The following is a 144,179-nucleotide window of genomic DNA, read 5'->3' on the forward strand; positions in this document are numbered from 1 at the left end:
GTTCTTGTGTAAACCCACTCTTGCCCAACACGCATTTCTTGAATTTTTCTAGGTGATCTCACTATATGGACCAGAGTGGTTGAGGGTGATCACCTCACGCTCTGCCAGGTTCCTGAGAGGATTGCAAGCCCAGTAGCTCAAGGCAGCAGGAGAGAGAAGTCAAAGTCCTACAATTATTATTCAATTGATTTTACCTCAAAGCATTCGAGTTTGTTCCTCATGGCCTCAAAAAAAATCATTATCTGCCAATACTTCCTTCACTCCCACTTTTGCTTATTTTTTTCTGCTTAATCCACATTACAGCAACAACAACAACAATATCAACAACATCAAAAACCCTAAAGTTAGAGAAACCCCTTCACCTCAAATGTGATTGCCTTTGGACGCCCACAGACTTGTAGTTTAGATAGAACAAGCATGCAGGTGAGAAAACAGGTGCAGAAAGGTGCAACAACTTGCCTAAATGGAATAGTGTCACATCCAGAATTAGAAACTAGAAATCCTAACTCCTGTAGCCTATGAGTACTATATAGTGTATTTCTTTGGTCAATTCAGACTTGCCTGATGGTCACATTTACCTGGAGCCTAGAATGTGTATTTGAAGGGACAGCCTTTCAGAGTCCACCAAAGAAATACTGGTGATAGTGCTTGGGGCCCAGTAGTTGAATCTCCAGGGGAGGTGATGGGATCAGTTTTTAAAACCAGGTGTTAATTCCTGAATTAGCAGGCAAGTTTGGGAATCTTTTTGGCTACATCCTTTTCTGGCTTGTGAATCTCAGCACTCTATGTTTTCTTCCATCCAATCCTCTTGACCCGGCATCCTCACAATAAGGCCAGTAAGGTGATATTATTCCTCTCTTTATAAATAAAAAAGCAAATTTCATACAAGTTAGATAATTTGCCTAAGATTTCTTAGTTGATAAATAGTGGAGATAGTTCATAGTTGTGGATTTAGAGGTCAGTGTCTCAAATTTTGATGGAAATCAAAATCCCTTGGTGGACTTAACAAATAAATACATTGTTGAAAGTCTCCAGAAGGTCTCCAGAATAATATGAAAAACAGTTCAAGAATGTTACAATGTCATTTTTTTCATCTATCGTCTTTGTTTCTGCCATTCTCAGAAATGGCTTCAACCTAAGACTCTCTACCTTCATGCTTAAAAGAAGACATAAGTGGCCCTACAAATTACATCCACACAGAGCAATCTCCAGAGCCATAAAAAAGGTTATCTTGTCATTGGATCCTTCGTTTCTCCTTAAGGTCGAAGAAATCTTTCCCAGAATCCCTCACAACAAACTTGTTTTTCACTGGTTTATACCATTTTCATATCACTTCCTCATGAATAAAAAGGAAAAAGACCCCAAAGGCTGGCAGGGGTAGGAATGGAGGATGACATACAATTCTGCTCTAGCATATAACATTAGATGCAGGATGGGTACTGAACAAAATGGAAATTCTTTTGGAGAACAGGAAGTTAAAGGTAGGAGGCAATAGTGTCTCAATTGCTATGAAGATAATGTTTCTTTGTAAACTGACACATGCAATGTGGATGTCAGGACTATAATAATTATTTGGCTTCAAGCTCCAAGTTCCATATTAGGGAAGACTTAATACTGAGAGGATACTGTTGCATCTAATATTATCCTATCCCCTTATTACTATAATCACCTATATCTGTAGGAAAAATATCAGTTTGCTCACACTTGGTATAGAGCTAGAATTGAATGGGGGCAATCAAGTATTTAGGGGCTGCCAGGTAATATCAAGAATCAGGATGATGGGCTGGGGATGTGGCTCAAGCGGTAGCGTGCTCGCCTGGCATGCGTGTGACCTGGGTTCGATCCTCAGCACCACATACCAACAAAGATGTTGTGTCCACCGAGAACTAAAATAAAATAAATATTAAAAATTCAAAACAAAATAAAAAAAGAATCAGGATGATGGAATAGGTAACATTGGAGTTATTGAGTTACTCTGAATTAATGAGAAAGTCAAACTGTTTGGTTTTTCTGTCAAAGCAGTTAAGGTCTGCAAAGAGGAGTTAGGTAACGCCACAGACAGGAGCAAAGCTGAGAATCCCTGAATAAAACTGTCTACAGGGTGGGCTGAGTCCTGGGCTGTGACAGAATGTGTAGAAAATCAAGAGGTCAGGAAACTGTGTTGGGTTAATCAGGAAAGTTAAGACAGAGCCAGACGAATCAGCAACTAAAATTGAGACAATGAGTAAAAGGTAAAAATTTCATGAAGGCAAATTATAGTGCTATGTAAAGCATGAAAAAATACAATAGTTGACAAAATTAATGATATGTGGTTCATAACCAATCTTAAGTAGTCTATCTGGGAAGTGATTATTGTTTTCTTACACCTTTCCAACATTTCCATGGAAAATATCTACTATTCATGCATATTTTTAAGTTTATTTAGAAGTCCAGACTTTTCATTTTTTGTAGGATTTTTGTGTGTTAATTTATTCAACATATTTAATGAGTATATGCTATGTGCTAGACACTATATTAGCCACAAGGGATATCGTATAAGTAGGGCAGTAATCCAGCCAAGAATCTTGGACGAGGGAGATGACAGTGGAGGTAGAAGAGGGCAAATTTGAGACTCATTTAATGGGTGGAGTCAGTAAGACTTGTTAATGGGTTAGATACTGGAGATGAAGAAAAGGGAGAAATCAAGATGACTTGTGGATATTTTGGCTTTAGAAATGGTTAGATGGTGTAATTTGCTAATAGATGGACTGGAATAAAACTAAACTTCTGTGGGGAAAGGAGGAAAGGAGGAAAATGAAGTGTTCTGTTTTGGATTTTAGTCTGAAGAGCCTGTTAGAAATCCAAGTGATTATATGAAATGGACAATTTTATGTATATATCTGAAGCTTGAGTCAGACATGAAGGTATAAATTTAGAATTTATTAGTATATAGATAGTATTTAAAGCTATGGAGTAGGGTAAGATAACCTGAAGAAAGAGTTTAGGACAGTCATGTACAATTGTTGATGAAGATGTTTTATATCTGTGTTGTATGTGATATACAAGTGACTATCGAGCTCTTGAAATATGGCTGTTGCAATCAAGTAACTGACTTTCAATATCACTTTACTTACATTATTTTAAATTTGAACAGATACATGTGGGTTGTCGCAACTGTATTGGATAGCACAGGATAAAGACGAGACTGGGGTTGCTAACATTTTGAGATTTAGTAAGAAGACATTGAGGCCGCAGAGAAGATGTAGTAGGAAAACCAGGGAGATAAGAGAAAAAAACAGAAAAGAATGGTATCCACAAAAACTAAGAAGGGAAAATGATTTAGGAATGAGACTGCAGTCAATTATGTCACCTGTTCCTGAAAGGTGATATCAGATAACTTGGGAGCAGGTTACTCACTGTGGATTTAAAAAGCATCATTCCATGGAATGGTGGGGATGGAAAGCAGAGCATGGTAGTGATGCACCAGCAGAAGAGAGAATGGGGGGTGAAGACAATCAGAAGTTTCTCTAGAATGTTGTTCCAAGCTTTTCTTTGATGGACAACTGGGTGGAATTGGATAGAATATGGAGGAGAATTTGAAATTGAGAAAACTTATTTTATAAGATGGGATTTTCTTGACATAGCAGAGTTTGTTGATGATGAGACTGATAGAAGGAGTGACTCTTATTCAACGGTAAGGATAGAGGTCATGGGCATGGGTGCAGATACAAAGGATTTGTAGAATTGGTGGTAAATACAGGAGAGTGTGGAGACTGGGGGGTGTAGAGTGTGGGAGGCTTGAAGAGAGCAAAGGTGTAAAGTAATAATCTTGAATAATTGGCATACTCCCCAGGACCAGGATAATATTAAAGTGTTCATTTGAAGCTTGTGATAACAAATGTACTGAGAAGTCAGTCAGCATAATTTTACGTATTTCCCCCCAATGGAAAAGACACATAATTGGCTTTAAACAGTTAGAATTTTGACAAGTGGGACACTAGAGAGAGAGAAGGTTCTTTTCAAGGGAGTGAGGTGTGTGAAAATTTCTGTGGGTGTAATAGGAAGTTAAGATGGGAGAGTAGAGGTGAAGGAGTGTAGTATTTATGGTATGACTGTTAGAATGAATGAAAAACATCAGTAGGGGTGTCTGATGGGTGGAAAGGATGATAATAAGCTAGGAGCTTATAATCATATCAAACAAGAAGAGCATAGGGCCATTTGTCCCACCAGATCCATTCTCCATGCTTGTCTTCCCAACTCATGCCGTGTTAGCTGAAATCAGTGGACTAAAATCAACAGGTTTCTTTGCCCTCTGGTTCTGGCTGGGTTTGGCCAGTAGGGATCTTTAGCAGAAGATTTTCGAGAGGGAAGGTTATATCCCTGAACTCAAAGTCTCTGCTCTTTCCATGGCTTTCTCTCTACATACCTCTCCTTCTGGGTCCCAGCACTTCCTTTGTTCCTTCTGTCTCCAAAGTCATAACTAGTTCCATCGTTACTGGTCCTGGGATACTGAACTCACTGTTGCTTATACTTTCCCTACCCCATTCATACCTTTGTGAATTAGGCTTTTATTAAATCATCCTTAAATCAACCTAATATCATTGTGCTATCTCTATCCTATCGGGGACACTGACTAATCCAAGGGTGTACAACTATGTGACAAAAACTTCAAAGGAACGGGAGTTTTTGAGAGAAGGAGAAAAGCTTTGGAAGCCTTTCCCACCTCCTGTGGGGGTGTGAGAAACAAATGGCCTCTCCAAGAGATACTACATGCTGTGTACTAGAATAGCTACTGGGGATACAGGAAAGGCAATAACAGTTAGCACCCAAGCAGTGACTTAACAATGAGCCTCACTGTATGAAGCACTGGCCTCTTGACAAGACCTCCTAGAGAAAAGCCACCCCACCCCTGGGCTTCCAGGGAGTGTGGGCTGCTAGGGGTCCTGTGAGCTAGGCCCCTATTCCATCAGAATTCGACCATCAGTCCTAATAAAGGCAGAAAAACATGGACAAAGAAGACTGAAGTCCTTTTTTTTTTTTTTTTTTTTTTGCAACAACCAGGGAGACCACTTTGATCAATATAATGCCTACCCATGACAAGGTAGGATAAAGCTGGGTTCTTAGTCTGGGTCAGAGACAGAACTAGAACCATGTGACCACCAGGACTATTGATTATACCCCTCACTGTTGAAGATTTCTGGTACATTGGGTCAGATAAGGTGACAGAAATCATCCCAATATAACTCAAAAAATCTTAATTATAGCCAAGATTTTTGACTTATTAAATATACTAATGTCTGCATCAGAGCCTTTTCCAGGACTCCTTGAATGCTACCCTTGAAGCCTAAGGCAATTATTCAATACTTATAATAGCTGTATTAAATTGTATGGTTATTATGTGCCAAGCACTTAGCACATGAAGTAACTCATTTAATTTTCACAACAATGCTGTGTGAGATAGATACTGTTGTCCTCCTTTTACAAATGAAGACATTGAGGTTCAGAAAGATCATGATCTTTGTTCTGAATCATGACCCTAGGAATTGATAGAAATGGGATTCAATCCTAGTTATTGTTCACATTTTTATCATCCACAGTATCATTAAAACTCTTCATTTTATATTTATACCAGCTACTGTGCTAAATACTAAAAAAAAAAGCATGGTAGAAATATGGTTTTATTTACTATATTTGACTATTCATTTATAAAATTAGGAGGAAAAAGTTTTTCTTAAGTGTTTTTTTAACATTCCAATAAAGAATTACTTTTCCTTTTTTTAGCTTTTTCTCCAAGTGCACTCCAAAAGGATACTACATATTTATAGGTCTATTAATTATGTCTATATTATGTCAAACCTTATTTAAGGTGAATTTATAGTGAGTGATTAAGACGGCATAATTTTATTCTTTCTCACTTTATGTCCATTTATAACAAGACATTGAAATCTTATTCAAAATACATTCCCTATCATTGGAAATCCCATACACATTACATTGTTCATTAATGACAATTACTATAGTGGCTTTAATTTTTCAAGTTATCAGTCTTTTCAGTTTTTGCCCCGTAAAGCAAGAAACAATATTTCTGCAAGAAGCACTGCTTGCCTCTGTAGTCCATGGAATTGATTTTCTCCAATCCTTCCTTCCCCTCAAGGCTTTTTTGTCCTTGTTAGGAATGCAAAAGTTGTGCCTTCATTCTCATTTGACTTTTTGTTATTCCTTAACTTTATAAAGAAAAAGTATGGCAAGTGTGAAATTCAAAGATATAATAATACATTGCCTACCATCTAGCAAGCATGTGCTTCTTCAACCACCTCTCAGAGCCATCTTAAGAACTTGAACACTATTATCATTCCCTTTGATAGGTAAGAAAATGGAGACTTTCCCATGCTCAGTCAACTCTCCTGGTGCTTTGATTTGACTTCCTGTGGATGTATTATGTCATCTAGTGGCTTTAGGATACAGTGATTCTTGGGCAACATCCTTGGTGCAGAAAACATTTTACAGAAAGAAGAGATAAGAAAAATGAAATTTGCAGATGGGTCCATTTAAAGGTTAGTGCTATTTTATCTCAGAGGTTTTGTGTAAATAATCAATGAATATATTTTACAAATGGATAGATAACTCTTGCTGAATCCTGAATTTAACTTGGTTTCTTCTTCCATGAAGTATTCAATATCCTATTTCTCATCAGTAAATGTTAGGTGTCCTAATCATTGTGAATTCCTTCTCAGTTTATTAAAATAGGCTTGTTAATTTACTGACATTTAAAAAAAATCCCAGGTGATTTAGCTATTTTCTAAAGTTAGAATATACCATATTCAGGTGGGCTCTTTGCTGATTTTGTTTTGGATAAGTGAAAAGATAATGTCAATGAACCCAGAAAATCCTAATACTTTGTAATATTTTAAAAATATTTCCTAATAGAATTGTGGAACAACTATGTCTTTCTTCCTTCAATTATGCTCTGCCCTCAATCTTGAACCACTGACTCTCACTCTGTCTTTACACTTAGCCTATAAAACAAGCTTAAGTCTTTCCCATTAAAAAAAATAAAAGCAAAATCAATAAAACCATCCCTGCATCAGTCTGGCTCAGCATAATTCCTTTGAACTACACAGCTCAACCACATGTAGATGGCACTGCAGTCTTTAACCACACCTACTCCCTATTTGCCAGAGTGCTTTTCTACTGTTAACTCTATTTTTATGCAGTTGGACTTTGTCATGGATTTGAAGCCTTCTGCTGAGCATGGAGCAAAATGGTATTTCAGATGTTGAGAGAGAGAGTCATCCTGAACCACGTTTCTCCAGCAGTATTTCTAAAAGGGGTGACAAACCACTCGGGAGAGGCACCTGCCAGACCCAGACTTCACAAGGAGAACATTTCATTTACTCCCTGAATACTTCCCCCAGCCTTGCATTTCTTTCTTCCAAAGCTCTCAGACTGGTGGCCTTGTCTATCTTCTTCAGAAACATTTACCTCCCACTAAAGGAGGTCTCATTCCCTGGTCTGTTCTTCGTTATCATAATGGCTCAGATTTCACTTGAATGAGTATTCAGACTTCATCTAAGTATTCAGTCTTAGGGATTCCAGAGGATATGGGCCCAGGTATTATGAATAAAGTCAAAGGTGAACCTCTCAGTGGTGGTTCAGCCCTTTTTCCACTGCAAGCTAAGTCACTTAGAATGTCACACTGCTATCAGACGCATTCAGTTCCCTCAGAGACAACTCAATCCAATCCTTTCTCTATGAATTGATATTTCTTAAAGGAATTTGGGGCTTATCATGTAAGAACAAGGGATTCCTGCTTTCCCTGCCACGTTGAAGAAATAGCACTAATTTTATTAGAATTTGTTGGCTTTACATCTCTTCTGACGGGAGCTCTGAATGGAAGGTGATCACATATCCAGTTTAGTCTGGCAGACAAGAGGTACTGGAAGTTTGTAAGTTTTACTATAGCTGATTCATATTCCCTTTCTCCATTCAGACTCATTCATTTGTTGCACTCCCATCTAATTGATGTTCTAAAGGGGAAGGCCTTTTCCCACACTGCAGCTATGACTAAGGTGTTTCTGATCCTTCTGTATTCTCACACCTCACTTGAATCCCCTGTTTCTCCAGGGAACAAGCCATCTATCTCACACAGGGGTGGCAGTAACTGACTATGAAATTGAGGAGGTGTGGTTTTAAGATCTCATACAAATCCCACATCCAATAGCAATTCTTAAATTTGGAAAGGTTACCAGCCTAAGATGCAGAGTATTGTGTACTTCAGCTGCTCAATATGCACACTTTTTACACACACACAGACACACAGACACACAGACACACACACAGACACACACACACACACACACACACACACACACACACAGTGTGGGCCATCCTAGTCTTTAGGACTGGTTGCCCCAACTCAGTCCCATGGGGTGGTACTCAGATATCTGAGTCCACATGTAAGTGAAACTAGCCGTAACTAGTTATCATCCTCTTTTTTTTGTTGAAAACCAATATTCTTAAAAATCACTAGTCTATACTTGCAGTTTCATTTTCCTTGTTTATTTTCTCTTCTCAATTCACTGATATCTAGCTTCTGCCATAATTATTTTCCAATAGCATCTAGAGTTTCAAATTTAAAGAACACTTTCTTTTCTTTCTTGTCTCAGGCAATTAAAATTTTTTTTCTTAAATTTTTTTGTTCCAATAACTTATAATTATTCCATTTGCTTTTGATTTTCTTCATACCATTGTTGTTATATCTTGTTATTCTTTTTTAAAATGTTTTTTAGATGTTGGCCTTTATTTTGTTCACTTATTTACATGTGGTGCTGAGAATCGAACCCAATGCCTCGCACATGCTAGGCAAGCACTCTACCACTGTACCACAACCCCAACTCCTGTATCTTGTTATTCTTCTCAAGCATTTTTTCTATTTTCCTTGAAATAAAAAAATTGTAAATTATATTTCCAAAAGTACTAAAAATAATCACATGGAAATTTGGGTACGCACCAGATGGATTTTGCCATATATTTTTTCAGACCTTTATTCTCTTTGCTTCTCAGAAACAAAATCCTTATTTTCTCCCTTTGCTCTTTGTATTTCTAAGATTTATTTACCTTGAGTATTTTTTTTCTGCTCACTTTTTATGGCAGACTAATGTTTATCACCTCAAAATCTATTCTTCTTTTCTTGCTCATCACATGTTCACTTATCTGAAGACTACATTTCTTATCCTTCTATGGCAGCTACATGAGTTTTTTGGATGAGAACAAAAAAACATTGCCTGAGCAGTCAGACAATTGGCAGTGAAGAAATATCTGTCAGGCTGGAAAACTAGGGGTCCTTGTTTGCCACTGCCATAATATTTGGTAAAAATCTCACCTATCTAACTTGTAAGGCTGATCACATTCCTTCTATGACTGACCTCCACGAGAAGCCTTTGAAAAGAACCAGAGTTTAGGTGTATTAATTTTTTTTCCTCTGTGCTGAATTCAGCAAGGTTTTTCAAGAAATGAGCTCACATAAGAAATGCTGGGTTTACAAGCATGAATGAAAGGAAATAAAGGATTTTGACTGTGTAGGGTTGAAAAATTTAAACAGGAGGTAAGACTCCTATGCCAAAGACTTTATTAAAGTCCTCCCATTGACATTCTTCAGTCAAAAAAAGAGATGAAGATTTGTAGGTGCAGGAAAGTTTCATCTGATGATTTGATAATTTTAGTGCATGAAATAAATTGGCAATAGATTAACAGGAAAAAGCATACAAAATTTATAAATATGCAGAACACAAAGAAAGAGACTCAAAGAGAAGGGAAGATAGTTGAAGCTTAAATACCCTCTTTATAGGAAAGAAGGAATTAGGAATATAGGTAATATTAAAGGAATAGTAAATTTATTTTTAGAAAAGATTAATGTGGTCAGAAGAATAAATAATGGCCTTGGACAACATTCTGGGCTCTAGATGTGATGTTTGACTTTCTAGTCTTCCTCCCTGTGATACCAGTTTTAGTCTTTCTGGTTAATGAAATTTCCATAAGCATTTGGAAGGCAATTTCAATCCCTATCTTGATGGAGCCAGTCAGGATAACAAGGGAAGTTTGGGGAAAGCCTTTCCCTGTGGTAGGAGGAGGGAAGCAAGAGGACCTCAGAGAGACCTTGATTCTGAGGCAACTTCTAAGATTTTTTAGCAAGTCAAAGTTCCAGTCATGGGGGTATTGTTTTCTGATCCATGACCCAGTAAAGATCAGATTAAGAGTGTTGCCTCACTTATTTTTTAAAGATTATATGAAAGTAGCCACCATTGACACAATAGGAAGAGGAACGAATAGTTTATAGAAGCTACAAGATAGGCATGTTTAAGAGGTAGGTTCAGAAAAGAACTTTGGGTATGGGTCCTGGGCAGATGTCCTGAATCATGAAGGGGCTGCATCTAGAGAAAAATCATTGTTAAGTTGAAAAATGTCATAAGTTGGAAAATGCCTTTTATATGCCCAACCTATTTGTGTGCATAGTCATCTGGTCCTATTACTTTGGGGCTTTTAGAGAAGCAGAATACCATGGTGGGAATCTTGTGGTAAAATCTTTTTTTTTTTTTTTTTTTTTAAAGAGAGAGTGAGAGAGGAGAGAGAGAGAGAGAATTTTTAATGTTTTATTTTTTAGTTCTCGGCGGACACAACATCTTTGTTGGTATGTGGTGCTGAGGATCGAACCCGGGCAGCACGCATGCCAGGCGAGCGCGCTACCGCTTGAGCCACATCCCCAGCCCTTGTGGTAAAATCTTGAGCTGTTCGTCTCATGGTGTCCAGGAAAGCAAAGAAGGGACAGAGGACAAAACATACTTATCAAAGGGCACATCCTCAGTGACCTACTTTGTCGGACTAGGCCACACTTCCTAAAGTCTCCACCACTTCCCAGAGTGCCACCCTCTGGGGATCAAGCCTTCAAAAAATGAGCACATTCCAGATTCAAACTGTTAATTATACTGAACATCTACACTGTAGGTCTCTATTAACTGTTTCCCATTGTGAGCAAGTGGCCAAAAGGGAGCCATGACTGGCTGCCTATGCCCAGCAACATCACAAGAGAACATTGTACCACATATTACTAGCTCAGGAAAAGGTCAAAATTAGAAATACAATTTCTTCAAGTATTAATGGCTTTAACACCATTGTACAGTCAAAAAATTATAAGTTAGGGGCTGGGCTCAGTTCATAGAGTGCCTGTGTTGCATTCAAAAGGCCCTGGGTTCAATCCCCAGCACCACACACACACACACACACACACACACACACACACACACACACATATTATAAGTTGAACCATTGTAAGTTGGGGATTACCCTGTAAGGAACTGGAAATAAGTAATAGAAGGCTATGCTTTTGAGGAAATTGTATTGCTAAAAAACGCCACTAGCCTAACATTCGAAAGCCAGCTATTGTTCATATTCTAAAGCTGTTTCCAGGAAAGCTACTCTTCTATATCCATTTCACTTTTGTACTTTGAAAATAATCAGCAAGGAAGAGCCTCCCAGAAGGTAGAATCCAGGGACCTTGAAAGCATAACAAAGGCATCTAGATGAGTTATTCAAGGAACTTCCAAGGCCAGGCAAAGGATTTTTGCCTGGAAAGAACAAAAAATAAAATAAAGTAAAATAATTAATTAATTAAACTAAAGACTACAGATTGCTGCCCATTTCCCATGTTTTTCTTTTCAAATGGAAATTTCTTCTCTTTTATTCTCTAGGCCTATACTATCCAAATATGGAATTCTTTCTCATGGATTTACTTTAACCACAATAGTGCAAAAAGAAATTATTTCATCTCATTTCTCCATAAACATGTATCTTTTCTGTGGTACATTGTATGTTCACAACTTGTTCCATTCTTCTCTATAAGCCTGTTTTGCCAAGGCCAATGTCTCGGCTTGGCACCAGAATCACGAGGCACTCACAGCTTTGTAGGTTCAAACAGCAATTCTTTATTCCCGCTCTCACACCGCCTCCACACAGGTCCAGGGGCAAACACGTTCTCCTCTCTCCCGCACCGACCACCTACTCCACGAGGCTCTCTCCAAATCCCATTTTAATCTCACGAGAACTCAATGGGAACAAGCAGCAGGAACACCCTAATCCCAGCAATAATCTTCAACTTCCAACTTCCCTCAAACCCATTATCTTAAACTGGCAACGCCTTAAACTCAAGGAGCCGGTTACTTCCTCAAACCTGATCAGCTCTAAACCCGGATCTGCCTAGGTCCTTGAGCAAGGTCACCTCATTAAAGCATGCATGCAATGTCCCATCAAATGTCCTCTAAGCAGCATGGGGTACGCTTGGCAAGGAAATTTCGATGCGTCATTCCTACTTGGTAATGGCCCTCAGCACTGTTTTAGTCAGGTTTTTTTTTTTTTTTTTTTTTTTTGCTGTTGCAACCCAAAGACCTGACGAGAATAATTAGAAAAGGAAAAGTTTATTTGGGGGCTCATCATTTCAGAGGTCCCAGTGTTATGCTCGAATTCAGGACCCCCAAAGACCACCAGAGACCCAAGATCGATGTAAGCAGCAAAGAGGTGTTTATTGCGAGCTAGCTCCGTCCTCCGAGTGCACACACAGCAACTGGTGAAGCTGAGAGGCCCGGAGCCCAGGGTTTGCAGCAGTTTTATACATTCTTTGGAGAGGGCAGGGACTTCACATACATCATAGCAAATCATCACACACCGCGGGAAAATCAAATAACAACTCTAAAACATGATTAGCACATTCACTGGTGGGAACAAGTTGGGTAGGGGTGATTGGTCAGTACAAAAGGGGTATTCATTTGAACTGATTGGTTTAAGCCAAGAGGAGTGTACATGCTGAACTACATGGTTTCCCAATAGTTATCAACCACCATAAACTACTGGGAGGGTCATCTGGCATCCCAGGTATTTCCCTGTCTCATGCTGATTGGTGGCTGCTAGGGGGTTGCTATGGGTCCCTACCTAGCCTGACTGAGTCAGGGACACCTGGCGCAGCAGATCTCTCCTGTTATTTGTATATAAACAACTTAGCAGGGTGGGGATGTGCTTAGGAGTGCTCTGTGGGTTTTTCCAAGGACAAAGGTCATGTCCCTTTCTTGGACAGGCTTTGCTCTGAGATAGAGGCTGGTTTTTCACCAGTCCATAGATAGCCAACTCTAATCCTTAGAGCTCGAGGTGAGGCAGGACATCATGGAAGAAGAATGTAGGGAAGGAAAGCATCTGGGAACATGGCGCCAGGAAGGAGAGAGAGAGAGAGAGAGAGAGAGAGAGAGAGAGAGAGAGAGAGAGAGAGAATGCAAGAGAGCAAGTTTTGCTCAACAAGGACAAAATATATACCCAAATGGCACATCCTCAGTTAATTCTATGATGCACTGGCTAGGTCAAGACACTCATAACACAATTAATTCAACTCTAAACTTTCTTGCATTGTCTCACACATGAGCTGGGGGATACCTCATATCTAAACCATAACAAGGCCTCTTTGCCATGTGACTTTCCTATTCTTCCTATCAAGGGGTGGACCCCAGATTCTCCACTTTCTTGTGTCTGGGTTGGCCTGTAATTTCCTTTGGTGAATAAATGCAGTAGAAGTGATGATATGGGAATTTTGAGCCTAGACCTTGAGAGGCTTTGCTCTCACTGTCTTCCAAAGGTCTTGTAATCCTGAAGAAACATGGGCTGGTGTCACTATGATTGAGAGGTTATATAAAGGAAGATGCCAAGCTGATATCCTATAGCAACAGCCAACAGTACTGGAAACATACTTTGCTAGGCCCAGTGGAGCCTCTTGTTCCATAAACATTAAGAAATTAAAGATGGCAACAGCAAAACAATAAACAAAGCATAGGCCCCTTCTGAACGAGAACCCTTTGCAGCTGCATAGGTCAGATACTCACGTGTGCCACAGACCTTTGGACCATCAAGCCTCCACCAAGCTTCCAGCTGACTGTCACATGAGTGAGTCCAGGTGAAAGCAGAAGAGTCTCCCAGTTAAGTCAAGCCCAAAACTGACCTTTAGAAATAGATACTAAGTGTTGGTTGAAGCCACTAACTTCTGTGATACTTTATTATGCAGCAATATATATGTAAGACACCCCCCCCTTACTTCCCATCCAGGATAATTAAAGTCTGAACCTTTCAACTTCACTATACCTTCCAGCTCATCTTAGAAGGACTGAGGAATGCTCTGGGCTTTCTCCTTCCACATGTGTTCTCTTCTTACTAGGAGTGTGAGTTGTGGAAGTCAGTATGACTGCATGAATTTAAATTCTAGCTCCTTCGATTACTAATTGTGTGACTTTGAATACATTATTTTACTTTGTTGTGCTTCTATTTCCTCCTCAGTAAAATGGACATAACCTTATCTTTTTAATTAATATCTGTGAAGTTAAGACGAGGTAATACCTGAATAGCACTAATCACAAAGAGGTACTCACTACATGCTGTGAGTATGTTGAAATCAACCACACTGTTTATGAGATTCAGGATGAAAGTTGCTGGAAGTTCATAGAAGATTTCTGGGGTTGTATAGGAACAGTGTTCAGAGAGGTATAAAACAGATAATGTCCTAGACAAACTATAAAGTAGAGTGAGGTTACAAACTTGAGCTCTGGAGTCAGATTTTCTTCCTTCAGTATTGGTTCTGCCACTTGTTCTGTTTCTTTGGCACACTTCTTGACTTTTTAGGTCTTAATTTTATCAACTGTAAAAGAGGAAGACTCACTCACATAGTGTTATTGCGGGAATTGAAGGAGAACTAAAAAATTAAAGACTGTAGGCCTGGTACATAGAATATGCCTGCTACATTACATTTAAAATGTGAATATTGGTCAGACAGGCAAGTCAAGTTCACTTTGAGAGGGAAATTACCAAATATACTTTATATTGGTCAATGCATTAGAAAGGTGTAGAGATGTATGTTTCCTAACCCTCTGTGTAAGCCACAAAAGCAAACAGAAAGTGCTCTAGCAGTAGACTTTAGGTTAAATGGAACTGTTCAAGTAATCCCAGTTTATTCTCTACCACTTAGCTTTCAAAAGTCCCCTCCACATTCAGGTTGGTCCTTGTTTTTTTTTTTTTTTTTTTTTTTTAACCTACTCGTAGTTCAAGGATTCACTTATTCATCATTTATTGAGCACTTTGCAATATGCCGATGAATGACAGACCAGTTTAAGTTCTCACAGAGTTTCTGAGTTATACAGGAGGCTAATGGGATGAAATTTGTTTACCCAGTTAAAGAATTTGTACTTTATTCTAAGCATAATGGGAAGTCATTCAAGTGTTTAACAAAAGAGTGACATTTAGAAATAGCAATTGACGACAATGTGGAGAACAGAAGGGACAGGGCAGAAGTCCTACTGCCTGCTTTGGTAAATAAGTTTTATTGAAACACAATCATACTTACGTGTTGTCTATAGTTGTCTCCAGGCATTAGGTGTTGACTAACTCTAATCATCTGGTCCACAAAACCTGACCTATTTACTACCAGGTAATTTAAAGAAAATATTTGTTGATCCCAGGAAAACTGTAGAAGTAACCACACTATGATAATGGTGGCTAGCTTTGGGGAATGGATGTTAGAGATTTTGGCAAGGCAGACCTAAAAGTATGCCAATTAGTCAATGACTCTGAGGAAATCGTGACCCAGATATCAGCTGGAATCATCTGCTTTGTTTTTTCAGTAAATAAGAGTTGTTATGCAACTCTTATAAAGTACAACACATCCTGAGATATTCTGTCCATTTTCTGGGCATCTGATTTTAGCATTACCTTGACCTTTACTAATGGGTTTTGTTTATGGACTATCTCATTGTTCTGATTTAGCGGTATAACTTGGCCCTGTGCTATGATATTTCTCCTCTTAACCTCACTGCTTCTTCCACTCATTCATTCATCCTGGGGAGGTATGAGAATTTAGGGGTAGTGGAAAGCTTACTGACGATTTGGGAGCAAAGAGGGACATTAAAGAAATACAAATAACTTAGAATATTATATATGTTAAGGAGTATTTCAGACATACTCTGAAGTTACTCTAGCTTCCATCTCTTTTCTCTCTGATCCCCAGTGCTTTTCCACACTCCAAGATTTCTGGTGTAGAACAGCTCCTCTGTTGTTATACACCTCTTACTAGCTCCAGTTCTCTAGAATTATCTACATATAATGATTTGTTAGGGTGTTTTTCTCTGACAAGAATTTTGGTACCAGCTATTGAGAGAACTGGTTTAATTTCAGTATAGTAGCAAGGTGTCTTGGAACCAGGGCAAGGATACCCAGAGCAGGTTAAGATCACACAAAGTGTAATCTGATGCATCAGCTCAAGTAGCCAGGCAAGGAGGTAGTTCAATAGGGGCAATAGAGTGGGGAAACCAAGGTTACTTCTTAGTAGTAGTGTAAATAGCTCAAGGTGAGTATGAGGTTGTAAATAAGAGAGAAGACCAGGGGTCCAGAGTGAAAGAAATCACCCAAAAGAATGTATTGTAGACTTTTGACTCCTCATGAAAGGAGATTCACTTTTTTTAAATGAAAAGGAGGAAGGGTTTATTTTGGTTTACAATTTTGGAGATTTCAGATGAGGGTGGTTGACTCATTGTTTGGAGGGCTGTGGTGAGGTAAAGGAACACATGGCAGAGGAAACTGTTCACCTCGTGACAGCCAGGAAGCAAAGAGAAGGAGGATGAAGTCAGGGTTCCAATACTCCCATCAAGGGCACACCCCCGGTGAGCTAGCTTCCTTCTGCTAGTCATCACTGAAAGGAGAGAATATTTTAACTAAAAAAATATATATATCTTTATATAGTGTTAAACATACAGTAGGGACACAAGAAATATTTGATATGCCAAACACTTAATCTAATGTTATTTCTAAAACTTAGCTCTCCTGTGGCCCTAAGACTTGCTGTTTTGATGTAGAATAATCTATTAGTCCTGAACAAATCAAGCAGCAGTGGCTTTATTTCTAAACAGCTTAAGTAAAAGAGTATCAGTAAATATATTAGACAAGTTCTTCCTTCAAGAAGACCTAAACTAGGTCTCAATGTATTTTTGTATCACAATAATAACAGCAATAAACAACAAAATAACTTCTAGCATTTATTGAATGCCTCCTAGATCTGAAATACAGTATCAGATACTGACCTGTGTTCTTTTCGTATTTTCCTAAACCCTATTATTATATTCATTTTACAGATGAGGAGGCTCTTGCTCAAAGATGTTCTCTTTCCTAAGGTCATGATAAGTGGCAGTTTGTCTGACTTCAGAACTCTTGATCTCAATAATACTAGCCCTTGCCGTCTCATAAAAAGTTGCTCTGCCTCCTATTTCTTTTTCTTTTTTTTTTTAATATATATTTTAGTTGGACACACACCTTTATTTATTTATTTTTATGTGGTGCTGAGGATTGAACCCAGCTCCTTGCATGTGCTAGATGATCACTCTACCACTGAGCCACAACCCCAGCCCTCTGCCTCTTACTTCTAAGCCTTTGATCTCCTCATTCCATTGCTTAAAATCCTTCCTTGTTTTCTCATCTCCTCCTGAGTAGAGTCTACATAATTTAGTGTGCCATATTTATTTTTCATAATCCCTGACTAATTTAATGCCCTCAGCTTCTGCTGCTGTTTACATATTGGCATTGAATTCCAAGAGCTTGTGTTTCCTGGGAACATGCTGAGATCTCCCATGCTTCCCCAATTTTTCATATTCTCCCTCTTTCTGTAGTACTCTTCCTCCTTATCTGCCTGAGTTTCAAAACTAGATACCCAGATTCTAATCAGTGAGCAATCTCCTAATCTCTCTGGTGTTGGTTCTCCTATCAGGAAATTGAGATTATATTTCCCCAGTTTGGAAACAGGCTGCCTGGAATGACTTGTGGCTTTTTCACTCTTGGTTGATCATCTTGGGAATGTTGGTTGGTTTCTTTAAGCCTCAGGTTTTTATGCTTTTAAAAACATTTTTCTTGGCTGGGGTTGTGGCTCAGCAGTAGAGCACTCACCTTGCTCGTTCGAGATGATGGGTTTGATCCTTAGCACCACATAAAAATAAAGGTATTGTGTCCAACTACCACTAAGAAAATCAGAAAATAAAAATAAAAAAAAATTTTTATTAAGTAGGATACTGATGGAACTTTAGAAGAGTGCCTGACACAGTTAGTACTTAATTAGAACAAACTTTTTTTTTTTTTTTTATCAGAGATTGAACTCAGGGGCACTCAACCATTGAGCTACATCCCCAGCCCTATTTTGTATTTTATTTAGAGACAGGGTCTTACTGAGTTTCTAGTAGCCTCACTTTTGCTGAGGCAGGTTTTTTTTCTTTTTTTTTTTTTTAGATTCAAACAGCAATTCTTTATTCCTGAACTCACACCAGCCCTCTACAAACACGTTCTGGGGAAATCCCAGTTCTGCCGCCCAATTCACGTCCCAAAAATACTTTCTCGCTGAGGCAGGTTTTGAACTCAAGATCTTCCTGCTTCAGCCTCCCAAACTACTGGGATTATAGGCATGCGACACCACACCAGGCTAGAATAAATTTTTACTGACCCTTGTGCAAATTGAATGAGTAATAATCTACCATAATAATTATTACCATGCTGTGTTTCACAAATTCACTTTTGTAATCCTTTCCTGTAAGTATTCTGTACTTTCTATACATGGCTAGCTATTTTGTCAATTTGCTCGCATTCTTCTGATTTCACTAATTATATCCACGCAATTATTTGTTTAAATCCTCATCTCCTCTGTTACCCTGAACTCCTTGAAGACAAGGGACTATTTTATTATCCACCCAAACCTAGCATAAATTGGTATTTAACATGCATGGGTTGATTTATTGAAAGGATGCATTTATTAGTAAGTGAGAATGAGTCAGTTTCAGGGGACTAACAATGAGTATTAGTACTACTTGTAGTTTCACACTGCTGGGTAACGTTTATTAAGTACAGTTTTCTTTATACTTTCCGAAACTCCTGGCACTCATTAACTCATATAATTCTCACAATAACTCTATTAGGTAAGTATTCTCCTCTTGAAAAAATTTTTAAAATTATGAAACTTCACTATCACTATATACAGATAAAGTAATTGAAACTTAGAGATGTTAAGTATCATACTCGAAGTCACACAGCTAGCAAGAGGCATACAAAACTTCATATTTCAATAGAAAATTGCATTTCTTAAGAGATAACTGCCTTTCACTGTATTTGAAACATTTTGCAACTCTTTATAAATAAAATGTGTCTTCAGACTCTTTTTAAAAAAGAACATAACATTTCCCTAGGTCTATTACTACATGAATTAATAAATAACATCTCTAACATTTTTTTCTTTTCTATCTGTATGATTGTCATGACTTCTAGATTTTTCTGAAAAAAGTTAACAGAGATGTAACTAGAAAGCAGCTCCCATTCTGACTAACTTTAAGGCCCATTTCTTCAACTCAGTCTCCAACTATGCCCCCCCATCCCATATTGCACACTTTCCTGGGACTCTTATTCTTAATGCGCAGAGTTCTGAGATCTTCCTTAAGAGACGATTTTATAGGGTTTTTTTTTTGTTATTGTCCATAATGAAACTCCAGTTATTCTGTTGCAGGTGGTCTTAAAACATACCACCTGAACAACTCTGATACTGCTTTCCTAGTAGGAGAAATGAAATACTTGTATAAAGCAATGCATAAACTTGCTCAAACCCTCAAAGGAGAGAGGAAGAAGAGAGAAATTCCATCTGGAATCTAAGTTTCATGAAAAAGTTGGCACAGTATTGGACTTGAACTTTAACTAAGACAGAAGTGAGGAAAAGGCATTCTATGTTTTTTGGGTAGCATAAGCATAACTATAGGGGCAGGAAAAGATTTTTTTTAATGACTAGTTGTTGGATTTAGCTAGACTGAGTAGAGAACAGAATAGAAAATATGAAGAGGAAAAACAGGAAAGGTAGGTTTGAGTTAGACTGGAGGATTTTTATATCTGCATTTGTTTGAAAGGCAATAAAGAGTAATAAAAAGCTTTTGTCTTGAGGTGAAAGGAATAAAACCAACAGCAGGTCAGAAGAATTCTACAGAGGTATGAGTTGGAGAAAGGCAATTTATGAATGACAAGGGAAGGTGTAAGATTATAAGGGTTTGAAGTCTCTTCTGCAATTAATAAATATTTGTTGAGAGTCTATTGTATGTGAAATATGTGGTAGTAGGCAGTGGGAGAAGATACAAAGGAAATTTTCCTGGTACGATGCTGGGAAGACATAAGAGGTAAAATATAGTATATGGACCGAAACATAATAAATGAAAGAGGAAGAGCAGAGGAGGTAAATAAATAAATTTGGTGAGTAGAATTCACAGAATTTGTTGTGTGCTTGGACACAGAGGGCTAAACAAGAGGGAGGAATCTAGGAAAATTGAGGCTCCTGAGTTGGTAACAAGAGGCATGATGACTCTTAAATGGAGAAAGATGGAGAATGAACAGTACAAAGAGGATGGGGGACAATGCATTTGAAGGACCTGGGAAACTTGATAGGATCTTGAAAATATAGATCTGGAGCTCAAGAAAGAGAGTGTTAGGTAGTATATAAGTGGAGTTTACAAAACATATATCTCAGTGGAATGAGGAAAACCCGAGGAGAAAATAGGGATATTAAAACAAAACTGAGATAGGGTTAAAGTTGGGTGAGGCTCTTACCTGGAGTAGGTAATACAAAGTAGTCAGAAGTGACTGAGTGGGGTGGGGGATGGGGATCATGGGAGAAATAGACGAACCTAGAGCAAAGGGGGGTGGGGTAGGAAAGACGGTGGAATGAGATGGACATCGTTACTCTAAGTACATGTATAAAACATAAATGGTGTGACTCTACTTTGTGTTCAACCAGAGACATGAAAAATTATGCTCTATCTGTCTAATATGAATTGAATTGCACTCTGCTGTCTTTGTATAATTAGAATAAATACAATTTAAATTTTTTTTTTAAATGAGCAAAAGGTTAATTGCAAAATACAGAGTTAAAAATCAAAACAGAAAGCTTACATGTTCTCAAGTTCAAGACTTATAGTAAAATCTCACGGGCTGGAGGAATGAGGCAAGAGCTTACAGAGAAATATGAGCAAAGGTAATAGACTGAGCTGAAGAATGATTTTTTTGCAGAACTTCTTTTGGTGAATGTACTATATTTGTTTGGAAGAAATCCTTTGGTAGGCAGTGAAACTCAAAGGGACTTAAGCAATGGAAGATGCTCATTCAACTCCAATGTAGGGAAGAAGAGAAAGTGTAGCATAGAAAACTCTACTCAATTCCTCTGGAATTTCTCCCTAGAGAGAATATTGAAATACTTGGAGATAATTTCCTATAGGCAATTAAAGAGTTGAATTCTGAGTTAAAGTAATGAAGCCATACAGGGATATCAGTGAGTTAATTCTTTGTATGTTTATTTATTTTCTTATAGTCAAAGTATGATTGGTCTTAACTGTTTTAATATTCATTACAAGTCAAAGAAGATTTTTTTAATGCCCTATTAGTAACTGTTGTATTCTGCTACCTTTCCTATCCCCTACTATCCCCCCTCCCCTTCCCTCACATCTTCTCTCTCTACCCCATCTGCTGTAATTCATTTCTCTCCTTGTTTATTTTCCCATTCCCCTCACAACCTCTTATATGTAATTTTGTATAGCAATGAGGGTCTTTCTTCATTTCCATGCAATTTCCCTTTTCTCTCCCTTTCCCTCCCATCTCATGTCTCTGTTTAATGTTAATCTTTTCTTCCTGCTCTTCCTCTCTGCTCTGTTCATAGTTGCTGTCATTATATCAAAGAAGACATTTGGTATTTGTTTTTTAGGGATTGGCTAGCTTCACTAAGCATAATCTGCTCTAGTGCCATCCATTTCCCTGCAAATTCCATGATTTTGTCATTTTTAGTGCTGCGTAATATTCCATGGTGTATAAATGCCACATTTTTTTAATCCATTCATCTATTGAAGGGCATCTGGGTTGGTTCCACAGTCTAGCTATTGTGAATTGTGCTGCTATGAACATCGATGTGGCAGTATCCCTGTAGCATGCTCTTTTAAGGTCTTCAGGGAATAGTCCGAGAAGGGCAATAGCAGAGTCAAATGGTGGTTCCATTCCCAGCTTTCCCAGGAATCTCCATACTGCTTTCCAAATTGGCCGCACCAATTTGCAGTCCCACCAGCAATGTACAAGTGTACCCTTTTCTCCACATCCTCGCCAGTACTTGTTGCTGTTTGACTTCATAGTGGCTGCCAATCTTACTGGAGTGAGATGGTATCTTAGGGTGGTTTTGATTTGCATTTCTCTGACTGCTAGAGATGGTGAGCATTTTTTCATGTACTTATTGATTGATTGTATATCCTCCTCTGAGAAGTGTCTGTTCAGGTCCTTGGCCCATTTGTTGATTGGGTTATTTGTTATCTTATTGTCTAATTTTTTGAGTTCTTTGTATACTCTGGATATTAGGGCTCTATCTCAAAGAAGATTTTTAAAAGCACAAAAACCATATCTGAATTATTTAGGAGACAAGTGGTTTTAATCTTCTGCTTAATTTGTTCATCCTCTTCTGCCCAAATCAGCATAACAAATGTTGAATCTAGATAGTTGGTGTTTTTAGGTATTGGTTATAATTACTTGTTTTCCAAGCACTTATTATATGACCAGTAATCCAAATTTGCATGATTCTTTTCAAAGCATCCCATGATGCTCTTACAATGGACATTCTTTTTTGGAAGAATTAATACTTCAGATTAAAATAAAATGATTTGAAACTGAGTTCCTTTCACCTCTATGTTGGTACATTGGGAGAACTACTTTCCCTTTCATACTAGTGAAAATACCTTGTGCATAAAAACAATATTTAAAGCCAAATCCTGGCAGTTTTTAAAATGTCATTTAGTACAGGCCTTCATTTAGAAGTCCTGTACTAAATGACATTTTAAAAGAGGAGAGTTTCTATGAAAGGGGTCTTTAGAGGATGCTTGTATTTTAATGTAATGCAAAGTATCCCTTTAAGTCACTTGACTCCCTCCTATTACTTAGCTAATTGCTCAGGATTAAAACAAAACAAACAAACAAAAAACAGGAATATCATTCTCTCACTTTTTCCCTCTCTAGAATGTCAATTGTCAGTTAAGATTCTTCCTTAGCCATGTGCTTTGAGCTTCCTAAATTAATTCCTGAGAAAAGTGGTGAGAATCCATGGAGATCACTCGTGGTACAACGTAAGGTACAAAGCTGCAGGGTGCAATGTCTGGGGAAAAGTTGTGTAATATAGAAACTTGGTCTTTGAACATCTTAAAATTTGGCTGTGTTCAGCGATTTAGCTCTCAGAACACAGTTGTGAGACTCAAAATTGTGGTTTTGATTCCTGTGTTCATAATGTTGCCTCTTTTATAGGTTATAGATTTTGATAACTAGTCACTTGTCTAAAACTAATAATATATTCATTCAAAATTTGAATGAATGAATGAATATGATTTTATTTGTTTCTGAATTTAAAAAAAATTTATTTTCTTATTGGTGGCAGCAAATAGAGGCTAATGAGAAGAGATGTGTGTGGGAACAAGACTGAGCAAAGGAGATTAGTTTGGGTGCACTTGTCCTAATGTAGACACTGGGTGCTGTGGGAACAGGAAGGAGTCAAGGGTGACTTCCAGGTCTCTGTGGTGGCTTGGCTGATCTTGTTAGCCATGTGGAGAGATGGAGAACCCTTGGAAATAATACTCCATCTGAAAAATGATTCTATCCAAAGGTCATCTGAATTCTGACGACCTCAATTTCTATCTATTATAAATGTTAGTATATGCTTCCACACTGTAAATGTTGGGAGACAAAATGAGCTTCTTATTTATGTCTAAAGAAATAATTTCTGTGCTTTAAAATTCTGACATTCACTTTTATTTTTTGTTTGTTAACTTCTTCACTTTTTATTTGATTAGAGATAGAATTAATATATCAAGTTAAATTTCCTTATACTGATAGTGTTTTCATTAATGATACTATAGTTATGCTACATAGAGAATATTAGTAGTTTCATTTTTTCCTTACTCCACAACCCATTTCTCTCAACATTTTGATTTTTCAATATTGTTAGCATTTAGGGATAATACACATTTTATTCTAGAATATGTATAACAAAGTTTGAAGCTAAAATTTAATTATAACTGTCTTTCAAAAATGATATTTTATCTTGTATTTACTACAAGGAGAATTTTAAAATCTGAGACCAGAATCGTACTTTTCTTTGTAGAAAATAAATCCCCATAAAATATCTTTCTCACTAAAACTAGTTTTTCTTCTTTTAAAATATTCTTAGTATATTTTTAAAAGGGATGGGATGGGTAATTTTTCAAAACTGTTACTTGTTGGAGAATAAAAATGTTTTGTTTTTACTAAAAAGCACAGAATACAGGCCCAAAGACTAAGTGGGAGATGTGAATTAGCATATCTATTTTCTAGGTAAATAATAACTGCTATTCTTAATGCTTCTGACTTCTCATATAGAATATCTAAAATGGGACAACAATTAGTAATGAACATGATTCAAATTTGATGAGTAAACTGATTATAGTAATACTATTATTGTATGAACAATAGTCATAATGACAGAGGAGATCATTTTGGGTGATAAATATTTAAGGGAGAAAAAGTTTGTATATTAAAAATATGGTTATAAGAAGGAGGAACATGGAGGGGAGAAGAGTGGGCTGGGACTGGGTAGCCTATGAACACCTCAGAGCTGAGGAAATGGATGAACAGAGGAGGAAGAATGTTTCCTATTAGTACCTTTGTTGGCTAGAAGAAGCCAAGTGCTAAATGGAGGCCTACTTGAAGGAGGAGCTTTCCCTCCCTGGTATAGCTGAAGGACAGCCTCTGCAATGGAGCACTGCTGGCTAAATGGGGCCACTGTTTTGCACCCTCTGTGGTTCCCTTGAAGAAGATCTGTGATGTGGAGCAGCTGCAGTACCAGGCAGAAGGCTTGTATTTCCATCACACAGACACCCTCAACTTTTGCTGTCTGCAATAGCCCACATCAGTCTGCCTTGGACCTTCTTCCCAGAGACCACAGACATCTATGACAAGAAGAACATGCCCCAGGTTATCTACTGCATTCATGCTCTCAATCTCTTCCTCTCCTAGTTGGGATTGGCCCCTCCGATACATACATGATTTATATGTGAAAGTGAAATTCAACAGCTGAGGAACTCAGCAACATGGCCTCTGAACTGCCTTCAGCAAGATGGGGGGCATCCTGGCCAGAGAATTTTCTGTAGATAAGACTGCAATCCACATAGCCATCCTTGCCATCGATGAAGCAGTGGAGTGAGGGGTGGTCCAGGACACGCTGGCTACCTTGCAGAATCCTAGTGCTCTTCTGGGGAATCTTTGAGAGCCTCTGACAGCCATCTACCAGGAAATGTTGGCCCTGGCCAAGATGGAGAAGGCTGCCAGTGCCAGGAACCACGATGACAGAGAAAGCCAGGACCTCTATGACTGCTACCTTACCCAGACTAAAATCCAGGGCAACATCAACCATGTCAATGTCTGTGAAGCTCTAGAAGTCATTGATGAAGCCCTGGAAAGAGAACCCAGAAGCCTTGCTTGAGGCCCTTAAGGACCTTGCTCTGACCCTGCAAGAGGTGAGGAGAGACTTTGCTGACTAGTATCTGAAACAAGTAACCTCAAACAGAGAGCAGAAAGCACAGGAGGTGGGCCTGGTAGAGCTTTTGGAAAAGGAGGAAGATCAGACTGCTGTGGCTGCAGCCAACAGCGAGAGTGGTCAGAACAAGCCATGCTCCAGGCTGTGAGGTGGGTCAACAAAGCCATTCAGAGGGGAGTGGCCATGGACACAGTGAAGGAGCTGCCTCCAGGGTACCCCTTTCTGCTACTGTGTACCAGCAGGAGCTAGCAGTGCCCCAGCGACAGCAGCAGGGAGAGCTTTTCCAGGAGGAGTTCTTCGTGGCTATGGAGATGCTGTCAGCCATAGTCCTGATTAACAGGAACCTGGAGGCCAGGGATGCCTGTGGCTTCTGGAACAGTCTGGCGAATCCCATCACTGGCCTAGCAGAGGTAGAAGGAGAAAATGCTCTGTGTTACTTTGATGTCTTGGTGAAGCTGCGACAGGTGCATGGAGTGGATGTTACCTTCCTGAGTTGGAATGACCTGCAGGGCACCGTGAGCCAGGGAACATGCCCAGGTCCAAGAAGATACCAATCAGGTCCTTGTGGTCAGCCTTATCAATGAGGCTTTGGACCAAGGCAGCTCTGAGAAGACTTGTCAGGCTTCCTGTTGCTCCTTGGTATCATCTCTTACTTGTGGCAGCCAAAAGACAGAAGGCCAAGGTGACAGGGAATCCTGGAGCTGTGCTGTGGCCGGAGGAGATCCACCAGGGAGTGGTCAGAGCCAACCAGAACACAAGCACAGCTGAGAATGGTCCTTGGTGTGGCTGCTATCAATCAGGCTATCAAGGAAGGCAAGGCAGCCTAGATAGAGCAGATGTTGAGCAACCCCGCCACGGCCAACACAGAAGTGAAAAATTCTGCTCCATATTAGCATGCAGCCCATCCTCCCTTCAGTGTGGTGCACAGATTTGCCCACCTCCTGAACCAAAGCCAGCAGAACTTGTCAGCAGAGGCCCAGCTGCTGAAGCTCCAGGAAGAGATGGTCAGAAAGATCTGCTCCAATCAGCAGCTGGGGCAGGACCTCATCCTATGGACATCAAGATTGGCCTGCTGGTGAAAAACCAGATCACCCTACAGGAAGTGGCTCCCACTGAAAGAAACTGACCAAGAAGAATCCCATAAAACTAAAGGCCAAATATTTTCTCTGATAAATGAATGCTAATTCATAATGGGGTGGGGGTAAGGGATGAGTGGAAGAAATTTGGATGGGGCAAAGGGGAGGGAGGAGGGATTAGGGGGGTAGGAAAGATGGTGGAATGAGATGGTCAACATTACCAGGTATGCCGCAGTCTGGCTGGGCACAAATCATGAGACAAGGTGCTTAGTGTCCACACAGACCCTGTCCACATCTACTAGAGCTGGATCAACCAGACTAAAGCCCAGACAGGGCAGTGCAGCCATATTCCCTATGATGTCACCCCTAAGCAGCCCATGAGCCACCCCAAGGTCCAGAGATGGCTGGACATCTCCTTGGCAACTTTCTTGCAATGATTGGTAAGTTCCTTGTAGCCATCATTTCATTTTTGAGCCAAATTCCATATGGGCTGTGGTATGTGGCCAAAGTTCTGAAGACAACACTGGCAAATAAGTTCCCTGATGCCACAGGGAATGAGGTCCATAAGAATGTGGGGAACCTGCTGTACTATGGCTTCCTGAACCCCACTGTGGTGGCTTCTGACATTGTGATCCTGGAAGTAAGTGATGTCCTGGCCACCCCACAGCACCATGCCTTAGGGGCTATAGTCCAGCTCCTGCAGCATGCAGGCTGGCAAGGCCTTCTCTGGGGAGACTTGGCACCTGTGGGTCCTGAATGACTATCTGTAGAAGACACACCTCAAGTTCAGGAAGTACATCTGCAGAGTCTGCCAGATGCCAGAGCTGGAAGAGCAGTTTGCTAAGGATGAGTACTCAGACATGGTGGCTGTGGCCAAACCCATGGTGCACATCATGGTGGGAAAGCTGGTTAACATGCACAGGCTGCTGCTGGAGCATCAGGATTGAATAACTCCTAATCACTGGGACCCCCTGTACCAGCTCCTAGAGGACCTTGGGGAGCTGCCCACCATCCCTGACCTCATCAGGGAGAACATAGCTGCAGATGGTCACATGGATAAAGCAATCTCAAAGTGTCCCTGATACTCTCCAACAAATTCTAAGGGCTAGAGGCAGATGCTGATGATACCAATGCCCAGAGCCTGCTTCTAAGCACCAAGCAGATGTTGGTTGATATCATACAGTTCCACACTGGGGACTCCCTCAAGGAGATCCTGACCCTCTCAGCTTCCAGAAAGCAAGACATCTGTAGCCAGCACAGGCACTGGCAGCAGCAGAAGGCAGAGCTGGTGAAGCTTCAGGCCACATTCCAGGCCCTGAGCTCTAAGACTACCTTCTATGAGGAGCAGGGTGACTGCAACAACCAGTACATCCAGGCCTGCCTGGACCACCTGGCCCCCAGCAACAAGAGTTCCAGGAAGGGGAAGAAGCAGTCATCTCTTCATTACACTGCTGCCCAGCTCCTGGAGAAGGGTGTCTTGGTGGAAATTGAAGATCTTCCCATCGCTCACTTTATAAATGTCGTTTTTGACATCACTCCAGAGATGAGTAATTTGAAGTAAATGCCAATTTCCTGAGTGTGGACATAGAACAATGTGTTTGTGGGTGCCCATGTGGCACTGTTGTCCTCTGTGGCAGCATGGGCAAGGTGGCCTTCCATGAACCTCAAATATTGTCCCCTTGTTTATGGTCTCTTTATATGTGGGTTACTAGGGCATTTATTTTCTCTTCCACTCCTATACACCAAATCATTGTACAGACTTAATCCTGGTTTTAATTCTTGCATCTTTTTGAGCTCAAAGAAAGAGTTTTCATTTGCCCTATTCAAACTAATATCCATGCTAGTCTTTTCCACCTTGTGTTAAAGTTCTTGGGTCAGGGCACTAGGGATCCTGCTGGTGTTTAAAAGTTCATTATCTCAGCTTCCTTTGTCTTCTACCCTCAGGATTCTTATGCCTAAGAGCTGACTCTTTAAGCAGATTCAATGGATCTGCAGGCCCACTTCTGCCATAACATAAGGCTGGTGCCATAACTTAGCTATTGGAAATTGTGCTGCTGTGGGTATACATGTATTGCTTTAGTATGCAGATGAATAATTCTTTTGGATAAGTATCAAGGAGTGGTAGAGTTGGTCATATGATGGTTCCATTCCTAATCCCAAAGGAACTTTTCTAATTTCCTAAAATTGTATTTTAGCTCTAAGGTCTATGAAAATTACTCATGAATGATTCAACTATCAGTTTTATTTTTTAAAGAACAATTTGTTCAAAGGAACAAGATATACATGTGCAAACTAATTTTTTGCTATACTGATATATGAGTTCTTTATGTTACAAAACAGTAGGCATGAATTTTATATGTTGATAAACAATGATACTTCTAGCATTACCCAGTAAGGTCTATTTGCCTTGTTAATGGGAATTTTGATCTAGAATTTTAAGAAAAAAAAAGGCAGTTTCATAAATTTGCTACTTTTTCAAAAAATGGTGGAAGGTAGAACCAATCCATAGAGCTATACTGAAAGATAAATGCTCCAAAATCAGAGTAGTGGGGAAGTAGAATAACAATCTGTTTATGGGGTGGAGCTTGTTGGTTTTAATTGGAATATATTTTAGGAATTTTTAATGTTTAAGGGCAAATTACAATTTTTGTGTGTGTGATGTCTGTTAGTGCCCTCTATTTTTCTCTTCAGTGGTTGGATTTTTTCTTCTAGTTATCTAGAAGCTTCTTACATATTAAGCACCCCTTTATGTGTGATTTGAATATCAGATATTTTCCCCAGCTTATAATTTGTATTTTTACTTTGCTTATGTTACTGTTATTTTTCAGCCATTAATAGTGTTTCATTTTTAGATTTATTAATATTTATGGGTTCTGGATTTTGAGATAAAATTATAAATATCTTCCCATTCTAAGGCAAGAAAGGAATTTACCCATGTCTTATATACCTTTGTGTATTTACATTTTATATTTAAATCTTTGACCCATTTGGAATATATCTTAATGTACAGTATGAGATATAGATTTAACTTCATTTTGTCTGGATGCGTTTATTTAAAAATTCATATTATCCTATGGATTTAAGATGCTGCTTATTTGAGTTTATTTCTAGAGTTTCTACTAATTCCATTATTCTATTCCTATAAAATCCTCAAGTATGTAATTATTTAAGTTCTGTAGTATGTTTTTAATATAGAGAGGGTTATTCCATAATCTTTTATTTGTTTTCTTTTGGGTGCTGGGAAATGAACTCAGGGCCTTGTGCATGCGGCAAGTATACGCTCTACCACTGAACTATAACTCCAGTCCCTCACTAATTTTTTTTTACAAGAGTTTGAGAAAAATTATTCTTGCTTGTTTATTTTTATACATGGACATTAGAATCGGTTTGCCGTATTCAAGAAAATAATTTGTTGGCATTTTCATTGTGATTGTAAAAAATTTTTAATTAAAATTTAGGAAGAATTGGTATACATTGATTTTTTTTTTTTTTAATCCCAAACACAGTTTGACTCTTCATTTGTTCAGGTTCTACTTTGGGTCATGAAGGAATGTTTCAAGTTTTCCTTATAAATTTTGCATATTCCTTGTTAAATTTATTCTTAGGGACTATTTCTTTGAGTTTGAATAAGTTTATTTTGCAAATTTGGTTTACTATTTTGTCTAGCCTTGAAAATTTAGAGTTCTTCAAAATTTTTGAAGCCCTCATTTTAATGCTATATTTACTTATTTTATGTCACTTCTCCACAATTTCACTCTAAATTTAATTTGAAAGGCTTGGATTTTGTTTCTCAACAAAATGTGAAAAATTGTAGTTCACCATTGAATTAAGGTTTTCATCCAGTTCCTTGCTTTTGTTTTTTTTTTTTTAATATTTTTTTTAGTTGTAGTTGGACACCTTTATTTTATTTTTATGTGATGCTGAGGATTGAACCCAGTGCCTCACACGTGCTAGGTGAGCACTCTATTGCTGAGCCACAAGCCCAGACCCCTTGCTTGCTGAGGGCCATTGCCAAGTAGGAATGATGCATCGAAATTTCCTTGCCAGCGTACCCTATTGTTGCTTAGAGGAAGGACTCGTGGAAATGGACTTGCCTTGGACATTCACTGTGACATTGCAAGTATGTTTGAGAAAGGTGACCCTGCTCAAGGACAAGGGTGGATCCAGGTTTAGGGTGTATCCTGCAGGTTTTAGGAAGCTCCTTGGGTTTAGGGCGTTCCTGGTTTAGGACAATTTGGGTTTAGGGTGTTCCTGGTTTAAGATAATCTGGGTTTAGGGCAGTTCCCTGTTTAAGGTTATTCCTGCTGGGAATAGGGCGTATCCTGCTGCCTGAGTTCCTGTTGAGTTCTCCTGGAATTCAGAAGGTATTTTGGGATTAAAAGCCTGGGGGAGTAGGTGTATTTCGGCTGCAGAACTTGGATTTCCCCAGAACGTGTTTGTAGAGGCCGGTGTGAGTTCGGGAATAAAGAATTGCTGTTTGAATCTACAAAGCTGTGAGTGGCTCGTGATCTTGTGCCCAGCCAGACTGCGGCACTTGCTTTTGTTTTTATTTGTTCTTTTTAGATATACATGATAGTAAGAGTATATTTTGACATATTGTACATATATGGAGTATAATTTATTCTAATTAAGATCCCATTCTTGTGGTTGTATATGATGTGGAGTTTCACTGGTCACATATTCATATATGAACATAGAAAAGTTATATTTGATTAATTTTACTGTCTTTATTATTTCCATGCCTCCTCCTTTCCATCCATTGCCTTTTGTCTAATCAAATGAATTTCTATTCTCCCCCGCTCTTATTGTGTGTTAGCATCCACATGTCAGAGAGACTATTTGGCCTTTGGTTTTTTGGGATTGGCTTATTTCACTTAGAAGGATAGTCTCCAGTTCTATTCATTTACCTGCAAATGCATAATTTCATTCTTCTTTATGGCTGAGTAATATTCCATTGTGTGTGTGTATATATATATATATATATATATATATATATATATATATATATATATATATATATATATATCACATTTACTTTATACATTCATCTGTTGAAGGGCACTTAGGTTGGTTCTATAGCTTTGCTATTGTGAATTGAATTGCTACAAACATTGATGTGACTGTGTTACCGTAGTATGTTGATTTTAAGTCCTTTGGGTATATACTGAGGAATGGGATAACTGAGTCAAATGGTGGTTCCATTCCAAGTTTTCTGAGGAATCTCCATTCTGCTTTCCAGAGTGGTTGTACCAATTTGCAGTCCCACCAGGAATATATGAGTGAACCTCTTTTCCCACATCCTCACCAACATTTATTGTTACTTGTATTCTTGGTAATTGCTTAGGCACTCTTTATTGCAGTTATAACAGGATCTTTTCATTCTTTTATTTTGTAAAGAAGTATTCTATGTGCGTACATATGTATACATGTATGTGTGTATGCATGTATATATACATGTAGGTGTACACATGTGTATACAATTAAAGTAGTTCCAAGAAAGGATGTATGTATTTAAATTAATTTTATATCCTGATCCATACTTAATTTTCTATTATTTATGTATTTTTGTTGATTTTCTTTGATATATTCATACTTATTTACTAAAATATGCATGTATATTTTAGTTGACTTTCATAATATCATATCATCATCTATCAATAGTGACAATTTTGCATTTTTTTCCTAGTATTGATATGGTCACTTTCTCTCTTTCATCCAGTTCCCACAACTGGTATTTCTAGTATCCCTTAAATTAGTAGTGGAAGAATAGGCATCCCTTTTGTCTTTCTCTTGACTTGAGCCAGGCTCTTCTAGTGTTTCCCATTAAATCTGGAGCTGGCTTTGAGTTTTAAATTTACTTTCTCAACACATTACTATTTTGCCTTATCTGAAAACTGAAAATTTGGTCCAATGGTAAAATTCCTACATGTCCAATAAGGTACTGTTTTAATCCTCCCTCCCATTTTTTCCTATGAAACCTTATAGTATTTGCAAGTATGTATAGAAAAGTATCTGGAAGGATATTTAACAAATTGATCTAAAAGTTACACATCATATAAATAGTGATTGGTAACATTAGTTTCAACTAATAAATAAATCTAAAAAAAATAATTTTTGACACAATTAAAAAATAAGTTGGAAATTAAAAAAAAAACAGAACTGTGGTTCTTCCCATGCCATTGTTCTGGATTCCTTTCTGTTATTAATTTTTTATAATACAAAAATAAGACCCTCCTTTTTAAATATTATGGAAGTGATCTTTGCAAATAGCAATAAAATGAGAGTATTCATCGGAAAACTTTGTTTCATTTATAAGAATTATTTACTTTTCTTTTTAAGGATGGAGAAAAAAATCTCCAAGAGATGAAAGATTTCAATATATTTTGGAAGCTGAAGATGGGTTAATTAGTGGTAATTGGCTTGGCCAAGTGTAAGAGGGACTAAAGTAAGTGTTTAGAGTAGATAGCACTTGGCTGTGGGGTATACTGTGGAGGGGAGGGGTGGGGCATTAGACTGAAGGAGGTTTACTCTAAAGTGATTGTTTTACTGAACTCTGAACCCCCTGGTCCTTCATGTAGCCAGACTGGACTCGGGTACTATATCCTAATGGTACCACCATCAATATAATACCCCTCTGAGATTAATGTTTCTTCTCTGGAGAAAGGATTTATTCTTCCACGGAGAGTTCCCACAATAAAAGGGCTAACTAAAGAATTGAAAGAACCCTTGAAAATGAAATATATGTTTGGAACAGAACTTTAGTAGAAGATTAGAAGATAAAGTTAAGGCATTCTCCTGGCCCAGGATTTCTCACTATGACCATTTGGGGCAGGGAATTTTTGTTGTTGTTGTTGCTGTGGGGGCTGTTCTGTGCATTGTAAAATGATTAGCAACCACTCTGGCCTCTACTCATTGTATGCCAAGGCATCTGCTCTTTCCTGTGGTGACAACCAAAATTATCTACAGACATTGTCACATTGCCCTAGGGCAGAGAAATCAACCTTCCAACTCCTCCCTTTGACAATTTCTGTCTCAGACGATGGAAAAGAAAGATGCAGAGATGATCAGTAGAATAAAGGGATGACAAATTTAGAGAATTAATGTCGATAGTCTAATAGCCTATTAACAAGAATTCACAAGGAGAGAACAGAGAAAAAGGTAGGGAGGAAATTATTGAAGAAATATAAGAAAAAATTGCAGATAAAAGACCATTTAATGTTCAATACAATTGTTTTTTTAAAGACCTATTCTAAAATACATCATTATGAAACTTTAGACTACCAGGGAAAATTCTAGAAAGAAAAACAGATAAAATACAGAGGAGTTGGAAACTAGAAAGACATTAGACATTTCAATAGCAGCATTAAAAGTAAAAGACAGTGGAATAATGTTTTTACAGTCTATAGGAAATTGAACTCAATCCTATCTAAATTATCAATCAGTAATAAGAACAGAATGCATTTTCAGACATGGAAGTGAATATTTTCTCCCTATGTATCCCCTCTGAGTAAACCACTGGAGTCTACTGCAGCAAAATAAGAGTAAACTCAGTCATGTTTGGGCATTGAAAGGTATTATTAATGGACATTGGATAGATATGTTAAGGATTTTAGACAAAATTTAGGTTTAGATTATTTTAAAAGTGAAAAAGCAAGGCAATTGTTAACTCCAGGAACATATTTTCAAGAAAAGTATTATTATGGCACACTACTTGATTCAGCAATGCCATGATATTTACATTTTGTTATGAATGATGTAAACTCTAATTATTGTTTACTGAATGTGATGTGTCAAGCCAAGGCTGTGGGGGCAAAGTGGTGGTGATGCTGGTGTGTAAACAGCATGTTATTTTCCAATACCATGACAAGATGTCAATAAGTAGTATCTAAAACTGAAAATTAAGTAACATTGGAATATGGGTTCCATTAGGAATTGAAGAACATACAGCTGTGTTGTAGGGAATATGGGGCAAAATAGGTGGAAAGGAGTAGGGCAGAGACTGATGTGACTTAAGGATGAATGTTTTTATTATAAGCCATTAAGAACCATTTGAGGATACAAAATGTTATATGCTTATATGGAAATATCACAAAACCCAATTATTTTATACAATTAATATGCACAATAATTAGTATAAAAAATGAGAAAAAAGAAAATGTGAATTTTCACCCATGTAGAAAAATAGAAAAATTTTATTTTTATAAATAAAATGCAGAAAAAGCAACACATATTCATTATGGGGAAAAATCACATAAAATAATTAATTGTTATAATATCCTGAAATAGTTTCTTTCTAGAAATTTCAAAAACACAGATGAATATACTTTTAAATGCTCATAAAGTCTCACAAAAATTCTTGATACACTTTTTCCAACATAGGAAAAAGTGTAGTACTTGAGGTTATTTACTTTTTACTACTCAAACCTTTCTGATCAAAGTGTTCGGCTGCCACTAACAGCCTAGTGAAGAATTGAGGCAGTTTTCCAAAACACTTTTATCTTGCTATCTTAGCAAGAAGTAGCTTTTGGTCTCAGTTTTTCAAACAAATGACTCTATTTAGAAGTTTAAGAACCTTGGGAAAGAGAAGTTCATCAGGAAAATTTGCTTCAATTAAGAGAATTTTTGTACTTTTTGAAGTGCAGATGAATAATTTAATTTTTCTGAACTGTTTCCTTGAACCATTTCTAGGAACAAAGATACAAAAAGTGCAATTCAGCCTTCATACTTCACATTTAAAATGCAGAAAAACTTTGGAGTAAATACAGAATTTTGAAGAAGTATCATTAGAAAGGGAATATTGGTAAAACAAAGGTAAGAATAATTAAAGATCTAAATGTAAATAACAAAAGTGATATTTTAAAGAAATTAAGCTGCACTAAAATTTTCAGGAAAAAATGTAGTTGATGTAGTCTGTCCCTCAAGGTCACTGAGTTTTGATTAGTTTTCAAATTTTAACATTTAAGTAATATTTACATTTAATATTTAATAATCCTTTTGAATCTCAGGCTTTGTCTTTCTTGCAGTTTGGTGATGCATTTATAGAGGCCTAACATGAAGGAATACAGTGGGACATGTAGTGTATTCTGTGGGTTTACTTGGCCTGAGTTCTTGCTATTGTTAACAAATTATTATTAATAATAATAACAGAATAACTAACAACTAACAGAATAGAACCGAACAACTAACAGCCACCACTGACATTCATACTAGTGTCTGTCTGTAGGGGGGTAGTTTTGATCCAGAGTCCTGAGATGACACTGAAATCTATCCTCTCTGTGGGCTGACCCCACATATGTCCACATACAATCATCCTGCCCAAGGAGTTAAGAAATAACCAAAATTGTCAGGTACTACACACATTGTGAAGCAACTATGATGAAACAGATGTGGTCAAAGAGCACTGCTGCCCTGCCTGGTATGTTCTGAATCTTAGGAAGCAAAAAGGGAATATGCATTTGGGGGCCTGCAGGATGGATCTTCCTCCCTTCCTGAATACAGGACAGGTTTCTGTCCCTATAGCACATTTTGTATTTTCCAAGTTAGTCTGAGCTTCTTTTGCTAAGACTGGGTCTTCAGAAGTAACTGAATTATTATTACCATTTTGTATATGAATAAATTGAGCCTCCGTAAAATTCAGTTAGCTAAAGTCACACAGCTCTAATAAATAGATGGACAGAATGTCAGGTTTTGATTTCAATTATATTGCTTTTCCCTTGAAAATAAATATGGACAGGGTGTGTGAGGTTTTTTGTTTTTTTGTTGTGTGTGTGTGGGTGTGTGTATGTGTTCTGGCCCAAATTTGAAGCAGATCTGTATTTATGGGCATGTATATATTAGGTCAAATATGTTAGCTCTATTGATGGATATTTCTCACAAGTAACTATCCTGTGTCGTTAACGGTGGTGTTTACAAATTACTTATTTAGAACTTATGTCCTTTCAAAAAAAAAAAAAAAGCGGGAGGGGGGACTTTGCTCTTATTATTTTTATTCCACACAATTCTTTGTGGTTGATCCAGTTTTCGTCGCCATATATAAAAGGTTGAAAATATATTTAAAGGCAAAGTTTATGCTCTGGGCAACTTGAGATTCTTAGCCAGCTTCAAAATTTCAAATCTTGCTTCAGACAACAGAGGGGGCTCCAGGCAGGTGTAGGTAGAGCGCTGGTGCAGCCATAAAGAATGTTTTTCAGGAATTCTGGAGGAGGCTGCTCAGAGAGAACAGGCCTCTTCCACATGCCTTCTACCTAGTTTGGAATGCACCTGCAGCCCCAAAGGAGAATGGGGCGGGTCTCGACTTTGGCCATGTCAGACGTGGCAGGAAGAAGCAGCAGTTGCCCTTTCGTCTCCTTTCTGGTGATCAAATCATGCTGTTCATTAACACAGTATTTGGATATTTAGGGCAGAATGTCAATTCATAATCTAAAAAGATTTCTGGTTATGTGGCTAGTCCCGGTGCAGACCGCTGCGGAGGCGGACTCACAGTTCTCTCCACTCCTGAGTTTGGTTACTTGCTTTGGAAATCCCGGGAACCACATGCTGTGCCGCTGGTGAGGTGTGATCTTCCAGGATCCCACTGCAGCCTACCTCAGGTGTGGGCGATTTGGAGTCCTTTTCCGGGACTTCAGTTTCAGGACCCGGAGGTGGGCCCCTGGGACCTCTTCGCGGCCCCGCCCACTTTGGCCCAGGGGTCGGAGCCGTGGGGAACCGAAGCCGGAGCCGGAGCAGCCGCGGCCCCTTTAAGGAGCCGCTCTGCGGTAACCCGAGCCCGCAGTTTCGGGCGGGCGCGGCGGCCGCGCGGCAGCTGAAGCCTCGGCGACTGCTCCTCCAAGCGGCCCGGAGCCCGCGGCTTCCCTGGCTCCCGCGAGCGTCTCGCGGGGGTGGCTCTGGCCGGCACCAGCCTTCGGGCCGGGCCGAATGACCAGGAGCCTGTAACCACTGCCGCCCACTCCCGGCCCGGCGCTGTCGCCGCCCGTGCCCAAGTCGCCCCGGGACCCGGCACAGGTGACGCCGTTTGGACGGGGCTCGGGGACCAGGGCGGGCTCGCCTCGCGCCGCCCGGGCAGGGTCGCCGCGGCTTCCCACAGCCGGCCTAGCGCGGCCGAGGGCTCCCGCGCCCCGAGGCTGGGGGGGCGTCCCGCGCGGGAGGCGGCAGGGCCCCGGGCGGGCTGCTGCAGGTGCGGGGCGGCCGCAGCATCCTCCTCGCCCGCCGGCCCCCGCGCCGCTCCGGGAGCAGATGGAGTCCCGGGCCCACGGCCCCCGCGCCGCCCCGCGTTCCATTTGCGTTTCCCGGCTGCGCGATCTGGGATCCCCTCCCTGTTGGAGGCGTCTCCGGGGTCTGAGCCCAAAGCGGGTGGGTGCAACCTTTGGGTATCCAGGAAAAGCTCATTTTTTTGCTGGAGACCTGCACACAAGCAGGCGCATCAAGTGGGTGACCGTCCCCCCCCCCAGCCTCCCGCAGCCCCCATCTCCTTCCCAAACAAGTAGCTTTTATTTACCCTTGCAGCTCTCAAGTGGGTCCCATTTTTAGCCACCCGAGTGCAGAAGAGTCCAGTGGGAAAGGGACCCAGCTCAGTCAGGGAGAAATTGGTTTCTATTTCCAGCTCTACCACTGAAACCCCTGCCAAGTTTATTAAAACTAAGTGCCTCGGTTTACCCGACCTTGAAATGGGGTTTGTAATGCCGGTTCCCAAACTGTAGGAATCCTCTGTGAAAGCACTTTTGTCTAGGTTCATTTAAGGGTCACTGTGGCTGGTCTGTATTTTCTTAATTATACAATGTTTGAGAGTTAATGTGCACTTTTTTAAAATATAAAATTGTACAATTTAAAGAGTGATCTTTGACAAGTGTTTATATCCAGAGAGCAATTGAGGGGCAAGATGGAAGAGTTTGTGTGGATAGTGGGAATTGAAGTGTGAAGTAGACCAAAAAAGTGTCATTTTAATAAAACCTTTTATGTAGCCACAAATGGGTTTGCGAAGAGTGAACCTTGTATGGGGGTGTTTTAGATGAGATACTGCTATGTAAGCATATGGAGTGGAATATAGCCTTACCTTTGTGTAGCCAATGTAATGAATTGAAGAATTCCAGTTCCCTTTTAAGTATGCTTTATATGAGGTAAATAATCTTTCCCCTTGTTTTTCCTGAATGGATGGAACTAAATTAGAAATGTGAACTCTTGTCATGTTAGAAACTTTGAAAGAATGACTTGAAGAACCATGGATTTTAGTTTGCCACCCCTCTCTTGCACCATATGATGATCCAGAGGATAATTTATTTTGAGGATGCTTTTTTTTCTTATTCCTATCTCTGCAACTCCTTTTGCCACATCGCCTCCTTCCAGAGTTTTGAATCTTTACTGTGTCAAATTGCCTGAGTTTTCTCTGTCTAGGCTGACTGCCTTGAACCCAGCTGCTTAGTCATTATCATCATTTTTCTCTTTCTTTTCCTTCTAAGCCTTCTTTACCCTGGTGGAAAGAATTATAGCTTTTGGCTGCTAAAGCTCTATACTTACTTGGAAGTGTCTAGGTATGGCTGTGGTCGTGGGGCTGAAACGTTTATCGTAAACTCCAGAGAAGCTGAATCCTTGTCGGGGTTTTCTGAATAGAACCCAGGGTACAAATGGAAGAGTTGGCATATTTTTTTCTTCATTTTTCTGAAATCTTCTTTGGAGAGATTAATTTGATTACCAAGGGGAGTCTTGGGAACAGGGTGCTATCTGAAGTCTAACTCAGTCCTTGACTGATTGGGAGCATTCCTGCAAAGGAGTGGGAAAGAGGAAGTATGGGCTTCAGAGGGGATGGAAGGCCCTCTACAGCCAGATAACTAAAGTGTAAAGGAGCCCTGGATTCCTGATTGGGAGTGGGAGAGGGCCAGGTGTCAAAAAGGATATAGTACAGTTTTGAGGCAAATTCTAGAGTGAACCTAAGGTGTGATGGGCCCTTCTGTCCCTTTCTCTTAGAGAGTGTTTTTTGTCCCTCAGTATCAAATGCACCTATTCTACAGTTATCAGATCTGTTCACTCTCTTCCCTCCATGCTCTGAATGAGGTCTGGTGTCTATGTCCTCCTTTCAAAGCTGGCTTTCCCTTTAATAGAGGAAACCAATCAGTTTAAGTTGCAAGAAACCCTCAAAGTCTCCATTTACCCTTCCTTCCAGATTAATATCCCATATTTTACAGATTAAGAATTAATTTAGGCTTTAGTATCTCTTGGAAGGTTAAGAAGTGGGATACTTAGTTTGGCTGAGAAAAGTAAGCTGAATAGTCTATACTAAGATATAGAAAACTAGTTTTTCTTGAGAAAGATAATGAGTTAATTGTCTTGGTGAGAACTGTGGGCACTTGGACAAGGGAGGGCAGGCGTAGGGGTGGAGTTGTGCTAGACAGCTTGTACCCTTGTCCTTGAGAGAGGAAAAGATCCCACTAAGCTGGTATAGTCACCTTGTTGTGCTTTTCCTCCTTCCATTTGTCCTGTGAGCGGAAGAAGTTAACAATACGGAGGTGGAAGTAACCATCTGTTCACAGAAAGGGAAACAGACTTTAACTGAACAGTAGGGATGACTATGTTCACCTGGCATCGGTAACAGGCACTGGAGGTATGTATTACACCAGAGAATGCATCATGACAGGAAAAATGAGGCTAATTTTGTAAGAAAGCCTGAGGTTATTTCAAGAGTGACTTTGGTGGTACTTTTTCTTGTGGGGATGAAAGGTAGCACACAAAGAAATGAAGTCCTACTGCTCTGAGGCCTGCTATTCCTGGTGAGACAGTTGGATGTGCTACAAGAAGATCCCAGACCTGAGGAAGCAGGATAAGGCAGAAATAGCATAAGATGTTTCTTTGCTCAGAATGCTAGACTGTTCAGGGAGAAGGCAGTCCTGTTGGATACAAGAGAAGGAGCTTGTGAAATCTGTGTAAAAGGCCAAGGTTTTTGAAAATAGCCAATGAAGATAGCTGGAAGTCTTCTCAGAGCTTGATATCCTGCATGGGGGCAAAGAGATGCTTAACAATGGGACCAATGTCAAGCGGGGGGCAGATTTGACGAAATGACAAAGGCTTATCTAAAGCAGTTTTTGAAACATTTCTGGATGATAACAGTACAAAATACATTTTTATTTTGAGACCCAGAACATAATTAAGTATATGTGTTCAAAACAAGTTTCTATTTCTATTCTATTACTGTTTCTGTTCTGAGGTATACAGTTGATAGAGAGCTCAGTGTCTCCCTTCATCTTTCCTTCCAGATTAATATCCCTTATCTTACATTTTAAGAATTCATTTAGGCTTGATCCCGGTTGGTGGGACAGAAGAGCGCACCTGATGCCTGAGAGGTATAGGATGCATATAACTGAATAGCAGCTGGATGGGGTAGATGCAAAAATGGGGACTTCCCACCAGTTTTGTATACTTCAAAGCAAAACAGTTTTGATGGAAGAGGAAGAAGTGAACTCAGGTTTGAAAACAGATTTCACAAGAGCAATAGACTTTTATCTGCTGGCTAAGTGAGAAGACAAATGGATCCTGAACAAATTGGCTGATGGATTTAGGTCATGTCCACTTTCGTAGGCTGGGTAGGGAGCATGGGCTTGTAATGCAAAGTGTCATGATAAGTGGGAGGCTCACACCTCCCCTTCCAGCTTTGAGAAGTTTGAGCAGAAAAAGTGGATAGAACGTGTTGTTTCTAAACCCCACTTGCTGATCAAACATGTTAGGAAGTTGGCTGCTTGCCTCACTGAGAATTGGAAAAGGATCCTCATTCCTTTTTTTTTTTTTTTTTAAGGGTTAGGCTATCGAGACTTCCTTAGAAGTCTGTTTCATGATCTATAACTAAGCTCAAGCTTCTGCCTCAACCAGCATCTGGGAGCTAATTAATCAAGGGCAGAGCCTATCTGCAGGCTTTTGATTTCCTTTTCATAACAATTAATATCTGACTGCAGCACTAATACTCCCACCAGCAAGTAAACAAGGTCTGCAGAAAAAGTACACTGGTATCAGAGTTCACCCAGCATGTTGCTTGGTTACTGCTTGCTTTTTATCATTGACATTACACTTAGTTGAATCTTCCCTTTGACCTATCTTGCTCCCTTGTCTGCTTTTCTTACCTTAGTTGATAATTTTTTTTTTTTCAGTGTTTGTCATCCTTTGTCCTAAATGCTTTCTCTTATCTTCTTTCACCCTTCTTTCTTCATCTTCCCAAATGCTGTCTAGGCATTTATTCATTGCTTTCTACCCTGGCTTCTCTAATCTTATCTCTGACCTCCCAGACTTACGGTGTCCACCTGACTATTCCCATGGAGCCTGATTTTGGATCCTGAAGCTTAGAATAAGTTTATGTATTGGTTTTAATTTAACTTTAAATTTTTAGACATGGAGATACTACCTTGGTCAAGTTAATTTACTTGTTTCCAAATAGACTTAAAAATCCATTAAAAAGGACATTTTGGGGCTGGATGTATAGCTCAGTGTTACAGCACTTGCCTAGCATGTTAGTGCAAGGTTGTAGGTTCAATTTCTAGTGCCATACAAACACATAAAAGTATATTTGAAAGATAAGGAAAATTTCTCCCTACTTGATATGTATTTATTTAGTGGGATTGGGAGGAAGAAGTACATTTTATTTGAGGAAAATGCTTAAAGAAATTTAAATGCCCCCTTTACAGAGTGTTATATGACATGATTCTTAAAACTAATCTTGCTTGATGGACATGTTTGCTCTAATACATGTAAAAATATCGAGACAATTAGGAATTAACTTAAATGTTTCATAATTTGTTACATACTATTTTAAGGCCTTATAAAGACTACAGTTTTTTTCATATTAAGGTTCCTTGCCTTTTCATATTTTTAGAACCCGGTTAGTGCTACCAGACAGATTTCTTACATGTTTTGTGGGGAAATGGAAGAATCAGGGCAATGTAAAGGCTGAAGCGTAGGTGGTCAAGGGGGCAGGCCTGACATCAGAGCCAAGGCTCATATTTGACAACTTCAGCATCATCTCTCTGAACCAATCCTTAACACATGCAGTTGGAGGATTTGAGAATGATTTATAGCTTAAAATCATAAATGTTTTCTCTAGTGCTTTTTAATCACAAAAGTGAAACTAGCTTATTATGAAAAATATTAACAATCAGTACTCAGGAGAGTAAATGGAATTTCCCCTTTCCCCCTCCCGCATTCCCACTTACCCTGATTTCACTCCCAAACACTGTCAGTTACCAATTTTGAGCTATAGGCCTGTAGACCTTTTTCTCTACAAAATCATGCCCAGAGTTATTTATTTATGAACAGCTGATCATTTTGCAGTCTGCCTTCATATCATCTTGTTAATTTAAATGTCTGTATGTGTGATGGTACAGCTGTATCCATATGTTTAACCATTTCCCTGTGGTTGAGCCTTAAGGCTACTGCTCTTAATGCTACAGTAAACACCTATACATACCTCTTTTCACATTTGTGTGAATTGTGTTGAAGACAGAAGATCAATTCATTGATATAGTGCTTATTTTATAATTCAGGCAACAAAGTGCTATCAAAACTTATATAATCTGCTGCTTAACTTCCAAGTATCATTCAGAAGGAAAGCACAGTAGTAGGTGCTATGGGAATTTCAAAGTGGGGCAATGTCTGGCCCTTGCTTACAAGAGCTCACTATTTAGTAGGGGTAATAACATGCACCTTGACTCTTATCTTTAGTTTTATTTTTACCCCATGCTTGTTCTGAAAGGGATTTGGACTGGCTTACAAAGATGAACACACACTCTGAAAAGATGAAGTAAATTTAGTATAAAAGAAGAAATAGGGATGAAAGGCTAAGTGAGGCCTGATTGTATACCTTGAGGTCCTATTTTATAGTTTGAGGCCCTCTCCTCTTGCTATATGTTCTAGCACATAAATTTTTTAGCAGCCAAAGAAAAGAGACAAGTAATCCAGAACCAGCTTCTAGATATCCAGAAAGAAAACCAGATTGGAAAAGCCCATGTATTCCTGATTCTAAAAGTTGAGAAAATTTCACCTTTTCGTTTTTGTAAAAAAAACAAAACAAAACAAAAAAAAAAAACACCTGCCTTTTCAATGACTAACATTCTCAACAGCATTCCCAGGATCATACAGTAAACCTAGAGACTTGGTTTTATGATGCCATTTCATATCATGTTCCTCAGTGCTAGCCAGGGGTGTCATGCCTCGGTGCAGCTCAGTGAAAGGTCAGTAGGATGAGGTGTAAGTTCATGGCTTTAACCCAGAATTAGGTTTTAGAGGACCTAAAGGGACACATGAGCCATATAAACAGAAATGTGATACTGTTCTCTGGCAGTTTTTCCACAATGTAGCACAGAATACACAACTGATTTGCCCAAAGATATTGGCTAAAATTTATGAAGCTAGAAACGAGGTTGCTCTAGATGGTCTTAATATATTAGAATTATTACAATGGTTAGAAAGACTCAGAGTCGCCACTCTAAGAAGTCTCGAGAGCATCTTCAAGGTTGAAATTGTTGATAGGTTGTGGAGTCTGAGAGTGTCACCCTTTTGTGAAGCTGGGAAAAGTTCACTTCTCAAAGGCACTTGGCTCTGGGCTTCATGCTACATTCACCAAATTCTTGTCTCAGGAGCATTGTTCCAGAACAGTTCTTCATTACTAAGTCTGTGGGTAAACCTTAGTCTTTTTATGCTTTTTGACCATGCTTGAATTTAAACGTGAGGGTTGTATTTAAACGTGTAAAACTTAAGGCTGCCTGAAGTCTGTGAAAGGATAAAACCACATCTGATTTGCATTACTCATCTCACTAGCCTTGAAGTGTTTCAAAGAATCCACGTCATTCTGATTAGATTTTTTTACTGCCGGACAGTATTCACCAGATACTGAATTGAGTTGGTAAATATTATACTTATTGGGCAATAGTATAGTTGGAACCAGGATCTGGTGATGACAGTCTTATAGGAAGCAGTTAGAAGAGAATACATTCTCAAAGTGCTTTGGGTAAAGTTTTAAGTGGCCCTTCACTAAAACAATAGAAAACCACCTAGAGAATTTATGAAGTCCTTGGACACCCAGTCAGATCAAAGGTGTAGATAAGCTGCAGGGTCCTTGGGTAAAGGGAAAATAAAAGAGGGAAATTAATTTATTGCTTCAGATGTGAAATGTCATATTCTTCTATAATTTGGTGCACCAGAGAAATTGGTGTGACATTTCTTGGTTAGGAAAGAACTGGTAGTATGGAGCACTGTTCTTAATATTGAGTGGTGTTTCCATCTATTGCCAAATAACCACCCCAAACGCTGGGGGCTTAAAACAACACTTTCTTATCATTTGGGGGTTGACTATGCAGTTACTCTTCTGACTACAGGCTCACCAAGTGCATGCATTCAGCTGCAGGTCCAGCAGGGCTGGCAGGTCCAAAATGGCTTGCTAGCCTGGCTGGTATTGTGTTGCCTGTCAGCCTGGCAGCCTCAGTCTCCTCCTCATGGCCTCTCTTCCTCCAATAGACTAGACTGGTTTTCTTGGATCACTATGGAGGGAAACATTCCAGAACAGAAAAAGACAGACAATGAAAGGTCTCATAAGGCCCACCTGGGTTCTCATGTCCTCTTTTCTGCTGTGTTTGTCAGCAGATTGGCTAGACCAGCCCAGATTCATAGAGGTGAAGTGGCAGTGTCACTTTGCAAAGAAATTGATGGCTATTAAATGATTTACCATAGTGGCTACATATGCCAGACATGTAGGTGCACCAAAGGCATTATCTCAGTTAAGCCACACACTCATCTTGCAGGGTAGGCATTCTTATCCCTGTTGTAGAGAACGTGGAGATCAGTCACAGTCTTCCTTTCCAGAGCTACTGATAAGTATTCATTCCAGGTCTCTCTAGCTGAATGGAATTCATCTTGAGAACCCAACAAGTGGCAGAAATTTGCTAAATTGTTCTTCTAACCCCTCTAACCCTTTGGAAACTAATATTTCCTGGGGGAAGCATGTATAAAGAGAGGGAAAACAGAAAGTAGGAGGCAAAGCCCTATCTTTGCCATTTTGCTAAGGATGTTCTAAGTGGGTAATCAGATTGTTGATTGGAGGTGAGAAAAACCTTCCTGTATCCTTAGGTTCTGACTTCCTAGATACTTTGGTAGATGTCCCAATGATCCTTTTAAAAAAAAAAAAAAGGCAAAATATACTTGGGAAAAATCGTACTTTGTCCAGATTTTCCTTGATTTTACAGTGTTGGTTGGCAGAAAGCCAAGGGGTACTCTAAGCCAAGAGGCTCCTTCTGTGATCCCTCCAGGAAGGGAAGAGCACTGATATGGAAATAAGTACTTTAGAAGCCTGTAAGAAATGGTTGGCTGCAGACTTTCTTACTTCTTCCTGAGAGACCCCTCAGGTGATTCAGTGCCACCTGGTCCCTCCTTTAGGGTCAGGCCCCTTACAGCACAAATTCCTTCTAAGGCCTGAATCTAGTGTTGCATTTGAAATGTTAGTTTTTTGTAAAAAAAAAAAAAAAAAAAAGTCCTCAAAATTGTATCAGCGTCAAAACCCTTCCTTTTTATTTGTGCCAGCTACTGTATTAGTGACCTTCCAATTACTGAAGTCTCCTGGCCTAAGAGGCTCTTGTTTATCCAAAATCCAGTGATTGTAATTGGTTCTTGGGGGTTTAAAAGACAAAGCCTTCTTTATGAAAGTTTTAAGTCGAGTGAGATGAGAGGAAGCAACATTTATTGCATAAATCACACATGCCATCTATACTCTGAGCCTTCAGGGCCTAGAAAATAAACTCCTGAATTTCCTAAGGATAGAATTCTTGAGAGCTAGGAGCTGAGAAGCAGAGGAGCAGTAGGGTGAACTGGGGAGGCGTTTCCCCTTTGCTGGCTTCCTGTAGCCACACTGCTTGGTAGGCATTATTGCAAACAAACTCCACATCAAGAAATTAAGTGCAAAACCAAAGTTTAAATATGACAAAGATAAAAAACTGACACAAAATACATTAATTATACTAGATTGTTTTTCTTTAAGTTAAAAGCTAGAACATATACAAAGTTTAAATTTAATGTAGGAAAATGAGAACAAAAGTTTTGCTATAATCCCAGTTAAAAAATATCTCTAATAGAAGGGAAAACTGATCAGGTATTATGGGTAATCAGGGGGAAAAGTTATTTCTTGAGGGAGCAGGGATTCCCGGGGAGGGGCTAAGGAGATGGGTTAACCCCCACTCTCTTGCTGTGTCAAAATCTTTTGGTAAGGATGCTGGGCTCTTTGAGAAAAATCTGTATCAAGGAACCTCACCCTCTCATCCCAGCTCAAAACAAACTGTGAAAGGGAAGACTACAGAATCTCCTTGATTGGTACAAATAAGGAGACAAGACAGAGAAAGTGTGTGTGTGTGGTAGAAGTCTCAGATATGGAAATTTGAAAAACATTGAATTAGAGGGATTGGAGGAAGAATCCTAGAAGGCATTTAATCTAAGATGTAAAGAATAGGATTGTTACAGATAAAAGGAGATCTTAAAAGAGATTTGTAGCAGAGATAGGAAGTAACTCAAATGTTCTCTGAGCTAAGGGAGCAAGGTGGGGCCACTCTTACTTTTGTATAAGGGTACTCTCTTGTTGGGGGTGGTGACTCATAGAACACAGTTTAGGAGACAGGGTTTAGGCCCTTTTCTATTCTAACATCCTGTACTTGTAATTATTTCATAGAATTATGTGATAACAAAAACCAGATAGACATGTATAAATATTTTACCTTAAATATTTTATTCTTTGTTATCATCAAAACAACTTCTAATCCAAATATGTTGTTTCAGGGAAGTGTCAATAGCCAGACTTTGTAGCAGAAAGGATTGAACAGTTTCTCTTTAGCTTGAGTTCTGTTACATGTTATTGTAGGACAAAAGGTTGAAGGACAAGGAAATAGAGAATAAAAATATAAAGGATATCCTTATTCAAAGTTTAGTGTTGTATTTGGAAGGGAGGAACCATAGAGAGTTATTAGTTCTGTAGTTTTGAGCATTTCCTTGTCAAACCTTAAGGAAGATCATGTATTTCAGAAAGGGAGTGTAACTTAGAGTTATGGGGAGGTGGGTGTAGTTTCCTTGATACAGATTTTCTAAAGAGCCCAGAGTCCTTACCAAAAGATTGTGACACAGCAAGGGGGTAGGGGTTAACCTATCTCTTAAGCCCCTCCCTGGGCTCCTTGGCTTTACCTGGTTGTCTTCATTTTCTTCCCATTTGCTTTAGTTAAAAAATCAATACCTTCGGGACTGGGGAACTGGGAGTATAGCTCAGAAGTAGAGCACTTGTGAAACGTGTGTGAGGCCCTGGGACTGTTCCGCAGTGCAGGTGAACACATGTGTCCATGCACACACACAAGCAAATGTTTACAAAGTAGTACCATGAATATAGGATTTGTAGAAGTTGGGTAGATGGCTTTATGTAGCTTGCTTTCTATAGATTTTCACACTAATGCTAATGTTCTTGAACTTGGTCCCCAGAAAAGAAAAGTGGGGAATGTTTTATGCACATAATGCTCCTTTTTTTTTTCACATAACTGTCAATGCATAATGAAAAAACAACAAAGCTGTCACTGCAGTTAATTGAGAAGTTATACACTTGCTTAGATGCTTATCAATTTTCTCAAGAATGAAAAGTTAAAAGTGAGTATTGTGATAGTTATTATTTACTAAGGAATTTTAATACTTCTGATCAGTTATTGTCACTAGCATTTAGAGAGCTTTGCAATGTACTACCTATGTGAAAATTTAAACAAAAACCAGAATAGGTGAGGGGTATAGGTGATAGGGTGGTTGTTGTGATAGGTGGCTTGGTAAATGGCTGATGTTTTGAGTTATGTGTTCATATAAAAATCTTGTTTGTAGGCAGAAACTTTTAAATGCTAGAATGTTATGGCTACTGACAGTGGTAAATAATGCCATAAGTATTTCTATAGTTGATAAGTATTTGAAAAAAACGGCAGATTATTATAGATACACACACATGAAACTTGAATATGTATCATGTGTTATAGGGAGTTTGAAATGGGCAAATATTGGGGCTGGGGATGTGGCTCAAGCGGTAGCGCGCTCGCCTGGCATGCGTGCGACCCGGGTTCGATCCTCAGCACCACATACCAACAAAGATGTTGTGTCCGCCGAGAACTAAAAAATAAATATTAAAAATTCTCTCTCTCTCTCTCTCCTCTCTCACTCTCTCTTTAAAAAAAAAAAAGAAATGGGCAAATATCATATTCAATAGTTGTTTATAACATTAGATTTTCTTTTGGAGGGCTTTGGAGGTGAAAATCTTTGAATAATATACTTTGAATAATATAAATCTTTGAACAATATACTTTTATGCTGTTAGTAGTAGGGTTGATAATTCTGATTATACTGCTAAAGTGAAGGACCTGTAATTGATGAGGTACTGACAGAATAGAAAGCACATGTAAGAATATGAATATCTGTCAATATTTAACAGACATTTGTGGAGAACCTTCTGTGTGGCAGTCACTGTGTTTGGTATGGGGATACAATGATGAGGGAAACATGGCCATGTTTTCCACTCTCATGGGACACACATTCCCCTAAGAGAAGGAGACATTGTTCAAGTTCCAGCTGCAAAGAAGAGGAGCAGTGCTGTGAGACAGATAATGGGGAAATTGACCTGTTGACAGAGTTTGTAGAAGCCTTCCTGAGAAAGTGAGGATTGACCTGAGGGCAGAAGAGCATGGGAGTTAACTTGGGAGTGGAGAGGCAGGGATAGGAGTGGAGGAATACAGTGGCAAAGACCTTGTGGAAGGAGGGAACACAGCATTGTTAAGAAACAGAAGAAGGCTACATTGTCTGTAGTGTAGCAAGTTTGGGAAGTGCCAGATGGAGAAGGTGGGGTCCCCATGAGAGTGTTGGAAACCAATGAAGATTTTAAGTTGAGAGTAAGAAGGAAGTGACATGATTGGAGACAGCTTTTGGGGAAAAAAAATAAGATTTCCCTGAAGTCCTCCACTCTTCTTCACACTAAGGAGGCCAGTTTGGAGGTAATCCAGAAAAGTGATGTAGTAACTTGAGAAAAATGGATCTTTTTGAAAATTATTTAAGAAGTAAAATCCATAGGACTTGATGGCAGATTTAATGTTGTGGCTGAGTAGGAAAGTACAGAAAGGGAGTTATTAGGGGATGAGAGTGGAGTGGGTTGAAGAGTGAGATGAAATATCACAGAGTATGGCCAAATCTTCCCAGAACTTTGTAAAGGAGTCAGGATAGCGAGAGCAAGAATGAGAGAGAGAGACAGAGAGAGAGAGAGAGAGAGAAAGAGCGAGCGCGAGCGAGCTGTGGGAAAAGAGATAGGATTGAAAAAGACTGCTATTAATTTTTTTTTTCTTCTGGTGACTTGAGCCTGCTTAAAAGCTAATAGAGCCAGTTTAGGAGGAGAATAGACAGCAAAAGATTCGCAAGAAAGCCGGTAAGGGTGAATCTAAAATGCAGATATTGGGGAGGCTGGCCTCAGACAGGAAGGCAGATGGGTGCAGATGCACATGGTTTGTAGAGTTGGAAGTGGGATATTGAAGTTTTCATACATTGGCTTCATATATGTGTGTATATGTATTTTTTTTTGTGTGTGTGAAGTAGGGTTAGGGTTATATGGCTAAGAAAGGGGAAGGATATTTGGAGTTTCAAAAAGAATAAGGAAGATTTGGAAATTTTACTATGAAATATGAGGACTGCTTGGCCAAAGCTCTGTAGTTGGAGTGCAGGACAGTGTTGAGGGCTGTTTGATCCCTCTATAATTTCATATTCACCAACTTCAATCCCTTCTACATCTGACTTTCTCCAACAGGGCTCTGATTGTTCAGGGCTTGTTATTGAGTAAATAGTTAGGCATATTGAGGGATTTGGGTTTTGCCAGCTCTTGGCAAGGGAAGGGGAATGTAGGGTCTTAGAGTATTACAGAAATGATGGGCTTTAAGAACTAATTGATTAAAGAGAGAAGTTTAAAAAAAAAAGGAAAGGGCTAATGCATTGGGGAAAAGCTGAGGGGTTAGTGAATTTGCGAATGTTGAACTATGAACAGGTTCAAAGGAAAGGAAGCTAAGCCAATAAAGGAAACTCTTGAACAAATGTTACTTTGGAGACAGAAGAGTGATGGATGAGGGATGATGGTTATGGGTGGAAGAGGTGCTAGTCCAGGTGAAGATAAAAAGGACTGAGTTGTCAAGGTGATACTGGTCTATCTGCACAGACGAGAAATGACTCAGGATGATGGTGGCGCTAGAGGACATCAGTGAACTGGGTTCAATATGTACATGAGAGGAAACGTTTGGAAGGTTAGAATATGACACAAATGAGGAGAGGAAGAGGGCTGGGGGACTGAATGGCAAGACCAAAAGGGAAGTGGGTGTTTAAGAGGGTGGGGAATGGGAAGTAAGGCTGGAAGGGGCTTTGCTTACCATAAAGATCAAAGAGGATACTCAGGCCACTACCTGACTGTGGAGTGTGGGAGTCTAGGCAGCCACAATGACATCTCTCTTCAAAGAGAAGAGAGGTGTCAGAGTGCTCAGAGGAGAGGTCAGGGATATAGCACTGTTTTCTGGATATGGATTAATAGTTCCAGGGAACCCAGTGAAAGGATTTGGGAGATACAGGGGATGATAGTCTGGGAAGGTGGCTGGAAAGAAATTTTGGAGCAGGGCAAATATACCCAAGTAGTAGAGGATGGATTTCTTTAGCAGGAACTGCCTACATTTAAGGTTTTTTCTTGTGAAAATAGGGATGAGTTAGGAGCCCAGGGACAAGTGATCTTGTTTTCCTTGGCTGGAGTCATGACAGGCCCAGAAACTGCTTGTCCTGCATATTGATAGAGATGATGATGGAAGCAGAAATTTACTGAGTGCAAACCATACTATTCTTAGTGCTCAAGGGACATTACATTGTTTATTCCCCACAACAGCCTTGTCAGTGCTATTGCCATCTCCAACTTGAGGAAACTGAGGTTCATTTAAGGCAAGTTAAGTGCAGCTAACAAATGGTGGAACTGAGACTGCAACTCAAGACTGTGAGCCTGCATACTTTTGGCAATGTTGTATGCATTTAACATTTCCTTACATGTGAAAATTTTGAGTTTTTTAAAAATATAAGTGATAGAATTTTGAGAAGTCAATGTAGTCTTTAATACAGAGCTGCCTTTTTAGATCCCCAAATTAAGTTCAATCCTAGATCCAGATTCTCATTCTGAAAGCACTCTGGAAGATGGACTAATGCCCACTGTCAGCTGACCACCTCCTGTCTGTCCTTTACCACTTCTGTGATGAATACTCGGATACTACTAAATTGTTAGGTGGATCATCTTTAAATTAAACTGAACTCTTCCCTTACTACCATTTTTGCCCACTTGTGGTATTTTGAGGAAACCAAAGTTCCTTTTTGCATTTTTCTTCATGAAAAATTTTTGATTTGTTGGAAGATTGCTCTAAAGTTCTCAGACATGCTCCCATCCTAACATTACTCAGTACCTTAAATCTTCATCTAAAAAACACTGTCTTATTTATACTTTTGTAAAGCTATTTTAGTATGTGATTAATTCTAAATTAAATTGGACTGATACTTACATTGATTGAAAGGTATACTTTGTCCTGATATATAAACAAGCCTTGTTTTTTTTGTGTGTTTGGTATCTTCATTATCCTATTGTCTCTCCTTGGTTTGTGTTATTTATAAGTTAAAGTTGTGTGTGTGTCTATGTGTGTGTGTGTGTGTGTGTGTGTGTGTGTGTGTGTGTTGCTATTATGCTAAGTTCCTGTGTTTGTTGCCTTTAAAAGTTTATTCCCATAATTAAATAGTTAACAAATATTTGTAAAAAAAAAGTTTACTGGGAAAAACTTACAAACTCCCAGGAGTTACTTTCCAAGTCTGTTTCAGATCATTGATCTATATACAGTTTCTAGTTTTTCAGCCAGCTCTGGATTTACCTAACTTGTTATCCAGCTACATTTCTTTGTAGTGTTCAAAGCTATCACTTTGCTAGAATCAGATTATCCTTCATTAGGTAGTCCACTAGAACTTGTCATTTGTTTGTGAGGTAAGGGCTGAGAAGGCATTAGCAGTGACTGAGCTGTTCTAGGTCAGCAGGTGGGGAAAAGTGAAGGCCTTGCAGTTCACTGAACTATGGAGCCATGGAGAAAGGGCTGATTTTGGTTAAGTTCATCTTGGGCCAGATAGAGCCTGTGGAGCCTGCAGGATGCCCACATGCAGCATACAGAGGCAAGCTAACTGGCCAGCTCTGGTGTGGTGGGGAATGGCAGCTACGGTTACACATAACATAAGCAGTGTTCAGAGCATGGGGAAGCCAGGTAGAGACTGTAGTGTACAGAGAAGAGATTCAGGTGGTCAGAAGTGGTAAACATTAACAAGTTGAGGGAGTTCATGCCCAATAGCCTTTATTTTTTTTTGTGTGTGTGAAATGGAAAGAAACCTTATCTTTTATAAAAGAGGGAGAACTGGAGATTTGAGAGCAGTGAATATATATTTGGACTTTTCCCTTTTACTGCAGGGAAGTAGGAAAAGGAGCTCATTAGGCAAGGGAATGCTAAGCCTGAATGCGGCATTATCCCAGCTTTCCTCTTCCCTGCCGGCTTTAAAGATGAACACACTGATCTTTCCCCTCTCTTTAAGGGTTTTATTGCTGAACACTGTAGCAGGGGTCTTTCCTGGGAGCTGTATCAGAATGTGAGGGGTGGAGTTGTGTGTGCATGTGGAAATGGCATTGGCAACTCTGATACATTGGCTAGGGAATCACTGTACTTACAAAGGATTAACGAACAGAGAAAAGTGAGAGTAACAGTTGTGGTTGCTGGAGGGAGAGTGTGTTTTAAACTCACTCAGCAGAACCAAGTCTTGTTTCACCTTAAATAGTATTGGATATCGCCTCACTCTTTATGTGTCATCTCTGCTGGTTATTTATTTCCTAGAGAGCAGGGAGTGTCCCTGTAGGACACAATCAACATTTACCACTTTATGTGGTAAGGATTGTTTTTTTTTTGCTTCCTTCCAGGCTTATAATCATGACTCCCATTTAGTGTTTAGAACGCCAGCACAATGCCTGGCACATGGTGGACAAGTGTCAGATGTTGGATGGGCCCTTGACTGAAGTGAGGACTGAATCAGGCCTGGCTATGCTGCCTCGGGCCCTTATCTTTGTGTCTAGTGTAGGCTTAAGAGGGCTTTCATAGATGATGGTGGTGAGGTGTACCCCAGACCTTTTTCATGTCCTTTTTTACCAAGAAATCAGCCTCAGTTAAAGTGTATACTGTCTTGGGGGAAAAGTACAAAATCATTGTATTCAGCAGGTCTCTAGAAGAGTTCTACTGGTGTCCTTTGAATTCAGATGGGATAATTGTATTATAGAGTTCATGTCTAGATACTCTTGTACGTTGACCCAGAAATATTTCCCATATCTGTTTCAGCTGCTTTTCTCTAGGACAGCTAGTTTCCCAGCTTTCTGCCAGCTGCTAGCCACATGTAGAGGTAAATGAACTAGGCCTAATGCTTCTCCTAATGTGTATTCCTATGCTTGATAATCACCAAACTCTCAAAGGCCCTTTATTTATGTTAGTAATGAGCATCATTTGGTTTTATCCATTTTAAACATGGTCTTGCCTGATTCAGAAACTTAAAACAAATAAATAGGAACAACTGCTTCCTACCAGAAACGTTGATTTTCTGGGGAAATTTCTAAAAATCTCTAGATTAGTCCTTGATTTGGCATGACTGATTAGGCAAGCAACTGCTTATTAAGAAGCAGAGCTGGGAGTAGAACAATTTAATTAGCTTCTGTCTGTTGAGCCTTTAATAGAAGCCATAGCTTGAATATATTGAGCTTAATATTTAGTTTTAAATGGAAGATTTTTTTGCAAAGAAGACTCAGCATACATCTCAAAGACTTAACTGAAAATAAGTCTGTTAAAAATATAAAATATTCATCCAATATAACAGATTTAATAAAAAACTATAATTTGGGGGAGGGGAATGGTAAGTTTTTTAATGATGAATTATTTAAATGCTTTTTTTGTTTTTTTTTGGTACTAGGGATAGAACTCAGGAGCATTCGACCACTGAGCCACATCCCCATCCCTATTTTGTATTTTATTTGGAGACAGAATCTCACGAAGTTGCTTAGCTCCTCACTTTTACTGAGGCTGGTCTGAATTCACAATCCTCTTGCCTTAGCCTCCCAAGCTGCTGGAATTACAGGTGTGCACCTTGGCGCCTGGCTATCTGAATGCTTTTTAATATATTAGTTAAAAGAACAAATCACAAACTGGATAATGTGGATGACATATGTTTTATGACATTTTTTAACAAAGATTCATGAAATACTCATTGTATATCTTGAACTCTAATGAAATTCACTGAGCATCACATGAGCAACCCATGCCCATCCCCAGCTCCAGAGCCAGCAAGGAACATCAGAAGCCTTCAGGACAAACCATCCTCACATTTAAGTTTGACTCTCACTCCCTTCTGATTGCTGATTCTGTTTTCTTCAATTAACTGTCCATCTGACCTCCAGATCCCTCTTTACTTTAATCTTAGAAAAAATTTTTCCCCTTTATAGCTTACTAAGAAAATTATAATGGTGTTTAATTTATGTACAAATTTCTATGTGTTATTTGGTTAATACTAAACCTAGACTAAAAAGGCCACAAATTAATTTTTTAATGCCAAATAAACACATGTTGAACAAAACTAAAAAAAAGTAAATGAGCAATAAAGTTAATGGAGTTTCACAGAGAAGAATTGCAATATCAATAGTTCTACCAAGCACACACATCAAAAAAAAAAAAAAAAAGGAAAGAATTCATTACAGACATATGAATTCTGTTGGAAGGGGCCCTGTGGGAGACTGTTTCTTAGTGTGATATCCTGGTTGGAAGAGAATGAAGTGGGGTTATTGCTAGTGCTGTCAATGACTTGGTTTTTCTCTAGTGAATTGGCTCCAGTAGGTGACTTTATTTCTTCACATTAGGCAGCTGGACATGTGTATTGATTCATTTCCTTTTCATTTTAGGATCAGCTCTATCAAAGATGGAGCCATAGAAATGCTATATTTGCTGGATATGAGCAAATGCTATAGTGTCTTTTTTTGATCTGAATGTTCCACAGATTTTTAAGAGCCAAATAAGGTTCAGTTCAATAAGATAAAAAAACATATTTTGTGTGTGTGTATACATATGCATATTCCTTTTCTTTCTGCTCTGTCCTTAAAACCTGAAGCTCTTTTATTAAAAAAAAAATTAAAAGTCCATGGAGGCTTTTTGTTCTAAGGAAAAAAGTTGAATATTAATTTAAATAGTAACAGTGGTATGGTTCTTTTTAAAGACTACTTTTTAAAGACTATCATTCTTAAGAATTTAATTTTGTTTTAAATGTCTCACTATACATATGTTTTCATTATGTAATTTTTGTTTTGTTATTGCAAACAATGTTCTATGCTTTTTGGCTTAATTGTTTCTTAGAAATTATCTAACTTTCCCAACTGAAAGATGAGAATTCAGTCACAGAAAAATCAGGTGATTTGTCCTAAATATAATTAATAATATAATTAAAAGAATATTTTGTAATAGTATTTGAAATTCCCTCTGACTGTTAAATTCTAGACTTAGATAATTTTGAATATTGAGATTTTTAAATTAAGAGTTTTTTAAAAAAAATTTTAATATAAATGTAAGCTATATGACAAATAGATGGTAAAGGTGAAGAAACATACAAAAGGTTTAAAATTTTTAATTTTAATTTAATTAATTCATTTAATAAATCATAGAATAAGACTACATTATCATGGGTAACATCAGCGTGAGTTAAGCCAATGTACAGATATGAGTCAAATGCAGTTTTTTAAAATTGGACTACATTTTTGGTTAACTATTATTTTCCTGTGACCAAAAGAAAATACGTGAGTTACAACAGTTAAATTATCAACTAAAACAGATATGTTTTAAAATATAGCAATTGTTTCCAGAAATGCCATATTTTCCCTAAAAATTAAGTAAAAAGAAATACATTATAAGGTCATTCAACTCTATTTTTATATAATAATTGTTTACTACTGAATCAAGTGAACAGATAGCATTGTAAGTAAGAGAATGCCTTATTCTTATTTTTATGAAATAAAATAAATAAAAGGGTGAATATCTTAATTATTTATACCAAAATAACCAGAATTCCTATATAGTAGTAAAAAGGCAATACAAAAAATACTGAGAAGAAATTAAGAATATCTTATTATGTAATTATATTTGCCTAGCATCCATTTCCTGAGTTCAATCCCTGGTATCATTAAAAATTAAAATTCTTATAGTTTATATTCTTACACTTGTGCTAAATTTAAAAATATCAATAACAATAGAAGTACACATTTTTTTAAAATTAAAAAAATTAATCTTGTCATGAAATAGCAATTTATAACCATCATTTTTCTTCACAGGTTGAAGAAATATGGATACCAACACCATACTGGTCAGCAGCACACTTTGTACCAGCTTTCTCATCTTTCAGCTTCTTTTCCACTTTGTAAGTTCTTGGTTTTCAGCAAAAGTTTCTCCAGGTTTTAATAATCTCAGCTTTGAAAAGAAGATTGAATGGAACTCAAGGTAAAGCATATGAAAACATACTTGACTTAAAAGAAAACTGATTTTCTAAAGCAAATTATTTAAAATAGTTTTTAAAAGGCTTTCATTTAGAATCTAACAAAAATTCATGGTCTATTTTTTAGTTTGACCTTAGAAATAAAAGAAAAGACAAATAGATTGATCTCACACAAGAAAAATTTAAAAATTCTTATATTGAAAAATGTTAGGAATAATGTATTGCACTTTCCAGGGAAGTAAGTGTAGGAAGATTAGGTAGACTCCAGCAACTGGAAGTTCACGATTTTGCATTCTTCTCTGAACTCTTTGTAATAACAAACATATTTTTTGGCAAGGAGAAAAGGAGAAAACATTTGCTGGAATTGTGAGTAGCTTATACAGTATTGGCCAGCTTATCCAGACCCAGGGCAGTTAAAGTATACAACCAGAGAACATAGTGTATGATCTGCCCATCTGTGTCTTTTAAATAGACCTTCTATTATAATTTGGAGACTGTCAGAACTTATTATTTTATTATGTAATTCTAAAGTGTAACTGCATTTTAGTTTTTTAACAATAACAAAATCAATGGAACAAGAATTAGTTTATGATTGAAGAAATCTACTGAAGTTTTCTTAAATTGGTTGCAAATTCTTTGTGTGCAACCCATTAATCTCACAAGGGTTCAGATGCAAAATGACTGCTACTGCTCTCTTGGCTTTAGAGCATTCATGTGCTCAGATGTTGCCTCAGCCATTGTAAGTTGTTTTTTTTTTTTTTAATTATTAGTATTTAGTTGAAGTTAACACGACTATAAACTGGATTTAGCATTTCTAAAATTACTATCATATTCTTTACTGAAATTTCCTTTTAGAAGTGAAGAACTTCTACCCATGTCTAAGAATTGTCTTATTTCACCTGAAATCCCTTGTCTGTCTCCTAGCCTATTTGTTTTGCAGTCATTCACTTCTATAACTCAGACTGTGAATAAAAATCTAGTGTTTTCTTGTGTACACTAATATGTCTGGTTCATATGTACTGCTGTTCTTTTTACCCTCCTAGTCCCCCAACCCCCAAATTTTTCTTAAGATATTTTTTTAAAAAAGAGATGTGATTAGTTTGTGTTAATACTAGCTCAAAAATATTATTCACATGTGGTGTACTAGAGATATGATTATTTTAACATTTGAAGATAATTGGAATGGTGGGAAAGACAGGGCTGTGGAGACATACATTCTTTGATTGTATTTTAAACTATTTTCATTTCTTTTCACTGTGGTTAGGGTAGGTAAAGACATTTGATTATTGGGTAGCTGCAAGCCAAAGAAATGAGGGTACGAAGAGATAGAAGCAAAGATGAAAATGAAATGATGAAATTGAAAAAAATTTTGTATTATTCAGTCTCATCACTATCCTTCTATGATGCAGAAAATTACCATTTGGGAAAGTGAGTTTCTATTTGAAAAAGGCATCTAGGATAATACAAGATTCATTTAGCTGTTTAAAAGGTGTTTCCTCCACTTTCTGTCTCTCAAACCTCTGTTTCCTACTCCAGCTTTACATGGGACTAAAGAGTGCAAATAAGGAAAAAATAGGCCTTTCTTTCTTTTTTTGTAAAGTACAGATATATGTGTGTTAAGATTCAGCTTCCAGTCTTAAAACATACAGATCAATATAGCACACAGCATTCTTTCTAGTAATCAGGAAAGAATCTTTGAACAATAAGTGGCCTAAGGTATTTACTAGTAAAAGGACAAAGAAAATACTGGGAAATGAACACCTGATAATAGTTTAATTATAGGTGAAATTTTACTTTAATTATGTTTTTTTCTGGAAACAAACCTACTTATGAGTATATTTTCCATCTTACAATTAAAATTTTTTGAGTTATTTATATTCAATTGCTTACTTATAGCATAAGGAAGTCTGATTATGTTAAAATATTACTCATTTTAAAATCTCTTTCTCCCAAATTTAACTCTTTTGCTTATTAGAACTATATAGTGTCTACTGGCAATATTCACACTACTTGTGATTAAGTTAGTAACTTTAAATTGCTGTTCCGAAATGGTCATTGATTGTTTCTGTAAAGTGCCACTTATAAGCCCAAATACTTCTTTTTAACTCTTTGAAAAAAAATATTTTATTTTGGTGTTTATTTTTTAGATGCTAAGAAATATGTACATTTTTGCCAGGAATCTGATTTTTAAAAAAATAAAATATGAAATTTTTACTAACAGAAATTTCTGAAAGTATAGACTTTAAAATGCAAAGTGGTGTGTGAGTGCAAGATGATTGCTTTTCCTGTTCAGTACAGTGGGAGCCATCTGACCAGACCAAGTAGCATTTGATTTTGCTGTGATGAATACTCTTCACCAGAGCCCTTCCCATCAGCTAAAGGATATAATGCTTTCCATTCACCATATACATCTCAGTAGAGAAGGGCATTTGAAACCTGAGTGTCACAAATAAAAAGGATTTTTTTCAAAAAGGAAACTTTCTGCCTCAGTTACTAAACACTAAAACTAGTTGGTGAGAGGTTTTTTCCTTCTATATAATTTTCTAATAGCACAGAGAGCTGTCTGTGATTATTTAGATGGAGTGTTTAACTTGATAGCAAGGATTTTACATTTTCATCCTGCTGTGCTCAAATGGAATACAGGTGTGCTTGGCATGAAAATTCCAAGCTTTTAAACCAGATAAATTGGCTTAATTATTCACTTCAAGATGATCTTTTGGGTATTTCAAAGGATTCTTGGTCAATAACTAAATTAGTGAAAATCTTTATGCATTTAAAATATGATTTGGTTTAAGATGGTATATCTATTTAAGATCTATAGATTGAGTATATTGATTTTTCAAGTTATGATGAAATTTTCTAATATCAAACTCTCAATATTGTTCATTTATATAGCTCATTTTAGAAGATTTGGGGATCATACTCTAGAAACCTGTTCATCCTTTCTTATGAAAAGAAATACTTCATTACTTGTAAACTTCTAAATAAAATTTGAGAAATCTGAAATTGTTAGATAAAAAAAATTTCATTGTGCAGATAATTACACAGTATCCTGTATGGTTCTTAAGTAGCATATCATAAAGCTCAAGTACTGTTTGAGTTACTAAATTATTTGCCAGATATATTCATAAAAACATGTTTTTCATTTAAACTTTCTATAAAAGAAAACTTGACCTGGATCTTGTAAAGATTTTGCTTTCACTTGAGTGTTTCATGTAAAACAGATTTTCTGTATAAATTTATGGCCCTCAGTTTTTTTCTTTGGAAGTGCTTTCATAATAATGAAAAAGAGGAACTAATAATAGCTGCCCATGTTTTTCACAGATTTGTTATAGGAATCAAATGCAATAATGCATGTGAATCTACATTTAAAACTAAAATCTCCAAGATAATCTTCATGTCATGACCTATTAAAATTGGTTTAAGAATATGGAATTGATTAAGGCAAATGGATTTGGAAGTCATTCCCAACTGATTGTAGCAGGAGACTCCTCCTGCAGTGATGCTGTCTGGGATGGAACTCAGAGGACACAGAATAGAGGCCTTACCAGCTGCTCTCAGTCTGCGTAAAACTGATCCTCATGTACTCCTGCTTCAGAACTTTTAACTAAGAAATGAATCACCAGTTTTCTAGTACAAAATTGTGGATTTGACATTCTTCTTGTTATTCATATCTAAATGGCAATTTTGTATTATACTCTCCACCTTCTATATTTTAATGCATCAAGATATAACTTTTTCAGAATGTTGGTCTTTCCAGGATGAGTTAAAATTTATTGCAAGGAATCTAAAATCTTCATATGTATTTTGTTTCATTTCAGGGTAGTATCTACATGCCATTCTTTGCTGGTTGGGATTTTGGGCCTGTACATTTTCTTCTTTGATGAGGCTATCATAGCAGATCCACTTTGGTAAGCTGTTTCTTTTCAAACTAGTGAATTTGATTTATGTTTGGATATGAATTATTAATAAGAATGCCACTTACTTTAAAACAGAAAATATTGATGGTTTATGCTTTATTAAAATGCTTATATTCAGACTTACTTCAACAAGGTGCATTAAAATGATTTTAGCTTGGAATGCAAATCCTGAGGGCCATTTTGCTTTAGTATTGCAGTTGTTGTCCCAAACCAGGAGAATAAGATGATAGCATAAATACTTATACTGTGTTAATGAGTAAAACTAAGTTGTGATAACCACTTTTTGGAGTAAAACCGAGTCATTGAGACAGGATAGTCAGCTGTAGTCAGATAGGTAGGATAATATCTACTTAAGATTTTGTCTTCAAATTTATGTTTGACCCATTGTTTAATATCAATGAGGTGAATGAGAATTAGAGAAGGCCATGTGAGAGGAATTTAGTACCACATGAGAAGCACTAATAACTAGCAATAATAGGGTCATTTATAAATGGTTCTTTTTGAAAAATTTAAATGTTATTCTAGTGGCAGAGATTTTGCACACTGTATTCTGCAGCATTACACAAGAAGGCTTAGTTCAGCTTAGCTTGAGAGAAAGGAGGTATGTTTTGTGGAAGCACTGCACTGGTATATGTGGTAGTTATGGGCTTGTGAGATGTAGGGCAATTTAATGAGATACTTTGACCACCATTGTTTAAGGATCCCCCTGCCCATATGAAATAATTCCTATTAGGATATACCAGTTGATAAATTTTCATTAGGAAGTATTTTTCAAAGTGAATCAATTTAACAAATTTATTTCCTTGATCAGAGGTTTGTATCATCCACCTAAACAATTTTTAGCTTTTTAAAAATTTTTTTCATTTTAATTTTACTAACATTATTGTTAGCAGAACCAGTTCTTTTGAGAAGTAAATTTTCTAACAAAGATTTGATTCATTAGTCAAAATTTGCCTTATTAAATTTTAACCTCACAAGAAAAAATTGATATTTTTGGTACATTTTTTTCATATATTACATGATTTATTCCACATCTGATATTCCTGGGTCATGTTTACAGATCAAAATTTATTAACAAAACATAACTTCTGCTAACTCTTTTAATTTGTAGTTTAGTTGCAATCAGTTTTATTTTGTATTAATTTTACTAGTAATTTACATTACAAATCAGATGTCTGGCTGGGGCAAAAATATATGATCTTGATATGTGTAGGGGTGGAAACAGCAGAGTTAAACTGTCCTGTTCTAACCATTTTCTGGTAGTGTGATAATAGGCAGATCAGGAAAATACTCAGGAAAATTATGATGAAAGTACTACATGGCCTCAAAAGCAGAGTTGAGTTAGATGATATCGTAAGGCATTTGAATTTCTAACTTAGAATAAAGAAAAAAAAAACATCATCTGGAATACCATTTGAGAGCAAATTATATGAGAACATATTTATAAATCTTCAGTAAAATTTTAACATCTGCATATGTGTGTGTGTTTGTGTGTGTGTATGTGTAATTTCACACAAACTTGTATAGCAAAAGTATTTTAGTTAACACAACACTTGGGGCATTTCCAAGTTTGAAATAGGATCTGGAAGTGATGCAGAGACACTGCTCATTTAGGTCAACCGTGACCTTATAAGTTTATAGTTATCCTTCTAGTTCATTGTGAATGCCATTGATGGTATGGGTGATATTTTCCAAATTTAAAACAAGCCCTGTACAGTGCTCCTAGATTTAGAGGTTCTGGGAATAGTTCTCAAATGGATAGGGTGATCTTAGAGGTGATCAGGAGGCCTGATTTTAATATTGGGTTGGGTTCTAATATCAGTATGGGTTGGTTTTAAGTGAGTTAGAGAATTTCAGCCTAGTTTTCATTCCAAGAGTTGATGATTGATCTACAAGGAGATTTTAGAGATTTGCCCGGGCCTAGAGTAAATTTCATTGAAAGTACAGGCAACAGAAAACCTCTTGATTAAAACAATTCATCTTGTATAGGAAGGCTATTAAATTTCGTTAGGGGTTGAGGGTCCAGGCTATCCTGGGGAAAATATATGTCTGCTAGTAACAGTACCATAGGCCACATCACGGTTCCACTATGTTTTATGATTTATATTGAAAGTGACAGCTTACCATTCAAGAATCTAAAGAAATCATTTTCATTATATTTAAATCTCAATAAAGAGAAGTAATTTCTATTTAAATTTTAAAACATTAAGTAACTCATCTATAATCCATATGCTTAAAAAAGAACCTTTTTTAAAAAAAAATATTTACAGGGGTCAATCATCACTGGCGACTATGAATATTGCTACTGCTTCAGGCTACCTCATTTCTGGTATGTGATATTTAATTCATTGTTTATTTCTTTTTATACTACTCATGGAATTATGCAAAGAATACATAGTCTATGCTTTTGGTTTATCTGAAAAGTAGCTTTCAGAATCTGTCCAGAGGAAAATAATACCCATGATGACAGAAGAATGTGAAACATTTTTTTCTTGCCTTTCTGATTCTCACTGAAGTTCCAGGTTATAGAATGGGGCCTCAAACCACCAAGGTCAGGGCATTTAAGATTTTTTTTTTTTTTTAAGTGGTCTCTCCTTTTCCTGAAGAGTTTCTCCATTGTAATTACTGTGAAGCTAATGAAGTTTAAGCCTCAAGGTCTTTCACTGTTAGGTCCTTGAAATATATATTCCAATAGTTATGGTTTACATTGTTTTGGTATAATTTGCAGAAATAATCTATTTAGCCATAATCAATTAAGGTCACAGACTCTTTCTACTCTACATTCTTTGCTGTTATATTTTCTCTAATGTTGGATGGGATTGGAGTGACCTTTTTTACAGTGAGGCCAAGGGAAGTAAGTTGAAAATATGTCATTAAATAACTGCAATTTGAAAGGATGTTTTGAAATAAATACATTAACAATTAAGACATTTGAATCATCTTAATTAAAAAAGATATAATAGAACCATTATTTGTACATTTATATAGAAACCCCATTTTTAAATTTTAAAATATTAAATAACTGAAAGAAAATACAAATAAAAATAATGGGATATGAAAGAAAATGATAAAGTAATGAACTCAAAAATTGTATGCCATCAAGAAGTGAATCATAACAAAAATATATGGTATCAAAACAATTAATTCATTAAGAGGAAGAGATACATTTTGAAGATAAATAATGAATAGACTGTTGAATTATTTGATAACCCAATTTAAAAAGTGAATCAGTGAACTCAAAAACTATATTTATAGCTTAATTGACACAAAATGGTGTTATTGATTAGGTTAACACAAAATTTATTATATGCCACATTTACTAGTTAATGAGTGTTAAGTCTGAGAATAGTCACTCCTCAGGAAATACTATATGCAAGAAATTTGATTAAAGTTTTCCAAATAACATAACAATCCAAAAAATCTTACAAGAGTTATGCACTGAAATAAACTTTTCTAAACCAAGTTGAAAAAAGTTTGCTTTATTCTCTCAATAGAACATGTTACAAAATAATTATCATAGAAGTTGGTGACCAGAGAGTATACAGAATATGTAGGGAAAATAAATGTATTTAGGGAAGGGTATCAGGCAGCTAATTAACAATAATTTATTTTACTTTTCTAGATTTGCACAATATGGTATTTGACTTCTCTTTAAATTTTGTAATTTGCTTTCTTTTTCAAAATGTTCATATCTAGTTTGTTAATGATTTTTATTTTTACACACCGTCCTTGTTGTCCATAAATTCTGATTCCACGAAATCTGAATTCTCCCCTGGAGAGATGATAACCATTTGTTTCCCTTTCTACATTTCATGTTTAGCCATTTGGTAAAGAAAATAGTTGTGTTAACATTTTCTGCAGTTTTTTTTTTATAAACTATTTCCTGAATCATGGCATTTAGTCAGACCCTTTTAAAGAAAAATTGATGCCTTGACTTCTTTCTTTGCATATCTTTTTCTTTTTAATTTTTTTTTTAGTTGTACATGGACACAATATCTTTGTTTTAATTATTTATTTTTATATAGTGCTGAGGATTGAACCCAGGGCCTCACATGTGCTAGGCGAGCACTCTGCCACTGAGCCACAACCCCAGCCCCCTGCATATCTTTTTAATAGTCATAGTTTTTGATTATTTTACTATTGTAAGTCAGTATTTATTTATAACTGTTGTTAATTTAAAAAATTTTTGTTGAACATGTGTTGTAAATGAGCTATCTTTTCTATCATCATCTTATCTGTTTGCATTATTTTTGTGACAAATCAGTAATTCAACTTTTAAATTTACTTTTTATTTGATAGTGTTTTCATTTGTTTTAACATAAGTTAGTCATTTATACTTTCAGAAAATTTACAGGCTATAAGCCAGTGCCTAAATTCTGAGGGTGCAAAGATACCCACAGCTTGGCCCTTCAGATATATAGAGCAGACACATAGTGAGAAAGTGGGTAAGAGGGGTGAACAAAGTGTTTTCTCAGAGTAGACAGTGATGAGTTGTCAGGAGAAAGAACTAGATACACTTGAAAAACAATGCAGCTTTCTTTCTGTGTAATGTCTTATTTATTTTTCTTCTTACAGATCTGTTGATTCTCATTTTGTATTGGAAAGTGATTGGTGACAAATGTTATATAATTCACCATTGCACAGCGTTGTATGCATACTTCTTTGTAATGGTGAGTGCCAAGATTTATTTTAGCCTACCCAGTAGACAAGATTGGAAATAGGAACTCAAGGGTAAACATTAATCTAAATGCACAAGTGTTGATATAAAAAGACCATCTCTAGCTACGTTCAGGGATCATTCTTGTGATAATGGTATCTTGTTTATTAACTAAAATAATAACTACATATTGGTTATATAATATCTTAATCACTATTTTTGTATCTCCCTCTGCTATATTTATTGGAGTTTTAAAATTCTCTTGCAGAGTACCTTAGAGTTTAAGAAATCTTTCTCGGGGGCTGGGGATGTGGCTCAAGCGATAGCGCGCTCGCCTAGCATGCGTGCGGCCCGGGTTCGATCCTCAGCAGCACCACATACCAACAAAGATGTTGTGTCTGCCAAGAACTAAGAAAAAATAAATAAATGTTAAAATTCTCTCTCTCTCTCTCTGTCCCCCTCTCTCTCACTCTCTCTTAAAAAAAAAAAAAAAAAAAAAAAAAAAAAGAAATCTTTCTCTGCTTATGTAGAGAGAGAAAAAATCTTAGTTTTTTTCCCCTGATATTTAGCTTTCACCCCTGGGTCAGGATACTAATGATGAAGGATAGAATGACAGGCTGATATATATCTGGGAAATTAATTATTTTATTAGTATTTCTGTATCTCACAGAAATCTGCACAGATGCACAGATATTTAGATAGTAATAGTAATAAAACTCTTTTATTTATTTATTTATTTATTTATTGTGGTGCTAGGGATTGAACCCAGGGCCTTGTACATGTGAGGCAAGCACTCTACTAACTCAGCTATATCCCTAGCCCTAATTTATAACTCTTAATTCAGATATTAGTCATATCATTAATGTTAAGTGATCAGTTTCAAAAACTACATGTATTTGTTTATATTCACACACATACATATGTGCGTGTTTTCTTTTGGAATTTACTTCAGCATTTACTATTTGATATAGAACACCTGATGTGATCATCCTAATAACTTGTAAGCATTGCACAGCTCCTGTAAGGCCTTCCTCAGTTTTGGTTTAAGAACTCAAGTCAGGCATTACCCACCTTTCTTGTCCTTTTGTTACTTTTCCACATTCTTCTGTGGGCAAAGTATTGCCTTGGCTTTGTATAGTGGAATTACCTTGACAGAGTTGTCTCCTTTTCTTTCTCTAAGCTCACTTGACTTTAGAATTCTATTTTCCTTTTAATCCCAGGAAAGAGAGCAGTTGGTGGATTGACTTTGGATGTGATGATAAAATAGTTGTCAGCAGAGAAGACTGCCATGTCCACTTTAGTGTTTTGTTAGATTTTCTCAAAAAGCAAGCTCATCATATTCTTTGTATATGTGTACCTAGAATAATCAAATTTTTAGAGACAAAAAATAGAATGCCAAGTTACCAAGGACTGAACAGAAAGAATAATGGGGAAATTACTGTTTAATGGGTACAGAGTTGCAATTTGGGAATTTGAAAACATTCTGGAGATATGTAGTGCTGATGGTTGTGCAATGAGTGCATTTAAGGCCACTGAATCATACACTTAAAAGTTGTCAAGAGGATAATTTATGTATATTTTACCACAATAAAAAAGTTAAAGGAAAAGCTTATCAAATGACTGGAACAAACTTAGGAAGGAGATGTTGGACAATGTGCTATACTTTTTAAAAAGCTTACTACTAAGATAATAGGCTGAAACAAATAGATGGAACTTAATAGTGATAAATTTTGTGTATTTAGGTTTAATAATCTATAAGTAAGATGAATGGAATAATGACATAGAAGTGATAAATGATCACATTTCAATTGTACCAATAGTACATCACAACTTAAAGCAAAAGCAAAAAAACCCAAGCCACTTCAATTATAAGACCCCAATAGGAGAGGTATAGTATCTAATTGGGACATGTTATAGTTTTCCTCGTCAGATCACACCCTGTATCCTCATTATTTGGTGTCTGTAATCTTGCATACATTTAGAGGAGAGCCACTAGGGAAAGCAGATAGTTAACTGCAAAAGGGAGGTAACATCAGGTACCCTTTTTTTTATAACAAATAATTGAAGGACTTAGAGATGTCTTGTCTGGAAAAGACAGGAAGAATACATGATAGCTCTGAATTGTTGATTATGAAAGGATTATTAAGTGGAAGAGGGATAGACTTATTCAGGATTAATTCAGATGTTGTAACTAGAACTAATGGGAATGGTAAAACTGGGTGATTTTTGAACTAGGGCAGAGGGCAGGAGATATGGAAATGTATCATGGAACCTGCAGTTTCACTTAAGGAGATAAGAAACTATTAAAATATTAAAACAAAATGTCACCCAGTGATAAATCATTAATACTCTAGTAACTTAAGGAACTACAAAGACCATTGTATTAATTTTTCCCTCCATATACAGAAGTTTGAATTAAAAAAACTTCTGAGTTTACAGAAATTTGAGGCTTAGGAGGTAAAACAATTTTAGGCCTGATTCTCCATAGATAACTACTGACAGTATTTGATATATATTCTTACAGCCTGTATAAATTGCACATAAATTTGTCACAATGTATTATGCCCTTTTGTATTTTCTAAGAAAGATTATGAGATATGTAGGACTTAAAATCAGCCTTCAGAAATATGTGTATTTAGATTGGCACAAAAAGGTAGGGATGACTTCCTAGGTCAGCAAACATGAGGAAACACACTGGGGAAAGGTGTCAACTCTTCCTGTGATATATTCTGGAGCTGTGTTTAGAAAGAGAGAAATTAGGGGGGAAGGGCTAGGATGTTTTGCCAAGTTTTTACAAATTAAAAAAAAAAAAAGTTTCCTTAAGGTGTGGAGAATTATCACTTTGACCAAAGATGTTTAGATGCAAACAGCATGCACATTTACTGGTTTTCTTAGTAACTTTTAATATTTAAAGAATATCATAAATTAAATCTTTATCACATACTAATTTGGTTCTTGGTTCATTGTTAATTTTAATTCTATACCAACATGAAGGGAGTTGAAAGAAGTAATCTGTTAAGTTCTAAAATAATGCTTTAGCCCTAATGTGTTTCATGAATATGTTTTTGCATTTGCAAACTTCATTAACTAGAGAGAAATTTTCAGAATTATTTTTCAAAATTTAAGACTGAAAGCTATGACTACTTTCAGTGTTTTCTCTAATTTTGGGGGTTTTAAAATATTTCAGATACCACAAGAATAAATTTTAGTAATGGATCTCATTTTGGAAAAGCTGTGAAGGACAGTCATTTAGCAAAGATTTTGGCCGACATTAGGAACATATTAGCTCATAATATTTTGCAGAAATCTGGCCTTTTATATTCTCTAATGTTGTACATATTTACATAGAATGCCATAGACTTAAAACAAATAGGAAAAATAGACTGGAAGAAAGAGCAGTTTTTAACTCTGGGGAAAAGGACAATGATATGAATGAGAGAATTTATCTTTAAGAAAGAAAAGTGTATATCTATTATATTTATGAGTACCTTATAAAAAGTTATACTAATAAAATATTTCAAGATTTTAAAATTTGATTCAAATAAGAATTTCACTAAAATAACATTTTCCTTGCAATTTTTCTTGAGTACTATTGCATACTATTCAAAGTTCTCCCTTGCCTTAATTCACTGCAGAATTTAACTGTGAGAGAGAATAGCAGAACATTTCAGCTTGTCTATTTTAGTTGGATTTTCTACAATTGAACTCAGTTATTTATTCTTCCAGCCTCTTCTTAACCAAATATGACAACCAGTTCTTCTGAACAAACTCACCTAACCTGTGAAAAAGTCACCAAAGTTTGTTTTATTATAAAAGCACACAAAATATGCATGAACTTAAAATGTGAATGATAATTTGTTTCCTATTTCTAAAGTGCTTGTTTAATGCTAGATGAGTTAGAGAGGTCATACATTTGCCCTTTTCTCATCCCTTTGTCTCCTTGCAGCAGATGTGTTTTCTATTACATATTAAAATGAATTTATAATTAAACAGTTGGGAATGGCCTGCCCAAGGCTATGCTGATTTTTATCATATACTACTGAAAATTCTGCATCTCAGGAAACATCTTCCTGTGATGTGAAAATAATGTAGTTGGCTTGTAGTTCATAACAATGGGTCAACCATTGTTGCATGATTCTATGGGATGAAATTCAAGTGTGTTGTAATTGTAAACAGCAGCAGTCCATCTTTGACTTTGCTCATTCTATTAGCTGTTATGATTTGTTTTAACATAGAGCTAGTATAACACTGTGAATATTAGTGTATTTCCTAAGAGTGTAGATAATGAAAATTAGAATGATTATATGCCAAATCCAGAATGTTCCACACATCACTGGAAAAGGTTATTATTATATGTGGAAATCTATATAACATTATTTTATATGTTAGTATATAATGACATATCAGATGGATGAAAAGACAAATAAAATTGAATTAGATAGATAACCAAAATAAAGCATACTACACAATATACAGAAAAGAATTTGGGATTTGGCATCATTATGAGTTGAATCATGCCCCCTCCAGAATTCATACATTGAATTGACTTTATTTGGAAATAGGGTTAATGGAGACTTGATTAGCTAAGTTAATATTGGAGTTAATATACTGTAACTGATGTCCTTATAAAAGGGGGGAATTTAGACCTAGACATGTATTTAGGGGGAAAGTCATGTGAAGTGAAGAGTTAGGCTATCAAAGCTAAGGAATTGCAAGAAGCCAGCAGAGACCTGGAATAGATCTTTCCCTAACACCTTTAAAGGCCCTGTTGATACTTGATCTTGGATTTCTGCTTCCAGAACTGTGAGACAATATATTTCTGTTTAATCCATCCAGTTTATTTTTGTTATGATATTCTGAGCAAACTAATACAGGCATAGTCCGGGAATCAGAAAAGCACCTAAGGAGGGCTGGGATTGCGGTTCAGTGGTAGAGTGCTCGCCTAGCATATACGAAGCCCTAGGTTTGATCCTCAGCAACACATAAAAATAAATAAAATGAAGATATTGTGTCCAACTATAACCAATATATATATATAGTTGTTTTTTTTTTAAGCACCTAAGGAGACAGGATCTCACAAGTCTGGGATGCAATAGACAAGTACTTCTAAATCAATCTGAACTTTAGTCATCTTCAAAAAAAATAGTTGAAAATAGCAGGCATTGAATGAGCTTGGACAATACCACATAAATATACATATGTTATTTAGTTGTTTCCTTGATTGCTGAATGAAAAGAAATAAAGTTACATTTTACTAATTCATAGGTTGCAATTAAAACATTCTATAGGCAAAAAGGGTGGAGAGTTGATGAGATGTGTTGACTTTTCTAATATAGAGCTGATTCTATCAGATCTTATCAGTGGTCATACTTTCTAATACTCTTTATCAGTTGTTGCATCAAATCACAGCAACAAAAATAAGCTCCCCCAGCTCTTAGGCACTTTGATTTAGAAAATGGAGTTTCAAATCAAAGTGTTGATTTCTGTAAGGATTTTAAAGAAGCTAAAGAAAATATGAAGCAAAAGTTGATGATAGGTTCAGATACAAATTAGATTTTGCTCATCTGCCTTCCTATTCGGCAGATAGTGCAAATGCAAATACAATGATATTTTCTTTCTAAAAAAAATAAAAGAGATATTGCCTGCTAAATGCCTTTGCATAACACTGCTAAGAATAGATGTGACTTGCTTACTGATATTGAGGCTTTCATAATGATAGTTTTTTGTCACTTTTAAATTTCCTCCAAATTTGCAGTTATTTTTTAGTTAGTGGAAACAGGAGAGGAAGAATATCCTCTGAAGACACGTGCCTACAAAATAGGTGTCACTGTTGCCAGCAACAAAAAGAAATTATATGTTAGTGTGTTGTAAAATCGTATTTTCAGAGTTGTGGCCAAAAGAGTATCCTTTATTTGGAAATAAGTTGAGGATGAGAATGCAGAAAAATATTAGAGTAAAACAGACATTTATAAACATCAGTTTCCAAAACTGGTGATATTTGAGGAGGCCCTAAGGAATTTAGCAAAGGGTAAGCTGTCTACACCTAAGTTATTTGATGTTATGTGTTATCAAAATTCATATGGTAAAACACTCAGTTTTTAGAAGTGAGACAGCTTCAAAACTAAAACAAATAAGGTAAGAAAGGGGTAGTGCATTGAACTGGACTTAAAATTTGGAATCTATCCAGTATGCTTTAGAGTGTATAAAAGTGGTAAATGTTTTAGACAGAAATGATGAAAGTGATGAATTTATGTATGCAAAGGGACTTATTAACAGTTGGTCTGCCAAAGAAAGCCTGGAGATAAGAGTGGATAGACATTTCTGAAGAGGTGGAAAATTACTTTTTATAATTTTAAAAGCTTGCTGTTGCTAGAAGTAGAATCTTAAGTATTCTATGCTCAGACATCTTCATTGGGAGAATATTTAGCTTGAGCTCACCATATTGGACAAACACCAGGAATTGGTATAATGTGGGCTGAAGAGCAGAGCTGTAAGTCAAAGTGAATTTTATGTTTGATCTGAATTGTCTTAGTTGAATACAAGGAAAGAAGGATGTCCTAAAGGCTGTGGCAATTCAGAGATTATGTTGTTTTTGTTTTGTTTTTTAATTCAGGATGGATAGATAATAACTTCAGTTAGCCCCATGTTTACATTTTTTTAAAAAAACATGTTACATATTCTCTTTTTTAAGTATATAGTGCTATAACCTACTAATGTTAAAGTTATACTTTACTCAGTTATATCCAACTGAGTTAAAGGAATAGAAACATAAATACTGTTAAATTTTTTTCAAAAGTTTTTGTCTTATGAGTGTTATTGCCATTAATTGCCACTGTTAACTGTTCACCATATTCTGTTTAAGGTAATAAACCTGGATATACTACTTTCTCATACTTACTTGTTTTGGGATTGCTATAACTTTCCTGGTTGACTCTCCAAGGTTGGTTGCCCTCCTGTCATACAGGGTTCACCTGGTCTGCTATTTTTTGTCTCTTTGGCCATCCTTCCTCCCTTCTTACTCATTATCCATTCCAGTATCAACTAAAGAGAATGAATTTGACATTATAAAAAGTTGTTAGCTAAAAAAACAAATAACACAATCAATAAATGGGCTAAGGAAAAGAGTAGATACTTCACAGGAGAAGATATACAATCGATCAACAAATATATGAAAAAATATTCAACATCTCTAGCAGTTAGAGAAATGTAAGTCAAAACAAAGTTTTTATCTCACTCCATTCAGAATGGCAATTATCAAGAATTCAAGCAACAATAAATGCTGGCGAGGATGTGAGGGAAAAGGTGAATTGATTCATTGCTGGTGGGATTGCAAAATGGTGCAACCACTTTGGAAAGCAGTATAGAGATTCCTTGGAAAAACTTGGACTGGAACCCTCTTTGACCCAGCTATCCCACTCCTTGGTCTATACCCAAAGGACTTAAAATCAGCCTTCTACAGTGATGCAGCCATCTTAATAGCTACTGTGAGTTGAGCTGTTTATAGCAGCTCAACTCACAGTAGCTAAATTGGAACCCACCTAGATGCCGCCCTTCAGTGGATGAATAGATAAAGAAACTGTGGGATATTGGGGCTGGGGTTGTGACTCAGTGGTAGAGTGCTTGCCTAGCACATGTGAGGCCCTGGATTCGATCCTCAGCACCACATAAAAATAAATAAAGATATTGTGTTCAACTAAAAAATAATAATAAAAAAGAAACTCTGGGATATATACACAACAGAATATTACTCAGGCATAAAAAAGAATGAAATTATGGGATTTATAGGTAAATGGATAGAGTTGGAGAATATTGTGCTAAGCATAGTAAGCCAATCCCAAAAAACCAAAGGCCAAATGTTTTCTCTGATAAGTGATCCATAATGGGGGGTGGCAAGGGAAGACTGCAGGAACTTGGATTAGGAAGAAGGGGGGTGTGTTTTTCTGTGTGTGGGGAGAAAGATGGTGGAATGAGACAGACATTATTATCTTATGTTATGGATATGAGTGCAAAGTGTGACTCTACATCATATACAACCAGAGAAATGAGAAGTTGTGCTCCATTTCTATAAAAAATTTTTTAAAAAGTTGTTGACCTTGGAAAAGTTAATTTAGCTTTGAATTTTAAATTTCTAAAGTAGTTTCCATTAATAGATACTAAAAATCTTCAAATAAAAAGTTCACTTAATTTTTTAATTCTTCCTGTTGTTCCTATTTAATATAGTATATCCAGTAGAAAAATAGAAAAATAATTTCCCAAGTTGTGTGTGTGTATCTAATGTATTAGGGTAGGTAGGATTTGGGTTTTTTTTTGAGATGTAATTATAATTATGATTTAATTAAAAGAGCTGGAGTGACTCCATTTACCTAATTTTTAATTAGGTAATTTTTAAAGCACATTGAATAAAATTCTTGGAACGTATACTTTTGGTTTACTTTCGAATGTTTATTAACTCTACTGTACTCTTCATGTTATTAATTTGGTAGAATGTACTCAATATTATGTTTAAATTTAGAAAGGTCCCCAAGGTATGCATTTTACCTTGAGGATCTTTTGTCTGATAGTATATTTTTTAGGTCGATTATGATAGACAAGACTTGACATGTTGTTATATTTGACAAATATGTATCTACTCACAAACTTAAATATGTTTATTTAGTATAATTGTGCTTTTAGGATTTTTAAAAGGTACTTCTGCTTAATAATGGACATAAAAATGAGTTCCTATTAGATACTTAAGTGCTGTTAAAATTCCTCACCTTCTGAAATTTCATACTACTTTGTGATAATTCTTTCTTCAGTAGTTAAAGGATGCTGTCATAAAGGTTAAATACAGAGTTCATTGGTTTAGCATTCAGCATGAGAAAACTGCTTGAAACCTGTTTTCATAAATGAACATTAAATGCATAAGTAAACTTAAGCATACGGTATACTGTCTTTTAAAAATATTGTTGAATTCTAAGGACATTTATAAATTCTTGTGAGGAAAACCAGTTAAGTAGTAAAAGGTAGAAAACTTCTTGTTCTGTTATCCATACTGATATGTCATGTCTAGAAGCTGTTGAGTATTTCTAAAGTATTTGGAAATTTTGATAAGCATGTTATCCCTGACATTGTATTTTATGTTTATCATCTAGAAAGATGGAGTGCTGGTGTATGTTGCGAATTTCCGCCTGCTTGCAGAGCTTTCCAGCCCTTTCGTAAATCAGCGGTAGGTTACACTATCATTAATTATTTAAAAGTTGTGCTGTTTATTTTCAGTTTAAAAAAACTTTTTCCTCAAGATGCAAAACCTACCATATAAAAAATGAGAAGATGTGGTATGACTTATTGTCACCATTATCCACATGGGGGAAATGAGCCTGGGAAAAGTTCAGTTGAGTAACTTATCCAAGGTTCCCCTGCTGGTAAGTGGTGGTAGAAGCTTTTGAACCCAGCTTTCTTTGCACTAGACTGTGCTTTATGCCTGGTTCCAGGACATTCATTCTTTCACCCTTCATGATGTACACTGCACAGTGAACTGTATTCACTGCATCTTAGAATTCAGTGGGGGTTCTTCATGGCATCATTCTGGCTCATCTTAGGTTTAGTTTATATTCCTGACACTAGCACCCTTTCTGTCCCCAAATTGTGATATCAACACTATCTTTGACTCTCATTTAAAAAAACAACTTTTTAATTTTCACTTAAAAAAAATTAAAAGGCTAGTTTTATTTCATATCTGGACATAGCATAAGTAACTAACAATGTATAATATTGATAGCTATTGCTAGAGAATGATTTAACCATCCTAATCATTTTTTATGGGGGCACCAGGGATTGAACTCAGGGGCACTTGATCACTGAGCCACATCCCCATACCTATTTTGTATTTTATTTAGATACAGGGTCTTAATGATTTGCTTAGAGCCTTGCTTTTGCTGAGGCTGGCTTTGAACTTGTGATCCTTCTACCTCAGCCTCCTGAGCTGCTGGATTACAGGCATGTGCCACTACTCCTGGCTGTCCTAACCATTTTCAAAAATACAGTTCAGTAGTGTTAAGTATACTCAGTAGTATTAAATATGTTGTTGTGTAACAGATCTCTAGATCTTTTATCTTGAAAAATCTAGATTATATTCATTAAACACTAGTTCCCCCTCCCCAAAACTACTTTAAAATTCCATTTGAATGGTCCATAGAGTGTTTGTCCTTTTGTGACTGGTTTATTTAGCTTAGCATATTGTCCTCAATATTCATCATGTTGTAGCATGTGATAGGATTTCCTTTTTAAAAACCAAACCTATTCTTTTGTATCTGTATGCTACATTTGCTTTATCTGCTCATTCTTCCATGGATATTTAAATTGCTTGCCCCTCTTGGCTATTGTAAATAATGCTGCACTGCACATGGGTATGCAGATAAATATTTGAGATCCTGTTCTGAATCCTTCTGGACATATATTCATAACTAGGGTTGATGAATTATATAGTAGTTTTATTTTTAGTTTTTTAGGGAATTTCCACACTGTTTTCCAGAGTAGGTACATTTTTTTATTCCTAGCAACAGTACACAAAGGTTCCAATTTCTTCATGTCCTCCCCAACACTTGTTATTTTCTATCATTTTTCTAGCTTCCATTTTAATGGACGTGAAGCATTAGCTCATTGTGGTTTTGATTTGCATTTTTCTGTGATTCATAATATTGAGTATTGAATTATTCAGGTTTCCATCACTGTGACCAAAATACCTGACAAGAACAACTTAGAGGAAAAATAGTTTATTTTGGTTCATGGTTTCAGAGGTTGAGTCCATGGTCAGCCGACTTCATTGCTCTGAGCCCAAGATGAGGCAGAACAACACCATGGCACAAATGTGGCAGAGGAAAGCTGGTCCGCCCCTGACTTGACAGGAGGCAGGGGGAGAAAGGAAGGGGCTGCAGGGAAGGTGTGCTCCCAGAGACCCACCCCCTCCAACTATGCCCACCTACCTACAGTTACCAAATTCAAATGTGGTTATTTCACTCAAATTAGGATGGACTGATTAGCTTAAAGCTCTCAGCCATTTCAGCTCTGAATTATCCCTGCATTATCACAGATGCTTTTGGGGGATACCTCATTTCCAAAAACAAGTATCTGCATATACTTATTGGCCATTTGTGTTTCTTCTTTGAAAAATTATTTATTCAAATTCAAAATTATTTATTTGCCCATTTGTTAATTGGGTTATTTGGATTTTTATTTTTAAATTATCAGATATATGATTTATAAATATATTATTGCATTCATAGATTGGTTTTTCATTCTGATGATTGTTCCCTTTCGTTTGCAGAAGTTTTTAGGGTTGTTGTAGTTCTATTTTTTGTTTTTATGTTTTTTTTTCTTTTTTTTTATTGGTTGTTCAAAACATTGCAAAGCTCATGACATATCATCTTCCATACATTTGATTCGAGTGGGTTATGAACTCCTATTTTAAAAAAACAAGGGAGAGTGTTTTTATGTTTTGTTGCCTGTGCTTTTGGGGTCATATCAAGAAATTATTGCCAAATCTAATGTCCTGAAGCTTTTACTTATATTTTCTTCTAGGAGTTTTATAATTTGATCTTAAATTTCAGTCTTCAATCTATATTGAATTAAAATTTATAAGTAATATAAGGTAAGGGCTCATTTTTTTGTATGTGGATGTTTGGTGTGCCCAGTACCATGTGTTGAAGAGACGGTCCTTTCTCCATTGCATAGTCTCAGTATCCTTATCATTGGTCACTTGGCCAGATATGGAAGGGATTATTTCTGAGCTCTCTATTCTGTTCCATTGGTGTGTGTGCAAATCAGTCTAATCTTTGGGCACATAATGTCTTTCCATTGATTTAGATCTATGATTTCTTTTAACATGTCTTATAATTTTAAGTATAGACAACTTTACCCCTTTGACTAAATTTATTCATGAGTATCTTATCTTTTTTGATGTTATTATAAATGAGTGCTTTTTAAAATTTCTGTTAAAATTGATCATTTAAAATTTTTTAGATTTATAGACAAATTGCAAAGATAGATCAGAACTCACACATACTCCTTGCCTAGTTTTCTCAAGGTTAACATTTATATTACCATAAAACATTTGTCAAAACTAAGATATGTTACTGTTAAGTAAATTTCACACCTTTTGGGTCTCATCAGTTGTTCTATTAGTGTCCTCCATCTGCTCTAGGGTCCATACCAGAGTGCCACACTGCATTTTGTTGTCTCCTCAATCTGGGGAAATGTCCTCAAAATCTCTTCTGATCTGCAAAAGTTTCTTAGTCTTTTCTTATTTTTCTTGCTCTTGACTCCTTGTTATGGAGTACTGGCAAGTTTTCTCACAGAATGTTCCCCAATCTGAGTTCTTTGAGTGCTTATCTCATGAATAGACACTTACAGGACTTCAGAAATACCCCCACAGAGGTGAAGGACTCTTCTTGTCATTCCTTATCAGGGATTCTTTTCAACTCCATGATATCACTGGAGATATTAACCTTTAACACTTGGTTGAGGTCGTGTTTTTTTGCCAGATTCCTCCATTATAGACTGCTGGCCCCCCATATTCTGTTTTTGAAAGCATGGCTCGAAGTATAACCTACCCTCAAGGCACTGAAAGAGGGAGGGAGTTGTTCATTTTTGACGTTGGCTTTATTGTTATCCTCTACCATGCTTCTCATTTAGCAGTGTCTGGTAGTTCTTTTTTTTGTGAATTGTTTGGTCCCTCTTTCCATGTCCATGGTTCCTGTTTAGGCCTTCAGGATTTGCACTGCTTCCATCACTTCAGAGCTTTCTGATTGAATTGCCTAATTCCAGATTCTTCCTCTCTCAACCTTCTCCTCACACTGATACCAGAGTCATCTTTCCTAGTTCCACTTTCAATACCTATTTTCTGACTACACATCACATCCTGTTTATTCTGCTCGCTTTGGCTTTGGAAGTTCTCTGTGATGTGCTCTGTTTCCAGCCACATTTCTTAGTACTCAGACGCAGTTTTATAGTCTGTCTACTACTTGAGGGTTGTTTTCATGTTTCTTCCTTTGTTTCTCCCATATCTTTTATTTTCCCCCAATTGTTTTGGGGGTACTGGGTATTGAACCCAGAGGAACTTTACTAATAAGCTACACACGTAACCCTTTATTTTTTATTTTGAAACAGGGTCTCACTAAGTTGGTAAGGCTGGTCTCAAACTTGTAATCCTCTTGTCTCAGCCTCCCAAGCATTCCTCCCCGCAAACTTAAAATAATTACTTACCCTTCATTCTAAACCCTCAGTCCCCAAACCAAAGGAAAGGCTTTTATGATTATATGTTGTCTTTGTATCATAGTCACATGTTTTATATTCTTAGGTGGTACAATAGATTCAGCATGTCTAAAATAATGCCATATATCTCTCCCTGTGTCTCATGATTGACATCTGGCCCTCTTCCCAGTTGCTCCTGTTCAACATGTGGGAATCATCCTGTTTCTTCCTCATCTGTTCTGTCACTATGTTTCTTATCTCTGTTGCCTCTTTTCCATCTCTACTGTTGGGCCCTAGTTCATCACCATCTTGCCCACATTGCCTTACCTGCTTCTAACTCTGCACTGTCCAGCAGAGTCACCATGAGCTACAGTATATGTAAAGTAGCCCTTCTCTGAAATGCTCGGGACCACAGGTGTTTCAGATTTCAGACTTTTTAGGATTTTGGAATACTTGCATATGCAAATAATGTGCACATATGCACATCTTGGGGAAGACACGTCTGAACATGACATTCATTTATGTTTCATATACACTCTATACACAGAGCCTACAGAGAAGTTTATATAATATTTGTAGTGTACCTGTATTTTGACTATCACCCATCACATGGGTTACATGTGGAATTTCCCACTTATATCACTGTGTCAATTCTCAGAAAGTTTCAGATTTAGGGTTTTTATGATTAGGATGTTCAACCTATATGACTGTTTATATTTAAATTAATTAAAACTTAAAAATCAGTTCCTTAGTCTGACTTCATAGCCCCATGTGGTCCAAGGCTACTGAATTGAGCAGCATATCAAAAGGAGCATTTTCATTGTTCCAAAAATTTCCTTTGAACGGTGCTACTCTAGACCAGCTTGGCAAACTATGCCTTGTGAGCTAACCCTACTGCTGTTTTGTAAATAAAGTTTTGCACCAGCATCTATGTTCCTTTGTTTACCATGACTGCTTTCTTCTGAGGACAGCAAGGCTTAGTAGTGGTGACAGAAAATGTATGGTCTCCAGAGGCAGTGATATTTATGTCACTTTCTGACTCTTTTACAAAAGGTTTGCTGATGTCAGCTCTAGACCATACACCTGCCTCCAGTCTTGTTCCCCTTTTTTCTCTCGTTTATATTATTATTGTCTACAGTGAAGATAATATGCAGCTCTCCTGGTTGAAACCCCTCAGTGGCTCCTGCTGCTTATAGAATATAGTACGAGTCTTTAACATCACACAGAAAGCTCTCCAAGTGGAGCTGTCTTACCTCTTTCTGGCACATTTTCCCAAAAATCTGATGTCATGCCAACTTTTCCATTTTCTGTCAAGGGCCTCCTGTCATCTTTGTCATTCTTCAGCACTCAACCCAGAGATCATTTTTATCACCAATCCCCATCTCTTTCTAGGCTGGGTTGAGTACCTCTCACTTATGCTTCAAATAAAAGCAACATTTATTTACTAAGTTTTGATTAGTTGGAAAAATATGAATGTAATTGCTGGATGGGGCTATAAACCATATTCTAAAGAGGCTACAATTTTGCATTCCCACCAGCAATCAATGAGTATCCTGTTGGTCTACATCCTCATTAGTACTTTTTTTGTTGTTGTTATTGTTGTTGTTGTTGTTTTAACCATTTTATGGCTATATAGTAGCATCTCATTTTATTTGTATTTTCCTAATACAATGCTGACTGTTGTTTCTTTGTGTTTTGTTTTGAGTTACAGTCTCACTATGTTTCCCAGGTTAGTCTTAAACTCCCTGAGCTCAAATGATCCTCTCACCTCAGTGTCTGAAATAGCTGGGACTATGGATGTGAGCTACTGTACCCGACATTAAGCATCTTTTCATGTGCTTGTTTCCCTTTTTCTCTAAAAAGATGTTTAAGATCTTTTGCCTTAGTTTTAGTTGGATATTTTGCATATTGGTGAGTCTTTGTATATGTTGAATTCTTTTTTTATGTAATTGATTTTATTTTTTTAAATACACAACAGCGGAATGTATTACAATTCTTATTACATATATGGAGCACAGTTTTTCATATCTTTATATATAAAGTATGTTCACGCCAGTTCATGTCTTTATACATGTACTTTTTTACATTATAATTCTTATTACACATATATATACCACAGTTTTTCATATCTCTGTTTGTATAAAAAGTAGGTTGACACCCAATCATGTCTTCATACATGTACTTTGGATAATGATATCCATCACATTCCACCATCCTTGCTAATCCCCTGCCTCCTCCCTTTCCCTCCTACCCCTCTTCCCTATCTAGAATTCATCTATTCTTCCCATGCTCCCGCTCCCTACCCCACTATTAGTCAGCTTCCTTATATCAGAGAAAACATTCAGCATTTGGTTTTTTGAGGTTGGCTAACTTCACTTAGCATTATCTTCTCCAGTGCCATCCATTTACCTGCAAATGCCATGATTTTATTCTCTTTTATCGCTGAGTGAAATTCCATTATATATATATGCCACATTTTTTTTATCCATTCATCCACTGAAGGGCATCTAGGTTGGCTCCACAGTTTAACTATTGTAATTTGTGCTGCTATAAACATTGATGTGGCTGTGTCCCTGTAGTATGCTGTTTTTAAGTTCTTTAGGTGTGGACTGAGGAGAGGGATAGCTGGGTCAAATGGTGGTTCCATTCCCAGATTTCCACGGAGTCTCCATACTGCTTTCTATATTGACTGCACCAATGTGCAGTCCCACCAGCAATGTATGAGTGTACCTTTTTCCCCATATCCTCACCAACACTTGTTGTTGTTTGTCTTCCTAATAGCTGCCATTCTGACTAGAGTGAGATGATATCTTAGAGTAGTTTTGATTTGTATTTCTCTGATTGTTTTAGATGATGAGCATTTTTGTTTGATTTGATTGATTGATTGTATATCCTCTTCTGAGAAGTGTCTGTTCAGGTCTTTGGCCCATTTGTTGATTGGGTTATTTGTTTTTTCAGTGCTTAGCTTTTGAAGTCTTTGTTTATGTTGGATTCACATACTTTTATCATATATGTGTGCACTAAATATTTTCTCCCAGCATATAATTGTATTTTTATTTTCTTAATAGTGTCTTTCACAGAGTGAATTTTTTATTTTAGTGATGTCCAGCTTACCAATGTCTCTCTTTCATAGATTGCATTTTTGGTGATGTTATCTAAAAACCAGCCAACCTGAGATCATGTGGATATTTTTCCCTGTGTTTTCTTCTGGAAATTTTTGTAATTTTGAACTTTAAATGCAGGCCTTTACGCCAATTTGAGTTGATTTATAAACGAACTGTAAGTTCTCTGCCTAAGTTCTTTTTTCTGCATATGGACATACAGTTTTGCACATTTTTTCACTAAATGACTTTGTCCAAAATCATCTTAAGTATTTATCTGAGTGAGGCTATTTCTGAGCTTTTTCTTCTGTTCTGTGGTTTTATTCACCTATTTCTTCACCAGTGCCATGGTGTCTCATGCTGCAGCTTTATAGTAAGAGCCGGAGTGGGTGCTGACTATCCCCAGCTTTGTTCTTTCCAGTATTGTGCAAGCTGTTCTAGCTTTCTGCCTTTCCACTTATATTAAGGTTTATACCTTAAGAGGATGTTCCCTGACTTTAAAAACTGAAACATAAAATTAAGATGGTTAACTCCCAGCTTTTCAGAATATGATGATTCTTTAATTCTCTTTGCAGATGGTTCTTTGAAACTCTGAAGTATTCTAAGTTTTCCAAAGCCAACGTCATCAATGGAATTCTCATGACGGTGGTATTCTTCATTGTTCGGATAGTAGCAATACCTCCTTTGTATGGCTTCATGCTTGCCGTGTATGGAACAGAACCCTACAGAAGGCTTGGATGTTTACTCCAGTATTCCTGGATTTTTACTTGTATTGTTTTGGATGTGATGAATGTCATGTGGATGATCAAAATTTCAAAAGGGTGCATCAAAGTCATCTCTCTCATGAGACAAGAAAAAGCCAACAATCGTCTTCAGAATGGAAAAGTTGACTAAAGGTGTGCTTTGTCAAACACCTTCATTTAGATAAGCAATCCTCATTACTACCCAGCATTATACCTACTAATAGGATGAAATCTTGGCATGTTCTTGTGCTTTGTTATTAATTATAATTGTTATTCAGGGTTTCAGTGTCATTCTTTTTAACCTTTAGAAAAGAGAAACTAAAATTTAGTTTTCATTCCAAGATTTCCTCTTTTCTTCTGCATTATAAGCATGGTTAAAATCTTAAAGGTTTAAATAAAAATTTTAAGTGTGGTGAATTTTTCCAGAAATCTCTTGGCCTGCACTGGTATTTTTCTATGTGGAAAGAGGACTGTGATGATTTGGCACACTTGATGTGTCACCAATTTTGCAGAAAGGATGGGAACTACTTTGAAATCGGTAAATAGCACTCAACATTTTGTTATGCTGCACTCTTCTCATGTCAACACCTATATGGGGGTTAATTTCTAAATTGTTGACATGTTCTTTTCCTAGGTTATTAGAAATGACTTTTTTTCATTTCAGATATACATTCATCTATTAATGATGAAGGATTTTACTCACTTTGGAATATTTCATTAGTTTAATTATTAGAAAATACTTCTGCATTTTACAGTTTTTTAAATGTCACTTTCTTCTATTTTTAGTATTTTATCAAATTATCTCTTATGACAGACATTATAAACCTCCTTAGTGGATGAATTTCTTCTTCTAAAGAAATGCATGTTTGGTACATGACCACTTAGGCTGATAGGAGGAATCATTAAGAAAAAAGTTTTAATATTACTGTTTGTCTGCTTCCCTTGAACTTTTTCTATGAAAAAATATTTATATCTGCAAAATCTCCCCAAGTTCAGAACCCATCATCACCAATACCAGTTTTATGCAATATGGATTTGTTCTGCCCCTAAAATAATCCTTTTTTTGGTGAAACCAAAACTAAAAAAAAAAAAAATCAGTATTTACTTTACTCACAATTTATTCTCATGCTTGCTTTGAATTTTTCTTAAAGAGCAGGAGGGAAATAAGGTAATTTAATCCAAGCATTCTGGTTTTCAAAATTATTGTCTTATGTGAAGATAAATGACTGTTTTTCTGTGTATGTGTGTATATATGTGTGTATTCACTTTGTTTCTTGCAATCCAAATATAGAATTATATATTTAGTTCTTAATATCTTTATTTATTTTTTGCAAGTACTTGACTTTAATGATTGTTCTTACTTAAAAAAAAAAAAAAAAGATTTAGTTCAACTAGTGGTGAATACTTGAATTTAATTAAACCCAAACCTAAAGATCTAATCCATTGTTTCTGGGTTTAAAGGATAATGTTTGATTCATTTTCATTGCTCATGTTAGGATGATGAAAGGAGGTTAGCTGAATATCATCAATACTTTTAATTTGACTGTCCAATGCAGATAGAGCCTGATAAGTTCTAGAACTCAAAGACAAATTGAAATCTCAGTCAATAACTAAATGATAAAATAAGGTTGATTGGTACATTTATTTTTTGAAGACAAAGTAATGCAAATTGTAGGTATTTATTTTTAAAGCAGTTAATATTACATTGATAATTGGCTACTAAATTTATTGCTGCCCACATCAGAGGCATTTAAATATGTACTGGTTATCTAGAGGGTGAGGGTGTACAAAACAAGTGATTTTTGTCTTATCCTTGCTCTTTTGCAAGCAAAGTAGCTTTTTTAAAAAGGAAGACATTTATATTGCAAAACTATTTTGGAAATTGTTTCCTTAGAAAGTAAATGTTGAAATAAATATTTTTGACTCTTTGCATATTTCTATAATTCTGAACACAGATTTTAAACCCACCATCAAAGTGACAAAAATATAAAGCTATGTTAGTGCGTCTTCATATAGCAGTTTCAATAGTTGTTTCAGGCTTTCAACTTTTTTTTTTTTTTTTTTTTTTGGTCACTGACATTATCTTTCACTGATTGGCAAAGCTATTCATTAAATAATTATATTTAAAATATCAAAGTTTTAAACTAAGGCTTGTTGTTCTCTTAGAAATCCTTAGGTTGGCTACATGACAGTTAATTCAGTATCCATATTCAGCATTCAGAAATAGTGCTGTACATTTTTATATACAGAATATATGAAATGGAAATGTCATGACAAACTACTAAGCTTCTTTAAGTCAGATCTTTACAGAAGCTATACTTTGCTATTCTGCAGTTGTATCCATCTACCTAAAATATAAATGAAGACAGAACATATCATTTATTAAACAACGAATTTTCGTTTGTTAAATGACAAACTTTTGCTAGACATTTTAGATATTTAGTATTTTGGCTACATGGATTAATTTAAATGATTCTATCAGGAATTCTGATATTTAATAACTATTAAAATATTTATAGAAAATAAATGCAAATTGGTATAAATTTTTAAGCAATTCTATTTTTCTAGAAAATTCGTGACAACCTGTGTTGTATTCTAGAAAACAAAAGTTCTTGTGAAACTTAAAAATGAATGAAAATCAACTGTTAGCTTGCAAGATCACAGATTCTGCATTAAATGTTTTATTTGTAAGAATTTAAAAATTGTGAACTTGAGTTTATAAGAGTTTGCATTCTTATGCCCAAATTGTTTTTAAGGATTACTTGCATTTATTTTAAAACACAAAACAAAGTTACATGTGAGTGCAAAGAAATTAACTCAAGCTTAAATTACCCTATAGTATGTTGACATTTTTTATTCTAAGTGTTGTTATTTTATAGACTAATTCTCTGTTAGTGAAATGATAGTTACATTGTTATCATCTCTAAGAGTGATTCATATATTGTGGATGACCCAGTACTGTCTTAAAGATCTGGTTTTTAAAAACTGACTAATTTATAGGTATTTGAATCAAATCCTTAATTTTAAAGTTTCTTTTACTTGAATCAGGTTTTTACTAAAGTGACAGTTTTAAAATTTTACACCTTCTCTGAGATGGATTGGAGAATGTTCTTTATGGTATGAAAGATGTGTTTTACTGTCAGCGGCTCATAATGTACTTAGACACATTGTTCTCATGGAGATACATAGGGGAAAGAACTGTTGTAATGTGCATGTTTCTTTTGTTTCATCTTTAAGGAAAATAAACATGTTCCAAAAGACCCTATTAAAATAAATATTTGAATAAATTTCTGTTTCTATGTTGCTCTTAACTCCAAATATGTAAATATACATCTGGATTGGCGCTTAGTGGTTTACTCTGTTGCATGAAATTGAAAGCCCACTTATTTGTTGACATCACCAATTATACATAATAGAAGCTTATATTTTGGTATATGTTTTAGATTCCATAAGAGCGAATATGTCATTTTATTTGAGGAGTGGCTCAATGTCTCTCAACACGTCAGAGCCAGCACAACAGTAGGACCCTTTCTGTGTGCAGAGACAGGAAGGCACACACACCTCCTAGCCTTAACCACAGCTCACTTGTACTAAAGCTATTGAAAATGAATTCTGTTTGTATTTTGGTGCTGAGGATTGAATGAAGGGCCTTGTGCATGCCATGCATGCACTCTACAACTGGCTGTAGCCCCAGCCCTGAAAATGAATTCTGATGCAAAAATATGATAGGAATACAAGAAGCTCACAGGATCTGGAGTTGGAGGAGACACTGAGACTGCTTTTCCCTTAAAAGATGAGGGTTCTCCCAGATCCAGAAGTTTTTCTGAGTCCTTCTAGCCCATCCATCACTTCCTCCTATTACCCCCAAAACTTCATCAGCACCTCTCTTCCTCATGCTGACACCTTTTTGTGTTCACTTCTGAGACATTCCAGTTCATCTGTAAGCTCCTCCATCTGCTGGCAAATTTAAAGGTTTACAAATAGGTTCTGTCATTTTAAAAAGCTTTGTAGTAAGTTTAAGTAGAGATCAGACAAACCACAACTTATTAAGAGGCTACAGGAAGCTGTTGAGCATTTAATACCTGTTTATAACACAAAGCAAAGCTAATTATGGTTTTATTAAGAAACATCTGTAATCTCTTTCTTAAACTGGTTTAGCAATAAGTTTTGTAAAATGTTTCAGCTGGGGATTTATTGTAGGCATGTAATTATGTAAATGTTCTTAGATCCCATGATACAAGGGGATTGTGGAGAACTGACCTAACTCTGTTGTGAGGGGGAGATCTGACTTGTAACAGTTTTTAAAGTCCTGCTCTTCCATACAGCAATCTTTGTTATGATAATATTCACAAAAACAAGTTTACTAGCAAACAGATAACTTGGTGTTTCCTGGAGTATAACATCCACTGACTTGACATGGACTTGAGCTCTACTTCTTTCTTACCTAGACTTCAAACAGCCTCTACTAGCTTTGATAATAAGTACCCTAACTGGAAGATATTTTGGAATGCAGTGAAATATTGTAGACATCTCCTAAAGGTCTTTTAGAATTTTCTTCTCTCTCTCTCTCTCTCTCTCTCTCTCTCTCTCTCTCTGCACTGATAATGTTTACACTTACTGAGCATCAGTTTTGATACCAGGCCCTTCATGCAGACCAAAACAATGAGAAATGTTTCTAAATCTCAAATATTTATAAATATGATACCTCTGGATGAAAACTTGTTAAACATCATTTGTATATTTTGTCCTTTATATTCTTATGTAATGCTTTCTGCAATTAAATGTGCCTCAGTTATTTGCTACTTGGCTAACAAAACCTAAAAAAAAAAGCTGTAAATAAAGCATGCTGTATGTTTGTTTCTTGCTTGGTTTGTTTCTGGTCTGATTATGTCTACTTTATACTTAAGGAACTTTCATGTGGATAATACTCATAACCAGGGTAAGTTATGAGTTTTCTTCGGGTAGTTATTAGAATTTGTAATAGTGACATTTAAATAGACTTTATTTGAAAAAGCTACTTGAAAACTGCAGTACATGCAATACCTATAGTGACATATATACAATTTTTTCCTGAAAATATATAATATTCAATATTGTCAAAAATTTTTGGAAGTTTTTCAAAATACACTTAACATTTTGTGAATTACATACTTTTTAATTTATTTTCATAAAGTTGTACTTTTATTTATAGAATATAAGAATAGATAATTTATAAATCAGTGTTACTAAGAACTAAAATATGATGATAGTATTCTTTATTTTGGTTTCTGGTTGTGCTTTGCCTGAATGAAGGGATAATATGTCTCAATATTTTCATTAAAATTTTGAAATATTTGTATACTTTGTATGTGTACCATTTTAAATTACATGCAAGTTCTAAGCAATAATACGCATGTCATACAGGGTCAGTCTACTTTGTCATGACTATTTAATAATTTTAAGAATGATAGAAGTCACATTATATAAACCACATCACTATGAACACCTTTGGATTTTCTTGTGCTGGAACACTACTATAATGTAGTACAAAGCTTTGTATTTTGTGGACAAAAATAAAATCGATTATTTAGTGCAAAAGTTTGTCTGCAAGGTGTATACTTCAGTAGTAACGAATGAATTTGGTGAGATTATGTTCCTAAAATCAATCTCGTCTTACCTAAAGGTAAGTTTTTATTTCTCAAGGTGTTTAAAGAGCTCATTAACCTTCCCTCCATCTCTCCTCTCTGGGATCCCAGCTTATAGCAAATCAGAAAGAGTTGCAAACATTTTAGTCATGCTTGCTAATGGAAGGAATGGTGCTATCTAATCAATAAGCCCTTTTAGATTAAGTAAAACTTTGGCAGTTAGGTTTTTAATCTCCTTCCCTTTGTCCCTTAGGCCTCTCATGTGGTCTAGTGATCTTTGCCAAATGTCTTGGCTGTAATCCCTACCTTCTCAAATGGCCTGTGGCATTCCTCCTGCATCTTGGTCTGAGAATACCTAGTAGGTCAGGAAGCTGAGCACCAATAGAATAGAATACTGAAGTGGTTTCTGCCCTCTGGAGAGTATCATGAGTCATGTTCAAAACATGCCTAAAATGTTGTGTCAAGACTGGCAAGGGAAGAGCTGAATTTCAGAATGAAAATAGCAATCACAGCTGTTGGTGGAGAATAGGCCACAAGTGAAAGGACAAGGATTTAGAATTGCTTGAAGCAAGTGGACACCTCAGGTTGTCTCATACTAATTCACCCTTTTATTCTTGTATCCTCTAGTCTTTACCAAAGTCTACTTTTTGCTTCTTCCTCCTTTTCCTCCCTGCTTCTCCCTTTTAATGATCCTTCAACATGCACAAATTGATTTGGTCAATTGGTAACTTTTCCCATGCTAGTAACTGATAATCCGACACATTTTCCTGGATGCTCCCCCAAACAGGACTCTTCATCTAAGGACCGTGTACACTACTTTGTCTGAATGGCTGTGCCTATCATCACTTGTGGCACAATGATCCTTGGTCTCCCTGCCATTGCCAAATATCCCTTTCCTCTCCCTCCTCCCTCCAGCTAAATTCCATGACTGCATCTAATCTTGTCATTTTACCAGATCACCAGCATGAATTGCCTGAGCAAGGGAGAAATGGAAGGTAACAGCGATGAGGGGCTGCCTTTCTATCAAGGATCAAGGTCAAAGATCAGTGGAAATTTGCAAAGAAAAAAGGAAGGAGAAAAGGACTTCAGAAAACAGGAAAAATAAGAAAACTCCATGTATGGACACATTGCATTCTGGTTGACAGGAACTTCTCAAATAAAATTCTTATACATAGTATCTGTGTTTAAGAAGTTTTATGACTTTATATTAAAGTGCAACATGTATGAATATGTATGGATTATATATGCTCCATGTGTATGTATCTCTGTGTGTATCTAGATACACATTCAACAGCTGGTTTCATGATGTGTCCTGCAGTTTCAAAGTCATATTTGCCAAGTAATATGATGCATGGTACTTTGGGTTGAAAGGTGATGCCAGCTAGCCATTGAGATGATATGATTATGTTAAGATTTGCATTCATGTGGATATTGGACTCCTGCTGTTCACCTCGGCCTGCTACGGGACTCTTGGAGAGTTCCCATTGGTTGGGGAAGTACAGTAGGAGGGAATTCCTGGGGAGGAACTTGTTCTGGGGTTCCAGGAGAACGCCGCCGAGTGTGTGGATCGGTTTTCTTCCCGGACGTGTACGGGGTATTGGCAGCAGTTTTCAAAAATAAAGTTTGTTCCTGCTTGAGTGGCTCGTGATTTTGTGCCCAGCCAGACTGCGGCAACTTTTGTTTGTTTGAGAAAGTGCATATTTTTTCAATGTTTGACCCACTTCCAATGACCAGATGCCTCTATGCAGAGGAAGGAATGAGGAGGAAGCACAGTGAAGCCATAGTCCTAGTGGTTTACTGAGATTACAGAGGAGTATAAGTCCTGATCTATAGTAGCTACCAAAACCCCAACAACACCCAGTAATTAGGTTTTCTAGACAGGACTGTGTGTCAGATCATGACAGATTTTACAAGATGAAAGGAGCCGTTTCTGAAGTTGGTTTGGACAGAGAGGATGTATGAATCGATGAGGCACTGGAAGAAAGAAAGGGCTTTGTTTGGATTGTAAATTGGAAAAGAACAATTTGGAAAGACTGAGATGCTTAAAAACTGATGGTCACTATGAAGAAATTATCTTAATTATTTAGTTTTTCTATCTATAAAATACTGTTTGAAATATCTCTCTGACATTGCTTCCTACTCTATCCATCTTATCAGCAAGAGCATTAATTTGAAACAGGTTATTAGGAAGGAATATGTGTACCTTTGAAGGTTCATTAGTAATGTGATTTGAATGACATTCAAGGGATATTCTCAGTGCCAGTTTAGATAAATGAAAGTATAGACATAGGTTAAGTGATGGAGAAACTGGATAAAGAACACTGCCAAGAGGTTAAAGCCTGATGGTTAACCCCAGACAAGGAAGATAAATAAAAGGGCTGGTTCTGATAAATATTGCAGAGAGCCAAACGGATTTAGAAAATTTGAACATAATTCAAGGATAAGGCATTTGAACTGAGAGGAGACAGACGCCACTGGGCAGTGATGTCAGAACAAGGCAAGCCACAGACTCAATGGAAGTTTGGTCAGCAGGCTGATGGCAGCTGTCATGGGACCCTATGGATAAGAAGAAAGACAGAAGTCGGGGGATGAGGCATTTGAGCATGAATAAGAAAGAAGGTACAGGATTTGGAAGAACAGAGTGGAGCCTGTGATAGACAACATAATGGCAAGGCTGTGCAGAATTCAACCTGTGAGAAAAAAAAAAAAAAAAAAAAACACTCTTAAAGTGCCACCCTGTGGCACTCGTGGTTTTGATTCCTTTTCTGATTCCTAACTTGCTGCTACCTTATCCTCTGGTGCATTCCAGGTTCCTGACAGGCTACGGACTCATGGTTTCCTTGCAACTCTCTCAGTTTTCTTTTTTCTGACCCATAACTCATGGCTCCCAGTGTCAGTTCAGCTCATCAAGTCAAAGAGTTGATGAAAAGTCTAGAAAGATGGTCAGAGGTCAAATAATAAGGTTTTCTATGATTTTTTTTTCTGTTTTTCTGTTCACAGTTTCAGCTGTGGGTCTAGGAGCTAGGGGCTGCTGAGAGTCTAAAAGACTCCATCTTGCTGTGGAACTGGTTCCTTAGGTGAGGCAGTTTGGGGTCGGTGAAAGAAGGGGCAAAAGTCTAAATGTGGAGGAGAAGCAGCTGTGTGTCCTAAACATGGGTGGAGGCTGCAGTGATTCTATTAGGTTTTCATTTGTGAATTGTCAAGAGGTGAAATAGAGAGGAACTTTGAAAGTGTACCCTCATTGAGTACCACACAGTCTCTAATTGGTCTCTCTGACTCTGTTCTCTCCCCCATCTATCACAGTGCTACTGGCCATGTCATTTATCTTTAATTTTTGTCACAGCCCTGCTCAGAACTTCCAGTACTCCATTCAAATGTAAATTCCTTAAACCAAACTTAAGGTTCTCCACTATATCACCCTATATTAGCTACTCAACCTCATTGTCCACTTGAAAGTTCTACGAGGTGGGTGCCACTGTCTGCCACAAGCTCCTCCAGCCCTAGGCATGTGTACTGGCTGCACCTCTAGTATGTAGTCCCTTCCCCACTCATGAATCTGTGTCCTACTCACTCTCAATACTATGTATTAATAAAATTGGTTCTTTCCCCTCTAAAAACAAAAACAAGTAAATGTCCAGGTAGAAGGGAGAGGAAAAAACTCATTATTTTATCATCTGTCAAATGTTTGCTAGATTGTCAAGTGAGTTTCTGTAACAACCAGGATAAATAAACTCACTCTTGATTGACAGCTGATATCCTAACACTTCCTGTCCTGAACAACCTTTTCTGGCCACAGAAGAGCTGCTCTGTGTACTTTCAGCCTTGAGGTCAAAGAAATGAGTTCACTGCCCCAATGACTGTGACAAGTAGTGGAAGCAGGGCACACTGTTTGGGCTGGAGCACAGACTTTGATAGTTGGAATAACATGGTGGGAGGGCTTTTCATCTGGGAGATAAGAGACTGGGACCCCAACTCCTGCTCTACTACCCACTGGCAATCATTTTAGAAAAGCACTTTCACCTTGCTGGTGGTTTTTTTTTTCTTTTCTTCTTCTTTTTTTTTTTTTCCCCAATTGTAAACTAAGAAGTTGAACTGGGTGAGTTGAAGACCCCTTTTCTTTCAAATTCCATCATTCATTGTTACGGTAATTAGAAGCAGGTTTAAGATACAGCCCAATGTGTGGCAGGTTTTAATTCCTATCAGATAGCAATTCCAGAATACTGTTTTCAGTTGTGTGAATTTTTGGAGGCAGCCTAAATTCTAATTTTGATTGTGACTGTATGCCCTTCATGAGTCCACTTGTTTATGATTCCATCTCCCTTACTTGTAAGAGGAGATGGTATCACTTGCAATCAATGAAACTAGCCAAAAAGGCTGAATATAATATTTGCTAAGTGCTTCTCAGCATTCTTAGGGGAAAGAGATAAAGTTTTAATGATGTACTTTCCCACTGCACTTGTGGCCAAGTTGATTTTTAAAATATTCTTCCAAGTGTTAACTTATGGAACATGTATATATCTTGATGTTGGTATCCAAACATAGAACTCATTTTGTTTCCCCACACAAAATATAATGATCAGAATGGAAAATAGATAAATAATAAAAATGTAATAAGTTATTTATTCCTCTCTCGCAAAAATAAAAACATCTGAATCCTCCATTATTTTGAGAAGTCAGTCCATCACTTATAGATCAGTTACCTTGGTTGACTCAGTATTGGGTAATCAAGACCCCATAAGCTTTCTTTATTCTTAGTGAACCTACCCATAGACTGCTGGGAACTTTCTGGAGAGTCAAACAAGGATGAATTGGCATGAGGGAATTATTATCATAACAATGTTTGCTGTCTGTGATTTCATTGGGTGGTACACTTTACTTCCTGAAATTTTATAAAATTTAGCAGGCCAATCTACTATAGAGGATTCATTCCAGGTTTTATAATCTATGGAGGGACTTTCATAAGGTAATATATCATGATGGAAAGTAATGGAAGAAATGAATCTGGAGAAAAGTATGGATAATCCCTTAGCATAACAATGAGCTAAAGCAAATAATAACAGGGATTCATATGTTAAAGAAGAAAGTGAGGAAGTTGCTGTGCCAATATTTTAATTTTTTTTAAAACTACATTACAAAATGAAAAATTTTATGTTTGAATTGTTTTTAAAGGGATCTAATTTGTTTATATAAAGAGTGAAACCAGAAGAAATCTGCACTCCATTGTCGATCCCTTTCATGATTTTTTAACCATTAGCTTCAACTCTTAAATCTCTTTACCCTGGACCAAACCAAATGATTGCATTTTCTGTGCTTAACCTAGATGGCAGAAACCTGCTGGAAAATCGTTCACTATTGTGTGCTGGATCTGTTACAAATTCCAGATCTCAGTCATTTCCTTAAATAACACCAATCCTCTATGCAAGGCAAATTCTAGCAAATAGAGACAGGCAGTAAACAAGAATTGGTGGCATAAAAAGTGGGGGATTTAAACAGTGAATAAAACTGTCAGGGGCCTTGTCCATAGGATACTAGGAGTCGGAAGGGAATAAAATTCAATCCATCCCATTAAAAAATTGAAATCCTCTCCCTAAGGTAGTGGTATTAGGAAGTGAGACTTTTGGAGGTGATTATTCATGAGGCTGGAGCCCTCATGAATGAGATTAGTTCTCTTATGAAAGAGACCTCAGAGAGATCCATTGTTCCTTCCACCATGTGAGGAAGCTGGCCTCTATGACATACTGAATCTGCTGATGCCTTGGTCTTGGACTTTGCAGCCTCCATAACTATGAGAAAATTAAATTCTCTTGTTCAAAATCCCTCAGTTTATGGTGTTTTGTTATAGCAAGCTCTAATGGGCTAAAATAAAGATAAGGAACAGGGGAAAGCATAGAATACGTCAAATGATCCTGTAAGATATGTTTTTATCTTTGATTTCCACATCTGGCACAGTATTTCACTTTCAGTAAGTCACTCAATCAGAAACTTTTTTATTTAGTATGTTTCATGTTCTGGCTGTATTTTAGGCTCTATGGATAGGTCAGTGAAGGAGGCAGACAAGGAAGGTGCTGCTGTTTTAGAATTTACATTCTAGCAAATAGACGGGCAGTAAACAAGAATTGGTGGCACGAAAGAAGAGAAGTGGAGATCAGGGGACATTTTGAAAGGCACTTTGTGGAGACAGCATTTGCACAAATACCAGAAGGAAGAGGCAAGTGTGGTGAACAACATTCTGTTCAGGGAAAACAGCAAGTGCCAACTCCCTGGGGGTACTTTGGTATGTCCAACAAGGAGAGCAGAGTGATTGGAATGTGGTTAGTGAGGAGCATGGGAGATAAAAGATTGTACAGACAAACGAGTGTCAGATCATATTGGGCTTCTTGGCCCACCCTAGGTGTCTGGCTTCTCATCATGCTCAGAATAAGCATTCAGGTTTTAAGTAGTCCAGGTAAGAAATAATGTGGGCTTATATCTAGGCTTTCAAACACTCGCCGCCCCCCCACCGACAAATCACAGGAAGAAACATGTTTTATGTGGTGACTCAGTACACAAACAAAAAATTTGTGAGATACTCTTACATGAGGGATGCGCTTTGAGATTTTCTATTCTCTTTTGCTGTAAAAGACGAAATTCTGGTTGTCATCCACTGAACTGATCTCCCAATTCATCAGTGGGTTGCAATTCATTCTTTTGTAAAATGTTGGGTCAGACTTAAGTGGTGGCAATAGAGATGAAGAGAAATAGATGGTTTTAGAACTTATTTTAGAACTAGAGTTGACTGCAGTTGATGGACTGCTTTTGGAAGATGTGGGAAGAAGCCAGAAAACTGATGATTTTTCTATGATTTTTGGCTTGAACAAAAGGGAAGATGTTGTTTCTATAGCTTAAGAAAAGAAAAACCAAGAAAGAAGAATGTTTAGAGGGAGGGATTAAGGAGGAATTAAAAATATTCTCTAAACACTTAAAAATTCTGATTATGTATGTTCGTGTACACACAGGTTTATAAAAATTATTGCTAAATTACAAGCCAACTATTAAAATTTTTATGTAGCCTCTAGAAGTTAAAATACTTAAAAATATATTTTTTATTTTCTCCATAAAAATAAAACCTGCATACTAAAATAAAAGAGAAAGAAATATGATCCATGATCTAGCTACATAAAAATTACCATGCTTACTTAGTTTTTTAATATTTTCTTTTTTTAAAAGAGAGAGAGAGAGAGAGAGAGAGAGAGAGAGAGAGAGAGAGAGAGAGAATTTTTAATATTTATTTTTTAGTTTTCGGCGGACACAACATCTTTGTTTGTATGTGGTGCAGTTAAAAGTTGGGTTTAAGCGATTGTTTAGTTTGATTTCAGAAAGTTCATGCTAAAAAACTTAAATACTTGGGATAAAAAAAAATTAAAGGGTTTCAATTTTTGAACTGGGTAGCCTAAGGAGATTTCATTAGATATACAGTGCATTGATTTGAGCAAGAATAGTAAATTATGATTTGGTATTTGTTTCTCTCAGTGTGTAAGATTTAGGAAAAAGTGTTAAATTAAAACGTTGGTCTGGCTTATTACAATAACATTAGATAATTAAATACCAACAGTCTTAGAAATTTTCAAAGCTTAATTTTAGATATACATGGTAGTGTGTGGGCAAATTTAATGTAACTTAATGCTACTTTAAAAACTTCAGAAAAAGCAAAGTGGCTTAGAGGTCCTAAAGAAATTTCTTCTGATGGTAGAGATCCTATTTCTAGTTTTATGTGAACAAGTTTTTCTAGTGTAAAAAGATATGAAATTTTAGAAATTGCTTCTTAAATTTGTAATGCAAACAGAAGCAGCTTGGAGCTCAGGCCCAAGAGAAAAAAAAAAAAAGAGAGTAAAAGTGTCTTTTTACCTGAACTCAAACTAGACCAAACCAAGAAGTAAATTGTATGGTATTTACTAACTACTGGCCAGTCATCTTTTTTTTAGGACTCTTGTTTTTTCTTAGATTCTGTATTTTTTTGAGCTCGTAATTCTGATACTGAGGACCTAGGTTAATGTTTTTCTGATCAGTGGAGTTTTTTTTAAAAAAAAACAAAAAAAACCTTGCAATGGAGATTTCATCTGCGAAAAGCTACGAGGCCTTTATCATTGTTATGTGTGCACACTCCTGTTATGTGTTGTATGTTGGTATGTCTGTATGTGTGTATGTCCATATATCCTGCAGTGATATGACAATTGACAGATGAGGAGCGCTCATAAAAAAAATTAAAAATAGATCCAAATATCTTTAATTCACGTGATTCAAATGGTTCAATTTAGATTGGGTAAACAGATAAAAGTAAAGATGTCCTTAAAATTAAACTTATAAGTTTCTCTAGGTGTTCAAAAAAGGCCCTAATAAAATGTTAACTCTGCTTAAATTCAAAGGTTGGCAAGTATTGTTTCAAAATGTGAACAAAAGGAGGTTAATAGATAAAAAGAAAAAAAAAACTAAAAGGTTCTAGGTATGGATCTAATAAAAAAAATTTGTATCTCTAGATAGGAGAGTCTATGTGACTAAGTAATCAAGAGGGTTTAAGTAAGGGATAAAGGAGGTTTATGTAAATTGGTTATGTGTATAAGTTTTTGAGTAAGTTACACAACTATGGTTAAACAACAACTGTTATTTTTCAATACTTTCTTGTGCTCTCTTGCTCTGAATAATGAAGTTCCTTCAAATCCGATTGCAGAAAGTCTCAAATTAAACTTCCAACCAGCTTCTGCTTAGGCACTACCAGTCTCTGACGACCGATGGACCCCCAGCATCTTCAAGAGAACAATTCACTCAGTGCTGAAGCTCACTACCAGGCACGATGGAATGCGGCAGACATGGGACAGCGGGAAACAACAAGTTCAGAGAACCTCTTAATCTGCCATCCTGGATTCATGAGTCTTTATGTCCTTTTAAGCTTCCTCATGGTCCTTGGTCTCTTTTCTGTCAGCCCCCCAACATGGAACTTCTGCCATAAATTGATCTTTGCTCTAATTTTTATCTTCATTCTGTTTTTATTTGCTCTGATCTTCTTTAGGTGCTGGTGATGATATCTGAAAAAAACTTGCCAATAGACGGGTTGCCTGCCATTTATCCAAGCCCTGCCATCTCCCCCTTAGTCATTTCTTTAAAAGCCAAACTTGGTTAGCATAAAATCATCAATGTAATTGTGATGTTACTAATGTGTTCATATCTTCCAGGTATACAAGTCTGTAAGGTAAAAGCTTTACAAGCTGGTGTTCTAAAGTTGCATGGTAATTTTAGGCTCAAAGAAAAAAACATGTTGGAAATTTATTTATCATTTGTGTTCTATAACTGGACTTGTTATCAGTAAGATATGTAAAGTTCTATGTTACTTTCTACACTGAGATATAATTTAAATGTATTTTTAAGACAATGAGAGCCTAATCTGGGTAAAGGTTTTATTGTAAAACACAGAAGTATTTGCTACTTTCCTACAAGAGGTTAAAAGCTTTCAGCCTTCCCTTAATTCATGTTTTAGGTGTGATATTATGTTGTGGTAGCTAATGTCCATGTAAACTTGAGCAATAGTTTATGTAGGCTTTGTAAAATGATGTCTAAAAGCAAAGATCAGCTTCAGAACTATAGTATTTAAGATTTATAAAGAGCCCTGCCTTACTTGAGATAAAACTCTATGTCCCATCTCACTACATGTAAAAGTGACTATGAAAGAAATAGACCAGATTTCAGTGCATTTAAGGTTGTGTTCAAAAGCTGGTTTTTGTCACGATTGCCAGGACCTCAAACAGGGGATTATAATGTATAACTCTGCCAAAATTCAAGGTAGCTATTACATAAACTAAATACGTTTTTATCCTAGTTAGTTTTGTTTTGTAGTTTGCTTTTAGATGGTCTAAGGATTGCCTGTTAATGTTTTAAAGAGGTACTGCTTTAAGAGCTCACAACCTGGGTTAACTTAGGATGGGGAGTTATCACCTACAAGATAGAGAGATAGATATTGAGGTTCAGTGCCCTTAATATAAGGCTGTTGACTTATTTGCTGGATGTTTAAGATTAAGTTTTAAAATTAAAAACTTGGCTCTTGCCCTCTGAGTCAGTCTGAATCAGGGAATAGGGAACTTTTCCAAAGGGCTCTGCAACTCTAGGCCACATAACCTCCTGATCAGGGAGATTAATGAGACCAGTGGAGGACAGAAAGCCAATCAGTGCATTTGCTGTAAAGAGGAGGGTCATTAAAAAGGGAGACATCCCTGATGCTTCTGAGGGAAGCCACATGGTCAAGCAAGGCCTGGACCCATCCTAGCGCAAATGGCACTAGCAGAACTGAGAAGCTGCTGTGAAGTTCCCGAGGACTCCCCAGGGTAATTCAGCTGACTGTTATAAATAGGTGGAAACAAAGTCAGTTTGACTTGCTTCATCTTAAACACTTAGCAAAGACAGTCAAAGCCAAAGCACAGCTGTTCCTGGACATTTTAAATGATAATAATAGTTAAATGTAACTTCCAAAAATAAGTAAACTGGAGGCTACAAAAAAAGATTCTTAGACAGAAATGCCTGATAACTGTCAAAGAGATTGCTAGAGTAGTTTTAAGTCTAAGGCCTTTATTTCTAGCCAAGGCAGGTAGGCTTGATGTTTGCTAATATGGATACCCAGCCCTAAGTAGTAAAATTAAAGATTTCTCTATTAGACACAGAGGTCATACTAGTAAAAGGATTTTGCAGAATCAGATGGCATTAAATTATTAGACTATATCTTAAGGAAAAAGATATCTGTAACCCTAGATGTTGGTTGTCGTATTTACATTCCTGATATTTCTGGCAATGTGACAAATATCCTTAAAGATTTATATGCTCAGATGGAAGCCATGTCCTCAGCAACTTTGTCGTGGAAACAATATCTTAGCTCCTGGTTCTTGGTACTTCCTGTGGAAAACATTATTAGTCTTTGTCTTTGCCATCATACTCATTGGCATATTCCTGTGCTATGGCATTCATTGCTGCATCAATATGGTTCCAGTACTAATGAATTCTTGTTTCTCTTGTAGACCAACCATCACTCAAATGGCCCTCCAGCCTATTACTCCTCAATTGGACTTTTATCATGGATCACTCGATAGACCCGATACTTTTAGGGGGGACTCCGAACTGCTTGCCCCACGCCGTCCCTTTTCAGCCTGAAGAAGCCAGAAAGATTCTCTTCGTCCCCCTTCCTCACAGCAGTAAAGAGTTCCCAAATTAGAGGGGGGAATGAAGCCAGATTTAAAGTTAGGTAGTCAGTGTAGCTAGACAAATCGGGATCTAATACCGAGTGAAATCTAAAATGGAGGCCATGCTGAAATTGATTCCAGGAAACGCAGGACAACTCATGGTAATCAGGCAGCAATATGCTCCACTGGTGGAAATGGAAAATGAGACCTTCCAATAATTATGATTCAGTACTTTTAAGATTAAAAGTAGTTAGAAAAAGGAGTGGGGAATGTAAAGGTCAAAATTCTAAGCTGATTCCAAGCTGCAAGAGCTTGAGTTAAAGTCTAAGAGACTAGGGCATTGTAAGGCTTCTAGATTACAAGGCCTGGGCTAAAAAGTAAAAGACAATTGTTACAATCATACAAGTCTATTGTTACAATTCCTCTGCTATCCCCGGAACTTGTAATCCCTGTAAAGTTGTTAGAACAATGAGGGAACTGCCTAGTAAATGTCTCCATTGATTCCCTGGTTGATTAATAGCTAAGGGCTCTAGGTAGCATGACACGTATGCATCTAGGCCCCAGAACCAATCAGTTTAAATGTGTACCCCACTTAGAAATGACCAATCATCTCTGCCTAAATTGTTCCCGCCAATGTATGTACTAATCATGTTTCAGAATTGTTGTTCAATTTTCCCACGCCTTATGATGATTTGTTCTGATGCATGCAAAGCCCCCCACCCTCTCCAAAAAGTGTACTTAAGCTCCACCTGACCTCCGCTCTGGGCTCTGAGCCGCTCTCCCTTCTTGAGTGGTCACAGAGTCCCAGCGCGCTGGAACAGGATCCTCAATAAACTTCCCCCCTGCAATTGCATGAAGTGAGTCTCTTGTGTGGTTTCTCCCCTCCGACGCTCTGCTGCACCCCAACATTAGTAACAAAATAGGAATCCAGTAATGGGGAACTTAATAATTTGGTCTAATGTTTCTCAAACTTTAAAAATTCACACACATCATCACACCATAATTATTCTGGTATTGTTTTCACTCAAAGTGAATATCAGTGCTGGATTCTGTGAATATGCTACCTTATCAGGAAAGGATCTTGATTGTCTTTGGATATCCAGGTAGGCTCCATGTAGTCACAGATTCCTTTTAGACAAAGAGGAGGCAGGAGGGTCAGAGAAGGACGTGTCTTGTCATATGATGGGATTATTGTCTGGAGACTGGGAGACAAGTAGGCTAGAAGAGGAAAGGAGTGGATTCTATGCTACAGCTTTCAAGAGCCCCCCCTGATGTTGATTTTGACTTTGTCAGAACCATCTGGCCTTCTAATCTCCAGAACCATGGAAGAACAGATTTGGATTGTCTTAAGTCAGTAAAATTTTGTAATTTGTTACAGCAGCAATAGGTGAGCTAGCTATGTAGAGATTACATTTTTTATGAAAAGAAAGCTGGAATTTAGATATTGTAGGATTTTAGAAAGTTAGATTCCAAAAGTTTATATCTGCTCCAACATAACTTCATTGTTTTAGTTGAAAATAATAAGAAAAAAACTTATCTGCCAGACTTTTCCTTATTCAAACTGATTACTTTTGTTCCGTAGCGATATATATATATATATAAAACAGAATGATTCATAACAGCCCCAAATTGGAAACAACTGAAATGCCATCAATAATAGAGTGGAAAACCAAACTGTTATATATTCCTCAAATGGAATAGTGAATAAAACAAGAATGTTTTTACTATTACAAGCAATAATATGCTGAGTCACTTGAACTCATCATTTGTTGCTGATAAGAAGCCAGATACCAAAGAGTTAGTACTATATAAGTACATTCACACGATATTCAGAAATAGGCGAAACTAATCTGCTAGGTTGAAAGTGACCTTCCAGGGGGATGTGGGGTTGGATAATGACTGAGAAGAACAAAGTGGGTTTATAGGGTTCTAGCGATGTTCTGTTTATCAGGCTCTATGCTAGGTATACAAGTGAGCTCACTTAGTGAAATTCATATGATTTGAACAAATTGTCTATGCTAGACATAAATAAAATCCTAACTTAAAGTAAATCTACATGAATGTGTATATAATATATATATATATATATTCTTTATAGACATGACAGTAGGATATATTTTGACATATCATACATACATGGAGTATAAATTTCCATTCTTGTGGTGTACATGGTATGGAGTTACACTGTCTCCTATTCCCATCCATTCTCCCTTCCCCATTCACACTCCCTCCCCCCGCAACACACACATCCAAATCAGGTGAACCTCCATTCCTCCCTCCCCTGCTGCCTATTGTGAGTCAGTATCCACATTTCAAAGAGAACATTCAGCCTTTGGTTTGGGGTTTGGCTTATTTCACTTAGCTTGATCATCTCCAGTCCATCCATTTGCTGGCAAATTCCATAATTTCATTCTTCATTATGACTGAATATGTACATGTACTATTATATTTTCTTTATCTATTCATCTATTGAAGGGCACATAGGTTGGTTCCATAGCTTAGCTATTGTGATATATAGCAGAATATATAAAGAACCTTATATATCCTGCTTTATGAGCTGCTATGAACATTGATGTGGCCACATCACTGTAGTATACTGATTTTAAGTCCTTTGGGTATATGCTGAGGAGTAGAATTCCATTCCAAGTTTTCTGATGAATCCCCATACTTCTTTCCAGAGTGGTTGCACCAATATGCAGTTCTACAAACAATGTGTGAGTGTACATTTTCCCCCATATCCTTACCAACATTTATTGTTACTTTTGTATTCTTGATAATTGCAACTGTCACTGGAATGAGATGAAATCTCTGTGTAATTTTAATTTGCATTTCTCTAATTGCTAGTGATGTTGAACATTTTTTTCATATATTTGTTGACCACTCATGTTTCTTCTTCTGCAAAGTATTATCTGTTCAGTTTCTTTGCCCATTTATTGATTGGTTCTTCTTCTTATTATTATTATTACTATTATTTTTGGTGTTAAGTTTTTTGAGTTTTTTATATATCCTGGAGATTAATGTTCTATCTGAGGTGCAGGTGACAAAGATTTTCTCCCATTTTGTAGGCTTTCTCTTCATGTTCTTGATTGTTTCCTTTGCTGTGAAGAAGCTTTTTAGTTTGATACCACCCCCATTTATTGATTCTTGATTTTACTTCCTGCACTTTAGAAGTCTTGTTAAGGAATTTGGTTCCTAAGTGGACATGACGGAAATTTGGGCCTAATTTTTCTTCTACAAGGTGCACGGTCAGTGGTCTAATGCCTATGTCCTTTGAATTGAGTTTTGTGCAGAGTGAGAGATAGGGGACTAATTTTTTGTTTGTTTACAGATGGATTTCTAGTTTTCCCAGCACCATTGATTAAAGAGGTTGTCTTTTCTCCAGTGAATATTTGTGGTCCCTTTGTCTAGTATGAGATAATTGTACATATGGGAGTTTTTCTCTGGGTCTTCTATTCTGTACCATTGGTCTTCATGTCTGTTTTGGGGTCAATACCATGCTGTTTTTGTCACTATAGCTCTGTAGTATAATTTAAGGTCTGGTATTGTGATGCTTCCTGCTTTACTTTTCTCGATGAGGATTGCTTAGCAATTCTGGGCCTCTTGTTTTTCCAAATGAATTTCATGACCGCTTTTTCTTCTTCTGTGAAGAACATCATCAGAACCTTAATAGGAATTGCATTAAATCTGTATACTGCTTTTGGTAGCATGGCCATTTTGACAATATTAATTCTTCTAAGAACATGGGAGATCTTTCCATTTTCTAAACTCTTCTTCAATTTCTTTCCTTAGAGTTCTGTAGTTTTCATTGTAGAGGTCTGTCATCTCTTTTGTTAGATTGAGTCCCAAACATTTTCTTTTCTTTGAGAATATTGTGAATGGGATAGTTTTCCTAATTACTCTTTCAGTTGATTCATCACTGATATAGTGGAAGACAATTGATTTATGGGTGTTGATTTTATATCCTGCTATTTTGATAAATTCATTTATGAGTTCTAGAAGTTTTCTGGAGGAATTTTTTGGGTCTTCTAAATATAGAATCATGTCATCGGCAAATAGGTATAGTTTGAGTTCTTCTTTCCCTATTTGTATCCCTTTAATTTCTTCCTTTTGTCTAATTGCTCTGGCTAGAGCTTCCAGGCCTGTGTTGAATAGGAGTGGTAAAAGAGGACATCCCTGTATTATTCCAGTTTTGAGAGGGAATACTTTCAATTTTTCTCCTTTAGAATGTTGGCCTTGGGTTTAGCATACATAGCTTTTACAATGTTGAAGTATGTTTCTTGCTTTCCCCAGTTTTTCTATTGTTTTGAACATGAATGGATGATGTATTTTTTTGAAATATTTTTTCCACATTTATTGAGATCATCATGTGATTCTTGTATTTAAGTCCATTGATATGATGAATTACATTTATTGATCATATGTTGAACCAACCTTGCATCCCTGGGATGAACCCCACTTGATCATGGTACACTATTTTTTTAATATGTTTTTGTATGCAACTTGGCAGTATTAAGAATTTTTGTGACTATATTCATCAGTGATATTAGTCAGAAGTTTTCTTTCCTTGATGAGTCTTTGTCTGGTTTTGATTTTTTTTTAAATATTTATTTTTTTAGTTATCAGCGGACACAACATCTTTGTTTTTTTTGTATGTGGTGTTGGGGATCGAACCCGGGCCGCACGCATGCCAGGCGAGTGCGCTACCGCTTGAGCCACATCCCCAGCCTCTTTGTCTGGTTTTGATATCAGGGTGATACTAGCTTCATAGAATGAGTTTAGAAATCTTCCCTGCTTTTCTATTTCGTGGAGTAATTTGAGGAAGATTGATGTTAGTTCTTCTTTGAAGGTCTTGTAGAACTTAGCTGAGAACCTGTCTCCTTCTGGGCTTTACTTTCTTGGTAGGCTTTTGATGGTGTCTTTAATTTCACTACTTGAAATTGATTTGTTTAAATTTCTATTTCCTCCTGATTCAATTTGGGTAGGTCATATGTCTCTAGAAATTTGTTGCTGTCTTCAAGATTTCCTATTTTATTAGAGTATAAATTTTCAAAATACGTTCTAATTATTGTCTTATTTCTATACTGATGTGTATGATCTTGATGGGAATTGCAATAGAAGCTTGATCTAAAGAATCTGCTTTTAGAGGGGAAATAACAAGCAAAATTCCCTCCTGGGCCCTTCCCAGATCCACTGCCCCACAAAATTCAACAATCCTCCCTGTCTTGACCATATTAGATATAAAATTGTGCCCTAAAAGAGATTTGAAATACTTGCCTTATGGTCTACTTATTCACCGCTCTCCCTGCAAGACTGATTATTTTCATACCTGTGTTTAAAAATATTCTTTAATTGTTAATAAATAATCTAGGCTGGAGAGAAAGTCTTTAATAAGTTAAAGATCAATAACAATAACCCTAATTATGCTTTTATGGAAGAATCTTGCTTTCTGGTGCATTTGGAATTGTATCTGCTAGGAGCACTCTTCGTTTTAAGCAGGCTGCCAGTGGAAGGCCAAGCCCAAAGGCTGCCTAACAAGCCTTTGATACTAACATTGTGGTGGGATAATCTGTACAAGGCTGGTAAGTTCCTTTATAGAATGTTGAACAATTCATACATTAAACCGTCTTTAGATCAAGTGATTTCAATAAATGTTTAAGTAATAAGCATCCTATGGTTTCAAAAAAATAAAATTTCCTATAACAAATATGTATTATAAAATATGTAGTCCTCACATAATTTTTGACTTCCTGCAAATGAAAAAATGTCTGCAGCTAATAATTAAATTTCTTAGGGACATTTCCTGCCCTTCAGCAAACATTAAAGATAACGTCAATTAAAACCTAAATAAGTTCCAGGCTAGTGCTTTTTGTTTATTTTCTTTTCGAGGTCACTAGAGTGTAAGTACTTCCAACATTCTCTTATCTTTGCTAAGAAGGATAAGAACCAACACAGTACTTAGAATTCTTAAAGTACTTGTAGCAACAAGATTATTTTTTTGCATGAGGTTCATTGTCAAATATCATTATGACCTCTAGAGTTATTTTAGGTTTACTTAAGGATGAAAAACATTTAGAGTGTGAATATCATTTTATTTCACAATTTTAAGGAGTCCAAATTATAAAGTTAAATACTGATTTATTACAGTTTTTTTTTTTAATTTTGATAGTAGTGATTGAACCCAGTGACACTTAACCACTGAACCACATCTCAGCCCTTTTTATTTTTTACTTAGAGACAAGGTGTCACTGACTTACTTAGGGCCTTGCTAATTTGCTGAAAATGGCTTTGAACTCACAATCCTTCTGCCTGAGCCTTCTAAGCTGCTGGAATTAGAGGTGTGTGCCACCAGTTTGATTTTTGAGGACTCATTTCTTATGAAAACAAAATGAATGAAAGTTAGTTATTAAATCTGGTAGAGAATATTAACTACATAATAACAGTACACTTTCAAAACCTAAGTCAATCCAAGGAAAATAATATAGTAATGCCGAAGTGCTTTATAGTAAAGAGAAATATTTGTGTCATTATTTTTAAGTCATTAAGTGTATCAGTCCATTTTCCATTACTATAATGAAATACCTGAGGCTTCATACTTTATAAAGAAAAGAAGTTTACATTGGCTTATAGTTATAAGGGCTCAAGTGGTGAACTTTAAGTGCTGAGTCCCAAGTGGAATAGGGCATCAAATGGCAAGAGATAGGGAATGTATATGTGTGTTGGTTTCTTTCCTTCTTTTTATAAAACCATTAGGATTAATCACGGGGTTCCACCCTAATGACCTTATCTGATCCTAATCACCCTTTAAAGGTCCCATCTCTAAGCACCATAGTCAAATTTCTACCCTCTTAATGCTTCACAGTTGGGATGAAATTTTAACACATGAATTACATAGATGAATGTGTAAACTGTATTACTGCTACAGATTGGGCATTATGGTCACCACTACTTTTAATTCATACTATGTTTAGTATTTTCCCCTAATAGCCATGAAGAAATGGTTGAATCTAGAGGAAATTTTTCCAGCCTGTGAAAAACCAATATACTCACCTCTCCACTTGCATGAATTCTTAGGTCCCTGTGTTGACATCTCTTTCTTTCCTGGTGCATTCCACTTTTGGAATCCTTGGTCTGTTCTTGCAGACTTGGATCAGGACTCCTTATTTGAACCCTTCTTAACTTTGAATCATTATGGTTGGAGATTGGGGCTTTGATATCTTCTCTCCAAGAAGGCTGTGAATTCCTTATAGGATCCAAGTTGCCTCCTCCCAAATGAGTATCTTTACACACCAAGGGGAGAAACAATTATTACTAGAATAAAACAAACAACAAAATGAAATAAAACAAAGCAAAAATAGGCCCTTCTTTCCACATTGAAGGGGAAAATTGGCCTACCTAAGGTACTACCCAAAGAATCCTTCCAGTAACCAGTAAGCTTCAGTTCCTCAATTTAAAAAAGGCAAAATTAAAAAATGGTGGCGGGTAGGCATCTTGACATATTAGCAAAAGAGAGGGAAATTAAGAAGAGAACCAGGTCGACTAGAGTCAGGAAACTAGGAATTTCAGAGATGTGGTCTATTAATACCTTCAATCTTTATCAGGTTGAGATTAAGACTGAGAAGAATCCTCTGACTTTGGGCTTGGAGTCATTGTTGGGTAGACACACGACTGCAGTGGTTTGAAGAATGTATGAGAGATGAAGTAGAGACTGTATTTGGAAGAACTTTGGCTGTGAAAGGAAAGGACAGTGAGAGGGGCTACAGGAGGGTGGGTGGTAATGTTGGAGTTTTGATTCCTTCAAAGAAGAAAGAGTGACTTCCGTGGGCTTGCAAGCTTCATTTGCATCATCTACTTCTTTAGAAATTTAAGTTAACTGAGCAGTAGGCATAGCCTGATCCACTATTAAAATGCCTTAACGATAAAAATTATATTTTAAATAAACTTTATTTTTGAGAAGGAGAAATTTAGACTTGTGAAAGAGTTCCAAAGATAATACAGAGATCTCCAGGATACCTTTGCACCCAATGTTCCCTTCTATGAACATCTTACATTAATCTAATATAGTTGTTACGGTTAATGAACAAATTAGACAAACTGTTCACACATTATTGTTAACCAAAGTCTACACTACATTCAGGCTTACTTAGTTTTTATCTGATATCCTTTCTGGATCTCATCCAGGATACATAATATTTAGTCATGATCAATAATAATAATAATCAGGCAGCTGTTAGGCTGAGACAGATAGCTCCAACCTTCTAGGTTCCTATCTAAGCAAATCCCAAAACCCAACTCAAGAGTAACTTTACCAACTGGAAACTGCCAATGAATCATTAGCTAGAAACTCTGAGACTACGCCTTTAACCGATCAAATATTTCCTTTGTCTCATTTTTTTTTTGTGAATATCTTATATAAGTTTTCACTGGGTGTCTCATCCTTGGAGTCCAAACTGGTTGTAGGTGAGTGCCACCCAATTCATGAGTCATTGACTGTTCAAATAAACTCTTTAAAATGATAATGTTTCTAAGTTTATTTTTAAATAGCCTGTTCTTGACTGTGATCATTTCTCGGTCTGCTTATTCTTGATGACCTTGGTGATTTTGACGACTACTGATCAGACATTTTGTAGAATGTCTCTCAACTGGGATTTTTCTGATGCTTTTCCTCAGGGTTATGGGGTTTGGGGAAAAAAGACCACAGAAGAGAGGTGTAATTTAATCCACATCAGATCAGTTTATATTGCCAATTATCATTACTGATGTTGACCTTGATCACATGGCTGAGGTAGGGTCTGTCAGGTTTCTCCTTTGTGAAATTACTCTTGCTGCCAAACCCATGCCCTTTCCATACAGGACTGTATGGAAGTCATTACACTGGCCCAAACTCTAGGAAAGGGGTGGTGTGCTCCATCTCCCTGAGGGTGGAATATTTACATAAATTGTTGGAATTCTTCTGCGTGATTTTTATCTCTTTTCCTCAGGATATGTGAGTTCTTAATCCTAAAAAAAAAATCTCAATGACTTCATGCCTTGCTTACTAAGATTAAATTTGTAGGATAAATTTCATCCAGGAAGTTCGCTATTTGATTCATACTTTTCAAAACAGATTAACATGCTGACAGTAGCAGAAGCGGAGAGCGGTGATGAAGTCTCACAAAAATAATATTGAAAGTGTCTTGTTCACATATTTTCCTCGTCATTAACATTTCCATAGGCCAAGTAAAAAGTCATTTAATGGAAACTACTTGTAACAGTGATTTGAATAACTTGATGCTGAAGTCCTGGGTCAACATTTTTATTTGTCACTTTTCATTTTATGATTTCTGCATAGGTAGCATGGTGTAAAATCAAAGTTAGAGAGTTTTCTTTTCCTTGTAATTGCTCAATGGGAATGAAAGAGAAGCCACAGAATTAGACAAACGGGTTGTGGTGGTCAGCCATAATCCTTCTAGGTTTTCCCATTTACTACTCGTGGGATTGAGGGCAAATTAATTAACCTCTGTAAACCTCACATTTCTCATCCGTGAGAATAAACAATAAGAATAAAAATATTAATGTCTACATAACAATTTATTTTAAGGATTAAATGAGATAATATGCTTTCAAATGCATTTGTAAACTGTAAAGTTGTACCAGTTTCTCAAGCTGTTAATTCCTAGGCTGACACTCAGCAGGGTGCACTGCTGCACCCTGTGGAGTTTTTGACTAAAGCTTAGTAGGTGGTTTAGGGCCCAAGTTCCTTTAGCAGCTGTGTGTGTGTGTGTGTGTGTGTGTGTGTGTGTGTGTGTGTGTGTGTGTACAGTACTAAGGATTGAATGTGCTAGGGAACTCATGCCCCTGAATAATTTCTTGCGCATAATTAAGTTAGGCCTGAGTATAAAGTTCTACCACTGAGTTTCATCCCCAGCCCGTTTTATTTTCTGTTTTGAGAAAAGTTCTCACTCAGTTGTCGAGGTTGCCCTCAAACTTGCAATCCCCCTGCCTCAACCCCCATCACTGGATTACAGGTGTGCACCACTGCACCTAGAAACTGTTAAAATTTTTGATGTCACTTTTGATAGCTATTGGCAAACCACACTTCCTGGCCAGCTCCTTCCTGGCTCTTTCAGACATCTGTCTACTAATAGGTAACAGATGGACCTGAATGATGGGAACATGAGGTTAAAGGGAGAGTTATATAACTGGACCCACTGTGCCGACCTCCACATACTTTCTTTTAAAAAGCAACTTACCTGCAGCACTGCCAGGCTTAAGTCGATAAGTTATGTTACGTTTCTCAGTGAACAACCTGTTCTCTGCAGGAGGGATGCAGTCTCTAAAGGCTCCTCCTTACTAATAAGACCACAAATAATCCTGAAAGGAGGGGGTTACTTTTGTGACCTTTACACAGACAAGATTCCAGAATTCAGAGAGATATGATAATTAGGAGAAAAGCCCCCTAACAATAAAATCTGTAAGAAAAACTTCCCATTAGAATGGGTCAGCATGGGCCAAAGTGACCCAGAGTTGCCTTGGGTACTTGCCATGCGCCATCAGGGACTTGGAAGTCGGATGCAATCCTGCTGTCAGTCAGAAGTCAAGAGGTGGATCTGGGCAGGACTCTCTGGAAACCTTCCTGGGATTCCCAATAAAATTGGAAGACAGGAGGGTATGCCATCCTTCTCCTGTATGTGAGGATCCATTTTCTCCCTTGAGAGTTCCCCTGTTTTCCTTTTTCTATCCTTTCTAGTAAACTTATGCCTGCTGCTCTAAATAACATGCCAGGAATTTTCCTGGCATGATTGTAAGAAATGGTAAGAGAGGACCACTGAGGGTGCTTTGGCTCTGCAGTGGGTTGTCCCCATCAGTGTACTGATGGAATAAGCACAGTATCTGGGTTCATCACATAGGAATGATTAAAGTACCCTGGTGTGAAGATGTAAGGTAGGGAGCTAGGGATGTACCAGGATCGACTTTGTAAGGCAAACTTTCCTCTTCCAGGGGTCATATTGGCTCTCTGAGGCAGCGAGGATACCAGGGTACCACAGACAGACATGTAGACCTGAATTCACTCTGTTGTTCTGTGGACACCCACCTGCTAGTGAAATCATTTAAGGTGGTGGACACAGTTATTATACAGATAATTTTTTTTTCCTGTTGCTTGCTTTCCCTTTGTTAAACTATTACCCAAAGTAATGAGCCCATGAGAGAAGTCATGATCCTGAATAATTTCTTGAATATTAGTAAGTTAGGCATCAGTACAATGTTATCAAAACTTCTAAACCTTTATGTAGTACTTGAGCTTAAAAATGACTCTTCTACACCATAAATGCCTTTCAGTAGATGAATGGATTAAAAAATGTGGCATATATACACAATGGAATATTACTCGGCAATAAAAGAGAATAAAAATCATGGCATTTGCAGGTAAATGGATGCAGTTGGAGAAGATAATGCTAAGTGAAGTTAGCCAATCCCCCAAAAGAAATGGTGAATGTTTTCTCTGATACAAGTTGACTGACTCATAGTGGGATAGAGAGAGGGAGCATGGGAGGAATAGACAAACTCTAGATAGGGCAGAGGGGAAGGGAGGAAGCAGGGGGTTAGCAATGATGGTGGAATGTGATGAACATCATTATCCAAAGTACATGTATGAAGACATGAATTGGTGGGAACATACTTTATATACAGTGATATGAAAAATTGTGTTCTATATGTGTAATAAGAATTGTGATGCATTCTGCTGTCATGTATTTTAAAAATAAAAGCAATTAAAAAAAAGAAAATGACTGTTCTAGGGGATTAGATAACACCATCAAAAAATAATTAAGTAGTTTCTTCACAAATACATTATAACTTGAAGGGAGTTTACTAAATCAATTCTATTTTGTTAAAAAAAATTTCATATTTGGGAAGATACAGTACTATAATAATTTTTCAGTTACAGTTCATATTTTGTTTTTCCAACATTTTGGCTAAAATTTAGTTTTGATTTATAGAATTATATCAATTGAAATTGAGGACTCAGATATTTTTTATAATTTCAAATCACTTACTAATGTGATTTTTTAGATCATTATTTTTGAGTAAAAAGAAGTCATTTATTTTATTTTGGTATTACAAATTAAAATCAATAGTCCCTAAGGAAAACCAAGAGCATTTCAGCCTCCTTCTCATTGTTTAGCTTTGAGGGTCTGATTTCAACTGCAAGGAAACTCAACATGCCATTCCAAAACTTCTTGATGATTTTTCCTTTCCCCAGATACTAGTCTTGTAAAATGAAAACTATTATGAAATAGTTACTGCACATAGATTAGCACTTTGATATTTTATTTTGTGTACAGGTATTTTATAGTTTTAAAAATTCTTACCTCTGATAAAAACTTTCTCATCTACATTTATTTTTGTTAAGCATGTGACTTGATAGCATTGGATTTAAATTATAATAAGAAAAAAAACATTTATCAAAGAAACTGGGGATGGAAAGGACAGTGAAATCCATTGGATTTACTTGCATATAGTAATTTAGGCCATGTCTGGATGACTTTAATCTGTGCCAAGAATAAGAGCCAAGAATTTTAAAACCAGAAAGGTTCTTAGAAATTATCTTGTAATTTGCATCTTGTAATTTGATGAGGGAGACTGAATTCCATGAAAATTAAGTAACCTGGATTCAAACAGAACTGCTCTGAGAAAAACAGAATGGCTTATGACTTTGTGTTCTTCATTGTTTCTTACCCAGTGCCGATTAAGTGATATCTTAGTCCCTGTAAGAATCAGATATGTCCAGGGCCACTGATGATAACTGAAACAGCTGGCTTCATTCATTGAACAGCATAAGGAATTGAGCTACCAAATCTGGCTATTAAAACTGAAACTTTATTGATGGTAGTAAAATATATAAATATATGAAGTCTGCAAATTATTATAATAGTATACTTTCAACTGTGATAAAATCACCCAAATAGAACAAAAAGAGGATGCTTTGATGTGAAGGGTCTAAGGTACCTCACTTAATTGAGGGATGCACTGTATCACCAAACTGAGAATAAAGTCAGCTTCAAGAATACCCTGAACAGGAACTGCTGCTGCCGGGACTCTCATTTTCATCTCTCTCTGCACCTTCTTGAAGCTTTCATTTTGAACTATGGAAGATGTTGAGGAGGGGGCATGGGAGGAAGTAACTGTACAAAAGTCAAGAGCTTGGAGGCTGAGGCAGGAAGATTCCAAGTTTGAGGCCAGCCTGAACAACTTAGTGAGACTGTCTCAAAATAAAAATTGAAAGACACCCAAGTGGTCGTAGGTTCTGTGTTCTGTGAATCAAATGTATGTCAAGATCATTGTATTGTCATGAGAAACTAATAAAAAAATAACACTCAAGTGTTGAGGAAATATCTCAGTGGTAGAGCACTGTCTAGTATGCATAAGATCCTTGGTTGGATTCCTAGTATCACTTAAAAAAATATCAAGGGCTTTAGGAGTCAATCTTAGTGGGTTCAAATTCAGTTTTGCAAATTATATTAGTCTATTGACAGCATCACAATACCACAGACTGGGTGCATTATAAAGAAAAGAGACTCTCTTCAGTTCAAGAGAGAGGGGCTGCATCTGGTGAAGGCATTTTTGCTGGCATGTCTGAGGCAGTGCAGGGCATCATGTGGTGAGAGACAGGGAACATGCACATATGAATAGCTCTTCTGGCCTCTCTCCCTCTGTTATAAAGCCACCAAGATTCAATTGTGTATGTGTGGGGTCTACCCTGATGATCTTATCTAGTGCTAATCACCTCTCAAAGGCCCCACCTCCAAACACCTTAGTAGTTGGATTAAATTTTACCCCTCTTAATACTTCACAGTGGGGATTAAATTTCAACACAGGAAGCCTTGGGGGAACAGACACACTGAAACCATATCCAAACCATAGCACAAATTTACCTTTGACATGTTACTTAATTGCTCTAAAGCAATAAAAGTCAGTCAATAGGTCTTAGTCTGTTATTTGCTGCTGTAACAAAATTCCAGTCTTTGTAATTTATAAAGAAAAGAGATTTACTTTTCAAAGTTCTGGATGGTGGGAAGTTCAAGAGTGTGACACTGGCATCTGGTGAGGAGGGCCTTCATGCTGTATCACATTATGGCAGAAGATGGCAGCACAAGAGCAGAAGAATGAGCATGAGAGCAATGTGTGGAAGAGGGATAGAGGAAAGGGTATGCAAGCACATGAGAGGAAGTTGAGAAAGACAAATTCAATTTAATAGCAACCTACTCTCACAATAACTAACCCACTCTTCCATAACCTCCTTAGTTCATCATGAGGGTGGTGATTGCATGACCTGATCACCTTTTAAAGGGCCACCTCCTGAAACCAATACATTGGCAACTGCATATCAACATTAATCTCAGAGAAAACATTCAAATTATAGCAAAAAATAAGTTTCTCTTGGGCTTTCTTTGAGAGAGTTGTATGCACTAATATACATAAGGTACTCAGCGTAACAGTTGGCCTGTAGTAGCTATGTATAAATAGTATTATTTCGTATGTTTAAAATATTATTTGATAAACATATCTTTCCTCCCTATTCTTTCAATGTTTCCTTGGATGAAAAGCAAACATACAAAAACAAACAAACAAACAAACAAAAAACAAAAATCCAAGAACAACAACAACAACCAGAAAACTAATATCAGCATTTATAGAATCTAAGATGTCTTCAGTTGTGAGATGGACCATTAGTTTAGGTACCACTACAGAAGACAATTATACTATGGCTCAGTTATCACTTGAACTTTTTATTTTATACTTCTTGTAAAAGCTCTTTTAGACTTATTTAGATTTAGCATGATCCAGTATCAATATTGTGCATACATAGAAAGTAATACATAAGCAAAATGCCTGGTTAAATTATTCATAAAACCTGTTCACCTTCTGTGTCTTTTCAACCACATTTCAACTCAGAGGCATCAATGTGTGTTTTTCTACATAAATTATCCTTTGTTTCATCAACAGCATGGGTGGAATTAAATTTCTTTTAAAAAGGCTCCGCTAATACTTCCAGGCCTTTTTTTTTTTTTTTTTTTTTTTCTGAATTGCTCACACTCATTCTGCTGTTCTACAAGTTTTGATGCTGGTATTTTCATGATCTGGGCAGCAATCAAGTCATCAAGAAAAATAACCCATTTAATCCATTTTCAAAACATGTCTTACATTCATCAGCTACCTGCCTCATGGATAATGCAAGACATCATAAGTGGTGTGAAGCTTCTTGATTTCAGAGATGTGAAAATGTAAAAAATATGTGCATCTAATAATTTATGCACATGTGGTGCTGTACTGCCCATATCACTACAGATGTCTTCCTTTGCCATACATACATACATACATACATATATAAAGTCATCTTGAAATTAAATACATACATACATACATAAAGTCATCTTGAAATTAAATACATGCATACATATATACATAAAGTCATCTTGAAATTATTTGAAATAGTTTAGTGCATTAAAAATTATTTGAATAATGTCTCTTTGGCCTATATAACATGTGTTGTACTGGAATCAATTACTTTGCTTTTTGTTTTATTTTGAACATCAACAGACAATGATAGGCTGAACTTTCAGACCAAAAACAACTTTCTTCAAGTGAAAAAATGCTTTTCTTTAGTTTTAGAGCATCCCACTCACAGAGAATTTGGTGCCATATGAAGAGTCTTGAAATCTGCTGTTTTTCCTGTAAAGATTTGTTGTTACGCTGTAAAAAGCAAGCAATAACAAGGCTTAAGTACCAATGGTACAGAATAGAGGACACAGAGACAAACCCTCATAATTACAGTTAACTCATACTAGACAAAGTTACCAAAAACATATATTGGAGAAAAGATAGCCTCTTCAACAAATGCTGCTGAGAAAACTGGAAATCCATATGCAGCAAAATGAAATTAAGCCCCTTTCTTTTACCATGCACAAAACTCAACTCAAAGTGGATCAAGGACCTAGAAATTAAACCAGAGACCCTGTCCCTGATGAAGTCTTACTAAGGAAGTCAGGGCCTAATCCCACATTCTTAGTAAGACTCCTATAGTATGAGAAATAAAATCAAGAATCAACAAATGGGGTGGATTCAAACTAAAAATCTTCTCAGCAAAAGAAATAATCAGTGAGGTGAACAGAAAGCCTACAGAATGGGAGAAAATTTTTACCCCTCACACACCAGATAGAGCACTAATATCTAGGGTATATAAAGAACTTAAAATCTTAACACCAAAAAAAAAAAAAAAACCCCACAAATAACCCAATCAATAAATGGGCCAAACTAGCAGACACTTCTCAGAAGATAATATACAATCAATCTACAAATGTATGAAAAAATGTTCAACATCTCTAGCAATTAGAGAAATGCAAATCAAAACTACTCTAAGATTTCATCTGATTCCAGTTAGAAAGGCAGCTATTAAGAATATAATAACAATAAGTGTTGGCGAGGATGTGAGGAAAAAGGCACACTCATACATTGCTGGTGGGACTGCAAATTGGTGCAGCCAATATGGAAAGCAGAATGGAGAATTCTTGGAAATCTAGGAATGGAACCACCATTTGATCCAGCTATCTCTCCTCAGACTATACCTAAAGGACTTAAAAACAGCATACTCCAGGGACACAGCCACATCAATGTTCATGGCAGCACAATTCACAATAGCTAAATTGTGGAACCAACCTCGATATCCTTCAGCAGATGAATAGATAAAGAAACTATGGTATATATACACAACAGAATATTACTCAGTATTAAAAGAGAATAAAATCATGGCATTTGCAGGTAAATGGATGGAGTTGGAGAAGAGAATGCTAAGTGAAGTTAGCCAAATCCAGAAAACCAAAAACTGAATGTTTCTCTGATATGCGGATGCTGATTCATAACGGGGATGGGGGTGAGGAGCATGGGAAGAATGGAGGAACTTTAGATAGGACAGAGGGGAGGGAAGGGAAGGAAGGAGGTATGTGGGTAGGAAAGATGGTGGAATGAGGTGGACATCATTACCCTAAGTATATATAAGAAGACATGAATAGTGTCACACTACTTTGTGAACAACAAGAGACGTGAAAAATTGTGCTCTATATGTGTACTACGAATTGAAATGCATTCTGCTGTCATGTATAGCAAATTAGAGTAAATAAATAAATTTTTAAAAATAGAGATTTCAAGGCAAAAAAAAAAAACAAGCACTAACAAGGTTTAAGTGTGTTTTTTATTTTTATTTTTTGGTACCAAGATTAAATCCAGGAGCACTTAACCACTGAGCCACATCCCCAGCCCTTTTTTTGTATTTTATTTAGAGACAGGGTCTCATTGAGTCGCTTAGGGCCCTGCTGAATTGCTAAGGCTGGTTTAGAATTTGTGACCTCCTGCCTCAGCTTCCTGAGGGGCTGGGATTGCAGGAAGGCACCACCACGCCCAGTGCATAAGTGTTTTTAAAGGAATATATTTTCCTTTATTTTTTAAGCTGAGGGTATACTCAGCTTCACTTCAGGAAAAAGTAAGAGGAATTTTATAAAAGTTTTATGAGCTTACTAACCTGTCTTTTTTGCCCCTAGTTTTTTTTTTTTTTTAAAAAACAAGGCATAATATACATAAAATAAAATACACAGTTTTAAAATAAACTTAAATGGCTTAAATTAATGTAACTGCCACAATCAAGAAATAGAACTTTTCAATGAGTTCCTACCCCTTCCACATAATCTGGTCTTTTAATTTAAGCTGTGATCAATGACATATTGAAATGACAGACCAAAAGAAGGAAATGAAAAAGAAAGTTCTTAAGTGATTCTGAGTGAAACAATGAAAAATCTAGAGTCTCTTCCCTTCTTAATTTTAATTGCTACGGTTATATCTAGCCTGTTTTCAAGTAAGATATTTCTTTTTTTTAAAAAAAATATTTTGTTTTAGTTGTAGTTGGACATAATACCTTTATTTTGTTTTTATGTGGTGTCGAGGATCAAACCCAGAGCCCTGCACGTGCTAGGCAAGCTGCTCTACTGCTGAGCCACAAATCCCAGCCCCAAGATAGTTATTCTTTAAATGTTTGATATTAACTTGTATAGTAACAAAATATGATATAGTAACACACTTGAAATATTATACATTTTTAGCCAGCCTGGTTCAGGTACCTTGTGGTCTCTTATTTCATTTTAAGCAAAAATTGTGTATAGATTTATCTACCACATGACTTCCCGACTTAGCCTACCAGTGTCAAAACTCTGTACTCTGTATAAGCTGTAGTAATTACTGTAACATTTATTTTTTTCCCTTTGTACATGGTGTAATCAAGTGAAGTGGCAACTGTGAATAATTATTATTCAAATGTGTAAAGGTGACATGTCCTCCCTTTTCATCTCCTATATGAAATTGTGAGATTTTATTGGAATAAATCTAATGTTTCTTTTGCCCATTTTGCTCTAAATGTGAATCAAGTAAAGGCACGGGTAGCAAACTGCCTGTTGAACATTGAAGCATGTCAATATTTCTCAAGGGATAAGGAAATTGGATAGAAATCAGAATCCTGGGCTATTTCTTTCTTTCTTTTTTTTTTAAAGAGAGAGTGAGAGAGGAGGGGGAGAGAGAGAGAGAGAGAGAGAGAGAGAGAGAGAGAGAGAGAGAGAGAGAGAATTTTTTTTAAATATTTATTTATTTATTAGTTATTGGCAGACACAACATCTTTGTATGTATGTGGTGCTGAGGATCTAACCCGGGCCGCACGCATGCTGGGCGAGCGCGCTACCGCTTGAGCCACATCCCCAGCCCCCTGGGCTATTTATTTACATACTATATCTATGCATTCATTCATTCTTGATTCATTATATAAATATTTAATGTTTTTTATATGCTAGGTACTGGGAAAAGAGTTGGATATGGGTCCAAAGATGACTTAGAAATATTCTCCCATCTCGAAAAAGGTACACTTATACACTGCTGGTGGAACTGCAAATTGGTGCAGCCAATATGGAAAGCAGTGTGGAGATTTCTTGGAAAATTGGAAATGGAACCACCATTTGACCTAGCTATCCCTCTCCTCGGTCTATACCCAAAGGACTTAAAAACAGCATACTACAGGGTCACAGCCACATCAATGTTCATAGCAGCACAATTCACAATAGCTAAACGGTGGAGCCAACCTAGATGCCCTTCAGTAGATGAATGGATAAAAAAATGTGGCATATATACACAATGGAATGTTACTCAGCAATAAAAGAGAATAAAATCATGGCATTTTCAGGCAAATGGATGGAGTTAGAGAAGATAATGCTAAGAGAAGTTAGCCAATTCCAAAAAATAAAATGCCAAATGTTTTCTTTGATATAAGGAGTCTAATTCATAGTGGGGTAGGGAGAGGGAGCATGGGAGAAATAGACAAGTTATAGATAGGGTAGAGGGGTTTGAGGGGAAGGGAGGGGTTAGAAATGATGGTGGAATGTGATAATCATTATTATCCAAAGTACAGGTATGAAAGCACAAATTGGTGTGAATATACTATGCATACAACCAGAGATATGAAAAATTGTGCTCTACGTATGTAATAAGAATTGTAATGCTTTCTGCTGTCATAAATATAAAAAAATTACAAAAAAAAGAAATATTCCCCCATCTCACAAGAGTCATACTCTACTGGGGTTATAGACACGTAAGCAATTATGGTAGTCTCATGAAGAGTAAATATGATAAGTGATGGGGGAAAAGAGAAGGGGTCCTCAACTCAGACTCATAAGGAGGGATGGGATTCAGACTTGAAGAATGAGTTAGAAGTGAGAAAGTGTCTTAAGACAAAGAAGAGAGGTAAGAATAAAGCAGGAGGTAAAATGATCCCATAGCAGGACCCGTGCATGAGTGTGCTTCTTCTAGAAATAGGAAGCAATGAGGCCATCCATGAAGAAATGCCTCATCAGTGATCTGGGGGCAGTGAGAATCCCAGGAATTTTATCTGAAACAACAATAGACAAAATATCCTAGTTTAATCTTTTATTCATAGTTTTTATATCACAAGGGAGAGAGGGAGAGAGATTGAAAGAGGGAGAGATAGGAGAGAGAGAGAGAGAGAGAGAGAGAGAGAGAGAGAGAGAGAGAGAGAGAGAACAGGGGCAGGGAGAGATACCCAGAGACAGAGACTGAGGTGGTGTTACCAGGTGGGAGGAGTGCCACAAAGGAGATTTTCTGTTTCTATTTTCTTGACTTGATTTTTCTTTCTACTAAAACCAGAACAAAATAAAAGAAATGAAAACCAGCAGGGAAATACACAAACACTCCACAAAGGGACGATTGTTTTCATACAGATTGTGTTAAAATGACCAACAAAATAGTGCTTCTTTGTTCTGTTACTGGGAAAAGCAGGCAGGAAATCTCATTTAGTCCCATGATTTAACAGGTGGACGATGATCCGTTGAATAATCTTTCAAGCTCTGTCTCCCACTGTAACTTCTGAGAAGCCCAAACCATAGTTTCTAGGCACCCGGTGCAATGCCTGGTACATAGTAAGGTGTTCAGCAAATGCTCATTGAAGAAGGTAGGTAGAAATCTAACTTTCCAGCCTGCTTTTCTTGAGCTCTCCTCCTTTCTGGGTTTTGTTTTGTTTTGTTTATGTTTTGAAGACCCTTAACTCACCTGGCAAGGCCTTCATCACCCTGTCACAAAAGGGACTCTTGTCCTCCTGGAGTGGATTCTGAGCTCCTGGAAGGCAGTGGCTTTGTCCGGTTCATCATGCTATATGCCTGAAACCTCACTAAGTGACTAGTCTATGGTAGGTGCTCTGTAATTCTGAATAAGTGATTTTATCAAGGACTTATAAACTTTGCAATGAATTTATTTGTATTAACAAATATTTATTGAATCTCTCTTTTTTATTACTCTCTTTTAGACATGGGAGATACAGAGGTGACCAGAGATGATAAGGTCCCTGAAGTTTAAATTCCAGTGGAGACAGACAGGGAGCAAATCAGACTCCATGTTTGACATAGGGACCCTGACAGTTTTCAAGCTGTACACTTCCTTTTTTCCCTTCATGTCCAACCGCTGGGAAAGTAACAAAGCCTGAGAACTCACTCTTTTGGTGGTGGGTGGGGGCAAGTGTACAGACCATGGAAATCTCAGTGGTGTGCAGAACTCTAAGCCAGGCACCACCCCCTAACCACATGAACATCGAAGCCGTTTGTCCTTCCCTTCATTTGATCAATCTCTAATTGCCCTGATTTTCCCAGAAAGACTCAGCTTGTGAGCCAGAAAACTTTTTCACTTGGAGTATGACCCACTTGGAGCATGTATCATTATCCTGGACATCTTGATCAATGTAGCAATGATGGTTGAGTTATTATCCTAATATCTGTGTGGTGACTCAATCCATCCAAATGGCTATTACAAAATACCTTAGGTTGTGTAATTGATAAACATCAGAAAATTATTTCTCACAGGCCTCAAAGCTGGCTGGGAAGGCCAAGATCAAGGCACTGAGTAGTGTGTAGTTAGAGTCATTTTTCTCAAAGATAGTGTTTTCTTGCTGTGTCCCTACAGGTGCAAGGGGAAGTGTTATTGTTAGAATATAAGGTGTCCCCCTAAAGCACATTTAGAGGTGAAATGATTGGATTAAGAGACTTCTAGGTGGCAATTGTAGGCAGGTGTGGCATGGTTCAGGGAGGTGGGTCACTGGAGATAAGCTCTGGAAAGGTTCATATTTTCTGTAGTCTCATCCCCCTTCCCTCTTTCTGCTTACTGGCTGCCAAGCAGTGAACAGCCTTCTTCTTCCATACCCTTCTGCAATGATGTTCTTCCTTACTTTGGGCTCAGAGAAATAGACTTGGCCAACCACAGACTAAACCTTTGAAACTATGAGCCAAAATTATTTTTTTTTGCCTCTAAGTTGTTCTTGTTAGGTATTTTAATCATAGCAATAAAAAGCTAATACAGAACTTGGTACTGAGAAGTGGGATCATTGCTGTGACTAATCTGATCATGTGGTTTACAAGTGTGTGCATCTGGTTTGCAGGGGGAGTTTGGAAAAGTCTGGAGACACAGGATAGAGATTCCTCAAAATTTTGTATGCAGATCTTAAAGGGTGATTCTGGCGGGAGTTCAAAAGATCAGAATGCCTACAGGAATGCAGACAGTAAAGACTATGCTCATGAGGTTTCGGAGGGAAATATGAACTCTTGGGAATTGGACTAGAGGCCATTTACATTATATATTAGCAAAGAACTTTTTAAAAATTTCCCCATGTTCCAAGACAGCATGTGAAGCTGGACTTAAAGGTGATGGACTAATTAATATGGTGGAGGAAGATGTCAAGGTAGCACAACACTCAGTCAGTGTCATGGATTTTACTGGTGCTTTTTAGCCCAGTTTACTGTGAGAATTATGAACGCAAAGCAGAAATTAAGGATTTCAAATACTTGCAGTTTAGCTAGAAAAATGCATGTCAAACTAGGGTCAAGGAAGCATTGGTTGTTGAAGAGATTACAGCCACAAAAGAGACACTAAGTACTTTGCACAGAGATGATAAGAAAGATGACTTGAGGTTATCTTAGGAATTTATAACATCATACCAATTGCAGGCTCAAAGATGTAGAAGATAAAATTCCTTTAAGAAGAGATCATGAGGGCACCTGCTTTCACAAGAGTGCTAAGAAATTGTTTCACTATGCTCATCTGATAGGGTACTCACAGATTGCTGCAGCTATGATCCCAGGGGGGCCCAGCTACTGCACGAGCTGGTGGCAGACCTTGGCATCATCCATACCATGCAGGAATACGGGGTGCTGAATTTAAAGGGTTATAGAGGCCTTCGCTGAGATTTCAAAGGAAAGCCAGGCAAATTGTAGCAGGGTTAGAATCCCTGCAGGCTGCCCATGAGAGGGTGATAGTAAAAAGCAACCGTGAAGGTGAAAACAAAGTTGAAATGGAAACCCTAGGGATTAAGAGGTGCCAGTGATGTGGACTGTCTGTTGAGAAAAGCCACTGAATATGAAGAGAGGCCGTGTGTACTGAAACTGTGAAGGCCAAAGGGGCAGGACTGCCAATCCTTTGGAAAACATATCCTGCTGTCATCTGACTTAGATGCTATATGCAGAGTTATGGGTTATATTTGCCTGGCTGGATTTTGGTCTTGTTTCCCTCCCTTCCCTTCTTTCTATGCCATTAATCCTCCATTTTATAAGGGAAATGTTTATTCCATGCCACTGCGTATTGGATATACATAACTTGCTTTTGATCTTTACAAGGGCTCATAGTTAAGAGTTTGCCTTGAGTGCCAGAGGAGACTTTGGACTTCAGACAATGCTGAGACTTTAAAACTATGGAAATCCTTGTAGATGGACTAACTTTTTCTTTTTTCCTTGTGAGATTAACTTGAGTTTTGGGGTGCAGGAGTGGAATACTATGGTTTAGATATGAGGTGTCCTCCAGAAACTCCTGGTTAATGCAAGAATATTTATAGGTAAAATGATTGTATTAAGAGACTTCTGGATGGTAACTGTAGGGAGGTGAGGCATGAGTAGATGAGATGGGTGACTGGGCACATGCCATCTTCTCTGCAATCCCTTTTCCACTCTACTTTCTGGTCAACATGAAGTGAACCGTGCTCCTGAACCATGTCCTTCTGCCATAATAATCTGCCTTTCCTTGTGCAATTGACTTGGCTGGCCATGAACTAAACCTCTGAAACTGAGCTAAAATATCCTTTCTCCTCTAAGTTGTTCTTGTTGGATATTTTGGTTACAGTGATGAACAGCTGACTAATGCCGACAGATAAGTTTCCTCAAGCCTCTTTGGAGAGGACACCAATCCCATTAGATGAAGATTCCACCTTTATAACCTAGTCACCTCCCAAAGGCCCTAGTCCCAACACAATCACATTGGGGTGTGAATTTTGGGGGAAAGAAATATTGAGCCTACACCATGGAGAAAACGTGCAAGACATATGTAAACAAACCAGAGGATTTCAGGTAATGGTAAATGTTATGAGAAAAATAAAAGAGGACGATAAGATAAAGAGCAAAGTGAGGTGGTAGACAAGGGATGGGGTAAGGCTGAGCTCTGCAGAATTATGTGAAATCTTAAATCTCTTGACTAGACCTCAACTTACTGTCGTGGGGACAGCTAGCTATCACTCAATGGTCTTTCCCCTTTCTCCATAATAAAGAAGAAATAACAAGAATAGCAATACTTAATTTCTTTCTCTATCTTGAGCTGAATACATGACCTCCCTGATGAAATTGACATTGTTTAGGTCCCCTTTAAACTAGGACTGAGTTCTACCCTTTGGGATTAAACTGGATCTCATTCTGCTGATGGGGTGAAATCCAGAAGCCACCCTGACCCACAAAATAACTGTGAGAATTGAAGCACAGCAGGTCTACAAAATAAAGGATGGTTGGCTTCAGACACTGTCTACCTTCAGACTTGAACATATAAAAGAACACCCCTTATATCTTGTTAAAGCCACTGAAATTTTAGATTCTATGCTTTTCTCATCTCTCGATATCTTTCATCAACTTTATTTTTGCTGGTTGGCCTTAATATTGATTGTGCTCCTTCTATTTTTCTCTTTGCTTGTGTGATTTTTTTCCTCATTGAATATTTTGCAAATGTCAGACATCTTGAGCTATTACCTACAGAATCATTTTAAAAATTTAACTTTTACTATAGAGAATGTAAAATATACAAAATAGGATATACTAAAATGTTGAATTATTTACCAATCACTCAGTCCAATCCTCAGACCTCATATTATTATTATGAATGTTTTGTTTGTGCATTATAATTGTACTTTAATAGTGGGGTTCATTTTGACCTAATCATACATGCATAGAATAGAATTGGCTCCATTTCAGTCACTGCTATTTTCTCTTTCTCCCTCCTTCCTCCAGCTGCTCTCCTTCCTCCACTGGTCTTACTTCTATTTATTTATTGTTCTTTATTGATGTTTTATAGACACACATAAAGGTGACATTCAATAAGGTATGTATGTATGTATATATATATATATATATATATTTAGCATAATTTGATGAATTTCATTCCATAATTTTTTCCTTTTCCTGTCCTTCCTCCCTCCTCCTCTAACCCCTTCCACTATTCTACTGATCTCCTTTCCATTTTCATGGAATTTGCCCCCCTACCCTGGCACCTTTTTTCCCCTTATTCTACTGTTTCTTCCACAAAATATTTGACCCTTAACTTTCTGAGTCTGGCTTATTTCACTTTTCCTGGTATTCTTCATGCCACCCATTGACCAGTCCATATCATAATTTCATTCTTCTTTTTGCTGAGTAAAACACCAATGTGTTTATATACCACATTTTCTTTTTCTACTCAACTGTTGATGGACACCTAGGCTGGTTCCATAGTTTGGCTATTGTGAATTGTGCTGCTATAAAAATGGGTATGCATGTATCACTATAGTAGGCTGACCCTATCTCTTTAGAATAAATACCAAGGAATGGGATAGCTGGGTCATATGGTTGTTCCATGCCTAATCTTTTGAGGAATCTCCACATTGCTTTCCAAAGTGGTTACATTACTTTGTGGTCCCATCAAGAATGTATGAGTATAGCTTTTCCTCCACATTCTCACCAGTGTTTATTACTTGTATTCTTGATGATTGCCATTCTTGATGGGTGGACCCAGATGAAATCTCAGTTGTTTTAGTCAGCTTTTACACTGCTGTGACTAAAAAAGTTTATTTGACACTAATGGTTTCATAATCTCAGTCCACAAATGGCTGACTCCATTGCTGTAGGTCCAAGGAGAGGCAGAACATCATTGCGGAAGGGCGTGGAGGATAAAGTAGCTCAGAATATGCCATCAGGAAGAAGAGAGAGAGATATCTCTGCTTCCACAATATATATATATATATATATATATATATATATATATATATATATATATACTCCAAAGGCATGTCCTCAGTGACCTACCACTTACAGCCATACACTACCTGCCTACAATTACTAATCAGAAAATCCATTCAAATAGATTGCTGCACTGATTAGGTTAAGGCTTTTGGAACCCAAGCATTTCACCTCTGAACTTTCTTGCATTTCTCACACATGAGCTTTTGGTGGACATGTCATATCTAAACCATTACCTCAGTGTAGGTTTCATTTGTGTTTCCCTGATTTCTAGGAATGTTGAATATTTTTTATTTGTGCATTATACGTGTATATTATGGTGGGATTTGTTATTACATATTTGTACATGTACACAATCTAACAATATAATTTGGCTGATCATGTTTTTCATATATTCGTTATCCATTTGTATTTCTTCTTTTGACAAATGTCTGTTTAGTTGTTTTGTCAATTTATTGATTTTTTTTGGTGTTATGTGTTTTTTGAGTTCTTTATATATTCCAACATGCATATATATGCATGCTATGGTTAGGATGTGGAGAAATTGTCCAAAAGCTCAAGTGTGAGACAATGTGAGAGGGTTCAGAAGGGAGATAGATAATTGGGTTATGAAAGCCTTAGCCAAATTAGTGAATTAATATATATATTATTAATATATATTAATATATATATATATCCAATTAATATATATATATATATATCCAATGCTTCACCTCCTCCAGCCACACCTCACCACTCAATTAATTCCATCAAGTGAGATATATATATATATATATATATATATATATATATATATATATATATATATATACACTTCACTGGTGAGTGAATTCTCTCTCTCTGTTTTCTGATCATCAGGTGAGCTGCTTCCCTCTGCCATACTCTTCTGCCATAATGTTCAGCCTCACCTTGAGCCTCAAGGAATGGAATCTGCTATCTATGGATTGAAAGTTTGAAACTGTGAGCTCCCAAATAAACTTTTCCTCCTCTATAATTACACTGGTCAGGTTTTTTAGTAGCGTGGCGAAAAGTTCACTAAAATGATACACACACACACACACACACACACTCACATATATTAATCCCCTGTTGGGAGGAACAACCAATGAAGATTTTCTCTCATTTTGTAGGCTTTTTCTTCATGCTCTTGTTTTCTTCGCTGCCCAGACCTCTTTTGTTTGAGCAGCAGGTGACTCCATCCTCTTTATTTCTTCTAGATCTGATAACAAATTCCTAACTCCTAACTCGTGATTTCCTTGGCCTCAAAGATCATCCTTTTTCTAATATTCCCCATACTTTTCACCCTTCCCTCTTTTCTTCATCCTTTCCTTTCTTTTTCTTCTCCTTCCTATCTTCTTCCCTCCTCCTACTATTATCTTTTCCTCTTTTTGGGAAATTATTTTTTTTTTTAAATTTCTAACTATAGCTGTAGTTCTTTGAAATATATATGTGTCTCCATTTTCAACCACTGAGAATATATCTTGCTAAAAGGGCAGTGCCTACTCATTTATAGGCCCTTTATGATTTGGAGTAAAGGATCTTTAAAAAGTCACTCAATCCTGCCTGTCTAGTGGCACACACCTGTAATCCCAGCAGTTTGGGAGGTTGAGACAGGAGGATTGTAAGTTTGAGGCCAGCTTCCACAATTTAGTGAGGCTCTGAGCAACTTAGCAAGACTCTGTCTCAAAACAAAAAACAAAAAGGGGCTGAGGATGTGACTCAGTAGTTAAGTGTCCTTGTGTTCAATCCTCAGTTTAAAAAAAAAATCCTCAACTCTACCTCAGATTAATAAATACCAGCTACATTAGTAATATTCAGTAGGAAAATATAATTAATAAAATGAATCCACTTACTGTAGTAACCAAAATTAAGTATTGGGCATTATTTTATCTAGACAAACTCTAAAACATGAATGATAAGACTTTGTTTTATAAGCAACGAAACCTGGACCTTGGTCACGTGTATGACTCCCTACAAAACCAGCTAGGACTGTTTTGATACTCCTCATGTGTAAGAATCAAACACGGGAAGAAAGCAAATAATACTTTGGAGCAAGTACAGATTACTTAGATCTAGTAGAGGCAGATTCTTCCACAAAATGGTATGATCACAGTAGTCAGTGTCAAATTCTTATGGCATTAATTTGCTTTTACTTTGACATCATGGTGAAAAATAAATTTGCAACTAGTATACTCTATTACAAAAGAACTAACACCAATTAGCAATACTGTCTTTGTTTATTTTTGGAAATTGTTCTGGAATATTACAAAATTATATCTCCTTTAGGAAGTATGGGAGAACATGCTGTTCCTCATCCCACTGATTTCACTTACATCATGACATTGAACTTCACACTGATAAATTGGCAGTTCTTGTGCCCTAAACTTGGTAAAAGAACTTGTAATTGCTGCATTTTTAAAATCCAGATGAAAGATTAAAGTCCTTGAACGTAATAATTTGTTGCTTTCATCTCTTTCTCTCAACACCCAGCTCACAGAACTAGGTCAACAGTCACTGAGTGCCCAAGAACACTTTGTAAAATGAGTAAATACAGGAATCATTTAGACAGAACTAGTAAAAACTGGTAGCACAGTTTCTCAGAGTTCAGGTGTATTTAGGAAGTAGGCATTTAATGTCTCTTTTGTATTCTATTTTTAGTAGTTCTCATATTTTTACTTTTCTGGTATGAAAATTTTCCTTACCATAGCCTACTCCATTTAGGGTCCTAAGCTTCTTCCACATGATACTAATACTTAATCTCTTTGATACTCTTAAAATCATGTATCCTCATTTCTATATCCAAGTAGGCTTGGACTTAATATGTTAGACTTTGAGTGGAGTGTTAAAGTCTCTATACTATTCAGGAGAAAGTGAATATAACTGTGGTCCCAAAATAGTTACAATACTACCTCTTGGGTTAGTGGTTTCAGCTGGTAGTGAGAAGTTTTAAATTCCTTCCCTGATGGTTCTGGGGAAATGACTATTTAGAAAAATTGCATGAAAAAATAATATTATTCTAGCAAATCATACACTGTGGTTTTTTTTGTGTGTGTGTGTATGTGTGTGTGTAACACAAATACAGACAGGGATAGATAATGCTAAGTGTAGACATTCATTCCACATTTAAATGTTTAGAATTTTCAGTAGCCTGTGAATACAAGAAAAATTATTACATTAAGGTAGACTTAGAGATTTGACATGTAGCTGATATTTTCATAGTGTGAGAAATATCAAACTGACATTATGCTGTCTCTGTGATGATTACTTCTAAATGTCAAGTACAGAAACTTATTCATGGGACTTCAGTGCCTTAGGATAGTGTCAGTTTAAAAGACATTCACATTGACTTCTTTTTTATTTAAACATGCTAAATGAAGTATGAAAAGCAGGTTAAGAAATCAACGGAGAAAGGAAGAGTAAAGAGGAAATCTATTGACTAGAAAATTTTAAATACAGTAATAGATTGCTGTACTCTTAACATCAATTTCCATGGACCCCCTGCTGACAAGAGGCTTCAGCAACTGCCTTCAAATACTTCTGACAGCTGAAATCATGCTGCTCATATTATTCCACTCATATCAATTGTGTTGAATTTGTAAAATTAAAAATAAGAACCACTCAATTATTTTGTAGCTTATCTTTAATATATAAGTCAAATAATTAAATTAATATTTTCCTGCCACTTTTAATAGTAACAATGAACTTCAAGCTAAAATCAAATAACTCAGTGATATTTTAAACTAGAAATTTATTCTTTTGTTCACCAACCTCTTTAGCAGCTAATTATGAACCTACTGCTACTTTGGAAATAACTCAAAGGAGTCTTTACTTCTTTCTTTCTTTAAAACAAATTGGCCACATCAGAGATAATTATGAGTTTAAATAAATCTTTGTCTTTCCAATTATGTGCACAGCAGGGCTCCTAATTAAGTGGGGTCACTGAAATCCCATGACATCCTCTGAAAAACATTTCCCTTTGCAGTCCATTTTGTTAGATTTCCTTCCTATTCTTGAAAACCTCTATCTTTATTTTTTCAAATCCCTTTTTTAGCAAAGATGGAGATGATGATTGATGATGATGATGATGATGACGATAATGATGATGATGGAAATATCGATTCTGAGTCTTAGAGTAAAGCAAATTTATGTTGACTTCTGTAGGTCAATAGTAGCTGCAGTAGTCGCTATGCAGTCACCTAGGTTCCCATTTATTTCATAAAACGTTATTTCTGATACAAACAAAAGTCGTGGGCCCTCTTTGAGCAAGTCCAGCTGTTTTGAGGGGCTGCAAAATCTTAAACTGTTACTTGAAAAAACAACAAAAAAACCCCCCAAAAAACAAAAAAACACAAAAATATAAGACAAATGCACGGAGACAGGACTACTACAGAAGAGCCTTATAACCTGGTTCATTAAAATCAAAGTTTAAAAAGAATGTACTGTTATTTCAGCTATGCTAATGGTATTGCTCAAATTTTAAAATTCAGATACAGGATGCAGGGATGACCATTTCATCTTTAAGCTCCAGGAGTCGCATTGGTAATATCCATATTGTTTTATTTGCAAAATAATACCACTGAAAAGCTAGCATTTGCTAGTGTTTACACGCTTGGATCATCCCTCTGAAGGCCAAGGAGTCCCACTGACCTGTTTCAGCAGGACTGTTCTCTGAAGGTAGAAGACAAAAGGAAAACACTACGACTGTGCTCCCAGAACTTTGGGCATAATTCCCCATAAAGTGCCGAGCGGGGAGGTTCCATTCTCCCCTTCTGCACCCTTTAAGCAAAAGAGGTCCCAGAAACTGGGCCTTGTCCAGAGTCTCATTGCCAGTGTCATTTGGGCATCCTGGAGGTTGTCATTAACTTGGCCCTTTCCCGGGATTTCCAGACTGCCTGGGTCACTAACAGTTCCAGTTCACTGCGGGATCTTTGAGACGGATCAAGAGCCAGACACTTAGTGCAAAGGGCTAACCTTTTCTTGCCAGTTTGTTTTCTTTCTCTTTTTACAAAGTTATGTTTGACACTGTGCATCCCAATCTCAGCAGCTCAAAGAGAGGGCTGGTGTGTTCACAGCCTGAGGCTAAAGCTAGAGGACCTGGGGCTCGGCGGCCAGGGCCAGGAAAGCATCAAGTGGGCTGGGCAGTCATCCCTGGCAGAAACCCTGATGCGGGCCCTAGGCCTGCGGAAAAACTCCCCAAAGCAGAGGCGAGCCGCCCTGGGGAGTCGTGGGGCCGAGGCTTGTGGGCGGAGCTTCCCCGGCCGGCTGCGGAGGCGGGGCGCCCCCAGGTGGCCGCGCGGCGGCGTAGCTCCCCACCCGAGTCCGCGTTGGCGGAAGGGGAGGTACCGAGTTCGCAGGCCGCGTGGATATGGCGGATCCTGTGCGGGAGGAGCTCCTGGCCCTGGCCGCGATTTACTGCGGGCCCCACGAGTGGGAGGTGCTGAGCCGCTCAGGTGACTACCCCCGCGCCCGAGGGACGAGCGCCCTCAGACTGGGGCCGCGGCCTTGTCCTTCCCCCTCGGGGGTCTGGGCACCCCGCCCGGGGCCTCAGTTGGGAACCGGGTTATCGGAAGGATGGAGTGACACGCACTCGGCGACTGCGGTTGTGTGGGAGCAGGCTGGCGTGTGAGGCGACCTCCCCCCAAAACGTGAATGGTGTGGCGCAGCCTTGAGGCGCGCCGCTGGGGCGCCCCCGTGCGTCCTGTCCCCCACGCTGGGCATCCAGACCTGACGTCCTCCAGCTGGGGCCCCGCCTGGAGGGCGCCGCCCACGCTCTTCCTGGCAGGCCGTCCACGTGTCCTCGTCCTCTTAGACGCCTGTGCTGCACCCCTCCCAATCCAGTTCCCTTCATTTCCCTTAATCCATTTCCTTCATAAATCCTATGCATTATACCCTTGACCTCACTCACCACAGCTTAACACTAGATCGGTATTTGGTTGTCATAAATTGAACCTCAGAGCAGCTAGAACATTACCCAACATATGGTAGATAGTCAAGAAATGTTTGTTGAATGACTTTTGAATTACCCCAGTGCTAAGCCCTAACCTTATTATTATTTTTTAATATTTATTTTTTAGTTTTAGGTGGACATAATATCTTTATTTTACATTTATGTGGTGCTGAGGATCGAACCCAGTGCCTCACACATGTCAGGGGAGCACTGTACCACTGAGCCACAATCCCAGCCCCTGTAACCTTATTCTTATATTTCTGAATTGGTTGCTTTTCGCATACTTTTTCTAGTAAGCTGAAAGTGGTTGCTAGTTACAGGCTTTTGGGGGTGCCTTACTCATTCAGCCCACATTTATTTCCCTGCTCCTTGCAGACATCAACAGGGCACCATTCTGTCCCATAGGAGTTTACAGTCTGCAAATCTTTTTTTAAAAATCATTTAAAAAAAAAATATATATATATATTTGTAGTTGTAGATGGACAGAATGCCTTTATTTTATTTATGTTTATGTGGTGCTGGGGATCCAACCTAGTGCCTCACACATGCTAGGCAAGCACTCTGCCACTGAGCTGCAGTCCCAACCCTACTGTTTTTTTTTTTTTTAATGATAGCAAAACTCATTCTATTTCTGACTTAGCTTCTATTAAGTAAGAAAAACAAAACAAAATAAACAAACAAAAAAAGACCACAAAAGCCTGCCATTTCAGAGAAAGTATGGTGATGCAGATAATTGTCAATTTTTATTCAACTTTAAAATATGTACCGTTTTAGGTGCATAGGATATATCCTTCTAATGTTGAAATTGATTTCCTGACCATAAATTGGTTGACCTTTAAGCAGGAAAAATATGTTTCTCAAGTATATGAGAAATCTAGGGTTAAGATCGTTTTTACATTTTTCTGGGATGTGTTATTCATCCACAGGGTGGAAGTTTGCTCCCTTTTATTTATTCCTTCTTGCATCTGCCCATCTGAACACAATCATGGAGCATTGTTATATTCCAGATAGTATGAAACTATAGAGCTGCCTTCTTTTTAGTTCCTAAATCTGTCTTATATCTTTTTGAAGCAACTCTTTAAAATCCATATATGAATGGATTTATTCCCTTGTAATGTTGTCTTGTCACCCCTCTTCTGATTGAGTGGCATTTCTAATTCTTCATCTCCCTCTATTAATAATTACTTCTGCCTGAGGCAGCTATTTGAAGAGATCATTAGTTATTCCAAATTCCTTTATTATGGCTCAGGTGGGAATATCTTAAAAATGAACCTGTGATGTCCCATCATACCTTAAATATGTGGTAGTGGTCTGCAGTATGAATCCATTGAGCATTAAACACTGCTGGCAGGCCAGAGAAAAAACCCCAAAAGTAAATGCTGAAAGAAAGCAAGCAGTTTCCTAATACTGAGAACACTGTGGACCCTTTATCTGCTGTTAAATTGAGCATGACTTTGAAGCCATGCCTCCTAATTAATTTAATTCAGTGTTCTGGCATCAATAAGTAATTGAATTATAAAAGAATTCAGTGTAACAACTTAGGACATTTTGTTGCTGAAAGGTTCATTGGAGGGTAGAACAATTCAGTGGTTGAAATAGGAATGTTGGATGCTCATAACTGGGAGTTAAGGGTAAGGTAAGTACTTCTTTAACAGACTACAATAAACATGCAGCAGGCTCTGCTGTCAGTGCTACTTGTCAGTTTGGGTTGGAGGATGTAACAGTCTGAATCCCATCAATTCCTGGCCTCCTAGAAATAAACTGTTGCCAGTGGGGTCAGGAGAGCATTGTAAGGGGTCAGCTGTTAAGGCTTAAGGTTGAAGAGGCTGAATAATTGGATTCTGTTTAGCTAGGTTAATTTATGCTAAGAATTTAGAGGATCTATCTACATTTTTGCCTCCTCAGTGGTTATATAAGCCCATAGTAAGGAGGCAGGAGTTCTAACAACTCCACACTCCTAGCTATGGGAGAGGGATAAGAGTAGGCCAGATCAGAGAGATTCTGTCCCTCCCTGTGCCGTGTAGATAGCCAGATACCATGTTTAATGTGGCCACCTACTATCGTTCTGATACTTTCAGTGCATCTTACTTGATGAGAAGCACTCTTAGCCTTATTTGCAGAGAAGAGAACTATGCTTAGACTGGTTAAATAACCACCAGGCTTCACAATGTATAAACCTTCACATGGCCTCATGATCCCTGGTGGAGATGTGGCTGCTGTGTCAGGGAAACTGTTCTAAGGAAGCAAAGAAACACTTGTTCAGAAAGAGAGGGCACAAATAAGCACCCAGAGAAAAGGCATGGATGGGATCCAACCTATGTTCAGAACAGTGAGGAAGGGGAGTGTGTGTGTATGCATGTGTGCAGGCACCTGAAATAGGTAAGTGGCATTGTTATATATCTTTGTTTTCCTGATGGGTTCACATAGATTATATTGCTATAGTCAATGCTCATTACATATAGGAGTTGTATTTTTGAAAGCCATCTCACAGATCATAAAGTTGTAAAATGGAAAGTGTATAAACCCAATATTTGCACAGTAGCTTCAGAGTGTATTTTTATATTTTGTTAATGGTAATGTTCAAATTGGATTCAACTGTCTTGCAAAATGAATCATGACTGTCACTCACTGACCCCTCTCAGAATTGCTCAGCCATTTCCTGTTGATTGTCAGAACTGAACTCACTCTGTAAAAGCAATGCAGCCTTGAACTTCACTTCTAAAGAATGGGATGCCCCTTTTACCTTCATTTCTTTTTAGTTTTTTTAGTCTCTTGTAACCATATTTTAAGCATATGTGAAATCCAGCAGAAGCATAAGACAGTCATTTATGTATGCCTACTTGTAATTAGCTGCCTGATAGTAAGAGGAAAGAAAAACTTGTCACATGAAATGAGAAGGTGCTGGAGAGTTCTTAGTGGTTTTCTACACAAAGTCTTACTCTGAGGTAATATAAAAATTGCAAACAACAACAACAACATAACAACAGCAAGTATAGGAAATATCAGCTACATATGATATGTAAATGATTTCTTAATGGGCTATAAGTGAATCTGAACTTGTTTTCTTAAGTGTCTTCTGTGATTAGACTATATTTATTGAGTTTCTGCTGTGTGTTATACACCTATGAAGTAGAGAGAAACCTTAAAAATAGCTTTAGTGTGGAATTAGGGTTCAGTTCTGTTTCTCTAGCTTGGAATTCTCTGGTTTGGAGCATAATTTCTTTCATGTATTTGTAAAGAAGGTTAAAGTTTAAAACATATTTCAGTTTGTATTTTAGTTATAAAGTTGATACACTTATTATAAGACAGAGTGACTTATAAAAAACAACTAGCAAATATTTATATGAACTTCAACCAGAAGGAAAGACCTATATCTTTGGGTAGAGTTTTGAGAATGGATGAAAATAACCTTTGAACCTGTGAAAATTAGTTTGGTAGGGCAAGCATAAGTTCTTTAGGGTATAGATGTTTATTGAGAACAATATTTGTGAGTTATAATGAGTTTTGGGGACCAGGGAGGGGAAGAGATTAACATTAGATGTAGAGCACAATTAGTTTTCTGTTAACCAAGAGTGTTTAGCAATTCCTAAACTTTTAATAATCTTAAAGCAAATAGGGAACAACCTTGTTTTCTTTTATTAGGAAACGTTTTTTAAAAATTAAGACTACAGTGCATGTGATATGTGAAAAATTCAGGAGAAAAAGGAGCACATTTAGTTGCTTGTATAAACAAAGGCAGATGAGAAATGAAAGGGTAAGATATATAATTCTAGGCTTTTTAGGAGAAAATGAGTTTTTAAAAGATTATATAATTTTATTACCACATTAAATATAAGCAGAATGAAATGTGTTATTGGGATTTTCATTTTCTTATAGAGATAACATCATTTTGTGTGGTTAACTTTGCAGCTACTGTGTGTATGTGGGGGAGAGATTAACCAAGGAGATCAATTTGGAAGAATGTTAAAATTTTCCAACTCCTACAGGAATTAAAATTGTTTTTCTTCTGAACATATGCATTATAAATAATAGTTCCATAATTTGTATGAAGTCAGGGTTTTTCCCCCATTGCCATTATCTTTGCTGACTAGGACCAGAAAATAACAGAAAAAATGAAAACTGGTAAGGATTTACATGGTTGGCTCAATATCCTTTCAAGCCTGTTTCCCTGGGCTGTCTGGGACTGTCAGTTCATGCGCTGTGCAGGGACAGGTGGTTATTTATTTGGCAGAGGTTGGAGAATACTCTGGGCTTTTGTATTTTGCTCAGAAAAGGGAAAAGCTTGCCTTGAAGACCACAGATACTATGTTAATTTTCTATGACTGCTGTAACAAATAACCAAAAATAGTTTATATATTTAAATTTTTAATTAAAATTAAATTAATTGGTCATGAATCCAAGATCATTTCCACTGGGCTGAAATCAAATTGTTGCCGGGGAATCTGTTTTCCCACCTTTCCCAGGTTTTAGAGCTGTGTTCTTTGTGTCCCTTGGCTTATGGCCCCTTCATCCACCTTCAAATCCTGCTGCATAGTATCATGCTTCTGTGCATGCATTGCCTTCTTCTGTGATAAAATATTCCTCCACTTTTCCATTATAAGGACACTTGTGGTCATTTAGGGACATAAGTGAATAATCCATGGTAATTCTCCATTTCAGGATCTTTAATTTAATCACATCTTCAAAGACCTTTTTACTTTTAAGGTAACACATTCACGTGTTCTGGAGAATAGAATGCACACATCTTTGGGTCTGTTATTTAGCCTGTCACAGATACCAAGGATTTTATACCTGTGAGATTCATGATTATAAGCTACTCACATAATTCCAAGCATATAACTGTAACTATAAAAATTTTAAAATCCTCATTACTACCTTTCCTCCGTAGTAATTGTTTAAAAAGGAAACTGAGATATTTTAATGGCTGTGAAAATGTTAATTTGGTTCAACCATAATGATCAGGGTCAAATACCATGACAAATTCAAAGTACCATGGACCTCATATGGTGAGTGTTAGGTGCTGTGGAGGTTGACAGGATTCTAGTAGACCACAAAGTAAGGGGTCTTTTTGAAAGATTGGGAAGCCAGAGACTGCGTTCAAATTATTGCATAAAATGGGTAGTTGAAGTAAGAAGTGAGGAGAGGAATTTAGAGTTACAGGCTGGCCCTGGTGTTGAAATTTGTTTGTCAGACTGGTACAGACTGGTAATTTTGTGTAGGGTGAGGCAGGAGTTGAGAAGACCAGTGTTGCAGAAACCAGAGAAAGGCCTGAAGTAGGAGGGTGGTAATGCAAATGGAGAGAGAGAAATTAGGAAGAACTTGTGATGAGAGTTTGGCAGTTAAATGTTAAGTATGAAACAAGGAATGGGGCAGAAGAGCTAATGGTGAATTTAAGATTCCAAGCCTGGATAGCTGGAAAAAAGACCATTTTGTGGAATTATGCTTTACAGAATGTCTGTGCATTTAGGAATTTAGGAAAAGAAGACAAAGCAGTGAAGACATGAGTAGAGGTATCTGGGAGGTAAGGGAAGACAGAGTTTTAGAAGAGCAATACAGAGGTTCAGATCCTGCAGAAGGGTAGAGTACAATAAATGCTATAAAGTGTAGCTATGTCAGAGTCCCCAGATCACCTTCAGATTTCATGATTTGCAAGAAGGACCTGCAGAACTCAGAAATACTGTTTCACTCAGGGTTGCAGTTTATTACCGCAAAAAAAATACAGACCAAAACCAGCATAGAGAAAAGGTGAGTAAAGGAAGCCCAAGATAAACCAGAAGCAAGCTTCCAGGTGTCCTCTTCCAGTGGAATCACACAGATATGTGAAATTGTCAAAGTAATAATGTGACAAATAATAATAATACATACAAATAATAATAATAATAATACAAAGTAGTAATACATGACAAATGTTGCCAACCAGAAAAGCTCCCTTGAGCCCTGATGTCCATAGTTTGTAGTGGGCTCAATCATGTAGGCATGTAGCACCTGTGTGACTGACTTCAGCCTCTCGAACTCCAGCCTCTAGAGCAAGAAGAGTTACCATAAATCATATTAGTAGCATAATCCGTTTAATCAAACTGGGACCAAGTGGCCTAAGGCCTCAGGCATATACAAAGAACTCTGATCAGGCAGAATATTACAAGGACTGGGAGCTCATGGCTTCAGGGCTAGCCATGGGCCAGTCTTAAAGACAGACCTTAGGAATATACAGGGTTTGAGCAACTTAGGCCAGTTGATGCACAGTAGCAATTAGAAGGGCATCAGTAATGTTTAGGAATGGAGCTTCAGGGATAAGTGATGTTGGAAATCAGTGTAAGTAGTTATAGAAAGACTGGTTTGTGGGAAAATGGATGCAGTTGAGGAGAATTATATTTTACAAAGACTAAGAAGGGACAGAGAAAGGTCTGTAGATTAAAGGAATTAGTAGCATCGAATTTTTTTCTTTTTTTGTGTGAAGCAAGGAAAAGATCACTATTTTGTAAGCAGGAGGAAGGAAACAGAGGGAGGGTTAAAAAATTCAAGCATAAGAAGTGATAATGATTGGAACAATGTCTTAAGAGATAGTAGGTTTCCTGTGGAAGGGAGAAAAGTAAAAATGAGAAAGCGGGGTGGTGAGGGGAAAAAATATACATTATGTAGTGGTGAAAGGGTTTGTAAGAAGCAGTAACATCTGTAGAGCTGGGTCAGGAGCACACTGCCATGGTTCAGCTGATAGGGAGGCAATGACCCACATGGAGTTAGCATTGCTCACTGCACAGCAGGTGGCATGGAGGTTTGTCCCCATGTCCAGGGTCATATGAGGTGGGCCCAGGTGAACACACAGTGGATCTTTGTCACAGCTGAGGGACACTGAGCTTAGGAAGTCTCCATTCTTGAGGAGATAGATGTTTACCCTGGTTTAAACATTACATACACAATATGTACACCAATCACAAATATCACATGGTACCCCATAAATATGTACAATTCATTATTTTTTATCTATCAGGTAAAAATCAATTAAAAAAATCCTCCAATCTTAAAAGGGATTTCTAACAATTTTGTTCAACCTTTGTCCTGAAAGACTACATAATCTTTGTTGTATTGGTCACTAAACAAATCTGCCTTCTGATCAGGAGGGAGAAACTCTTTAGTTTCCTAGGCTGTCTTTTATGCAATGATAGCAATGCCTTTTGCTTAGAAGACATTTGGAGATGAAAGACAATGGAGAATTATCTCCTGATGTGCGCGGGTGCGCACACACACACACAATGATGTGTGTATAAATTATAGGTGTATATGTATATTTATAAGTAGAGACTTTTTTAGGTGTAGAAGAGGAGTCCAGAAGGGTCACTTTGGATAGGTACACTCTTTTATATTCTGAAGCACTAGGTTGAGTCAATGTGATAGGATTTGAGTCTTGGCCATCATTTTTTCCTTGGAGACCAGGACGGTGCCTGGGGCTTGATAGGTGCTCGGTGAATTTTTGTTCAATGATGAATGAATGAAAATCTTCAGAAATTATATCTCCCTATTGAGAGAGACTTTGGACTCCCTAGATAGTTCCTGGAGTTTATTCAGCCTAAGTGTCATGTTTTTTGCAGGTCTATTTAGAACATCCATTTACAATACTAAAATGTATTAATCTAACTGATGTGTAGGGAGCCTACTTTATTAAATAAAGTGTACACACACACACACACACATACACGCATATAAAGGTAAGTAACTCAATGAAAGAAAGAAGAGTTTAGAGAAATATGATAGATTTTAGAGGAATTTGCCCTGTTAGGTTTAGGAAAATTTTTTCTTTAGTACTCATTTTACTTATGTCATACAAATTTAAATTGTGAATATGGTCTTTATAATGGTTACTGCTTGTGTTTCTGGGTGATGTTCTAAAATAGTCGTTCTCTGCAGCTGGTACTGACGTCTATTAAAGAAAAACTCTGTGAAACAGATGTACTTGGTCCTATATGAATCAGTGTCTGTAACAACAGCTTTTATACACATGGAATCAGATGGCTAGGAAGCAATTTTAATGTTCTATTAGGTTCTTTAAAATGGGGATAGATTCAGGTTTCAGTTGTTGAGGCTGTTAAGCAGCAACCCAGGTATGAAAATGAGAAAGATTTGACTGTTTCCCTTGTGAAGAAGAATAAAACAAGGGTATATGGACAAAGAAGTAGGTACAGAGGCAAGTTCCCCTCAAAGAGATTCATTTGCACCTTGTTCTGTTCTCTGCTCTTCTGATCTGTGCGCTTCTGCCCCCTGCAAAATGAATCAGCCTGACGTTTATCAGCTTTTTGAAAAGTGGGGTGAAGTGGTGTGGAACAACATATCAGAGGGGTGAAGCCGAGCAAATCTGAAAGAGAACGGAATATTTTATCTCATATCCTATGTGTGCTTACCCCCTCCCTTCTTCAGGAGCCAGAAGAGGTTGAATTGATGCCCACTCAATTTCAATTCATCTTGCTACCTTCATGTTATTCTGCTTCTAATACATATGAAATAAGAAAAGAGTGGTTCCAGGCAGCTACAGTGTCATACACAGTCACTGGTTTCTCTGTAACCCTGACACCATACAGGATTCCAGGGTGACTCAACCACAAAATGACCTTCAGTGGATTTAGTATATAACTTTGTATTAAATTACTGATTTTATATATACTTGGTACTATTTCTTTGAAAGTTCATGAGTTTATTAGTGATTTTCAGAATTATAAATTAGGCCTGACTACAAAAATCTTTTTTGGTAACTTATTAAACATGGGTGATTGTAAGTATAAGTTCCAGGTAAGTTCAGAGTGCTAGTATGCATGAATACATGAGTGTATGTGTGTGGTTGGAGGAAATCTACAAATCATGACTTTCTTAGTATTATGTGTCTCTTAAGAAAATAGCTCAGTGTTTTCCCATGAGAAATAAATCAACATTTGAAGCAAAAATTTAACTTGTTAGTATTCCATTCAAATTCAGTTATGCACAGCTAATGATTATTTTTGGATGCCTTCCAGAGACAGATGGAACCATTTTCAGAATTCACACAAAAGCTGAAGGACTTTTGAATGCAGATATATCCTTAGAGTTGGTGTTCCATTTACCGGTCAGTTACCCTTTGTGTCTGCCTGGTATCTCCATTAACTCAAAACATCTGACCAGAGCCCAGTGTGTGACTATACAAGAGAAACTACTTGAGCAAGCAGAGAAGCTTTTGTCGGAACCTATGGTTCATGAACTGGTTCTTTGGATTCAGCAGAATCTCAGGCATATCCTCAATCAACCAGAAACTGGAAATGGCAGTGAAAAGTGTACTTTTTCAATGAGTACAACTGTGGATGATGGACTGTGGATTACTCTTTTACATTTAGATCACATGAGAGCAAGGACTAAATATATCAAAACCGTGGAGAAGTGGGCTTCAGATTTAAGTCTGACAGGAAGACTGATGTTCTTGGGTAAAATAATACTGATTTTACTACAAGGAGAAAGAAACAACATCAAGGTGCCAAAAAGTTAAATGTTAAACATGAATCTGATTATTTTCTGTTTCAAATGGTGTGTCTTTAAGTGTGTTTTATAACAATGGGGTAGATTAATCATTAAGATGCTTGTGCTTTTTCTATTACAACATTAATGGATCTTTATTTTCCTTTTTTTTAGGAGTGTCTAACTCTTAATGGCAACTACAAACTTGCAGAGCTCAAAAGAATAAGTGAAGATTATATTTTAAAAATCATGCCACTTAATGAAAATGACAGGTTATAAAAAATTTCCTGTGGCACATATGTTTGTTTTTATAATTAGCCATGAGCCTCAACTTTATAAATGTGCACTAAAAGTTTGTGCATATTAATATTTCTTCCCATAGTTATGCACAGCAAGGTGTATATTTGTGGGTATTCTGCAAACTGTAACTTGCTTGCAGTTAAAAATACATTCTGACACTTTAATTTTGTATCTGTAATACCTGGAAAGAGAGGCTTGTCCCTTATAACCAAGATTTAGTGTTGGTAGAAGTAGAATCATTAGGACTGTCAGCCTGTCACCTCCCACCTCACTTCTGCTTTCCACCTGACTCGTCTCAGCAGCTGCTTTCAAAACCATCATCTTCAGATTTTTAAAGTTTTTATTCTAAACTCCTCTAACCCTTTTTATGAGAAACCAGACAAGGAAAACTGCTTATTATATTTTAAATCTTAAAAGAGCTACAAATCACTTAATAAGTTTTATACTTTCAGATAGTTTTATACTTTCAGTGGTCAGGAGTAATAATAGTAGAATTTATTTAAAACAGATTTAGCGTGAACAGCCTGTAATCTTAAAGACTTGCAGAATAATGACTTCTTTTTTTCAAGATTGGCGGTTATCATAAAAGTCCATTGGCATTTAGTTAACTAGATTTCTGCTGGATTATATTAAGTAAAACAATAATTTAAATTTAATATATATCCTGGATTGGGGCCTGACCAGGAAATCATATTCTGAGGTGATTTGTAGTATATTTACAAACTTTGATCCTTTTGGGTGAAATACAAATTGACAGAATTGAATACAAATCTGTTCCTTGCTCAAATTTACCCAAAAGGCTTTGATTATTCTTTAAGCCAGCTAAGACATATTAGGATAAATGCAGCTATTTTGCAGATGTTGTTACTCAGATTGAATCATTAATTAACAAGTATTTATTCATACAACTTGAACTCTGTTAATGCAGAGAAGTGTTACTTTACTATTTTTTTTAGTTATCTCTAAAATGTCATTCTATGTGAATTTTTGTGTTAAAATTTTATTGCCAGAATTGAGAATGTGCAGGTATGTTTATAGATGCCACCAATTTGGAATGGCAAGTGCCATGTGTCTGATATTCCATTAGGATACTGGATTAATAGTAATAATAGCAGTTACTTGTACTCTTAAGTATATGCCAGGTGTTCCTATAAGCACTTTGTGTTATCTGATTTAATTGTCACAGCTTCCCTAGGAGGTAGATCCTGTTATTAATCCTATTTTATGGAGGAGGTTAACTGAGGCACAGAGAATTTAAATACTTAGCCTAGAGTCAGAGCTGGTAGACAGTTCAGTTTAGATTGAAATTTGAATAGTTTGTTTACATTACTCTTTACTTCTGCATTCAACAGAACATTATTCTACCCTGTGTGTAAAAACATCGTGTAGCTATCTTGCCGCTTGATTCAGAAGTACTCTTTAAGCATGATAATAAACCTGCAGGTTTATGGCTCCTTTAAAGCTAGGATTTTGAGATTCAGAGTAAGATATGTATTTAACATACTGATTTATCATTTAGGAGTACCTGATTCTTCAGAAAACCTCCAAAGTAGATGTGGACTCAAGTGGAAAGAAATGCAAAGAGAAAATGATTAGTGTACTGTTTGAAACAAAAGTACAGACGGAACACAAAAGGTATAATTTAGTACTATTGCAGATGGAAAAGCAACTGAATCGATAATTATACTCTGACAAATCTAGGCATATTCATGAGTTTCTCTTGTATAATGCAGGTTTCTGGCATTTGAAGTCAAAGAGTATTCAGCATTGGATGAGTTACAAAAGGAATTTGAAATCGCAGGACTTAAGAAGATTTTCTCTGAATTTGTACTTGGACTAGTAAAATGAAATGAACGACAGGAATCTTTTAAGTAAAGTGTTTTTTGTTGTTGTTTTTGCATCAAATTTGGGGAGTGGCTAACTGAAATAGTTGTAAGAGAACAATTTTAAAGTTTCTGTTCACAGCAAAATTGTAGTAATTTCAGAGACAAAAGCCAGTTCTGTTTTAGGGAATATGAAACATGAAAAAAAACCATATATTCTAATCTTTGCCAGGGAAGGCTCGGTTCAATACATGGAACGTAAACTGAAAGATAAATAAAAAAAATTAGTGGTAAATAAGCCCTTGTTTTTATATAGAAAGTTTGTTTGGAACTATGCAATTTTCTGGCTAATTTGTAATTAAATTATTTTTTACAAAGGAGATTTGTTTTCATGTTTATTTTTTTCATGATTATATTATTAACATTTGACCACGTTTTCCTCCATTCAGCTTATTATATCTGAAGCATTGAGTTTGAAAATACAACACTGATTTTTTTTCTGTGTGTGGAATTGTATAAATTATTGTTTAAATCCAAACCAAAGCTGGGTACAGTGGTGCACACCTGTTATCCCAGTGGCTTGGCATTTGAAGGCAGGAGAATTGTGAGTTCAAAGCCACCCTCAGCAATGGTGAGGTGTAAGCAACTCAGTGAAACCCTGTCTCTAAATAAAATGCAAAACTTGGCTGGGGATGTGACTCAGTGGCTGAGTGCCCCTGAGTTTAATCCCCAGCACCAAAAAAAAAAAAAAAAAAAAAAAAAAAAAAAATTACAAACCAGCTTTCTTTTGGGGTCCTAGAATAACATGGTATTTGCTAGCTATGGACCTAGAGAATTGATTTAACTTAAAATTCTTATTTGGAAAATAAAACTTCTGGTTTTACATGAGGAAATATGCTCACACAAAATGAACATGGCTTGCTGGATAGAAGAAATTATATGGAGATACTAATTTTTGTAATGATATCTTTAA

At 37.0% G+C, this 144,179-nt stretch overlaps 3 protein-coding genes, 1 long non-coding RNA gene and 1 pseudogene across 17 annotated transcripts; 4 read left to right on the forward strand and 1 right to left on the reverse strand.

Annotated features, from left to right (window-relative positions):
- The first annotated feature begins 24,672 nt into the window (after window positions 1-24,672).
- Window positions 24,673-37,639, forward strand: LOC144368578 (ras GTPase-activating-like protein IQGAP3 pseudogene; annotated as a pseudogene).
- Window positions 37,148-86,268, forward strand: Tlcd4 (TLC domain containing 4). Of its 12 annotated transcripts, none has more exons than XM_078026785.1 (9): window positions 37,148-37,310; window positions 54,150-54,210; window positions 54,772-54,936; window positions 57,170-57,335; window positions 61,152-61,241; window positions 63,521-63,579; window positions 65,826-65,920; window positions 75,042-75,115; window positions 82,814-86,268. In XM_078026785.1, exons 4-9 carry the CDS (start codon window positions 57,181-57,183, stop codon window positions 83,130-83,132), a joined length of 792 nt encoding a protein of 263 aa, XP_077882911.1. In that variant the 5' UTR covers window positions 37,148-37,310; window positions 54,150-54,210; window positions 54,772-54,936; window positions 57,170-57,180; the 3' UTR covers window positions 83,133-86,268. The 12 variants fall into 12 exon arrangements, with proteins under 12 accessions (XP_077882911.1, XP_077882914.1, XP_077882915.1 ...); XM_078026782.1 differs by lacking the exon at window positions 37,148-37,310 and adding an exon at window positions 37,409-37,722; XM_078026784.1 differs by lacking the exon at window positions 37,148-37,310 and adding an exon at window positions 38,993-40,312.
- LOC144368149 (uncharacterized) lies at window positions 37,729-38,834 on the reverse strand. The gene is made up of 2 exons (XM_078026790.1): window positions 38,216-38,834; window positions 37,729-38,121 (listed from the first exon to the last, which is right to left on the reverse strand). Exons 1-2 carry the CDS (start codon window positions 38,450-38,452, stop codon window positions 37,810-37,812), a joined length of 549 nt encoding a protein of 182 aa, XP_077882916.1. The 5' UTR covers window positions 38,453-38,834; the 3' UTR covers window positions 37,729-37,809.
- A 10,603-nt stretch (window positions 86,269-96,871) lies between the features above and the next one.
- On the forward strand, window positions 96,872-100,657 carry LOC144368150 (uncharacterized). The gene is made up of 2 exons (XR_013427929.1): window positions 96,872-98,954; window positions 99,639-100,657. It is a non-coding gene; the product is annotated as an uncharacterized LOC144368150 (long non-coding RNA).
- Window positions 100,658-120,299: 19,642 nt separating this feature from the next.
- On the forward strand, window positions 120,300-143,586 carry Rwdd3 (RWD domain containing 3). 3 transcript variants are annotated; one of them, XR_013427930.1, is made up of 5 exons: window positions 130,958-131,115; window positions 140,612-141,099; window positions 141,258-141,355; window positions 142,903-143,018; window positions 143,117-143,167. XR_013427930.1 is itself a non-coding variant. In XM_078026791.1 (4 exons), the coding sequence occupies exons 1-4, from the start codon at window positions 120,315-120,317 to the stop codon at window positions 143,229-143,231; spliced, it is 735 nt and encodes a 244-aa protein (XP_077882917.1). In that variant the 5' UTR covers window positions 120,300-120,314; the 3' UTR covers window positions 143,232-143,586. The 3 variants fall into 3 exon arrangements, 2 of the variants coding, with proteins under 2 accessions (XP_077882917.1, XP_005327750.1); XM_078026791.1 differs by lacking the exons at window positions 130,958-131,115; window positions 141,258-141,355 and adding an exon at window positions 120,300-120,330 and having other exon boundaries at window positions 143,117-143,586; XM_005327693.5 differs by lacking the exon at window positions 141,258-141,355 and having other exon boundaries at window positions 130,959-131,115; window positions 143,117-143,586.
- Window positions 143,587-144,179: the final 593 nt, after the last annotated feature.

Source organism: Ictidomys tridecemlineatus, chromosome 11 (genome assembly GCF_052094955.1).
Source record: "Ictidomys tridecemlineatus isolate mIctTri1 chromosome 11, mIctTri1.hap1, whole genome shotgun sequence".
Lineage (NCBI taxonomy): Eukaryota > Metazoa > Chordata > Mammalia > Rodentia > Sciuridae > Ictidomys > Ictidomys tridecemlineatus.

Coding starts and splice junctions, on each gene's coding strand:
- LOC144368149 (XM_078026790.1), bottom strand. CDS start 38,452: ATGAACCTAGACAAAAGTGCTTTCACAGAGGATTCCTACAGTTTGGGA. Junction 38,122..38,215: donor CCCACTTGAGAGCTGCAAGG/GTAAATAAAAGC, acceptor GCTTGTGTGCAG/GTCTCCAGCAAAAAAATGAG.
- Tlcd4 (XM_078026789.1), top strand. CDS start 57,181: ATGGATACCAACACCATACTGGTCAGCAGCACACTTTGTACCAGCTTT. Junction 63,580..65,825: donor TTCAGGCTACCTCATTTCTG/GTATGTGATATT, acceptor TTCTTCTTACAG/ATCTGTTGATTCTCATTTTG. Junction 65,921..75,041: donor ATGCATACTTCTTTGTAATG/GTGAGTGCCAAG, acceptor TTTATCATCTAG/AAAGATGGAGTGCTGGTGTA.
- Rwdd3 (XM_005327693.5), top strand. CDS start 131,031: ATGGCGGATCCTGTGCGGGAGGAGCTCCTGGCCCTGGCCGCGATTTAC. Junction 131,116..140,611: donor GGAGGTGCTGAGCCGCTCAG/GTGACTACCCCC, acceptor GATGCCTTCCAG/AGACAGATGGAACCATTTTC. Junction 141,100..142,902: donor GAGAAAGAAACAACATCAAG/GTGCCAAAAAGT, acceptor TTTATCATTTAG/GAGTACCTGATTCTTCAGAA.